Genomic DNA, 142792 nt, shown 5'->3' on the forward strand with positions numbered 1-142792 from the left:
AACTGCGGCTATCTCAACGGGGTTATGTTGAGAAAATGCTAGAAAGGTTTGCGATGAGCAGCGCGAAACCAGTTAGCACTCCATTGGCGAATCACTTTAAGCTCTCATCAGAACAGTGCCCCAAGACAGATAAGGAAGCTGAAGATATGGCAAAGGTTTCGTATTCTAATGCTGTTGGCTGCTTGATGTATGCGATGGTATGTACTCATCCTGATTTAGCTCATGCTGTTAGTCAAGTTTGTAAGTACATGTCTAAACCTGGTAAGCAACATTGGGAAGCAGTCAAGTGGATCTTTCGGTACTTAAAGGGTACTGTGGGACATGGAATTGTTTTTGGGAGTCAGCGGGATAATCCTTTGGTTGTAGGATATGTGGATTCAGACTATGCAGGTGACTTGGATAATAGAAGATCTACGACAGGGTATGTCTTTACTCTTGGTGGAGGGCCTATTTGTTGGAAGTCTACTGTTCAATCTATTGTGGCTCTATCTACAACTGAAGCTGAGTACATGGCAGCGGCTGAAGTTGCAAAAGAAGCTTTATGGCTTACTGGTTTAGTGAAGGAGTTGGGTGTTCAACAAGGTGGAGTTCAGTTGCTTTATGATAATCAAAGTGCTATTCACTTGGCTAAGAATCAGGTGTATCGTGCTAGAACTAAACATATTGATGTAAGGTTCCACAAGATCAGAGAGTTGGTTGCATCTGGAGAGGTTTTGTTTCAGAAGGTACATACTGATGAGAATGCCGCTGATATGTTCACTAAGCCAGTTACGACAGACAAGTTCAAGCATTGCTTGGACTTGTTGAATGTTTCGAGTTGTTAAAGAATCAAGGTAACCTAACCCACATTGAATTTACAAGAGGCAGGATATTCGCCAAGGTGGAGATTTGTTAAGTATGGCTCATAAATATACCAGTAAAGAGGACAGGAGATGGAGCGGAGTGAGCGAAGCGAACATCAACTGTCCTTACAAAGAAAGTCTCGTTGTGGGGTTACAAATTATGTGGGTTGGGGGGTGCGGGGGCTGCGCCCCCGCGGTACGGTACAGGGTTAATTTTGTAATTATGTACCAGGGTTTTCTATTATAAATAGAGATGTAACCTAGACCTAAAATATCATTGAATAAAAACTTCTAGCGCCGCCTAGGCACCGAGGACGTAAGCACATTGCCGAACCTCGTAAAATTCTCGTGTTCTTTTGTTTTCTTTACCCGTTTTCGTCAACAAGCTTCACATTTCTCACGATTCAAATTCTCGTTCAACTGAAATTTTATCAAATCCGGAACTTTAACCCTGACAAGCCGTAGAAAGCCTTCTCCCTTTTGACAGTCCAGTGATGATTCTCTTACACAGTTCATATACCCTTGTGATTTCGGAATGAACCCTTGGATACACTCACATGTATGGGGTTTCCTACTGCTGCATACACTGTTTGCACCACAGAATCCATAGCTGCCACATTGATCTAATGGTACAGAGTACAAAACGCCCCATCGATTACGTCCCTGCTCTAATATAAGACGCTGTAAATAACGAGACTGATTCAACCATAACCGTATATTAAGCGCATTGCTGACTGCTTCAAAAGTATAATATAACTCACTCTCATTAGAGATGACAGTTGGTTTGAAGATTAAATTGAGGACTGCTGGAACAGCTCCGAACTGAATTCCATTCCATGGTCCTGTTTGGTACGATTTCATCGATCCTCTATCAATGACTAACTCAGGTAACCCGGTTCTGTCAAGTTGGTAAGTGAAGTTCCCGGGGGACGGATCATCGGCACTTTTCCATGATGTTAGATATCTTTCCTCTCCGGTCTTTAAGTTCCATCCTATTGTCATACATGCCAAGAGTGTGTCTGAAGGGGGATCAAAACTTCGCCACAAATACCTTTCAGATATGCTTTTGTTGTCCTTGAGAACAAGGTTTCCAGTATCTAACAGCTGTGTCATGGGATGTTCTATTGTCCCAGACACATTGGATGACCAGACTACACTCTTCTTCCGGTCCAAGAGGACAAGATTTCCATTGTCGCTTACCGTTAAGACCCCTTTCGTGTCAGCGATCGGGTTGTTCCTGTTTGCAACCCAAACAACTGCTTCACTGCTGTTCTTGTACCATATTCCCAGGTACCTGTTCCTTGATTTCCCAGGTGAGAAGAAGCCTAGTTCAAAGGTTTCTAATGCAGAAACCAGTGTCTCATCATCATTAACCGACCCTTCTACTGCTAAAACATCAGCTTCCTCGGACGATTCCATGTATGAAAAAACTACTAATAAAAAGCATATCAAAGTGAAAATAGAACACCTCTCCATGTTAAAACTCGATCTTTCTGCTAAACAAGTTCCCTCGCCTGTATAGACTTCAAGGTTGACGCATAAACTTACTTAGAGTTTCATGGTAATTCTCATATTGTTAATGCATAATAGATAAATGATGCTCGACTTCCAAGTCTTTTATGAGCAGGGACTTTTAGGGTTTCCTTCTCCATCGGGCATTTGGAAAATGAAGTTTTAACATCTTTTTACCCTGAATAATCAGTACCACTACCACATTTTTCTGTTGACTGTAATCTCGTCCCACAGCAACTTATGCAGTTATTAAATAGGGATGTCAATGTAAATCAGCATGGATTTAGTTCTTACTTGGAATAGTCTGATGAGAAAAAGAAATGCGAGAATATGACTTTAATTTCTTTTAAATTTATTTTGAAGTAAGCATTTTAGTTTCAATTTCTCTCCATTTCAACTTGCACATGTTTTCCTACAAGACCACCAGCATGAATGAAGATAAGATCCATGCTAGTGATTTGCATGCAGCTGCTATCAGAGGTGAGTATTTGATCAAATTATGTCGAGTAAAAAACTTTCGAGTTAATTGAATCTTATTTCATAACTCAAATTTTATTTAAATTTTTTCGAGTATATTAAATTCAAATAAAATTGAGATTCGAATTTATGTTTAAATTTAATTGTAAATATGTATAATATTATAACATTAATTGATTCCAATGTAAATGACTTTCTATAATCATATACAAAAAAACATATATATTTCTTTATATTTTTTCATGTGATAAACATATATCATGCAAAGTTAAAAAAACTCGATTTGAACTTGAAAAATCAATCCACTAACTATTAAAAATTTTGAATTATTCAAGTTTTATTTTATAACTCAAACTTTATTTTAAAAAATCAAGTCAAATTTATAAAATTACGAGTTAAATCAAGTAGAATATATTAACTTCAAGTCGAGTCAAAAAATTCATTTCTTTAAATTAAATCGAGTCTTGCTTACATAAAAAATTCATTTCTTTATAAAATTACCCTCTTAGCAATGGAAAGAAAAATAATATTTTTTTCATCTTTGCCCAGTTGGTTCATACGGCCACTTAGACTCGAACGGCAATGTCATTTGCATATACACACGCATCAAAATAAGTAAATAAATAAAACTATTCCGGATTTATACATAAAAAAATGCCCTTGAATTCAAGGTGAAGCTCGTGAATTTTTTTCATGTTTTTTTGTTCCTGCACAACGACATCAACGCAAAACATAACAGCTCATAAAACTGAAAGCAAATGTTGAGACTGGGTTTATCCTATAGAATATCATCACGGTGCAGTAAATCTTGATCTCGAGTGCCATAAAAGGAAATCTAGAACCTCAACGGTCATATGATAACATCACCAATAAAAAAAGTTCAACAAAACAGAGACGAAAGTAGAAAGAGTGAATCCTAGGATCCATTTTAACATAATCCTTCGTACGGGCTAATCGTGAGCTACTTATAGCCTTCTCTGCTATCTACAACATAAGAAAAGCAAGATGGGGATCATAAACAGGTTATGAAAGACTGGAAAATATAAATTAATGAAGACATTTACAACACCAAGATATGAACCTGCTACCGATAGGATAATGCTGCAATTACTAGACTTGCTAAGCATCTGCCATAAAAAAAATCATCAAACACTAATGTTAATTTGCAAGATTTGCTAGTAAGTTCAAGATTTCAGCTACTCAAACAAATTTCATAAATGAAACAAATTCCATGATAAAAAAACTGAAGATTTACTATATGTTATGAATTTCATAACAGGCAATCTCAGGTTTATTAATTCAAAATGATTCTGCTTGGTAATGGTGCAGATAGATATCTTTCTTTGCATGTCTTCTTGTGCTTTCCACAATGCCTATTTAGCAAGTAATAGCCTAAATAAACAGGGAGAGGAAATGGGAATGATCAATTTGATGTATAAAACAAATTCCTCTAAAATGCAAGAGCCTTTCACGAATCTAAGCATAGATTTAAGCAGCTAATAGTTCTCTTCTCTCCCAATTAACTTATGAAACCAGATTAGTCCAAATATTCCACAGCCTACCAACTCTAGCAGATCAAACATCTTACTAGTTATGTTTTAAAGCAACACATACATAGAAGCATGCTCTAACAAACATTTATTTGGCACATTCTCTTTCTGAAAGTTTCGGAACATTATAGAGCAGACTGAAGCGATTTATCTTCCGATATTCTCCCAGTTAAAGTAACTATGATTTATAAACTACATGCATTCCTATACAAACAGCTCCCGATAGCCCTTTTAAGCTCCAACCGATCATCCCAATTCCCAAAAGTTAGAAACACTCCAACTCCTTTAGTCATCAAACTTCCCCTTGGTGAACATTATATACTGAATACTCCATAAGCAGGCCAAACATCCCAGTCTATGCAGCATCTAGACTATGTTTGCAAGGACTCAACAGTTAAACAAATAGTAGCAAACCATTAATCCACATGTCATTATCACATTTATGCAACACTCGCCACACGTACAACCAATCAAGCTGCAATGTGTTTATAAGTGTACCTTTTAACATCAAACACACCATGTTACGACAAATCATCCTCATTTTATCACCATCTCCATTGTACATAACTTGTCCACACATCAATTATCTCCCAAACTTAACAACATAACATCCATAAGAAGGCTTAAGGCAGGTAAAACTATTCCTATCAAGCATTTAGAGATTAGTATAATATGTATGATCAAAACACACGCCACAACTAGTTCTTTTGTCCATTACCCATGCACTTTTCAATTAACTCCCAATCACAAAGAAAATTCAAGAGGAGCAAAGGCAAAAGCTAATCCCATAGACTCAATAAATCCTACCTTACTATCTAATACTATGAAGTAGATGAAACAATATATGATCTACAAGAACACTAAATTAAACCTCCACCAACTCTGTGGAATGAGCCATATATATCATATTCTACTACCATACCCTATTTTCCTTCTAACTCGACAAAAACAGCATTTTGAATAACTAAAAGCCAAAACATACTAAAACATTCCCAGTAAGTAGTCATCTACACAAAGATACTATTATGATACCAAGAAAAGATCAACTTTCGCCAACATAAATAATTGAACATCCATAACAACAACTAACTATGGTATTTCTTGCCATGTTAAGTAACTGCCAAGCTATATAGATCAATATACTGCTTTGCCCTAATCATCATCTAACACAATAAAAAAAACACCAGCAAAAAGCCAAATTTTCAGTCATTCAAATCCACAAAGACACATCAAATGGGATAGGCTATATGGATCATATGACAAAACATTGCTACTATCCTAATTATCAGTTAATAATATAAAAACATATCAGCAATAAAAAATAAAACTGCTCATGCCATCTAAATTAAGCATTGAAACAAATAAAAAGATCCCAAATTTCGAATCAACCTCAAACAGCCGAAAATGAACCCTGAAAGGATTAACTTTTGCCACCTTTTCCCTCCATCTTGACCTCCTTGGTTGTTGCAGCGGGCTGACCATTCCCGCCATCTTTCTCGTCAGGATACCTAACAACAACAACAGGACAAACACAATGATGCACACAATAATCAGTAACACTTCCCAATCTACCATCATTCCCTCTTATCTCAGCTCCATACCCTCTGCTCCCCATTATAACAGCACTCAAACCCAACCTCTCCACCTCAAGACACAATCTTTCCCTCATATCATGATCTTTCACTATATGAATCTTAAAGAGAATCCCAGCTTCCTTCAATGGTTTGGCCAAATCCGCTGCCTTCGAAGCCGTGAAGGCATCGAAATCGTCCTCCAGTTGCTTCTGGGTCTCCGGCGTTTGCGGGCTTTGTTGGGTTTGGGGAACTGGTCCCCAATCAGCTCCGTAGAGCACAGACGTTGGTGACACGTGGAGGAGGATGACAGCATCGCCTGGTCGGAGGTAGTTTTGGACGGTCCAACGAACAGCGAAAGCCGATTCCTCGGAGAGATCAACGGCAACCCCGATCTTACGACGTGCGCCGGCGACGGGGGTGGGAGAGGAGGCGGCGGATGATGAGTAGTGCGGGGAGGAGGGGAGGTGGATCTTGATAGATGGCAACTTCGGGTCACTGTTGTTATCAGAAGAACTCATTTTCTTTCCTTTATTTGGGCTTTCCATTTTTTCCCTTTCCTGATTCTTTTTTATTTTTTCCTTCGGAAAGTGACAGGACTTTTTTAATGCTAAGAGTTTGTTAAGAAATTTTATTTTTAATATAATAAAATGATTAAAGATTAATTTATATAATTACATTTATTAAATTCATTAAAATTTTCAATTTATTTATAATTCATCATATTTAATGTAGGGAAAACTACATAATTCATCACTTAACTTTATTCTCTTTTCTATTTCACTCACTGCGCTTTCAGTTTTTTCAATTTACTCACTAAACTTTATATATTGAATTTTTTTGTCACTCAACGATGACATGAATTATTTTATTATTTTTTCATATGACATCTCATATTTTTATTATTTTTTTAATATTATATAATATTATAATAAAAACAAAATTTAAAAATACTAAATTATACATAAAACCCTAAATCCTCAAATTATACCCCCAAATCCTAAACCCTAAATTAAAATCTTCACCCTCATCCCCACCCACAATGACATAACTCACCTTGGATGAGGAGAACCCTTGATTGGTTTTATGGCAATTGTTGGAATCCTTAATTGCACTTCTTTTTCAAAGACAATGGAGGTTTACTAGATGATGGGAAACAGGAGGAGAAAGACAATGAAAACAATCTATGAATTAGTTATGTTGGGTAAAATATATTAAATGCGGACACTTAAGCCACCGTCAATAAGCAGTCGGTGAGGTCATTGATAAGCCGTAAATGAGGTTATCGATGAGCCACTGATGATGTCGTTAGTGAGCCACCATACGTCGGTAGGAGAGTGAACCTGTCAAGGATAAGGTGTAAGGGAAATAGGATTAGGATTTGGGATAAAATTTGAGAATTTAAGGTTTGAATCTAAAATTTAAGAGTATAATTTAGACTTTTTAAATTTATTTTTTATTTTAATCATATTTGATTTAAAATATTAAAAAAATATGACACATCATATGAAAAAATAATAAAATAATCTATGTCATCTTTGAGTGACCAAAAAAATCAATCTATAAAGTCCAATGAATAAATTGAAAAATTGAAAGTATGATGAGTAAAATAAGAAAGAGAGTAAAGTATAGTGATGAATGAAACAATGTAATTTACCCTTTATTGTAAGTGTTGAAAACATTTTGATGTTTCGATATAACAAATTAAGTTAAATGAATTTTAAGATTTTACAAAAGATTTTCTAAGTATATTCGATGTAATTATTCGAATATCAAAATATTACTCCAAGTCTTTCAAAGTTCATTTTAATCCTTACTAAAGTGTAAAATTGTGTTTTATACTTAAACTATTTTTAAAACAATTTTACAAAGTATTTCGAACCGTTTCAAAGCCAAGAAAAATTAGATTGTCCAGGGGGTACAGATTCCCCCTGCAGGTTTTTGGCTCCGAGAAAACAGAATGTCCAGGGGTACAGATTCCCCCCCAGGGGGTACCGATTCCCCCTGTCTAACGGTCGAAATCAGATTGTAATTAGGAAACCGATTCCCTATGAGGGGGTACCGATTCCCCCATGCTCCAAGCTATTTTATTAATGGATTCTCATCTCCAAACGGCTCCAAAACATCCCCAACGACTATATACGACTTCAAACACATTCCAAGCTATAAATACAAGCTAAGGACACTTGAAGAATCAAGAGAACAACTATCCAAGCAATCAAACACAAAAGAAGAGTTTTTCAATCTTATTTCATCTTTCTCTTGTAAATATTTTGTTATTGTGAGCTCAATCTTGTAAACACCTACCTTAGAGAGGTTTTCTTGTTTACATTTCTTATCCTTTTGTAAAGGAGAAAGGTTCTAGCTAATCCCGTGTAAAAGCTAGGGAAATGTTCTAGTTTAGCCCGGAAAAACTAGGGAGTTTGTAAGGTTACTCTTTATCCTCAAAAGAAAGAACAAATTAGTGAATTTGTTGGAAAATCCTTGGTGAGGAGCTAAGGTAGTGGACGTAGACTTTGGTTGAGAAAGTCGAACCACTATAAATCGTTTGCAATTCTCTATCTTTCAATCTCCTTACTCACTAAACACAAAATCATTCCGACCCCTCTTTGTAAACCGTTCCGGTTGTCGATTCAAGCTTCCTAAAATCCCAAAAATTGGTATCATAGCCTAACTCGTTAAGAAGGTTTAACCACCTTGAGAAGATCCTAGAAGAATCTCTACCAATTCCTGACACAACCGAGAAGATGGCTTCCACCTCCGGCTCGTTCCACATGGAAGACTCCCTACCAACGGACAAGCCTCCATACTTCAATGGAGTCAGCTATCGTCATTGAAAGAAATTAATGAAGGTATTCATCCAATCCAATGATCTTGATGCATGGGAGATAATCGAGAACGACTACTCTTCTCCAAAGAAGAAGAAGAAGAAGATGAGTAACAAAGAACGGAAGAAAGCCCAACTTAATGCCAAGGCCATGCACATGCTGTTTTGTGCATTTGGTCATGAAATCTATGAAGGAGTTTCTTCATGTTCAAGTGCCAAGGAGCTTTGGAATAAGCTTGAGGAAATCCATGGAAACAAGAAAGAATAACCAACAAAGGTAGTGTCTCTAATGGCTCGTGAAGAGCCCGAGGTATCTTCTAACTCAAATGAATTTAATTCATATACGTTTGATGAGTTACAAGATGCTTTTAATAGGTTATATTCGGAGTTTGAGACCATGAACTCCAAATATAAGAAAATGATTTCAAAATTTAAAATCGAAAATGATTTTCTTTTGAAAACAAAAATAGATTTTGAAAGCCAAAATGAAATTTTGAAAAAGGATTTAGAGCTTTCAAAAATAAAAATTGAAAGTTTTGAAAAAGAAAATTTTGATTTAAAAGTTAAGCTTGAATGCTTAACAAAATAAAAAGAAATCATTTTAAATAATTCATTTAGTTCAATAATGACAATATGCTCACATTGTCATTATCATGGTCATAAGGAACATACTTGTCCTTTGAAGAAAGGAAAACGTTTTAAAATTATGCAAGTATGTGTTCCGAAAGGAAGAAGGGGCATTGAAACTAACGTTCAAGGATCCAAAGCAATTTGGATACCAAAATCTACTTAAATGTCTCTTGTAGGTGTATGGAAGCAATTGTGATGAAAATGATGATATTCAAGATGCTCTAGCCACACATGAAAAGGAATGGGTAACCTCTAAGCTTAATGTTTTTAATTTTTGTTATTTGGTTGCTCATTTGATTTTAAGCATGCATGAGTTTTGTTTTTAAATAATTATACATTATTGTTTTAATCTCATGTATGTTAAAAAGGTTTTATGATGAACATTTTAAAGTTTTAATGATTTTTTTAGAATTTTTAGTTCATCATAAGGAATTTTGGTCAAAATTGGTTTTAATGCAAATGATATCTCTCTAACAATTGATATCAACTTTTCAAATGTTTTGATTTTATAAATTTTAAAATTTTTGACCTAAATTTAAATGTTTATGCATGTGGTTTAAATGAAAATGATATCTCTCTAACAATTGAAATCAAAATTTTCAAATGCATAACATTTTTGGAAAACTTTATGCATGTGCACTTAATTTCAATAATTGATATTGCATAAAGTATTTTAGACTTGGATGTATTGAATTTCATGTACTACTAAAATGTTTGTTATTCTTTGTTGAAATTCAATTTTGTTAAGTGTCAAGATCATAAAAGCATAATTTTATTTGGAATGCGTTTATTGAGGGGGAGTTTTTATTTTTTCAAATGATTTTTAAAATGTCAAATTTACTACTTACTCTCCAAAGTTATTTTGAACTTCAAAGATTAGAGTCTTTTTTATTTAACAAAAAGGGGTAGAAGTGTTAAGGTGTTAAAGGGGATAAGTGTTAAAATAAGGGGGTAATTTCAAACTTGATTTCAAAATCTTAAAATTACTCAAATGTTTTGTTGTATAAAAAAGGGGGAGATTGTTGAAAACATTTTGATGTTTCAATATAACAGATTAAGTTAAATGAATTTTAAGATTTTACAAAAGATTTTCTAAGTATATTCGATGTAATTATTCGAATATCAAAATATTACTCCAAGTCTTTCAAAGTTCATTTTAATCCTTACTAAATTGTAAAATTGTGTTTTATACTTAAACTATTTTTAAAACAATTTTATAAAGTAGTTCGAACCGTTTCAAAGCCAAGAAAAATTAGATTGTCCAGGGGGTACAGATTCCCCCCCAAGGGGTACCGATTCCCCCTGTCTAACGGTCGAAATCATATTGTAATTAGGGAACCGATTCCCTATGAGGGGGTATCGATTCCCCCCACGCTTCAAGCTGTTTTATTAATGGATTCTCATCTCCAAACGGCTCCAAAATATCCCCAATGACTATATACGACTTCAAACACATTCCAAGCTATAAATACAAGCTAAGGACACTTGAAGAAGCAAGAGAACAACTATCCAAGCAATCAAATACGAGAGAAGAGTTTTTCAATCTTATTTCATCTTTCTCTTGTAAATATTTTGTTCTTGTGAGCTCAATCTTGTAAACACCTACCTTAGAGAGGTTTTCTTGTTTACATTTCTTATTCTTTTGTAAAGGGGAAAGGTTCTAGCTAATCCCGTGTAAAAGCTAGAAAAAGGTTCTAGTTTAGCCCGGAAAAACTAGGCAGTTTGTAAGGTTACTCTTTATCCTCAAAAGAAAGAACAAATTAGTGAATTTGTTGGAAAATCCTTGGTGAGGAGCTAAGGTAGTGGACGTAGACTTTGGTTGAGAAAGTCGAACCACTATAAATCGTTGTGCAATTCTCTATCTTTCAATCTCCTTACTCACTAAACACAAAACCGTTCCGACCCCTCTTTGCAAACCGCTCCAGTTGTCGATTCAAGCTTCCTAAAATCCCAACAGTATGAAACTTTCCTAGAATAAATTACTTAGTGATTTTATTATTAGACTTATAAAATTTAAATAATAAATAAAAAAATTAATTGATATAGTTTAATTTAATTAATATTATTATTGATAAACTATATACGAAAAATAAAATTAAATATTTAATATATTTTGATTTGTAAGTGAGAGTAAATTTATATTATATGTATATATATATATATATTTTATATATTAATATAATAAATACATAATAAATATTTATCAAAATTATAATTATCTATACTTAATACAAAACTAGGAGTTAACCAGGTAACAAATAGTGATAAACTTATATGAGTAAAATAATTGATTCATAATTAAATTAATTATTTTAGAAATAAAATAAAATAACTCTCCTATATTTACTCATTAATTTAATTTGAGTTAATTTTTATTAATAGTTTGGTTTAATAATTTGTATTAAATCAAATATTGTTTTTTTAATTAAATTTATAATTTACGATATTACTTAAATTTAGGGTAAAATACATAAATAGTTTTCTGATTATAGGGTATTACTTTGTTGAATTACCAATTATTGAAAGTTACAAAATGATCTTTTAATTATAAGATACTACTTTATTAAATCTCTGATTATTAAAAATTATAAAATAGCCACTTGATTATTATATGTTCCAAACTAATTCTTTTATGTAAAAAAAATTGTTGGTCATGAGCTGGACGACATCCTGGGCCGAACGCATCGATTCCTGAGTCTGAACAAAAACTCGAGTTGGCTGAATTGGCTCATCAGAACTTGTTTATCTACAATTCCGAGAAGTTCCATGTTTGTTTCCGTACATGCGAGGGTTCTATACAGTAGACAACAAGAACGACAAAGTAGGACTGCGGATTCAATTCCTTGTGTTGCGTGATCTTGACCAGTTTGTCCAAGCACCATTTGGAAGTAGCGTAGTTTCTGGAGAAAACAATCACAGAACCCCCTCGATTCTTCAAGGGCCTTCAACAGTGCCTTCGAGATTTCATCTCCTCTTGGAAGCTTGTCATCGTCTATAAAAGTTTCAATCTTCTTCCGGCACAAATTTTTCTTAAGTCAACTTATAAAGATAGATTGTGAGGAGAAGACATGTTTCTTGACATAGCTTGTTTCTATAAAGGGGAGGACCGAGATTTTTTAACAAGGATTATGGATGCTTGTTATATCTCTTCACATTCCGGAATCGATGATCTTATCGATAAATCTCTGATATCTGTTTCAGAAAATAAGATAACAATGCATGATTTATTGCAACAAATGGGTCGAGACATCTTTCGCAGTGAATCACCTTCAGAGCCTGGAAGACGCAGTCGGATGTGGATTCCTGAGGACATCTATGATGTACTAATAGAAAACTCTGTAAGGGCGGCCTTGTTCATTTTCTTAGCTTATCGTACTGTCATTCTTCATATATATTTTCTTTGAAACATATCCGAACACATACTCGAATTAGATACATGTATTATCCGTCGATTAATAGTTCTTATCTTTCATATATATCGACTCCTGATTCTGACATGTTGCTCTTGGTTATAGGGGACTAAAACACTCAAAGGCATGCAACTCGACATGTCCAGAATTCCAGAGCTGGAAATAAAAGCAGAAGCCTTTGTGAAGATACGAAAACTTCAGTTCCTCAAATTCTACGGAACAATATCCAAAATCTTCTTTCCTCAAGGGCTTTTATCACTTCCTGATGAGCTAAGATACCTTTGTTGGAAGGGATACCCGTTAAAAACTTTACCCACCAGGTTTGATCCAAAGAACCCGGTTGAACTTGACATGGGATGTAGCCGTGTCGAACTACTCTGGGAAGGAAAACAGGTATTTTCTTCTTTTTATACCTCGTTCTCTATGGTTTCCCACCTGCTGCATTACTTTTCTTCAATGTACCAGTTCATCAAATTATGTTCTGATACATGCAGGATTTAGTAAATTTGAAAGTGATCTCTCTAGTCGATTCTACGAACCTTGTTAGAATCCCAGACCTATCAAGCGCCACAAATCTTGAATTTATAAACTTCTCAAATTGTACAAAGTTGCTTGAGCTTCCTTCATCTCTTCAGCATCTTGAGAAGCTAACTCGTTCGAATTCGAGATTGTGCAAAAATCTATGATTTCTGCCTAGCTTGTATAAAGCGACGTCACCACACTTATTCTCGATGATTGCTCAAATATCTCTAGCTTTCCAGAGGTTTCTCGAATGTAAGAGAGCTACAATTAGAAGGAACAGCGATTGAACAAGTACCTTAGTCAGTGGAGTCCCTTTGGCAACTCGTTTTATTGTCAAGGGAAGATTGTGCAAGGCTGAAGAACTCACCAACTGCAATTTCTAATCTAAGATCCCTTGAAGCCCTTTCACTCAGTGAAACCCCATATGTAAAAAAACGAGTATCTTCATCTTTATGGTTGCTCAAATCTTGTTTACCTTCGTGAAAGCTTTTAGAATATGAAATCTCTCGAGTATCTTCATCTTTATGGTTGCTCAAATCTTGTAAAAAAACTTGTTTAAACCTAAATAATACAAATAAATGATGGAAATCCAATGGACAAGCAAATGCTTGGTTAAACCTAATCATCCTTGATAGTTAGAGCAAATCTTTAATTAATTGAGCTATATCTTTTTGTTAATGATAAATGTAGCATGGATGAAGTCGAACTACCTTAGTCGACGAATCGGTTTGTTCTTAGGACTTTCTGGTTAAAATCATGTTAGTTTCATGCAAATTGGTTGGTTTGCTGCAATATCTGCAAACAATAACAATTTAATGCAATTGAACAGCACGTACTCTTCTAAGAATTAATTTAAAATAGGAATAAATTGATAAAATGTATAAGTAATAAAGATTAAATTTGTAATATTATATATTATATCAGATTAGGGACTTACGATGAAATTAACTCTTAAAATAATATAAGCAACACAGGTTACATTCATCAAAGTTTCCCATAAACAAAAAAATAAAATAAAATAAAAGCAATGGCAGTGTCACTACTCAACCTGCTCTCCCGACTTTCTACAAAGAGGTTACCAGCTTGATCCTACCAGAAAGTCAAGAATGGCTCCAAAAGAGACTTGGCATTGGGATGATCCCATTCCACTGATTCCCACCACTCCATTGGCTTTATCCTAAGGGAAAGAGAGATATTTGGAGATGGCCCGACATTATCGACTTGGGGAAGATGAAGAGGCATCCTTCTTAATTTGGGACAATTTACTACCCAAATTTCATCAAGAGAATCACAAACCATTGCTCCATCGGCACTGCAAATTCTCTTCAGTTCTGGTAGATGACACAACGAAAATACCTTCAGTTGTCGAAGGCGGAATTCCTGGGCGATCGGTCCAACTTCTGATGCTATTATTTCCTCCAGTTTATGGCACCCATCAACAGTAAGCTGTTCTAAATTCAGCGGCATGGAGTTTGGAGAGAACAACTTCTTCATATTTCTGCAATTAGATATTTGCAGAAACTTAAGAGAGGAAAAGGAGCCGAGTGAGGCTTGGATAAACCTGGAGGAAAGCGTGTATTCTTCACGATAATGGAGATTGCACTCATCGACATACAATTCCTCGATGTCACTTGGAAGCATAATCTGATCTGCGTAGATGCTAAAGCCACTTAATTCAATGCACTTTCTTGTTTTACGTTGTGGAAACCATTTTCTCCTGCCCACCCGAATGGCATATTCACGAGGCTGTTCTCGACCATTTAAGACTTGGACATACGTGTTTAAGTTGTGCAAATCGTAAAATCTCCCTTCAAAGATTTCAAGTTTCTTCAATCCACCAACCTCTTCTCCGCTTACCAATATGTCACCGACGTTCAAGTTCTGAAGGCAAGAAAATCTTGACAACATTCCATTCGGGATCTCATACACACGAGTTTGTCTCAGATTAAGGTACTGAAGACTTAACAAGTTTTGCATTCCATGAGGGAGGTCCATGATGTTCGTTCCTTCAAGATTTAGCTCCTCCAAAACTTGAAGATTCGATAACGACGGAACATTCTCTAAACTTCCACAGTCGGAAAGCAGTAATGCAATGAGATTCTTCAAATTTGACAGAGAACTTGGGAGACTCTTGATGGAACGATTTCTGGAAAGATCAAGAATCTTGAGACTCTGCATGTGTTTGAAGAAGTTTTCTGGAATACTCCTTATATCACAATCAGATAACAAAAGTGTTGCGAGGTTTGGACACTTTGGGGGTGGCATATTCAAAGGGTAAAGAACCTGTAACTCCCAGTTCTTCATCAATGAAGTCTTCTCAAGCTCCTCGTTCCATTCTTGCACATCTGGTGGCTCCGTTAGTCTCATGCCAGCTTTTACCAAGTACTGAGGAAATTCACTTATCATACGTAATGCCATGTCTCTTACAAGAGCATGCATCTTGACCGATCTTCCATCGTCCCTTTCAGTACACACTTGTAAGAAACAGTTATCTCTGAGTCTATCGATTATTGCACGACCCTTGTCAAACTCTGACTGTCTGCTGTCCATTTTTTTCACAAACCCTTCTGCAATCCAAAGTCGAATAAGATCTTCTTCCCTGGCGCTTTCGGGGCATAATGTACTGTAGAAGAAACAGGCTTGAAGAATTGGATCTGTTATACGATCATAACTAAATCGCAATTGTTGGAATACTTCATCTTCGAGTCCACCAACACTGTTTTTGCCTTCACTTAATTCCTTCAGTGCATTTCCCCATTCAGAAAGGTTATCAATTCCCTTCATGGAAGTAGCTATGTGAATTAGTGTCAAAGGCAAACCCGCACAACGCTCAGATATTTGTTTTGCGATTGATTCCACCCCTGGAATATTTAGAATATCTCGACCCACCTTCTCCAAGAACAGGTCCCATGCCTCTTCTTCCTCAAGAGGATTTACTTTAATTTCTTTAAAACCCATTTGTCGACACACATCAAATGATCGAGTTGTCAACATTAATTTCCCAGAAGACGTCTCAGGGATTCCTACCGTCTCAAGAGAAATCTTCTCCCATATGTCATCCAGGATCATCACAAACCTCTTTCGAGACAATGTTTCGGAGATCATTCCTGCCCTTATTGTTTCACTTTCATCGCCGCAAAAAGTTACTTTAATTTGACTTGCAATGTCTTTCTGTAGTTTAGCAATACTCGTCTCTTTGGATACAGTGATCCAAATCACAGTATCGAACATCGCAATCTCTTTTACAAGTTGATTGTTTATAACCTTCATGGTGCTTGTTTTCCCCACGCCAGCCTTCCCCCAAACTCCAATCTTTGGAATCTCATCATCCATCAAACACCACCAAATCTCTTCCAAACGGGCCCTCGTAGATTCACCTAATAAATTTGGTGCCAGCAACTCTTGTCCGATCCGTGGAGGATTATCAACCACCAAATCTTCATGATATTGACGGCCTTGCTGAATAAGTTGTTGAATTTCTTCTTCCTTGGAACAAACATTGTTCACAAGAAATCCACGAGAGAAGAAGCTGCTAAATTCAACTTTGGATTCAAGGTTATGTACTTCCCCATCTATCCTCTGGACGTTCTCAAGCCACCGGTTCACTTCTTTCTTGACTTTCTTTCTCGGACGCAACTCCGCTATGATTCTTGATTCCACGTCGTCTTTCTGATTGTTTAGTTGGTCTCTTTTTCTCTTCAGATTATTTACATTCTGATCAATGCCTATGGGAAATTTCCAGAGTTTTCCAATTAAACCGCATGTAATGTTTCCAACTTCAAAAACTGCTTGTACTTGTTGAGCTAATTCCCTGTATAACACCAACACATGGAATAAGATTGCTTTGTCTCAACAACTATATTACCCTAACTTTTCACTTTCTTTAAAGTGAAGGTGTTAACTTTTCATTAGCTGTTATCAAAATTCGACTTACTCGAATTTTATAAACTCAATTAAATTAAAAAAAATCAAATTAAATTTGAACCATAAAATACAATTCATCAACTCAAATAACTTAAAAAAATTAATCGATTCCACCAAATACTCACTCCTACTTTTAATGTCTACATAACATAAATAGACGGGAAATCTAAAATACAATAAGTTAATATAAGGTTAAAAAAAGTTGCAATCCGTTGTAATCAATTGTAATTCTTTAGAGTAAATTGGATAATATTTAACGTTGAACATCAAAAATATTACATTATCCATCACAAATGATGTAAATTGTATAATTATTTTGGTTTGCAACCTAAAAAGTTATTGTCAAGAAACTCATTTAATATTCTCAATTATAACAGAAATTATTATTAAATTGTGTAACTTTTTAAAGTAAAAAAATAACATTTTAAGTTAAAATCCGTCATAATGTAATATATTCGGTTATAATCTAAATTATTATTACTCTTTAAGTTAAATTGCAACACCCCAATTTAGGGGCTACATTTTAGTAATTATAAAGCATTGTATTTAAATGGTATTTTGGAAGAAATTGAGGATTAAATTGTAAAATTCCAAAATCTGCAGATCATTTTAGTAAGTGTAGGAAATTCAGGGATCCAATCCTGAATTTACGCATTTTTCTTTAGGCATAAATTATAATCCCTCCCCGTATGTTTTCTGTAGAATTTTCTCATTTTCCTCTTCACGATCAACTACTTTGAGTTTCGATCTATTCACCGTCCGGTCATCGTTCAACGATCTGAAACCACCATCGTGTTCGTTTTCAACCGAATAACAAAACCCTTCAAACTTCTCATCATGAATCGGCGTCGTTCGTCGTAAATCTCAATCGGAAGTATCGTCATTTTAACTCAATCTCTGTTGGTTTTCTGTCGATTCACGTCGATCTGGCCACCCGTTTTCGACACCTCCCACACCATCTTGTTCCTTGTTTCGTTCTGAGTCCACCGGTATCCTTCGCGTCGCCGACACATGAGAGATGTGAGGAAGTCAAAGTTTCCCACGTGTTGAAATCGAGCTCTCCACCGTTCAAAATTGTGAACCAAGCTTGGTAAGTGTCTAAAAATCGCTTAAAATAATTTTAAGAATTTTTCGGACTCGATTGGACTTTTCACGCGCCGCTTGACCCGATTGGAAATTTTGGGGCAGTTTGACCCAGTTTTGACCCGACTCGTTTAACCCGATTTGACCCGTTGACCCGACCCGATCTGACCTGTTGATTTTGACCAAAAAGTCAAATTTTTCGAGAAAAGTAATATTTTATGTTTTCGGCGTCCTGAGTCCGATTCCAAAGTCTGTTTTCCCAAATTCGAATGTGAAAGCCTCAAAATTATCAGTCAAACCCGTTGACTTTGACCAAAAAAGTCAATTTTCAAAAATTCATATTTTATGTTTTTCGACGTCCTGAATCCGAATCTGAATCCGAAGTCTGTTTCGTCAAGTTCGAACCCAATAAGCTGTTTTTGACTGATTAATCACCCAATTCGATCTGTTTTTCACAATTAAGCTCCGTTTTTAATGAAATTTCTGTTGATATGTATCCGATGAATTATTGGAAGTTGATTTCAAGATCAAGGGTGTTCGAATGGAGTTAAATGGTCTATCAGTATGGCACGAAAATCGAAGTAATATATTACTACCTCTTTATGCTTTGTGGAACATGTTGAAAATGAATAAATGCATGGATGTATATGATTTGTCTATTATGCTTGTTTGATTATGGATGGATTCGAACCGAATACGGTTTAAGTGATAAATTATGAAAATACTTCGATTAGGTAAAATTATGAAAATACCCTTATGTTGTAAAAAGACAAGAATTGACCCTAGAAGTTGGATAAGAAGTTTGTAAAGACATATTGATTTGATAAAAATACTGATGTGTATAGAAAATACTAGTTTTGCTTAGAAAATATGGATAATTGATTTCTAACCCCAAGATGGCTTGTTAAGATACTAGATGTTTGATAAGGAATCATTTCTAGTTCAAATATTATCCGAAAAAACAATTAACCCTAGTATCTCTAAAATATAAGTATCCTTATTAGGAGTTTTAATACTGAAATTACATGGTTAAGAAATTACAAAATTACCCTTAAAAGGTGAGAATAGCCCGAATTGACTCTAAATGAGAAAGTATCCTGAGAATTCGTACCTAACCCAATAAATTACAGATTTAATTATTAAGATCCTGTTTTTTGTACAAAAAATTCCTGATAATATGTTTGTAACATCTGAGAAGACACTTAATCCGAAAATCTCTGAGTTATGAGTAAATACCTTAAGAATAATTTATCGAGGGTGCTCTTTTGTCAGAATTGTTCGAAGGGACTGAAATAAATGATAAGTTTCAATTTAATAATAAGATCGGACGGAAGAAAATTATTGTAATACTCTGGATCTGTAAAATGACTAAAATATCTCTGGAATGGAAATGACCAAGAATATCACCAAACTTAGGAATGATTGGATATCCTCGAGCTCTTAAATGAATGGAATAAAATTGAGCACCAAAATGGCCAAAATACCCTTATGCCTAGACTAAGTAGATGTTTTGGATTAATTAAGGAATCCAAGTAAATATGGGTGTTGTACTACCCTTAAAAGATATGGAACACAACTTAAGTGAGCCGATCAACATTAATGATATGTCAGTACCTGAATGGCATATATATATATATATATATATATATATATATATATATATATATATATATATATATATATATATATATATATATCACTTGAATGCGTGTTTGTCTTCTCAAGTTTGGCTCGATGATAATTTTGGAAGTACTCAGTTCAGCTCAACTCTAGAGCGCATTCGGTACTAAGAAATGGATATTCGTTAGACAAATCAACCACAAATACTAAATTGAACTGAACAGAAGTATAATATGTATCCGAAATTCAGAAACGCCCTAATTACTCTGGAAAACTCTAGAGTAACCGGGATAGACTTGACTACTAAATGAACTAAGTAACCTCAATGACTGAGGATTAAGTAAGTGATTGGGATAAGTCTGGAAACTCGGATGAACTTACATGATGAATCGTCCCTATGGGTTATGAACAACAAATCAAGTACGTCGACATTTCCTAATATAGTTGAAACATGGAAATGAAATAAAGATCATTAGAATATTTTGTTCGTCTCCTTAAGATCCATTTAACGATGACTCAGAAGATGATTTATGGACAAAAATTGTTGGTATTAAAGAGTGAATACCTGGAAAGGCAACGAATGGACCGGTCAACATGTATTAGTTCTGAGAGTTGTTCAGCTTGAGTTATTTCGATAATCCGATAGATCGACGCAAACTGTAAATGTCCTGAACATTCATTTCTTTTTTATCAGCTCAAATCACATTCTGAATAACTGATGATTCCGTTAGTTAATGAACTCTTCCGATAGTGATTCTAAATTCTGTTAATCTACCGGTATACTGAAGATCCGTGTTTCTCTGTCCAATAAGATTATCCAGTATCTTTGAATAATATCTGATAAATATTTTGATCCTCTAGTGTGTTCCACATGTACTACATGACGGTTTTATATGTTTGAAATGAGTTTTAACGAAAGTATTGATTTACTGGTTTATGAACCATGACAACATGGTATCTGATCTCCGATTTCGGTTTTCATCGAAATATATGAATTGTTCATGATTTATGAAATCATGGAATTTACTGGTTTATGAATTATGGTTACCTAAAATGTGTTATCGGGTTTCCTGTTTTCACTGAAAAATATGAATTGTTCCTAATTTATGGAATCATGAAATTTACTAGGAGTGCAAGTGGGTGTATGGTTCGGGGAAACCTACACATTATGGAGTGTTCGGTTGGAGGGATTACTATGGTTTTTGATAAATGTTTTATGTGAGGATATTGTTGGAGGAAGTTACTGTTACCGTTACTGCAGACTCCTCTGCTTTGTGTTAAGGGTAAGTCCTTACTTGGTGTGTGTAGGTGGGTGTATGGTTCTGGGAAACCTACACATTATGGAGTGTTTGGTTGGAGGGATTAATATGGTTTTTGGAATAAAAATATGTTTTAAACTACTACTGTTTAAAAATAAAAGATCTATATCTTTTCATTGGTTTTGCTGGAACACACTAGATAACCTATTCCGATTTCCTGAATCTAGACATCCGAAATATTTCCATCTGAACTGAATTCTATCTATTACTACCTAAGATATCAATGGGACCTCAGCTCAGCCTAAAAATCTGTAGATATCTAAACCAATAAGGAAATATATGTTTATCTGTATCTGTACGTTCTTCAGCATCATCTGGTAGTTCTGTATTACTGAGCTTTCTGAAGCTTATTCTATTACTTACCATTATAGGTTAAAAGAATTGTACCAGTGCAGCAAATACTTCAGTAAGAAAGTTCTTTCGGCGTTGTTTGCAAAGTATGGTACATGTGATTAGGGGACATGTAATTGTATTTTTATTTTATATTTGAGTATGAAAATCTGTTTTATTTCTGCATATTGATAAATCATTTTATGAGTTACATGTTTTGATAAAAGTTTTAAATTTTTTGAGATTTTTACAGTGGGTCGCTCCGGTTGTCCTAATGTGACATTCCAAATCGGATCGAGTTACCCGCATCGGTCTGAGGGGTTACATAAACATAATAATATTTGAAGTTAAAATCAATCACTAACTAATCTTAGATTTTTCTGTCACAAAACAGAACTACCATATATAAGAGTATTACTAAAAAATCCAAAACCTATCAGGGTGCGTTTGGTTCACGGAATGTAAGATTACCAGTGGGAATGTAAGATTACCAGGGAATAGGATTACTGGGAATATTGTATTTTGTGTTTGGTTGGCTTAGCAGGAATATAAGATTACCGTGTTTGGTTAAAGGAATAAAAGATTATTGGAATGTATATTTGACAAAATTGTCCTTATTATATATTTGTATAATATTACAAGTTGGAAAATATTTATATATTTTCTTTAAAAAAAATTTAAATTCATAATATTTATATATTTTTTACAAAATTAAAAATAAAAAAAAAAGTTTAATGAAAGGGTAAAATTTTATTTTAACCCTTGAACTTCATATAAAATTTTAATTATAGATTTTTTTTTTGTAAATCTAAAATAATTTAAGGATAAATTTGTAATTTTACCTTCGTAGAATTTTTATTATTCAATGACAGAAAAAATATATTTTTGAAAAAAAATAAAAAATTTAAGGGCGTTTTAGTCAAAAACGCTGGTAATCCAACAATACCTAAGGAAAGGGAGGTAATGACATTCCCGGTAATATACCCAAAAAAATTCACTATTAATAATCTTACATTACCGGGAATAGGATTCCCGGACTAACCAAACGGAGGAATGTGGATTCCATTCCCATGGGAATCCCACATTCCCCCATCCAAACACCCCTCATTGTCAACATTCAAAACCTAAACTTCTACGTACCCGACATATTTTATTGCTGTAGTCATTTTAAGCCTCTGCGGTGATATTTGGATATCTGCAGACAAAAAAAGAAAAGAAAAGAAAATGAAATGAAATTTGAGCAAAGGCTATATATACCAACTCAGGGTGAACATTGGATTGCAGGTATATGCCCAACATGGTCAATATACTTAATTTCATTATGTTGTCTTTCTTATTTCAAAAAAAAAAAGTTAATGTATAAAATTATTTATTGGAAACTAATTAACAAATTCAATGGTTGTAAGTCAAGATTGCATAAAATGCAATACGTTAGAAATTAAGATGTTTTATATACTGAAAATATAAATGCTACAAAAATCAATACTGAATTTTTGTTATTGTACTTTGTAAGTACTGATTTCATAATATAAAATTGGTTGATATATCATTACGCAATATAATTTTATTGTTTGAGACTGCAGTGACAGAACTAGGGATGGCAACGGGCCGGGTTCGGGCCGGGTATTGGTCCACCCGTCCCCGTCCCCGTTTAAAAAACCGATACTCGTTCCCGTTTAAAAAATCGCGGGGATTTAAACGGGGATCCCCGTCGGGTAATCGGGGAAAACCGCGAGTAAACGGGTATTCCCGTTTAGCATAAACGGTTATTTAAACGGGTATTGGGCCGGGTATTGGGTCGGTATTGGGCCGGGTATATATATATATATTTAAATTAAATATATATTTTTATTTAAATTAAATTTATTAATATTATATATATATATATATATATATATATATATAATTATTTTTAATATTTATCGGGTCGGGTATCGGGGCGGGTAATCGGGTAATCGGGACGGGGATTACCAAACCCGTCCACGTTTAAAATAAATGGGTTTTCCCCGTCCTCGTTTATCATCCCGAACCCGACCCATTTAATTCGGTTTTCGATTTTTCCCGTCGGGTTCGAGTTTTTTTGCCATCCCTATACAGAACCAATAATTTATTAAGGTGAGGTTAAAATATTTCATTAACAGCTGATCTTCACACAGATTTTTTTTTTCTTGACGAAACCCCTAAAAACTCCCATCCTCCGAACACAAATCTTCTAAGCAATTCGTGTGCAAAGACAAGACTTCTTATAGACTCACATAATTTTTCAGAACGAAAGCTAAAATATGATTATCAAATCTACTTAACATGCCGATCTATAAACAGTTATCATAGAGTATTTACCTATTTTGAGCTATATATGAACTGTGTAAGAAAATATATAAAAGCGTGAAATGCAATAAATACCTGTTTTGACTTTGAACTAACTTGTTCGGAGATTATGATCGGACAGAAGTAGCAAAAGAAGTTGCTTGCTGATAACATGAGGACACACAGTACTGCTAGGAAGGAGCCACTCGAAATAGGTTTTTTTTTATAACTACAACGGAAAGGAAACCGGTTGGGAAGCAGGTTTCACTTTTTGGAAAAATAAGACGAAACCGGTTGGAGACTACTTGGAAAGCAAGTTTCTCACTCCAAGATAAGGATGCTTCGCTAAAGCCTGCAATGATTTTGATATTTATTATTTAAGCAAATGCTATATTATCCAAACTCAGGATGAACAGTGGATGCAGATATATATACAACATCAATATACTTAATTTTTCTAAATATTTTCATTTATTTGGAGGAGCATACTCATATCCATACATATAATTTAAGATTTAAAAATGGACTTTGAGATTATTAAAGTTAATGTATAAACCTATTTATTGCAAAATATTTAACAAATTCTGTGGCTGTAAGTCAAGATTGCATAAAATGCAATACGTTAGAAATTAAGATGTTTTATATACTGAAAATATAAATGCTAAAAGAATCAATACTGAATTTTTGTTATTGTATTTTATAAGTAAATGATTCATAATATAAAAGTGATTGATATATCAGCACGCCATATAATTTTATTGTTTGAGAATAATAGATCTTTACTTTGTAAAATTGTTTAATTTATTATTTTTGTTATACCTCAGAAGACAAAAATCCTCGTCTTTATACGCACTTCATCAATAATGGATCTTCATATAGACTTCTTCGCTTGGCGGAACCCCTTAAAGCTCGCATTCCCCGAGTAGATGCTCGATTTGTCCGGGTCTTTTTCGAAGTTGATTTGGGTTTATTATCGTTTAGTTATATATATATATATATATATATATATATATATATATATATGTAATCAAGTAACTAAGTAATTAAATATATATATATATATATATATATGACATGCACTAAATAAACGTTTATGTTACAGATCCGAACTACAATCCAAATTACAAAAGGACTATGATATTCAGCCCAAGACAGAGCAGCCTGATTTGGAGGTTGAAGCCCAATATTGTAGCCCGTTAGGGTTTCCTGTCATCAGCTCCCAGCGCCGCAACAATAGAACTGTTGGATCCAGCTTCATTATCCAACGGTTCACAGTTCACCCGGAATACCGAGCCAGCGTGCGCAGATCCATCCGGAACTCCAAGACAGTGCGCGAACTCATCGAGAACGACCATGCTTGTCGGCCACCCACCTAGGCCACTGCTGCCGCCCATATTCGTCCTGCTCGAGCCCATACCTAGGAGGAATTTGTTTTTGTTTCTCGAAAATGCAAGGGATGGGAACAACAGAAAAATAATAAGCAACCATCATAAACGGGGATCAGGGAGCAGTTATAAGAAAAAAGGAAAACACAAACAAGGTGGAGGCGATTACGAACCAGAAAAACAGAAACAAAATATCATCGAGAGATAATCAGAGCAAACGAGAGTCATCAGTGGGAATCGAAACAAAATACTGGAAAAAAAAAAAAGAGAACAAGAACCCATCAACAACCAGGAGCCATTCACAACCAAAAACAAAAGGTAAAAAGCATCGAATCACCAAAAAAGCCGAGAGCATCCAAGATAGAAAAAGGAAGGATTCTTACCCTCGGTAGCTCCAAAACCTTTACCATCTGAGCAAGGTCGCCTCCTTTCACGAAGGTAAACAACCTACCATAGTAAATCTGGGTTTGAGGGAGCCTAAAGCCATGGAAAGTAAGGTTTTTTTGATTATTTTACCCTTAGATTTCGGGTTTCTATCGTGAGAGATTCTAAGTTTGTGGTTCGAGGTTGTTCACGGGGTGGGTTCGCGCATGTGGGGGCTCCTCATCGGAGCTCTAGGCGACGGAGAACACGGTTGCGTTTAGGGTTGAGGGAGAGGAAACGAAGAAGGTGAAGAGAGGGAGAGGGAGAACGGCGGGCTTTGGTTTGTTAGGGTTGAGGAGAGAATGAAGTTAGGGCTAAAAATTTACCCTAATATGCCATATATTACCACGCCAAAACGACGTAGTTTCACAGAGGCTTGAAACGGCGACGTTTTGATAGCTGGGGGATCTGCGTTTTAGGAAAAATGGGTAATAGTTATGTAGGCTCTTGTATCTTTGGTTCATTTCGTGTTGGTCCTGTAACCGAACTTCACTGGATTTTGACTTAGAACCTTAACGTTTTATGTATTTCATTTTAGTCCAGTATCATGTTAGGACTATATTTTTGTGATTGTTTTATTTTGGATGTGTAATTTGATAAACTTTCATTTTGATCCTATGTAGTACTTTGGTTGTATTGTGTTTAGAGTACCTAGAAATGATTTTTTATGAAAAGAGCCTATTGTTTACTTTCTTTATAATTTAGCCCTTTGTTTAATATTTTATGCATTTTCGAAAGGCTAATTTAGATTTATTTCGAGTGTATGCATGTATATATTATTTCGAGCATGTTGTTAGTACATACTTGTTTAGGTGTAATTTTTTTAAGCATGTTAGCCTCATTTGCATGATTTAATATAATCATATAATTGAATTAAGGGTAATACATTTTTAATTTAAAACTGTCGGAATGACTTCTCTTAACTCACTATAGAGTCATTTTGACGATTTTAAATTAAAAACGTATCCCATCAGTGTCACCAAAAATCGATTCATCACCGTAAAATTTGGGAACGAAAGAAAACGAAATATTCGACTATTTAAATTTTTCGAGAAAAGGTCGTTAGAACTCACCTAAAGATTTGGTCTTGTTATTTTTAAATAATCGAATATTCTTTATCTTTCTAATGGCTTGGTAATTTTAATTAAATCTATTCTGTTGCTTTTGAATGTTATAAAATTTGCATTTTTGTTGTCTTAAGGGATCATAAATCAAGTTAAAATCGAACTTGTGAAATTCATTGCAAATACATTAATTAATCGACTAGGTACCGATTTTAGGGCGTTGTGGGGGTGCTAATCCTTCCTCGCACGTAACCGACTCCTGAACTCATTTTTTGGTAACGCAGACTTCAATTTGTCGTTTTAATTAAAATTAATTTTTATTTAAAATAGCAAAAATGTTTTTGGGTGCTCAATCACACCCTAATCAAGGATTGGTGGCGACTCTTTGAACCGCACATTTTATTTTAAAAAAGGAATCTCAAATTTTTTGAAACAAGAGGTTTCCTAAAATCATATTATTTTTAATTAAAATCAATCAATTAAGAGAAAAATTAAAAATGATGCGGTTTTCAAAATCTCATTTTTTTTGGAAAAAATCGTTTCGACAGCTTGGCGACTCTGCTGGGGATTTTTTTTAGAGAGTCAGGCCGATAGTCGATTAATTAATTGTCTTTGCAAGCGAAAGTTATAAGTTCGTTCTAATTTGGTTTTTGATCCCTTGTTTGTTTTAAATTTCTTGTTTGCATTTTAGTTTGTGATTTGGTTAAAGAATAAATAGTTGTACTAACGTGTGATTTCTGTTTCAGATTTTTTGACCTTTACTTTAGTTTGTTGATTTTCTTGGATCGAGGCAAAGGATTATGGATTTCCCCTCATTGTCGCTATAACTGTGCTCTATCTCGTTAGGTAGGGGTGAACGTTACGCTTACGTGAGAAAAATTACTTTTCTCCGCATGGGCTTTAGCAAGTAACCTCTGGGGTACATGCCTTATGTTTACAAGTAAAACATCGAGTTTTCTCGCATGGCATGGGGAAATGTATCCTCTCGAATTGAACTCAATCCGTTTTAAGCCTATAATAGGTGAGGATCGAGGGTCTGTCAAGCTCAAGGGGGCACCAGCAAAGGACAATTCGAGGACCCTGTTAGTGATACCAAAACTCTGTCCGTCTTATGTTGAATCTCTGCCTGCATGCACAAAGGGGAAACTCATTCTAACCTTTTCCTTGAATTTATTTTTGCAAGAAGAATGAGAACTAGAAAAGCATGTGGTTAGGTTTTATATTTCCGTACGAAGCATGTGAATTAGATATCATGAGGTTAGGATTTTTGTGTAATAAAGCATGTGGGTAGATATCATGTTGGGTAGGATCTACTAGAGCATGATTAGGTAGATATCATGTTGGGTAGATACCATGTGAATAAGGTTTAGGATGTATATATTTTCTATCTTTATATTGTTTATTTTTATTCTTTGATTATTCATTAAATATACTAACACTTTTTATTTCTGTTCGTGTTTCTGTGTTTTATTTATTATTATTGCATTGCATTATCATTCATCAAGAAAGGTGTTGGTTTGCGACGTGGTCATCAAAGTAGAAGGCGGTCATAAAATGGACAAGAGCTTTCATAACAAGGAAATAAAGAACGCGGAAATGCGGTCATGGTCCGAGGAAACTCAGAGAAAGAAATGCGATAGTCTGACTGAAGACTATATATCTGTACTACCAAAGGTTACTCCGGTCAGTCTAAAACAAAACGATCTACAAGAGTTACGTGAAATTTAGGAGGAGTTGAAATTAGAAAGACAACATCGAGGGAGTGTGCTCCAAGGCATAAAAGATCAAGTGTTCCTTTAGATACAAAGATGCGGTATAAAGAATGAACGAACATAGGTACTCAATCAAGAGGTGCAAGAAATAAAAACAAGGCATGAGGAAGAGTTACCTCAGGCTAAGGCAAAGAATGAAGAGTATAGTGCCTACATTTTGCAGCTCGAAAGTTCTTTATTTGTAGAAAATAGTCAACGCTGGCCAACAGATCTAAGGGTTAGCCTCAATGAGAACGTTAATTTGTAGAAAAGAATTCATGATTTAGATAGTGCCTTACGAAGCTGGCAAATACAAATCGTTGGCCTTAAGTGCACCGTCCTAGGCACCAGGTAGAAATGGCAGAAATCAAGCGATCACTTTGAAGACTGGAGAATAAATATGAATCACGTAATCAGTGAAACCATGAATCAATTGATTGATGTTGCGAGGCAGTTGGGAGAGATGGACATCCAAGCAAGAGTCATCCAAAGCTATACAAATCCGATATCAAATATGGGAAAGAGGGTCGATTGGCTTGTCAATGAGATAATGGAGCTGAGCATTAGACCTAGGCCTTTTCTGTAATGGATTTTTCTTGTAAAGATGATGTTTTTGTCCTAAATGAAAGTTGTTCTAAGACTGATCACGTCTTATGAATCAATACATTTCTGCATGCATTCACATTTTATTTGTAATTTAAGTATTGGGTTTTGCATATTTGTTTGTATTTTTATCATTTTATTTCCACATAGTTTACATTCATCCTTAAAACATTAAAATTGACAATAAGGGATACATTACACAATACTGGGAAATTCCAAGCATCAATATAACACAAGGAAGAAAGCTATGGATGATAAGATTGCTCAAATTGAAAAAACTCAACAGGAGTTGCAAGAGAACCTAAAGAAATTGCAAGAAGAGTTGATCAACGCTCAAAAGGATATGCTTTCTAAGTTGGCAAGTATGTTGGAAGAGAGAAATCCGGAACATGGAAAGAGCCCTGAGCCAAGAACTGAAGAACCATTTTATCCTCCAGGGTTTACTCCAGCACAGTCTATAAATATCCAAAGAATGTCTGTCCCAACCAAAGTACACATCAATTCTGTCGACGCTGCTGTGAATCTGCAACCGGGATCTGGCTCACATCCCGAAAGAGATCTATGTCACCAGGTCCCGGACCTTGATGAATAAGCTAAAAATACCAAAACAAGCAATTTCAGGAACAATACAAAGAGTTAGCAAGCGAAGTCCAGGCTATGAAAGAAGGCACCAGTATGTATCGACTGGACGCTAAAGAATTAATTTTAGCTTCTGATTTGGTCCTACCTCCAAAGTTTAAGACTCTTAATTTGGAGAGGTTTGACGGAACCAAATGTCCCTCCACTCACATTACGATGATATGTAGGAAAATGACTGGTTACATAGGGGATGATATGATATTGATCCACTACTTCCAAGAAAGTTTAACAGGTTCAGCACTACGATGGTATAATCAGTTTAGAAGAGCTGATATTAAGTCATGGAAAGACCTTGCTAAATCATTTCTTGACCAGTATAAACATGTGAAAGATGTCAGGCCTAGCATAATGTTGTTGCAAGGAATGAAAAAGAAGTCTAATGAGAATTTTAGACAATACGCTCAAAGGTGGAGGGAGGTAGCAGTGCAAGTACATCCACCGTTGGAAGAGGGGAAAACAAATATGCTTTTTGTTAGTACTTTAAAGACTCCTTTTTTCTCATACCTTATCGGTAATCCTTCCCGAAGTTTTGCTGATATAGTTATGATGAGAGAAATGATCGAAATGGCAATTAAAAGCGTGAAGCTCGAGGAAAAAGGAAAAAGGAAAAAGGAAACGAAGTCAACGACAAACCGCTAGAGAGGAAAAAGGAAAATGAAGTCAGCAACGTGAGCCAGTATGATTCCAATAACATCACAGCGTCCCGACCTAAGGAAACGGTACCGCCATCCTAAAATGACAATAGACAATGGGCAAGGGACCTGAGGAGAGGGAGGCCTAAATTCGATCCAATTCCTATGACTTATAAGGAGTTATTTAATGAATTATACGATCAACATCTAGTCTCTCCTTATCATGTGGTACCTATGCAACCTCCTTATCCCAAATGGTACGATACTAGTGTTAAGTGTGATTATCATGGGGGAATCCCGAACATTCTATTGAAAATTACACTGCATTCAAAAAGGTCGTCCAAGCTAGAGAAGAAAGAATGTCATCAATTTTGGTGACAATAAACAACCAAATATAGCCCAAAATCCATTGCCAAACCATACAGGAACAAGGATTAACGCAGCCATAGAAGAGAAATGAGGGAGGATTATTAGGAATGTTAGTGAAGTGGTTTCACCCATGTTTTGGGTATGGTGCCAAATGGTTAAAGAGGGATTGTTGAAGCCCAGTCTACCCTGTAAGCAATTTAACATTGAAGATGTATACCATTACCATAGTTGTGCAGGACACAGTATACAACAGTGTCCTAATTTCTTAGAGTTGGTACAATGGATAATGGACAATAAAGAAATCGAATTCTTTAAAGAAATGGCTGAAAAAGAAGAAGCAAAGATTTGCACTTCTGAACGGTCATCCAAAGGAATCTATAGTGTTGGTCGTCCCCTCATCATTACTCCCAAGAATCAAGTGAATGAAAGGGTAGCTCCAAAGGTGATTATTACACCTCCATCTACGTTCCCATACAAAAATAATAAACAAGTGCCCTGGAGGTATAATTGTCAAATGGAAGAGGTGACAAAACAACAAGAAGAAATAAATGAAGTATGACACTTGACCAGAAGTGGTATGTGTTATTTCAAAGAGCCGGAGAAGAAGATTTCTATTGAAAAAAGAAAGAGTATCGATGTGCAGATAAAAAATGATGAGCTCATTATCAATGAACCGGTAAACGGAGGATGAAGTAGTGGAATTTTTAAAATTATTGAAACATAGTGAGTTCGACATTGTTGAACAACTGCACAAGCGGCCTGCCCGTATTTATGTCCTATCACTTCTTCTGAGTTCAGAGGCTCATCGCGACACCTTGTTAAAAGTTTTGAACCAAACCTTTGTCCCGAAGGAGTTACCCACAGAAAAGTTGGACTGACTAGTTGCTAACATACAAGCCGATAACTTTTTATCTTTTTCTGAGGATGAGATCCCTTCGGGGATGATTGGCAATCATAAGGCTCTGCACATTACAGTTAGGTGCAAAGGGCATGTTTTATCCAGAGTACTTATAAACAATGGTTCAACGTTGAATGTAATGCCCTTGGTGACTCTGAAAAAGTTGTCAATGGATAGTACCCTGATGAGAAACTGTCAAAGCGTGGTTCGAGCTTTTTGATGGAATGAAAAGAGAAGTGTTATGCAAGATTGATATTCCTTTGACTATTGGTCCAGCGATATATGAAGTGGAGTTTCTTGTGATATACATCACGCCTACATACAACTGTTTGTTGGGAAGGCCCTGGATTCATCAGGTCGGGGCAGTTCCATTAACTTTACACCAGAGGCTAAAGTTCGCAATTGATGGAAGGTTGGTATGCATCCATACGGAAGAAGACATTATTGCTTCAGTTTCTACTACAACTCCATACGTTGAAGTGGAATAATGAATGTTCTTTCAGATCGTTAGAGTTTGTCAATACCACGTTTGTGGCTGAGGAAAAGAAAATCCCAAAGCTTATATTATCAAACTGCACTAAAATGGGGCTCAAACAGACCTTCAGAAGAGGAGCAAAAGCTGGCCAAGGGATAGGGTGTCAGTTGTAAGGACCAGTAGGTTCAATTTACCCTATAACTAAAAGAGATAGGTTTGGTTTAGGGTATCAGCCAACTTTGAAGGAAAAACAGAGGGGCATTAAGAGGAGTCGGGAATTGAAAAAGGCAAGGTTGACTGGTGAGAACCCAAGTTGGGAACACATGACCTTCTCGCCATTAAGCAACATCTTCATATCAATAGGGCATATGTTTCAAGGGACTTCGTGGAGCAGTGAAGTGATAGTTGAGAATACCTTGGAGGATTTTGGCATTAATGTTATAACCAATGAGGAGTTTGAAGAAATGAGGGCTACAAGCATTTACCCTGCACTACCAGGCTTTGTGTTGAATAATTAGACAATGGAGGAACTTCCTGTAGTTTACAAATCTTTCGCAGAGTAATACACTAGAACATTTCCCTATTGTTCATACCCTGGGACAATAGGTGATCTGGTGTAAATGGTTAAGCTGTGTGTTTTTACTTGCATTCAATAAAAGACGTGTTCTGTTAATTCACAAGTGACAAACATTCTCTCATGCATTTCATTTTTTATTGTATATATATATATATTATTTTTTCTATTTATATGGGAAAAGATTCTCCCATATATATATATATATATCTTCTCTTTCGTTATTCTTTCAGGAACACATATATCAATGATATGAATGCGGATGACCCTGACTTGGAGATTGATTTCGAGATACCCATATGTCAAGAAGAAATTAAAAGTTGTGATGATAATGAGGGATGTGAATTACCTTTTGAATTGTTAAAGATGGTGGAAGATGAAGATAAACAGATTTTACCTCATAAAGAGCTTACTAAGATTTTAAATTTGGGAACAGATGAGGATAAGAGAGAAGAAAAGATTTGTACCACTCTGTCTGTCGAAGGAATACATGATTTGATAGAATTACTTCAAAAATACAAGTATGTGTTTGCTTGGTCATGCGAAGATATGCAAGGTCTGGATACAGAATTGGTTGTCCACAAACTGCTGATAAAGCCTGAGTATAAGCATGTATAATAAAAACTGAGAAGAATGAGACCTGAGATGTCGGTCAAGATTAAAGAAGAAGTGACGAAATAATTTGATGACGAGTTTCTTAAGGTGGCTAAATATCCTGAGTGGGTAGCAAATATTGTCCCGGTACCAAAGAAGGATGGGAAAGTTCGAATGTGTGTCAACTATAGAGATCTTAATAGAGCTAGTCCAAATGACAACTTTCATTTGCCACATATAGACACTTTAGTGGACAATACTACCAGAAATTCCTTATTCTCATTTATGGATGGATTCTCTAGCTATAATCAAATTAAAATGCACCCTGAAGATATGGAGAAAACAACATTTTTCACTATGTGGGGAACATTCTATTATAAAGTCATGTCGTTCGGATTAAAGAATGTAGAGGCAACGAATCAGAGGGCAATGGTGATGTTATTTCATGACATGATGCATAAAGATATTGAAGTCTAAATTGATGATATGATTGTTAAGGCCAAGATGGAGGAGAAACATATCGAGAATTTGGGGAAACTCTTTTAAAGATTAAGGAAGTGGCAACTAAAACTTAACCTAAATAAATGTACTTTTGGGGTAACATCGGGAAAGCTGTTGGGATTCATAGTGAGCCCAAAAGGAATTGAAATAGATCAAGATAAAGTAAAAGCCATTCAAGATTTTCCACCCCCTAAGAACACATAAAGAGGTTCGAGGATTTTTGGGGAAGTTGAATTATATAGCTCGATTCATCCCACAGTTGACTAAGAAGTGTCACCCATATTTCGCCTTCTTTGTAAGAACAATTTAGGAGAATAGAGTGAAGATTGTCAAGAGGCATTTGAGACAGTAAAGAGATATTTGTCGAATACTCTAATTTTGGAACCACTCATCTCAGGCAAACCTTTAATTCTTTACTTGTCAGTTTATGACAATTAAATGGGGTGTGTATTGGGACAATATGATCAGAATGAGAATAAGGAGAGGGTTATCTATTACCTCAGTAAGAAGTTCACTGAATACGAGACCAGATACTCACCAATTGAAAAACTATGTTGCGCTTTAGTATGGGCTACCAGAAGGCTTAGGCAGTATATGTTTGTATCATACTACTTGGCTCATATCCAAGCTCGACCCTTTGAAGTATCTAATGGATGTACTTGCATTATCCAGAAGATTAGCCCATTGGAAAATCTTGTTGTCTGAATTTGATATCTAGTATGTAAGCCAGAAGGCGGTTAGATAGAGCGCCATAGCAGAATTCAATGCAAGTAGGGCTTCTGAAGAATATGAACCGTTAAACTTTGATTTTCCAGATGAGAATTTAATGGCTATATCAGTGGAAGAAACAATTGTATCCACTAGTAAATACTGGAAGATAAACTTTCATGGTTCTTCAAACGCCATAGGGTATGAGATTGGGGTAATCTTGGTCTCACCAGATGAAGAGCATTATCCTTTTACCATTCGACTTAATTTTGATTGTACAAACAATATGGCTGAGTATGAGGCTTTTGTTATGGGTCTTGGAGCGGCTATTGAACTCAAAGTAAAAATGTTGAAAGTATATGGGGACTCAGTTTTGGTAATTTACCAACTCAGAAGAGAATGGGAAGCAAAAGATCCCAAACTGGTGGAATACCGTAAATTAGTCTTGGAACTTATTGAAGAATTTGAAGAAGTGACTTTTCATTACCTCCCCAAAGAATAAAATCAAATGACGGATGCCTTGGCTACTCTGGTAGCAACCTTTAAGATGAACGAGCTTGCAAATATGATGCCTATTGATATAAAAGGCTTATGAGTATCCAGCCCACGTGGAAGAAGAAGAAGATGAAAGACCTTGGTAATATGATTTCTTGCAATATATAAGGTATCAAAGTTATCTTGAACAGGCAACTGAGAATGACAAGAGAACCATTAGAAGATTGGCAGCGGGGTATGTGCTCAATGGTGAGACCCTATATAAAAAAAGCATGAATCAGATCTTATTAAGGTGCGTGGACACTAAAGAAGCCAAAATAATTCTTAAAGAAGTACACGAAGGAATATGCAGTACCCATGCTAATGGGCATGTAATGGCAAGACATATTATAAGATTTGGGTAGTATTGGTCAACTATAGAAACTGACTGCATCAATTATGCCCGAAAATGTCACAAGTGTCAGATTTATGGAGATAGAATACACACCCCTCCTTATCTGTTGCATGTGATGACAGCTCCGTGGTCGTTTTCTATGTGGGGCATGGATGTTATTGGACAAATTTCACCAAAAGCGTCAAATAGCCATCGTTTCATTCTGGTAGCAATATATTACTTCACCAAATGGGTAGAAGTAGCTTCCTATGCAAATGTTACCCAATCAATGGTATGTAAGTTCTTGAAGAAGAAAATCATCTGTAGATATGACTTACCGGAGAGGATTATATTTGACAATGCATTGAACTTAAACAACAAGATGATGGACTCTATTTGTGAGCAATTATAAAGCATCATAATTCCATTGTTTATCGCCCAAAGATGAATGGGGCAGTGGAAGCGGCTAATAAGAACATTAAGAGGCTTATAGAGAAAATGACAGAGACTTATAAATATTGGCATGAGAAGTTGTCGTTTGCTTTGTTTTCCTATCGAACTTTTAGTACGGACGTCAAGTGGGGCAACTTCGTTTTCTTTAGTTTATGGCATGAAAGTTGTCCTCCCTATTGAAGTGGAAATTCTCTCACTTCGGGTTTTGTCAGAGGTGAAGCTAAATGAGGCAGAATGGGTACATACCATATTCTACCAATTGAATTTGATTGAATAAAAGAGGTTGAAAGCTATTTGTCATGGTCATATGTACCAGAAGCGGATGATACGAGCGCACGGTAAGAAAGTTCACCGTCGAGAATTCCACGAAGGAGATCTGGTGCTTAGGAGGATATTACCTATTCAAACGGATTTCGAGGGAAATAGATGCCCAATTGGGATGGACCCTATGTTATCAAGAAAGCCTTTTCTGGGGGAGCTCTAGTCTTAACTGAGATGGATGGGTCAGAATTACCCTATTCAGTGAATTTCGATGCAGTTAAGAGGAATTTTGCTTGAAGATAAAAAAATGAAAAAAGAGAAAAAAAAATGAAAAAAGAAAAAATGAAGAAAAAATGAAAAAGAAAAGAAAAAATGAAGAATAAAAGTTGAATAAAAATGAGGGTTCAAGATAAAAACTTGAAAAAGGCGTCTTGAAACCAAAGGAGGTCTTGAGTTGAAACCCCACAAAGGGCGGCTTGAGTTTTAAATTCAGAATTCGTGCATGGTGGAGGATCTAAATTGTTTTTGGAAGTAGAAAGAGCTCCTGTCATGGGTAACAGCAATGGCAGTTGGTGATTAGGATTGAGACCAAAGATTAATGAGTCTCGATGGAAATAACCAGTGGAGAAGTTGAATGCATATGAGATTCAATACTAGTTTAGGGCATCCAATAATGGGAGATTTGGGAGTTTAGAAAAAGCTTCACACTCTTAGGCATCATCAGAATTTTAGAGATCCTTTTGACAGAAGCTACACTCGAGTCATTCTAACGGCGTGCCAGTTCAAGAGCATTTGCATTATTGATATTTGAATACGCCTATCCTTTTGTTTTTTTCAATTAAAGTTTGTCATGTAGTTGCCTAAAAATTCTCTGTGTTTATATAAATAAAGAGATATTTTTCCTTTTCAATGTCCCTTTTACAAGCGTCTAATTTTGAAAAAGTTAAAACATAAAGCTTATATTATGGTACATGAGATCATTTTGTATTATTATGTAAAAGGTTTTGAAAAATGCAGGTATTCTGAAGTCGAATTTGGTTTTAACATGAAGTTGGTCATGGGTACTGACCGGTTTCAAGAAAGAAAGAAGTCAAAGTCTCGTTAAGCCAAAAGATATGGTGTTGAGATTGTTAACTGGGGTGAACTGGTCAAATGTTCTATGCCCAAGACGAAACTAAGTTTCATCGAAATCAGAGGAGATGGTGTTCCTTCGAAGAAGAAAATACATTAAGTTGCATAATTGCATACATCTTAGGCATGAATAGGATCATAGCATTGCATGATGACTTAAATGTCTACAGGTTTCCCAATGATAGTTGAAGATTGAAAATATTAAAGCATGAAGATGAAGATAACTAGTTTTGTGATCCTGAAAAGAATGATGACGACGATTGCGCCAGAGTAGATTCAAGTATCTAAGGGTTTTCAGACAAGTTTTCGTGATGAAGATGAATTTTCAGAAATTTTCTCGAACTCAGAATTTTTGAGTATAATATTTTCAAGCATACATTAATGATTGATGATATTTGATTTTCAGGTTCAACCTTCGAAGCAAATCAAAATTAAGCCTTCACGAAAGAGTAGTGAAGCAAATCATCTAGAAGCCTTCACAAGGAAGTAGTGAAGCAAAAGAAGATTGATCGAGTTCCTACTCCCTGAAGAAAGAGAGAGAGAACCCGTAGGTAGAAGATTGTTCGAGTCTACTCCCTGAAGAAAGAGAGAGCGAACCCGTAGGAAGAAGATTGTTAGAGTTTTACTCCCTGAAGAAAGAGAGAGCGAACCCGTAGGCAGAAGATTGTTCGAGTTCTACTCCCTGAAGAAAGAGAGAGCGAACCCGTAGGCAGAAGATTGTTCGAGTTCTACTCCCTGAAGAAAGAGAGAGCGAACCCGTAGGCAGAAGATTGTTTGAGTTCTACTCCCTGAAAAAAAAAAGAGCGAACCCGTAGGAAGAAGATTGTTCGAGTTCTACTCCCTGAAGAAAGAGAGAGCGAACCCGTAGGGAGAAGATTGTTCGAGTTATACTCCCTAAAGAAAGAGATAGTGAACCCGTAGAAAGAAGATTGTTCGATTTCTACTCCCTGAAGAAAGAGAGAGCGAACCCGTAGACAGAAGATTGTTCGAGTTCTACTCCCTGAAGAAAGAGAGAACGAACCCGTAGGAAGAAGATTGTTTGAGTTCTACTCCCTGAAGAAAGAGAGAGCGAACCCGTAGGCAGAAGATTGTTCGAGTTATACTCCTTGAAAAAAAAAGAGTGAACCCGTAAGAAGAAGATTGTTCGATTTCTACTCCATTAAGAAAGAGAGAGCGAACCCGTAGGCAGAAGATTGTTCGAGTTCTACTCCCTGAAGAAAGAGAGAGCGAACCCGTAGGTAGAAGATTGTTCGAGTTCTACTCCCTGAAGAACGAGAGAGCGAACCCGTAGGCAGAAGATTGTTCGAGTTCTACTCCCTAAAGAAACAGAGAGCAAACCCATAGGCAGAAGATTATTCGAGTTCTACTCCCTGAAACGATAGAGATCAAACCCGTTTTCTGAAGATTGTTTGAGTTCTACTCCCTGAAACGATAGAGAACAAACCCGTTTTCCGAAGATTTATCAAGTCTCACTCACCCTGGAGGAAGAGTAGAGCGAATTAATCGGTCAATATTCTTATGGTCGAACAAATTTGATCATCTATTGATCTTTGTTATATTCTTGTTGCATGATAATGAGCAAAGAGGGGTAGCTGTAGATGCTCGATTTGTCCGGGGTCTTTTTTGAAGTTGATTTGGGTTTATTATCGTTTGGTTATTAATATATATATATATATATATATATATATATATATAATCAAGTAACTAAGTGATTAAATATATATATATGATATGCACTAAATAAACGTTTATGTTACAGGTCCAAACTACAGTCCTAATTACAAAAGGACTATAAGATTCAGCCCAGGATAGAGCAGCCCGATTTGGAGGTTGAAGCCCAATATTGTAGCCCGTTAGGGTTTTCTGTCATCAGCTCCCAGTGCCGCAATAGTAGGACCGTTGGATCCAACTTCACGATCCAACGGTTCCAGTTCACCCAGAATACCGAGCCAGCGTGCGTAGATCCATCTGGAACTCCAAAACAGTGCGCAAACTCACTGAGAAAGACCATGCTTGTCGACCACCCACCTAGGCCATTGCTGCCGCCCATATTCGTCATGCTCGAGCCCATACCTAGGAGGAATTTGTTTTTGTTTCTCGAGAATGCAAGGGATGTGAACAACAGAAAAATAATAAGCAACCATCAGAAACTGGGATCAGGGAGCAATTATAAGCAAAAAGGAAAACACAAACAAGGTGGAGGCGATTACGAACCAGAAAAACAACAATAAAATATCATCGAGAGATAATCAGAGCAAACGAGAGTCATCAGTGGGAATTGAAACAAAATACTAAAAAAAGAGCAAGAACCCATCAACAACCAGGAGCCATTCACAACCCAAAACAAAAGGTAAAAAGCATCGAGTCACCAAAAAAGCCGAGAGCATCCAAGATAGAAAAAGAAAGGATTCTTACCCTCGGTAGCTCCAAAACCTTTTCCATATGAGCAAGGTCGCCTCCTTTCACGAAGGTAAACAACCTACCATAGTAAATTTGGATTTGAGGGAGCCTAAAGCCATGGAAAGTAAGGTTTTTTATTATTATTTTACCTTTAGATTTTGGGTTTCTATCGTGAGAGATTCTAAGTTTGGGGTTCAAGTTTATTCACAAGGTGGGTTCGCGTATGTGGGGGACTCCTCATCGGAGCTCTAGGCGATAGAGAACACGATTGTGTTTAAGGTTGAGGGAGAGGGAGAACAACGGGCTTTGGTTTGTTAGGGCTGAGGAGAGAATGAAGTTAGGGCTTAATATTTACCCTAATATGCCATATATTACCATGTCAAAACGGCGTAGTTTCACAGAAGCGTGAAACGGCGACGTTTTGATAGCTGGGGATCTGTATTTTAGGAAAAAGGGGTAATAACTATTTAGGCCCTTGTATCTTTGGTTCATTTCGTGTTGGTCCTGTAACCGAACTTCACTGGATTTTGACTTAGAACTTTAACGTTTTATGTATTTCATTTTAGTCATGTATCATGTTAGGACTATTTTTTTGTGATTGTTTTATTTTAGATGTGTAATTTGATAAACTTTCATTTTGATCCTATGTAGTACTTTGGTTGTATTGTGTTTAGAGTACCTAGAAATGATTTTTTTATGAAAGGAGCCTATTGTTTACTTTCTTTATAATTTAGCCCTTTGTTTAATATTTTTTGCATTTTTGTAAGGTTAATTTAGATTTGTTTCGAGTGTATGCATGTATATATTATTTCGAGCATGTTGTTAGTACATACTTGTTTAGGTGTAATTTTTTTAAGCATGTTAGCCTCATTTGCATGATTTAATCTAATCACATAATTGGATTAAGAGTAATACATTTTTAATTTAAAACTATCGGAATGGCTTCTCTTAACTCACTAGAGAGTCGTTTTGACGATTTTAAATTAAAAACGTATCCCATCAGTGTCACCAAAAATCGATTCATCATCGTAAAATTTGGGAACGAAAGAAAATGAAATATTCGACTATTTAAATTTTTTTTGAGAAAAGGTTGTTAGAACTCACCTAAAGATCTGGTCTCGTTATTTTTAAATAATCGAATATTATTTATCTTTCTAATGGCTTGGTAATTTTAATTAAATCTATTTTGTTGTTTTTGAATGTTATAAAATTTGCATTTTTGTTATCTTATGGGATCATAAATCAAGTTAAATTTGAACTTGTGAAATTCGTTGCAAAGATATTAATTAATCGACTAGGTACCGATTTTAGGGCGTTGTGGGGGTGCTAATCCTTCCTCGCACGTAACTGACTCCTGAACTCATTTTCTGGTAACGCAGACTTCAATTTGTCGTTTTAATTAAAATTAATTTTTATTTCAAATGGCAAAAACATTTTTTGGGTTCCCAATCACACCCTAATCAAGGATTGGTGACGATTCTTTGAACAGCAAGTTTTATTTTAAAAAGGAATCTTAAATTTTTCGAAAGGAAAGGTTTCCTAAAATCGTATTATTTTTAATTAAAATCAATCAGTTAAGAGGAAAATTAAAAATGACGCGGTTTTCAAAATCTCATTCTTTTTGGAAAAAAATCGTTTCGACACCCCGAACACAAGCCCTTTAGTAAACTATTTTACATAGACAATACCTCTTATAGGATCACATGATGCGTTAGAACTAAGGAAGGACATAGGACCTGAACCCGACGGGTTTCGTCCCGACCCGAACAAATATAATTTTACCTTATATATTTAGGAATAATTATAATAATACCCTCTATTTATTATTTTTCAATTAAATCACTATTTTTATTGAATAAATATAATATTTTTCAATAAATATATTATTTCAAGTCAGGTCAGATTCGGATTTATCTCAAAAAATGGGGTCAAGTTCGAGTCGAGTGGAGGATGTATATTTTTATGGTCGGGTCGGGTTGACTAGAAACCCTATCTATGACCATCCCTAGCCAGAACGAGACCTAAAATTCGACTATCAAATCTACCTAATTATGTTGACCTACAAATAATTATCATAGCCCTACTGTTGACATGTGCACTAAATTTCATTATAAATGTCCTAATTGAGACTGAAAAAGAGGATGGATAGTTTGTAATCGACCAGTCCTCTTTCTCCCTTCTTATGATAGTACAGACTCTTCCTCCTCCAAAAATTGATCGACGACCATGATTCTCCGTCTAAATTAAAAGATGTGAATCACCAACTTATTTTCATCAATAATGTTAAACATTTTATTTTTTTTTAACAAGGATGACAGTTTATTTCAAATATATATTTTTTATGAAATGAAAACATCTTATCATTTTCATCATAAAGTATTTACCTATTTTGAGCTTATGAACTTTGTAAGAAAATATACAAAAGCGCGAAATGCAATAAATACCTGTTTTTACTTTGAACTAACTTGTTCGGAGAGAAGTTGCTTGCTTGCTGATAAGAAACACATCTAACCTCGTCGCTTTCACCATAGAAGAAGAGGAGGAAGAAGATGAAAACACATTGGTGTTCGCTTGGATTTGATTAGAGAGGGTTGGAATTTATGTCAATTAAGCTTTACATTTGGTTGTTTCTTAGAAACTTACACATACTACTTTACACTGTACATCCAACGCAGAAGCTGAGGACAGGATCATGTGAAAATCATCTCCAATTCAAAAAAGTAGCACAGTAATTTCCTCCCTAAACAACTTTTGATAAAGAAATTTCGAATATTTTCTCCAATGCATTCTCGCAGCCTTTTCTTTCGAATATTTTTCAAGAAATTTCCTCTCCCTATTCTAGCATATATGTATTAGAATTTGTGAAAATTAGTGTGAAAAATAATGAATTCAAATATATCTATTTACAGGTAGATATAAAATAAAACTTGAATTAATTTAAAATATTAGTCTAATTAAAACATAAATATATTAGTTTAATAAACAATCATGTCATTCATTAAAATTTATGATTTGTTTGTTTTATTGAAAACAAATTTCACTTTATAAAATAAATGCTTAATAAAAAAATAAGTGTTCAAAATTATGTTTCGAAAAACGTTTTAGTGCATAAAGTTTTTTCTGTTATTATTTTAGGTATTCGGGCGTTAAACGCCGTTAAAATTTTTGGTAATTTTGAGAATTTTTATTTAAAATAAAAAATAAAAGAATATTTAAAAAAAAAACTATTTTTTTTTCAAGTCTTAAAAACACTCATAACTTTTAAAACCTTAATTTTAATCCATTTGTCATCGCCGGCCACCGCCAACGTTGTCAATTGGCCGAACACCCAACGATGTGTGACCGACCGACCAACCACGATGAAAATCCCTATATTTTCACAACCGATCGAACACCCAAAAATAGTGTAAATGAAAGATTTTGTTTTAGGGTTTTAAATCCCTTATATTTGAGAATTTATAAATTTATGAGGATTTGGTGTTCGATCGGTTGCGAAAGTATAGGGGTTTTCGTCATGGGTGGTTAACAGGTCACACGTCGTTGAGTGTTCAGTCAATTAATGGCATTGGTGGTGGACGACAGTGGCAAAGGAATTAAATTAAGGTTTTAAAATTTTTGAATTTTTTTTTAAGATCTGATAAAAATATTTAAATAACAAATTTCAAAATTACCATAATTTTTAACGTGGTTAACACTCGGCTACCTAAAATGATAACAAAGAAAATGTTATGCAATTCTTCTTAACGAATAATTCTTTAGTCGCACTAAAACATTTTTCGAAATAGAGTTTAGGCACTTATTTTTGTATTCTTTAAGGGTAAAATATATCATTTCTCACCGAACTATATTCTCTCTCCTATTTTACTCAATGTACTTTCAGTTTTTCTAATTTACTCACTAAACTTTCGAATTATTTATGTTTTGATCACTCTGAATTATTTTATTATTTATGTATAACGTGGCTTTTTATTATTATTATTTAAGATGGTTGGGACTTCTGGTCTATTTTGCCCGCAAATGCTGTGCTTTACTCTCCTGAAACAAAGCTTCCGAGGACCGCGGAGCATGCTTTAAGAAGCGCAATCCCAGCAAATACGAACATGAAGGCTATACAGGTTTTAAACTGATAACTGAATCCACACATTTGGTATGTTTAGATGCTGATCACCCTTTTTTTTTTACCATCTTTCATTTTTCGTATAGGCTTCTTTGGAAGACCTTTCCTACTGCTAAGGATTCCACAAAGAAAGCCTCATGGAGCTATAGAGGGTAATGTCAAGAAAGCCTTAAAGGTACCTAGTATTTCCTTTTGCACAAAACATAAAGAAGTTAAGGAGTCTATACCAGTGGAGTTCACTCATATTGAATGCATCTTTTTAATTTTCATTCGTTCGTTCTTTGTTATTTTCCCTGTCAAGTTCATGGTTAAGTTTTGATGTTATATTGCTTTGTTTAATTTCAGATAGCAGTAGATGGAAAGGATTCTATTTGGGCAAGTATACCTGCAGATTTAAGGGAGAAGGGTTCAGCTCTTTACAATTCTCTTTTTGTTGGGAAGGTATGGTGGAAGAAGAAATTCATAGTTTTCTATCTTCTTTTGTTTTTATCGCAGTCATCTTTCGGGTGGGTCAAAATTGAGCTTTGATATAAATAAATGAGTTAGAGCCGTCACCGATCATTTAAAAAAATATTTAGGTTGATTGGACACCATCTTACTTGATTTGCGTTTTACTAGAAATATATCGGATTCGGGAGTCGATTACAGTCAATGAAGGATTAGCACCATTGTACTGCCCTTTTGGTACTAATTTAATTTTCAGTTGTCTTAATTAAGAAAATTATAAGTTGAATTAAAAAGTAAAAATTTGATCCAAACTACTCACATTTAATTGATTTAAAGTGCCCCTAAAAAGGTCATAAAGATGTTAGATTATAAAATAAAATATGAAGTGATTCAAAAGGAATAATTAACAAAAATTAAATTATAATACTTTAAATAAAGTAAGGAAAAGAGATACATAGGTACATACATGCTGAAAAATAAATGGACATAAAATTAACATAATGAGATACAAAAAAAATAATAGAACAATTTAATGCCAAATAAAAGAAAGGATCGCATATATTAAAAACACAAAATAATGAAGAAGATAAAGAAAAAGTTAATTGAATTACAATGTCAATTGTAAGATTAATAACAAACAAAGGTGAAAAATAATTAAATTAAAACAAAGAAAATAAAATGAATAAAAATAAAAATAAAAGAAATAAATAAAAATGTTGGATCAAAAACTCATAAAATATAATAACCTAAAAAAACAATTAAGTGAAAAACGTGAATTGAATTAAAAAAAAGGATCGAATTAAAAAAAGATTAAAGTAAGTGGTGAATTTAAAATGAAAATTATAATTAAAACTAAATAAAAGCACAAAATGGGTTTCCACAAAGATCAGAAGGACCAGTGTTGCAATTGAACCTTACCTGAATAAAAATGTGTGGATCCTAGGGTGAAACGGTAGGGTTTCGGGTCAGCTATAAAGCCCAAATTTTACAAACAAAATTCATTTTCTCATTTCTTTCAAAACCGATCAAAAGAAACCCATTTATTTTCTCTAAAATGTTCTTCAGCCAACGAAGAACATTCAACCGGAATTCATGGTAACCCAGATTTCGACCGTGCACCGCCTCGCCGACCATCGTTCATCGGAGGTGAAACTCGAAAAAAACTTATACCTTTCGAAAGCCCTTGATCCACTCTCCTCGAAAATCCACTTTGTTTTCGCAAAAAAAGCCTCGGGGAGGGCTAGATATGAGAAAGACTTCTCGAAAACCCTCCCCCGATCATCGGCTTTGTCTCTTTTTTTTTGTATTTTGAGTCAAAAAAACAAACCTAATACCAACATGCAAGTAAACCGAGAAAGGTAAAGGAAGTACCTTTTTATTTCTTTTCTTTTCAAAGTTTACAAGTCTTTTTGCCTTCGATCTCACTTGTTTTTTTCTTTGATTTTTGCATGGATTTATAACATTAAGAGTCCCTTATTTTCCATTCGGTTTAGAGTCCTCTAAGATTTGGGTTGTTGGCTTGATTATTCGAAATTAGTTTCCTACTATGGGATAATCTCTTCCGATCCAGCCGAAAAACCGAGGGTTGTGGAGTTGAATCTTGCTATGCGGCCGTACGGATTAGGGTTATTAGAAACCCATATCATTGACCTCTGTTCTGAGCCATTGGATTGGCTGTAAATCCGGCTCAAGATGCAACGGTGTGGTAATGTTCTTAGGATTTCACCAACCCTAGTTGATATGCGATTTGGGTCGTTCGATCGATGCTTGATCCTACGGCTGGGAATGTGCGACTCTTTTACTTGAATTAGCAACCCTAATTCACCGAGTCAGGCGAACTTGGGTCAAGTCGATTTGCTGGACTCTTGGCTGAGTTGGTTTGCTGGGTCAGGCCTGCCACCCGGTTGGGTTCCTTATTGGACTTGAACTTGAACTCCTTGTTCAGACCAAATAACAAAAAGAAAGAAAATAAATAAATAAATAATGAAAATAATATATAATATATAAATATTTTTTAAAAACTATATAATATATATATTTTCAAAATGTTTTCAAAAATTATATGTTATATATATTTTTTCAAAATGTTTTTAAAAACTATATATTATATATATATTTTTTCAAAATGTTTTCAAAAATTATATATTATATAAATATTTTCAAAAATTATATATTATATAAATATTTTCAAAAATTATATATTGTATATGTTTTCAAAATTTTATATATTATATAATATTAAATAGCACCTCGGCGAAAATGAGTAAGGCCTCTTTACCCATTATCACCAACGTTATTTTTCGATTGGTTAATATCCTTAAAATCTTATCTGGCGATCATTAAAATAAAGCAATTCTTACTCGGTTCTTTGCTGTTATCTCCTCTAAAATTCATTAAAAAGGAACAAAATCAAACGGAACAACAAAAGAAAAGATGTCTGATTATTTGCCTGTTGAAGTGATCATCGATATCCTCAAAAGGCTCCCGGTAGAGTCCCTGGAGAAATACAGGTCAGTTTGCAAAACTTGGAACAGTCATTTGCGACCCATCGTTCGTTTCAACTCATTGCCAAGCTTCCCTTTCGATACCACCCAACAACACTCCCTTACTACTCATCAGGGGCTTCAAAAACAGCGAAGCAAACTATTCTTCACACTATGATAATGATGGGTTTGATGAGTTCAAGCAGTTTCAATTCCATGTCTTTCTGCGTGTGTCGAATTTTATGTATGCTGGTTCTTGCAATGGGTTGATTTGTCTTTGGACATGTTACCGTGGTGTTATGAATTTTGTTTTCTGGAACCCTTCGATTCAAAAGTACGTTTCTTTGCCCCTTCCTAGCTTTGTCTATGTCCGTTTAAAATTTGGGTTTGGCTTTTATTCTGGAACCAATGATTACAAACTACTTATTTTTGGGGTTGACTATGATGATAATTTGATTCAACCTTGTTTGTTTTCCCTGAATGAAAATTGTTGGAGAAGGGTTGCTGCCATTGCTCCTAATTATGAAGCTAATGTCTTATCGACTTTCGTTAACGGGGCTGTTCATTGGTTAGGATATCAGAAGAGAAACGATGGTCGTTCAGTAATATGATTTTGGGGTTTGGTGTGAGTGCTGAGGAGTTTTTTGAGATAAGTTTGCCTGAGAGCTTAATTGGTTTGTGTTACGATGATTTGTCAATCATGAACTATGGGGAATCTTCCATTGCAGTGCATAACATGATAGATGTTACGTTGATTGAATGCTGGGTGATGAAGGAGTACGGTGTGGTTGAGTCATGGGCTAAGGTGTTTGCATTCCCTACGTTTAGGGGATGGTATCCGCCGCCAAGATTGGCGTTTCGGAACAATGGGGAAGTTATATTGCAAGTGGATAGGGAGAGATCGCTTTACACGATTTGAACTGTCAGCTAATTGAGCCTCACGGAGTTAAGGTCGGGGATTCTCTTCCATCTGTCAGTAATTACGTTGAGAGCCTGGCGTTGCTCGACAAAGGGGTCGATGTCAGCAGTTTTAGCGATTATGCTATAGATTCAAGTGGTTACTTGGTTTTAAAAAACTCCTTATGGACTAGTAAGTGCATAACTAAGAGTGGTACTGATGGAAGAGAGTGAAGCGACATGGGACTGGTGATCACGTTCACCTGTTATTTTCACAGCTGTCTAATTTTTGTAGTTTATATGGACTTGTATAGGCATAACTCTCCTTATGTTAGCTTAATTGCACAAATACCTTGATGAGTGCTACTGTAAATTAACACCCCTAATCCCATGTCGGGAAATTGTAAGAATGCGCTAGGATACATTTGTGGAAACAACGACAACTCAAATCGTTGGATCTGCTTATTCTAACTTCTTATTCAGAAGTTATAGGGAATTTTTTTTTATTTTTTCATGTGAATCCTTTTGATCATATCTGTACCTCCTTAGACCGATGCGGGTAACCCGATTCGATCTGGAGTGTCACATTAGGGCCACCGGAGCGATCTACTGTAAAAATAGCGGAAAATTTAAAACTTTTCTTAAAACTTGTAAACTCATAAAATCATTTATGAGTACAAAATAAAAGTTATCAATATTCAAAATAAAACAGATTTTCAGACTCGTATATAAAACAAAATACAATTACATGCCCACAAATCACATGTACCGTACTCTGCAAACAGTACCGGAAGAACTCCCTTACTGAAGTCGATAGCTGCACTGGTACAATTCTTTTAGCCTGAAAAGATAAGTAACAGAGTGAGCTTTGGAAAGCTCAGTAATACAGAACTACCAGATGATGCTGATGAACGTGCAGATACAGATAAATATATATTTCCTTATTGGTTCAGATATTTACAGATTTCTTTGGCTGAGTTGAGGTCCCATTGATATTTCAGGTAGTAACAGATAATATTCAGTTCAGATGGAAATATTTCGGATGTCTAGGTTAAGGATATCAGAATAGGTTATCTAGTGTGTTCCCGTAAAACCAGTGAAAAGATACAGATAAAATATTTCAGTAAAATCGGTTTTTGTAAAATGTTTTACAAAAAACATGAACACTACGCCCATCCATCAAGTCTAAAATGTGTAGGTTCCCCAGAACCATACACCCACCGTCAAGTCCAGTAAGGCCCTGAGCACACAGCCGAGGAGCCTCCAGGTATACTTCCTCCAACATTACCCCCCAAATAAAACATGTTCCGTCCGTAAACGGATATATCAAAAATCAAAACATAATTCATGTCAAGTATCATATCAAAATCTAGGTCAAGTATCAAATCAGAATCCAAGTCAAGTATCATATCAGAATCCATGTCAGATATCATATCTGAATCCATGTCAAGTTCAGATCATAATTCAAATCGAAAATCAGATAAAATATTCATGTGAGTAGGGAACACACCAGAATTTACAGATATTATTCAAAGATATTGGATAATCTTAACAGGTAGAGGAACACGGATCTTCAGTATACCGATAGAATATCGGAATTCAGAATCACTATTGGGAGAGTTCAATAACTGACAGAATCATCAATTATTCAGAATGTGATTTGAGCTGATAAGGAAGAAATGAAGGTTCAGGACATTTACATTCTATGTCAATTAATCGGATTATCGGACAACTCTTAGATGAATAGTTCCCAGAACTAATGCTTGTCGATTGTTCAATTCATTGTTCTTCCAGGGTATTTACTCTTTAATACCACAAATTCTTATCCATAGATCATTTTCAGAATCATCGCTGAATAGATCTTCCAATGTATTTATTTCATTTTCACGCTTCCACAATATCATGTAATGCTGGCGTACTTGATTATTTTGTTCATAACCCATTGTAATTGTACACTATGTAAACTCATCAGAGTTTCCAGACTTATCCAAATCACTTACTAAATCCTCAGTCATCGAGGTTACCTAGTTCATTTAGCAGTCATGTCCATTCCAGTTACTTCGGGATTTTCCAGAGTAATTCAAATGTTTCTAAATTTCATATACATGTTGTACTTTCGTTCCATTCAATTTGGTCTTCGTGGTTGATTTGTCGAACAAACGTCCAATTCTTAGTAATGAATGCGATCTATAGTTTAGCTGAGCTGAATACTTCCAAAATTTATCATCGAGCCAAACTTGAGAAGATGAATATGCATTCAAGTAATATCTATGTCATTCAGGTATTGACATAACTTTAGGGTCGATCTACTCACTTAAATTGTGTTCCATTACTTTTAAAGATAGTCCAACACCTATACTTATTTGGATTCCTTAATTAATCCAAGACATTTACTTAGTTTAGGTCATAAGGTTATTTTGGTAATTTTGGTGATCAGTTTTATTTCATTCATTTCAGAGCTCGAGGATATCCAATCATTCCTGAGCTTGGTGATATTCTTGGGTTATTTCCATTACAGGAGTATTCTGGTCATTCTATAGATCCGATGTATTTCAATCATTTCCTTCCATCCTATCTTATTATTTAATTCCAATTTATCATCTATTTCAGTCCCTTTGAACAATTCTGATAAAAGAGCACCCGATAAATTGTTCTTCAGGTATTTATTCGTAACTCGGATATTTTCGAGTCAAGTGCTTTCTCAGCTTTTTACCAACGGAATATCAAGAGTTTTCTGTACTAAGTCATGATCTTAACAATCAAATTCGTACTTAATCGAGTTAAGTATAAATCCTCAAAGTACTTTCTCATTCAGTGTCAACTCTTAACCAGATAATTTCGATATTAGCTCTTAACGAAAATAATTATAATTTAAAGATTCTATGGTTAATTGCTTTCTCGAATATTCTCTGATCTTGAAATTATTCCTTAACAAACTTCTAGCATCTTTCGCAAACCCTTGTTGGTGTTAAAAATCAGTTATCCAAATTTTCTAAACAAAACTATCATTTCTTATGCACATCTGTAATTATATCGGATCAATATGTCTTTTCAGAGTTATTAACCAACTTCCATAGACAATTGTCATCCTACTACATAAGGGTATTTTCGTAATTTTACCCTACCAGAGTATTCTCATAATTTCTCATCCAAGTACCTTTAACATTTAACCTTTAATGATATAAAATATAAGTTACAAATCCATAGCTGATTTCTTTATCACTAATCACAAACTTGTAATTTAATTCTAACAATCTCTCAATCTATTATATTAGTCATTCGATTCGTATTCAGTTACCGAATTTCTACCACATTCATATCAAGTGTATAAATTAATCAACTCCACAAAAGTGACCAACATTATCTTATTCATGCATTTACCAATATCAACTTGTTCCATAAAGCATAAAGAGTTAGTAAAGTATTATCTCGATTTCCGTGCAATACTGATCGACCATTAAATTCCATTCAAACGCCCTTGATCTTGAAATCAACTTCCAATATTTCCTCAGATCCATATCAATAGAAATTACATAAAAAACGGAGCTTAATTCTGAAAAACGGATAAAATCGGATGATAAATCAGTGAAAACAGCTTACCGGGTTCGAATTTGGCGAAACAGACTTCGAATTCGGATTCAAGACGTCGAAAGCATAAAATACGACTTTTCCAAAATTTGGAATTTTCGATCAAAATCAAAGTCAATGGGTTTGACTCGTAATTTCGAGGCCTTCGGTCCGAATTTCAAAAAACAGACTACAGAATCAGATTTGGAACGTCGAAAAACGTCAGGATAGGTATACTCGGTCGAAGTCAAAGGTCGTTTAATGCCCGGTCAAAGCCGGTAAAAGTTCTGGTCAACTGTGGTCAACGCCGGTCGCCGCTCAACAGTCGACTATTTTACACAAATATCACTCTAACGGAAATTAATTACCAAATTAGCCACATTCTGCAAATATTTACAAAACTAACACCCGGATTTTACACAAATAGCACCCAAAACATAAATTAATTACAACTTTATCACCCAGACGATGCCCATCTCGGGGGGTGGCGCGTGCGGTGCGTGAACAGTAACCCAGTGTCGGAAAATTCTCGGAAAAAATTCCTAAAAATTATTTTAAGCGATTTTGAGACACTTACAAAGCTCGGTTCACAATTTTGAGCGGCAGAGAGCTCGATTCCGAAACGTCGGAAACTTTGACGGTCTCACCCGTCCACGCGCTGGCGACGACGGAGAAACGGAGAACACCGGTGGACTCGGAACGATGCAAGGAATACGATGGTGCGGGAGGTGTCATAAACGGATGACCCGATCGTCGTGAATCGACGAAAAACCAACTGAAATCGAGTTATTACCGACGATACTTCCGACTGAAATTAACGACGAACGGCGATGATTCACGACGAAAGGTTTGAGGGGTTTTGTTCCTCGGTCAATAACGAACACGATGGTGGTTTCGGTTCGTCGATCGGAGGTCGGACGACGAGTAGATCGGAATTGAAATGAATGTTGTTAGAGAAGAGAAAACTAGAAATTATTCAGAACCTGCGCACGGGAAGGGGTTTATATTTTCTCATAAATAAAAATGGGCAAACCATGAGTGTAGTCACTAAACATCCTGCACTTTTTAAAACGGTCTGTCAACTTTGAAATTTTATAATTCAATCCTCTGTTTTCTTCCAAATTACAAATTAAATCCAATACTTTAAAATTTCTAAAATTTAGCCCCTAAATTGGGGTGTTACAATATCTGCTTGATATGTACCTTCTATTACATATATTAAAGTCTGCAATCGATCTATAATGCACTCTTAAAGATCAATTTGCCTGTCTGCTTAAGTTGAAATGCTTTTCTCTCATAGACGCTCTTATGAACTCGCATGGCACATGTAAGCATAATCGTATATACAAACTCTGGCATTTCTATTCTTTGAAGACCAAAATTATAATCCCTTTGTTTCATGGCAAGGGGCCATTGTGCTTGTGATTTCGTGTTAGTTGTAAACCAACACGTTATGTTTATTTCCAAATGCTAATTCCTGCAATGCTATCTTCACTTCATTATTTCAGTGACACTTTTTTTTTTCTTTCTGAATTCTTGCAGGACCCCAAGGAACCATGCAAATATATGGGCCGTTGGAGCATTTCTGCCCTTTTGTTAATGAGAAGAACTTCCGTATACTCTTTTTTCTCCGTCTTGAACTGCATTTTTGTTTTGCACTTTTAGTTAGAATAGACTCCCGGGTGTACCGAGTCACCCTTAGGCAGTTTTCGTATAGACATCCATTTGAACTGCACATATGGTCTTGCCAATCTTGAACAGCCTCTTTAAAGCACTTTTAACATATTAATTAAAGAGGAAACCCGATATTTGGTTGTTTTTCTTCTCCTTTCTTTTGGTACAGAGAAGACTGTAGGTTGGAGGGATTGTAGAAGCTACCGCCTTGTAAAGGTGATTGCGTGAGCCACCGAACTAAGCCTCGGGTTCGGGGTAATGTTTTAACTGAATGGAAGGAGAATATGTTGTATCTGAACTCCGAAGAGTTCACATGAAATAGACTAGATGCTTGCAATGCATGCAGGGCTTGATAACCAGCAGCGATGATAAGTCGTAGAACGGTGCTGGTTCACTGTGGCCATTATGTTTCAAGCTTTGATGCTTGAATTCATATAACGTGCACCATGACTGTTTATGATGTTTTGGCTGTGTTTCCGAACTTGTTGAGGGTTGAAGTAAATTGATAACCTTTTGCCTGCATTTTTCGGTTAATCTTTACATACACCTTTGGTATTGAAGTTAGGTAGCTGATGCTGTTGATTTGAATGTGCCATCAATAAAGTATTACGCGACGTCGGAGGTGAGTATCGTCATATTACCTAGCGTCGGAACTGAATATTGTCACGGTTTTGTCCTCGGAGAAGAAAAATCATGGAATGAAGGAAAATTAATCATGTTTTATGCTGTTACAGCTCAATCCTTAGAGTGTTTGTTTCACTAAAAATAAATTATTTAAAATATATATATATATATATATATATATATATATATATTTTAAATATCAAACAAAGAAAAGTATTTTATCTGAACATCAGAAAATAACATAGTTTTCCAGAAAATCAATATCTTCTAAAAATAAATATTTTTCGAAAATTATTTTAACAAAATAAAATAATGATTAAAAGGGTTAATGTACATTTTGGCCTCAAACTTCGACTTTATTCTACAACTTGGCACTAACTCATTTTTGTTATAATTTGGCCCATCAATTTAGCTTTGAACTGAAATTTGGCTCCCGACTTTTTGAAATATAAATTTAATCTTAATTAAATATTTAAATTTGGCAAATGGGTAACTTTTATCTCTGTAGTTAGGGGTGAGCATTTGATCGAGTCGAGTAAAAAATTTCGAGTTATTCGAGTTGACGAGTCTATTTTATAACTCGGAGTTGACTTGAAATATTTTCGAGTCAAGTTGAGTCTAAGATATTCAAGTGGAGTTATTGGAGTCGAGTTGTTCGAGTTTCTATACAAATTTAATTGTAATTATTTATAGTACTATAGTATGAATCTATTCCAATTTTTTGACTTTATCTAATCATATATATATATATATATATATATATATATATATATATATATATTCATATTCTTTTCACATTACAATGTTATTTAATATATAAAATACAATCTAAAATTATAAAATATATTTGCAATATTATATTTCAAAGAAGGTATTTTGAGGATAAAAGATTAATGGGAGTATAAAGGAGTCAAAGAATTGATGTGAAGAAAGAATTTGTAAACAATTCTAGTCAAAAGACTAAATTGAGTAAAATACAAAGTTAAAGGACTACATTAAAAAAGAGAATATATTTTTAGAAAAAAATAAGAATTGAAGTTACATGGGTATTCTATATTGGTAGGGGCATGTGGTTTAAATTTGGTCAAAAATGTACTTAAAATGAACGATGAATTGAAGCAATACGGAAATCAAACAAAATTAAGGGACTAAATTGAAAAAATAAAAAATTATTATTAAATTGGAATTGAAAGTACATATGTATTATATGATGATTTAAGAGCATGTTGTTCAAATTTGGTAAAAATTTGACTTAAAATGAAGGAGGAATTAAAGGAATAGGAAATCAGAAACCAAATCGTAAATCTGTCAAAAATACTCATCCAAATTTTTGGTTTTTCGAGTTGCTCAAAATTTTGAAATTTCAACTCGACTTGAACTCGAAAACCGAATTGATAATTCGAGTGGAGTTGAACAACTCGAAATTGAAAAAAAATCAATTTTTCGAGTCGAGTTTTGCTCACCCCTCATGTAATAAACCCAATTTATCATTTTCGTATCAATTTAGCACTCAAAGTTGTTTAATTGCATCATTCTATACCCTACCCCTAACTTAAAACCCTAGATTGATAATCATAAACCCTAAACCATTACCATATAACCTCTAAATCATAAACCCTAAACCTTAATCTCTAACTTAAAACCCTTAATTTAGGGTTTTAAGTGAGGGTGATGTATAGAATGATGCAATTGAGTAGCTTTGAGAGCTAAATTGATGCGAAAATGCAATAGGAGCGAAAATAATAAATTGGGTCTACTACAGGTCCAAAAAGTTATCCTTCTGCCTTTAATTTCTTATAAAGAAAAATATTTAAATTATTATCAAGTTAAAATTTTAAATATAAAATTTAACAATTTAGATAAGTTTTAATTTAGAAATAAAAAATTAATTATGATTTTAAAACTATACAAAAAAATAGTCAAATGTCATATTGCATATCAAAGTAAATTTAAGGGTCAAATTACATCCAGAAACGTTCAGGGGCAAAATTGCATATCAAAGCCAAAATCAATGGCCTAATTGCATATGCAAGTCAAAATCAGGGGCCTAAAAGTCCATTAACCCTAATCAAAATATGATAAAGAAAAATAAAGAAAGACCATATTCAGGCCCATCTAGCTCCAACCCTTTACAAAACCCTAGCAACCCATCTCCATAAATTACCAACCAAGCCCAAGATTCAGGTTTTAACTAGGGTTTATCAAAGCCAAATTCTTCGTTTTCCTCTGTTCCAGCAGCCAAAAACCAAGAAAAAGAACTTCACTTTGAATTCCATCTTTGCCAAAAACCAATGGGGAAGAAACGGAAGCACAGCGAAACCCAGGCAGGTGAACCAAAAAAGCAAGGTGAAGGGGCACCCGAGAGACCAAAAAGGACGCTCATGGGTTGGAAAGACAAGGAAGAAGTTCAGAAACAAACCGACTCTAATCTCGAGTCTAATCCCCAAGTTTTTAGAAACAAAGAGAAAGTTATGGTGACTTGTTCACGCCGCATCAATTACAGGTTGGTTCGAAGAAGAAGAAAAAATATGTTATTTTTCCTTTGCATTAATGTTTGGTTGCTTTGTTTCTGATTTGGGTTTAAAGTTTTCGTTGTTTATGGTTTTGAGTTTTACAGGTATAGGCATTTGATGTTGAATTTGGTTTCACTTTTGCCTCATTGTAAGAAAGATAACAAGGTTGAATCAAAGAGTAGTAAAGGGTCTACCTTGAATGAGCTTATTGAGTTGAGGGGTTGTTCTTCTGCTCTGTTTTTCGAGGTAAATAATTAAGCTTTGTTGCTTATTTGTGCACTTTCAATGATTAATATGGTGCTTGATGAGCTTCCAAAGTTTGATTAACTAAAGGTGTATAGAATTATGTAAATATGGGTTGAATTTAACTCTTTGAGCATGGTAGTTACTTAAATTTTTGTTAATGCTAAAATTAAGGTGGTTTTACCTTGCTTCACTTTAGAATTTAGTGCTCAAAATGTTCTATGTTTATACACTTTTCCAGTGTAGGAAAAATCGAGATCTTTACATGTGGATGGCAAGGTGTCCCAATGGTCCATCCGTGAAATTTTTGGTTAATGCTGGTAATGTTTCTCTTTGAATCTCTTAAAATTCATTATTATGATTTCTTGATGTTGTTTAGTTCATATCGAGGTATGATGTTTTGCTTGTTTCTTGTGGCTTAATGAAGGTCGTTTTGTTTGTTTCAGTTCACACAATGGAAGAACTGAAGCTCACTGGAAATCATTTGAAAGGTTCACGCCCTTTGTTGACTTTCTCTAGCAATTTTGAAAAAGATGCTCATTGGAAGCTTCTGAAGGAGATGATCATGCAGGTATCTTGTGGCGGTTTTCCTCTTTTCAGAAAATGCTCTTTTTCTGTTTGTATTTCTCACATATAAATAAAACATGTACTTCCTGCTCTTTGAATGAGCTAATTTGAGTTTTCTCCAACATCTTTCAACATGTAGCAACGCTTATTCTCGCAGATAATTTGTGATATGAAAACTTTAGATGTGTTTATACAATTTTACACCGACTGTTCCTCTGATCTTGCATGTCCCCCATGTATGCTTCTGCTTTTTGACTCTTGAAACAATATGAATGTTGTTTGATATTACAGCTTTTTAAGATGATTCTCTTTTGTTTTCTATCAAGCCATTGAGATAAAGTTATAACATCTTTATGTGCACTGAAGTGTTGAGATTTTTCCTGATTCTGTGGATTTTTTACTTAAATACACACTGCGGGGTGTAGATGCGAGTGTTCCATGACACTTTCCTTTGTATTGTTTTCTGGCAGATATTTGGAACTCCGAAGGAGCACAGGAAATCTAAGCCTTATCATGATCACGTCTTTGTTTTCTCCATTGTTGATGACCACATATGGTTCCGCAATTATCAGGTCAGAACCATACTACATATATGGCACAAGCTTGGAACATGGATTAAATTCTTAATAGTAGTAAGAGGTATTCTTTCTGAGTTTCTCTTAAAACTACTGTTTCCTAATGCAGATATCTGTTCCTCACAATGAATCAGACAAAATGGTCCGAGGTGGACTCGATAAAATGACCCTTGTTGAGGTACGGAGTGATATTGGCTTTTTTATGTTCATATTTATATGTATTATGATTTTCTAGTAATTTAATGCTAGATACTGGCTCTTATAGGTTGGTCCCAGATTTTGTTTGAATCCGATCAAGATATTTGCTGGTAGCTTCGGAGGTCCAACACTATACGAGAATCCTTTCTATGTCTCACCAAACCAGGTAAGAGGATTATCCTATGATACCTCTGTCCTAATATGTGTTAAACGGAAGGCCGGCATGGGATTAGAGCCTAGGGCTTGTATTTCTCTACAGATTTTAATAATTTGACACTGGTTATCTTTCAGATCCGAGCATTGGAGAAAAGGAAGAAAGCTGGGAAGTATGCTAAGAAAGTCAAGGCTAAGACAAGGCGGAAGATGCATGAGCAATCTAATCCCTTGGAGCCTGATGAATTTGCAGATATGTGGAGGGAATGATATCTCAATATTCATTTTTCTACAAACCCAAAAGAATTATTTTTCACTAAGCTTGTGTCGTATCTAATGCGAACCGATGAGTTTTGGTTAGTTACTTTATCTGCAAGTTTTAATTTTGTACGATGTTACATCAACGGATTGGTTAAAATACAAAAACAGAATCATGTGTTTGCAGTTGCATCTGCATTATCCTTTTAAGTTCGTCATTTCTGAAATGCATAACCCTCGGCTCATCTCGGAATCGCTAAAGATGAAACTTCAGCTCTATTGCATGGATTAAACAGATACAGGAGTAGTTAAGTAGATCATAGTAGATGATAATCCCTTAAAGATGGTTTTCACTTCTCTTCATGAAAACGTAACAGGGAATAACAAGTTTGCAGCACAAGTATAAAAGCAAAACTGATCAAAGTAGAGAAAATAGTAGAATTGAAACTGCAGGGAGGATTATATAAACAGTACCAAACCTGGTTCAGGAACTGTGAACTATGACTATTTACAACTTGTGTCCTTAAGGAAGAGGATGACATTTGAGATTGATCACCAAAGGCAAGATGGTAGTCTGAGCTATGATATCTACTTGAGAATAAGCCAAGAGAAAGTTCAACGGATTGGTCTTTGTTAGAAGAAAAGCTATGCTAATCTTGTGCAACAAGCATGCACGAGCAGTCACAGGAGATACAAATCATAACACTTGTGGATTCGAACTAGACCGACCCTCATGTGTCGTCCATTTTCAGCTTCACCGCCAGGGGGTATGATGGATTCGAAGAATATGTCTTCGTATTCATTGCCGTTGTCTTCTCCAACGATGTCGTCTTCGTTGTGTAATCATTTTCATCAAATTTATCTTCTTCTTTTTTAATATTTTTTTAATAATTTAAATATATATTTAATAAAAATAGTACTCTAAAAAAAATTCAAATTGAAGTTCTTAATTGAAAAAAAATATATCTATGTATGAAATTGAATTTACAAAATCGAACTAAAAAGTAAGTACAGATAATATATTTAAATAACAAAAAATATCTATACAGATAATATATTGAATTTACAAAAAAATATATATGTATGAAATTGAATTTACAAAATATCTATGTATGAAATTGAATTTACAAAATCGAACTAAAGCCAAGTTAGAAATAACACTTCGAGGCGCCACTGAGTATCCATCTTTCTCTCTAGAAAGAAATCGAGATCTTCTTCTTCTTCAACGGCCTGGTTCTATCTCTACTCGACTTCAACCGGTATTCATTTTTATTTCCTTCTATCTATTTATGTTTTCTTCAGGGTTGACTATTCATTCTATTATCAGTTTTTTCCTCTTGTTTTTTTTTCCTGTCTGCATTAGTTATCTAGATTTTGAGATTAGGGGTTTTCTCATTGTGCAGTGAAAAGGATTCTGGGTTTTTTTCCTGGGTTTGATTAAATGGAAAAAATTGAGAAAGGTGATGGTTATGAGGAGGGAGAAGAAGATTCAGAGTATGTATTACTTGATCTTGATGCTGTTTCTTCGCAGATTTACATCCCTCCAAATGCACCCTACACTCTCTCTGTAAGTTCTAGAACTCTTCTTTTACGTTACAAATCTGTTAAGTTTTACTCAGTTGTGTGAAATTAAAATTTATAACTGGATGAGTATTTAGGAATTTACGAGGAAGTCAAGTCTTAAATGCATATGACTGATAATGATATTTTAAGTAAAACGAAGAATCTGAGAAGAAAGCTTTGCCTTTGGGTTTTGTTTCTTGGTATTCATTTATATTTGTTAATTCATTAAACCAGAGCTTTCATATACTGAATTTTAGTTTCACTGGCCAACTTTCAAGGTTGTACCTTCTCTTGGAGCAGAGATTTTTCATCTGTCTATAGTGATCTTCATCTAGTTATATGTTACTACTAGCAATTCATGTACTTCCTTTAAGTATAGAAGAACATTATCTACATATGGTTTGCTTTGTGCTAATTGCTGGATTTAATAAAGATTAGACTTGGCAATCCACGTATTTGGTGTTTATGGTGTTATTTGTTTATATATATGTATATATTGGTATTATATACATTTATATTTGTGTACTCGTATTGTGTTTTAGTTATTTTCTCGTGTCATGTCCAATATGATCGGTCCTAATAAGAATTACCCTGCTTATATTTTTTGTTCTTTGATTGAAGCTATGCCATAATTGAATTTGGGTTTGGTTTGGTTTCAATGTCTTGTTGTAAGCTTCTTATGTTCTGTTTAGTGATATTTCTTGTCTGGGAATATTTGCTTGCTTGATTTTCCAGTATTTGTTGTCAGTTTTGAACTAGATGTGATTTTTTTAAACTTTTTTATTTGATCAGATTGTTATGAATTTCAGGGTCTGGATACGATGAACCCAATATTAATCATAGATGGAAAGGTGAAGCTGGTGAGTTGTTAAACTTGCAAAATCTTGCTATGTTATTTAGACACAAGGTCAATGTCGGATTTGGATGTGTGTGACATGAATATACCAAATTTTCTTGATTTTATATATATATATATATATCTGGAGGATCATGCCTCACCAATGTCCGAACATCTTACATATACATTAAGCAAATGGAAAGTTCGAGTAACATAAAATCTAGTATTTACCTTGAGAAAAGTTCCAGGTTGTTCATATTTTTAAAAGTTTATTTACGTCGATGACTATTTTTACTATACAACTTGGATCTGTCATTTTTTTATTGTTGCTTACAGCTAGAAATTCTAAATGATATATCAATGCATCAGTTACTGCATGAGACTGATGTAAAGAATTCAGGAAGCCATCAATTGATTGGAAAATATTATCTATAGACATCTTCCATATCAGTGTCATTCAAGTTTGGATAACTGTATGCATATTTGTATCCAACATTCATGCCCAAGTCTGGACAACGGAGAACTTTAATTGGGAGGCAGTGGTCGATGATTGGCCTAAGCTATTATTTCTATTTTGGCTTTTTTCCAATTTACAGATTGGAGAATATGAAGAAACAATTGGGACTTGCTTTGTTTTCTCCGAAGATGGTGAGTAATGTTTCCTGATATACTTTCTCTGAGTTGCTTAATTTTCTCCTATTCGCTCTTCTTTATCATCTTCTTATCTTATGCAGAGGAGAATTGCAAGTTAACTTGAAAATTCATGCATTCTTGCCACATATTTTTCCCCCTTTTTTGTGTCAATAATTCATGTTATATAGATTTTGACATGTTTGTGCATACACGTAATGTTTATATGGTTTAGAAAATATGAAGAGTCTGAAACATAGTTCATTACTCTGATCTCTATTACTTCAACTCTTCATTTTTCTTGAAGAACCATTGTCCTACCCATCAAGGACCTAGGTATAGGAATATGATTCCCCAAGGACCTTTAAAATACATGGAAAAACTTAGAAAATCAAACATACATGTAACGAGTACATATCTGTATCTGACACTGATATCATAGTTTGAGTAAAATTAGCTTAGGATTTCATTTTTTTTTCTTGAAGTATACATGTTTGATATCTATATTCGACAAATATTCCAATGAGTATGGAGATATGATCTTTCAAGGACCTTCCATATACATGAAGAAGAAAAATTAAGCATATCTATGTCCAACACTGGAACCCGTGTTTAACATAGGCTGCCCCTTTGGTTTAAATTCTGTTTCTCAAACATTTTGCTTTGCATGAACTAAGAATTTGGGTGTTATATTATTTGCAGATGCTCCACCTGTAGTGTATGAAGAGACGGGTCCATCAGAGGCAAATCTCTTTTCAGGAAAATGCATAATAGATCCAAATCAAGCTCCAAGAAAGCAAGTAAAACCGGTTGCTCGACTTCACAAGATTCTTAAGTTCAGTTTGTTACTCGACGAGAATGTTCAAGCTGAAACGAATTCGCCGAAATAGTACATTTTTGTAAACTAGCAAACTTGAATTTTGTAGTTACCGGATAGTGTTTAGACTTATCTTGAAAGTAATTTAGTGTAATTCAAGCTTAACTTTGCTCTATATTTCTCATACTCCATTGTTATTGATGATTGGAATAAATGAGTTATGGTAGCTATAGGCAGTTCATCTTTCTGGTTTGAGCGGAGAGGCGTAGTATGTCCACAGGTGGTCGTTGGCTAGTATCAAAGTCCTTTATCTCCATAAGAAGGTAGAAGAGGAATGAGTGAAGAAAAGGGATTTAGATCCTTCTCTCATCTAGATTGAGAGGTTTTACGGTGACCCCTAATATTAGTATTAGGTGTAGGGTAATGATGGTTATTTATAGACTGATAGGATAGATTAATCCGATTCATGTGATCAGTTATCAATTGATTCTGGTAGAACATGTGAGACCTGTCAGGCTACCAAAGGTTTTGACTTCTTGAGAGGTGCAAGGTTCTAGAGATCCTAATATCTTATGTCCGAAGATGTTCTTCTTGGGCCTCATCTACGAAGGTGTTCTAAATCTGCAGAGGTCTTGATGTACGGAGATGGTATAACCGTTATCTATCCAATATACGAATGCCTTGCTAGATACAACATGAAGCTATTACTCAGTGAATTAATAATTGTAATATTAATTTTTAAAGCATGAATTAAATTTATGTTATGATCGACAGTGTAGGATTGTATTGAACTACTTTGTCATGCTACAAGACGAGACAGAAACAAAAAATAGTTGACCTTTGACTCTGCACGTGCTCCAAGGTCGTACAAACATAAAAAGAATCAACCACAAACAAGTTGAATCAACACCCACACTTTGTTTAATCTTTTTTTTTTTGTGGCCATGGATGTTTCCACGAAGTAAACTGGCACCTTCTTTCTACCTAGCTTTTCCTCCGGCTTTCCCTTCCCAGAAAATCTTTAATCCCTTTTCATGGTCCTTTTTTCTTCACAGCCAAACAGAGTTATCAGGTAACTTTAATTCCCAATTCTCTGTTCCTTTTTTTTTTATTTCATATAAATCCTGAGAAAATCCAGGCTTGTTCATCAAATATTTCTCTGTTATTGCCCTCTTATCTTTCCTTAGATGTTCATCATTTGTTGTTACAATCACTTGTTATATCCTAAAATTGATGAGTACTTCCCGTTTTGTTGCTGGATATCATCTCAAGGAACGGGCACTCATCTGTATTTCTATCCAAAATCGGTTCATTTTCTCGAGATGGGCTCAGCAATAAAAGGTTTCATGTAAGTGGAAGCTTTGAGTTTGAATGTTGAAAATTATGGATTTTCTTGATAGAGTTGTTTTGCAGAATTTGGTGTTGAATTCATAAGTAATGTTTCCAAATTACATACTTAGAAAAGTTCTTGTGAAGTTCATTTGGATTTCCTTTGTTTATTTCTTCCATTGTTGTATTTCCTTTGGATTTCCTCTTCAAACCACACCTCTGCTCTGAGTTCTTCGAATATTTCGGAATTACATATCTTCCGTTCAACTACGGCCTTTGAAATTACCACTAACCTATGTGATCTGAAGTTACTGTCCGATGACGAGATTTATTTATCTTATCAACCTACGAATCATTACCCTAGTTTAACATCAATACTAATAACACATGCACTCAAGGCTAGAGAAATGACTCTTTCTCTCCGGATCTTTCTTACTGTTCATCATCTCTTTATATCGTCTATTCTCTTTCCCTTTCATTGACCAACTGTCGCGGCTCTCTGTCCAAATCAAAAGAGTAAACCGTCAAAAACCATGCAATCTCATCTCTCATCAAGATTATGTATATATATATATATATATGAAGGACATATCTTCGTACTCATGTCTGAATGTGTCAAATACATATATAAAACACGAATATTTCAGAGAAAAAAGAAAAGAAAAGTAAAACACAGTTGTTATGGCAAAACATTCTTATGCCAGGTATTGGTGTTAATGCAGGGAATTAGCTGAGCAAGTAGGGAGTATTTTTGAGGTTGGGAACACTATATGGGGTTTAATTGGAGACCACTGGAAACCACCTAGAGGCATTGATCGGAGTGTGAATAATCTGAAGAGAAAAAGAGATCAATTGAATGGTCAGAAAGACGATACGACGTTGAGAATCAGAGCGGAGCTGCGTCCTAGAAAGGAAGTCAAGAAAGAAGTCGAGCTGTGGCTTGAAAATGTCAATAGGATAGACAGAGAAATATCGAACCTCGAATCCAAAGTCGGAGCCAGCGGCTTTTTCTCCCGTGGATTTCTTGTGAAGGATGTTTGCAAGAAGGGACAAGAAGTTGATGAATTGATTGGAAGGGGTGGATTTTCCGATGCATTGGTTGTCTATGATTGTTCACAGATTGGTTGCATGTTGCCGGCATCGAGTTTAGTCGTTGAAACGATAGGACTTAAAAGGGATGAGATTCTGAGATACCTTCGGACTAACGATGATGTTCGGAAGATTGGAGTTTATGGAATGCCAGGAGTTGGTAAAACAAGTGTGGTCAAGCTTGTCAACAATGAACTCTTAAAAGATAAAATCAAGTTCGATAGTAGTATGGTCACTGTATCGACGAAATGTGTTATCGAACTGCAGGATAAGATTGCAGGGGCGATGAATGTTGTTATTCCGGAAGACGAAGATGAAACATTACGAGCAGGGATGCTGTCTGAAATCTTGAGTGACAAGGGTAAATTTGCTTTAATCTTGGATGATGTACGGGAGATTTTTTCCCTGGAAAAAGTTGGGATTCCTGAGCCCTCTGCAGATAACGGTAGTAAAATCGTGCTAACAACTCAATCGATGGATGTATGTCGACGAATGGATTGTCGAGTAATAAAAGTGGAACCACTTCCCGAAGCAGATGCGTGGACATTGTTCTCGGACAAGGTCGGTCGAAGCCTAATGAGCTCCGCAGATTTGTTTCCGGTTGCAAGATCAATTGTGGATCGTTGTGCCGGTTTGCCATTGGTAATAGTCACAGTTGCCAGTACCATGAGAGGTGAATACAGTCCTCCTATATGGAGGAACGCATTGGAGGAACTGAACCGGAACATACCGGGGATTACCGATGTTAAGAACACGATATATCGGCAACTGAGATTCAGCTACAACCGTTTGAACGATCCAAGAATCCGGAATTGTTTGCTGAGTTGTGCATCGTATGGTGAAGATTCAGGAATCCGAAAGGAGCAGCTCATAAGGGATTGGATTGGAAAGGGATTAATAGATGATATGGATGAGGGACAGGCTATAGTAAGAACACTAGTTGATAATTGCTTGTTAGAAAATGTAGGAAATGAAAGAATTAAAATGCATGGTCTTGTAAGAGATATGGCTCAACATATCAAACATGAGCTCTATGAATCATGAATTTTGCATTTCAACTTTACATAGAGACGGTGTAAGATTTTATGTTAATGATGTGAATATTTAAAAATTTAGGAACACAGAATTATAAAATATTAAACGATACAAAATTAGATCATCAGTATACATAAAAATAAAATACCTAGACTATATGAGAATTTGAAATTTTTAAAGAATATGATTGTCTCCTCCAACACCTTTCGATTCATGCCTGATTGTAATCCATGTTCTTAAGTAATTGTTTGTTGGAAGTTTCTACTCAAACCAAATATGGAAGACTTGTAAAGATGCATGATCTTGTAAGGGAGATGCCATTACACATCACAAGTGCTAAACTTCGATTCATCGTAAAAGCTGGCATGAGATTAACAAATCCACCAGATGTACAAGAGTGGAGCAAGGATCTGGAGAAGGTTTCACTGATGGTAAATTGGGAATTAGAAATTCTGTATCCCTTTGAAATGTCGCCGCCAAAAGGTCCGATGCTAATGACATTGTCGTCGTCGGATTGTGGTATAACGAGTATTCCAGACTTTCTTGCCTTCAAGAGCTGATCGTCGGTGAAACGTTGATAAGAGGAGAAGAGGTTCATGGATTGAACAAGCTGGAATTCCTTGAAGGTCGGTACATGTCACTGATTTATTTCTGTATTCCATTGATCAGATTCTGCTATACATATGATTATATTTCGTGTTTGTGTTGATTGATCTCTTTAGCATAGGGTGCTCTTTCATTTTTGTGGTGATTCTGTGGAAGGAATTTCGGTGTGATTCGACATGGCAATTCAGTTCTGGTCCGGAGTTCTCTGATTCCGTGTTGGAATGAGAAGGGTCACAAAATCGATTCATGATTCGAATACGAAAAGTCAAAAACAGAGAAAGATAGGCTACTTGACTTTCCCATTTATGCATATCGTGTCTTGTGCTCTTTCTTTATTCATCTAGGGAACACAAATATACATACTGTTAATAAAAAAAAGTTCCAAAAGACTTGGGAGTCTCTATTTTTTTTATGAGACCTCTCAAACATTATTAGTTCATATCAGATAGAACTCAGAACAGTTCCACTCATGGCTGACTATGATCTGTACTTAATGGTTCACTAGCTATGTTCACGGCTTCTTTCATCGAATTGGCAGTTCCAACGGTAGGTCGTCCGCGGTCACGTTCCAGTTTAGTGTTCTGAAGTCCCTTACTGTCACTCAGATAGCATACGAATACAGGGTCCTCGACGTCGGTATCTTTCCATCCGGAAACACATTCCGGGAGACATCCTGGATCACACTTCAGCTCATTTGGGGTCTCTGGTGGTGTTACTGACACCATCGACATCGTTTGGGCCGATAGAATGAAACCAGGAGCACACCCCTGAGAACATTTTGGGACCGTGAGGTTTCCAGGACCACCTGCTCCTGGTCCTTCCTCCATAGAGGGCTCAGGGTTAACAATAACAGGTCCATCAGTGGCCTGAACCATGTGGAACCTAGTAGCCCAACTGAACCCCAAAGATATAAAAACTGAGAAAATTATGCATGCAGATTTTAGATTTGAGACCATTTTGCCAACTTTGTGTATTACTCCACACTTGATCAAGTGAGATCTCCATTGCCTTTTATAGAATAAAAAAAGTGGCAATGGAAGAGAGCAGCAGCTGTTTTAATCCAGGGATCATGAACCTTGAATGAGTTGCAATTTACCTGCCTTTCCAGAATCAAAGCCGTCAAGCCATGTACTCATATGGTATATATTATTTTCATGTTCTATATATTAAAATATTGGGTAAAGTACACAAATAGTCCATCGACTATAGGATGATGCTTTGTTGAGTCCCTTGACTATTAAAAGTTATAAAATGATTCTTCGACTATAAGATGTTGCTTTGTTGAGTCTCTTGACTATTAAAAGATACAAAATGATCACTTAACTATTTAGCATGTTCCAAACTCATCTTTTTCCATTAGAAAACTGACAACAGTCCGAGCTGGATGTTAACATGTTGACTGAGATATGATAATTTTTTTAGATTATGGGATTAGATTTTATCATATCTTAATCATCAGGTTAACATCAAACTCAGATTGCCGTCATTTTCTTAGCGAAAAAGGAAGGGTTCGGAACATACGAAATAGTCAGGTGACCATTTGTAACTTTTAATGGTAAGAGGATTGAACACTGCAACACCCAATAGTCGAAGAACCATTTTATAACCTTTTATAGTCGATAGACTCAACAAAACATCACCCTTTAGTCGGAACCATTTGTATACTTTACCCTAAAATATTTACAAATAGTGATAAAATTCATTTTTTTAAATAATTTAAATATTAATAAGTTCTTTTATCAATTTTTAATGAAAGCAATTAGTTTTTCGATGATAAGCAGTTTATTCGTGATATTTTTTATATTTATTTATTGTTGACCTGTTATATGTTAATGTAACGTCATTATCTAAGTACATATAGTATATGTTATGTCAATGCTTAAGCACGCATGATATATGTTACACCAATATTTAAGTATACGTGACATATGTCATGTCAATTACGAAGCACATGACTCATATTTCAAAACTGATTCTTGATACGCTTTTGCTACCTTCTGCAACAGCTTTCTTACATACGAACTAAATAACGAAGCATCAACCAGCAGATTTGTATCGGTTTAAAACATGACAGAACTACATATATTGCCTAGGACCAAGAAATTTTCATGGCCATGGCGGTCGTTCATATATACAAGAAAGGCTTTAAAAGATTTAGGCAGCAAGAAACCAGGAATGGAAATGGTAATGAGAATGAGAATGTAAGAAAACACTATATTATATCAAGGATTCATGAAATCTATGGAAAATCATACAGCAAAAGTAAGATCATTGAGTAAGTCTCTGCATCTCATTTTGGTCGCCGAGTGTTTCAATGAGAAGCGTTGGTGCGTATTGGGCGGTGCCTTGGTGCTCCTCTGAATCCTGGCAGAACGAAAGAATGATGGTGTCGATCGACATCTCCACCACAGCGAAGAAGAGAGTTGCTACAATGTAACCGAGAGCCCAACATATCTGCAACAACACAATGTAAGCAAGGGTTCTAACCACTAGTTATTATGTTACACGACTATATCCTAGTACTGTATCTATGTTCAGACATGCATTCAACACGAGTGTCGGACAAAAGTACTTTGAGAAAAATGATGAATCGAAGGAACTTTGGTTATCGTGTGAAAAGCGATTTATCATTATCAGTCGAGAATTAGAGCTTGATATGTTTGCTTGCTCATGGTGCATGGCATTTATAAATTTCAACCTCTCACTTAATATAAAGACTTGCAATAATGAGTCGATAAGACGATAACATACCAGGACCGGAAGCAATGGAGAGGATATTTTGCCATGAGCAGCTCGGTACTTGTGGGTATCCAGCATTAGGAAACCGAAAACGGCACTTGAAAGGCTGACACACAACTTTCCGAGAAATAGAATAACATCTCCTATCACGTTCACCTTCCCTATCCGAAGAATGTTATTCATGATCAATTCAGTTGCGATTTCAGATGCCTTGAAGAAGCTTTTCCCGGTTATAGCAATCTGCAAGAACAATAGATTTAAGATTAAGTTCGGGTTAGGCAAAAACGAAAAAACCCACTAATTGCATCGTGATGGTTGGACTTATTATAAAGTTCTTCATTGTGTGAAAAAAGTGAGATCGCTACTATGTTACAGAGATAAGTATCGAATACGAATACGCGCTCGACACAATATTGTCAGCATTTTCAAAGTTTTTCTATATATTCGGAGTATCATACTCCCATACGCATCCAAATATGTGTCCGGCATAAATACTACAAACAGATACCTCAAAAAAATAACAAATCCTGGTAGCATAGGTCATATATAGTTTTTGGAAAATGCACTTTTTTCAAACTAGTTCTGGAAGATTACATTATATAAGCATTACGATTCACCGATTTGATAGTCCACTCGACACATCTCAAACATCCCCATGAAGTATGATTTCCCATCCTTCCAAACCAACCATCAGATGTACAGAAACTTTGAGTTTACGACGAATTGACTCAAGAATGAAACGAATTGATTCCACAAAGGATACAACCAATGAGCCAAGGGCAACAGACCCAAGGTTGTATCGTATCAGCCGCTTCATAGAGGCAAATACGGGAAGAAATGGGATCTCTGGCTGCAAGAATGAACCATAGAAATAATCAGCCAAAGAATTAATCATTGGAATAAATTCATTCAAAAAAAATTTACGGAAAGTAATGTGGTAATTTCGTTACTATAATACTTACAAATAGATACAAAGTAATCATTATGCTACTTCAACGTATGTAAAAAGTATGAACAAGAAAATATACATAGGTAAACTAGTATTTCAGTCTCGCATAAGTTGTACAACGATAACTTTAAGAACTATGGCATATCGTTTTGCTCGATTTGAGAGACTCCATACGATTTGCATTGAAGTTGTCTACAATTATGCCCAAAGAATTTTGAATATGGTAGGAAGTTAATTGTTTGTTTCCCATGAAAACAGCATGCATACCAGTAAAACAATACAATGGCTTAGTAGCTTACCGACATTTCACCACGAGCCCAATAGTAAGAAGCACAGAACCCGCAATCACGGTTGAAGAACACGCTATAAAAAATTGTGTAGCCCAGTAACCCCCGAACAAGTGGAAGAATATGGCAATGGCAATATGAGGAGTGTAATGGATGCTATAGCCACAGCAATCATCGCAATTCACTTTTTTCGCCACAAGATCATAAGCACAACAGTTGGTATTACAGTTGTTCTTGACATCCTGACCGGAACTAAACAGATGAAGGGCAGCTGATATCCAGAACATGTAAAAAAATAGCAAGAATTGCATATGGTATGACTGGAAAAATTATCAGTGCTTGAACTTCACCTATGACTTTTGCAGCAACCTGCATACAGTCAGGAAAACAATATCATCTTTGAGCTGTTTTTGATATTATGAAACCAAACTTACCTTTACAAAAAATATATTTTTCCAAAACGTATAACGGACTAAGCAACGAATCATTTATACAGTCCTACATGCAAAACTGTAGTATTTCCCCTTTTCCTTTCTTTCAAAGCAAGTCGAAAGTATCCCACAGTATTGGTTTAAATGAAAGTTTATCCTTCTCGGTACACATTATAATAAGACCATACTTGCCTTAAGGACGGATGTTGCCATTATAGTGCGGCTAATAATTGCAATTGATGTTAGTACGGAAACAACCATAACAAATGTCATTAGAATGGCAACAGCAAGTAGATGATTTAGTTCCTGAAAGAAACAAACATTTATTTAATTTAATATGTAAACAGAAAAGACCTGCTACAATAAAAGCTTCCGAACAAAGGGAAAAAAGAATAAACAACGCACCCTTCCAAAAACATTTATATATGGATCATGCTCACCAATGATAGGGGATATAGCATCGTTCCCTATCCATCCAGCTAAAAAGCAAGAATAATAAGATAAATTTAGTAGTAAAACAATTAGACTATTTCTTGTATGAATTACAAATTTACAGTAACGAGTAAAGTAAGAGGCATACTTCTAACCTTTTAAGTAGTAAAACATCGTAACCGTTATTATGAGAATGTTGAAGAGAGCAATAGTGATCCAAGGCATTGCAGCAACAAAATGGCGAATCATTAACAGCCATATGACCGACAGAAATAGCGGTGGTGGTGCATAGAAATAAAGCGATGGTGGTGCATAGAAGCTCGCTATCCACAAAAAGTGAGCCTCTACAGAGAAGGAGAATGGCCAGTTACAGCAAAGTTTATAGAAGGAGGGAGAGAAAACAATGGCATGGGGAGATTCATAAGGAAACTAATGGTACAGAGGTTGTTCCAGTTCAAAACAAAGTTTGTGATCAGGTCTGCACGCCAATACAAAAGATTTCTACAGCAGCAGAGCTTAATTCTCCAGGCAGAGAGGAGACAAATTTAGTAGAGAAAGCTGGGATTAGAAGTCTCGATGGAGAGCCAGAGGGTTGTGTTACGGACAGTCATTTGATTAATTCCAAATCAGGATTTTGCAAAAGAAGGGCAAGAAGATCATTGGTAAGAGAAGCTCTAGAACATGTCGATATTTCTACAGCCTCTTCTACAGAATTTTCAGAGCTTTTAGATGAAGCAGTAGCCACATGGCAAGTGAGTCAGATTTTGGGGGTCTCTTTTACTAAGGGGAAGGAAGCTTTTCTGGACAAAATAATTAAATTAGAACAGGGCTTGAATTTGGCCAGTTGAGTTGCCATAGTGGGGAAGTCAGGTTCTCAAGAAATTTTAATGAAAGACAAATTAGCAATAATTTCATGGAATGTTAGGGGCTTGGGGAAAAGAGAAAAACATAAAGCAGTCCAGAGATTGGTCTCTACCTCATATCCTTCTTTTCTTTGGTTACAAGAAACTAAAGTAGAGAAGGTTCAAAGGTCTTTTCTGAGAAGGAATGGACTGAATAATCTTCAGAGTGTTATTGAATCTCCAGCTATTGGTTCTTCAGGGGGCTTATTATGTTGTTGGGATGACAATGTGTTTGAGATGGAAAATCACTGCATTAACAGAAGATTCATTGCTGTTGTAGGGAAATTCAGGCTGCATCAATTCAGAAGTGTCCTCATTAATGTTTATGGGCCTTCAGTGGAGGAAGAAAAAGAGAGTTTTTTTTTTTTTTTTTGAAGAACTCAGTGTGTTCATCTCTGGACAGAACCTGCCGGTTTGTGTTGGAGGAGATTTTAATGTTTATTTGTGTGAAGATGAGAAGGTGGGTAAAGCACAGAATAGGTTCTCTATGAGGATTTTCTCTCAGTTTATTCAGTCTTTAGGTTTGATTAATCTGCCTTTGAATGGGGGAAGGTTCACTTGGTGTAATAACCAAGATGATCCAACTTTTGTTAGATTGGACAGATTTTTGGTGGATGGTCAATTTTTTAGCTACTTTTCCTGAGATTTCTCAGTCTCTTATTCCTAAATCCCTTTCAGATCACAATGCTATTTTATTGAAAGATGAAGATACTGATTGGGGGAAAAGACCGTTTAGACTCTTTAATTATCTGATGGAGGAAGACGGCTTTGAGGATATGGTCAGACATTCTATCACAGATTGTAAGAAGACTGGGAGAAAAGGTGGGATCTTAAGTATTTTGAAGAACTCTAAAGCTGCCATCAAGAAATGGTCAGGGAAGAAGAATCAATTTCCGGGAGTAACAATATCAGATTTGGAAAAAAAAATTCAGAAGCTTGAGGAAGACGCCCAGCAGCTGAATAACAGCTCTGTTCAGGGGATTGCTAAAGAGCTTAGTGTTTGTAGAGCAGAGTTATGGAGACTTCACAGAATTGAGGAGCAGATTTGGCTTCAAAATTCTAGGAAGAAGTGGCTTAATGATGGGGACCGAAACACAAGATTCTTTCATACTTGTGCTTCAGTTAGGAGGAAACGAAATGCTCTGAATGCTTTAATTGTTGATGGGAATACTACTCACGATCCAACTGTTATCAAAGCCAAGGTCAAAGATCATTTTTTCAAAATTTATAATGATCGGTCTACTTTAGAAGTTGAAGATATTGGTTTGGTTTTCCCCAAAATTTCTTTCGAACAGAATATGCTTTTAGAGAAGGAGTTTTCCGAGGAGGAGGTTTGGGAAACTCTAAAGTCTTGTGATAGTAATAAAGCTCCGGGGCCCGATGGATTGAATTTGGGTTTTTTTAAAAGGTTTTGGTCTGTTCTTAAGGGGAATATTATGCAGTTTTTTCACAGATTTTTTGTGGGGAAAGAATGGGAACATGGTATTAACCATACTTTTATTACACTTATTCCTAAGGAATCTAACATTGGAAGTCTTGATGATTATAGACCTATAAGCCTAGTAGGAGGAGTGTATAAGATATTATCTAAGTGTCTTTCAAGGAGGCTTAGAAGTTGTATAGGAGATCTTATAAGCCCGACTCAATTCGCTTTTATTCCCGGTAGACAAATTTTGGACTGCTCACTCATTGCTAACGAGGGTATTGATTATTGGAGGAAGAAAGGGCTAAAGGGTTGTGTGTTTAAAGTTGATTTCAAAAAGGCATACGATACGGTTGACTGGCCTATCTTGTTCAAGGTGATGGAAAAAATGGGTTTCGGTTTCACATGGATAAGTTGGATTAGGAGATGTGTTTCTACAGCTTCAATCTCAGTGTTAGTTAATGGGGTTCCATCCGAGGAGTTTCCAATGGCCAAGGGTCTTAGACAGGGATGTTCACTCTCGCCTTTACTTTTTAACCTAGTGGGGGAATTATTGAATCTTTTAATTCGAAGAGCTGTTTCGGAGGGTTTATTTGCTGGTTTGACAGTTGGCAAGGAGGAGGGGTCTTTTAATCTTTCACACTTGCAGTTTGCGGATGACTTAATTATTTTCTGTGGAGCTTCGAAGACTCAAATTATGAATGTGAAGAGGGTGCTTAGAGTATTCGAGGTTATGTCAGGGCTGCAACTAAACCTGAAGAAAGCAGACTCTTCGGGATTAATATATCCCAACAGGAGGTTAAAACTTGGGCAGATTCTATCGGTTGTTTGGTGGAAACTTCCCATCTAATTATCTAGGCCTTCTAGGTGCTACTAGGAATTCCTCTGTTATCTGGGAACCAGTGGTACAGAATTTTCACTCTAAATTAGCAGGTTGGAAGGCTGCTACTCTTTCTTTAGCAGGGAGACTGGTTTTGATCAAATCCGTTCTGTCCTCACTACCTACGTATTTTTTGTCTATTTTTAAGATTCCAGCTTCTATCCTCAAGACTCTCAATTCTATTATGTCTAATTTCTTATGGGAGGGGCAATGGTATTAAGAAGATACACTGGGTTAAATGGGATGATGTCTGCAAATCAAAGACTGAGGGAGGCTTGGGAGTTCGGAATCTGATTTTTATGAACAGAGCATTGCTAGGGAAATGGTCTTGGAGGTTTGCAAATGAAAGAAATTTTGTTTGGAGGAATTTTATTTGTAGCAAATACAACATTGACTCTTCTAGACTATTGTTTGACAGCAAGATTCCTTTTCAATCCTCCTGGTTGTGGAGATCAGTGGTTAATAACCATTTCAAACAAGACTCATTTGGTTGTAAGTTCCGTAGTTTGTGCAAGTTTTATGTCGGAAATGGTAAGCATGTTCGATTTTGGCAAGATAGTTGGGCTGCTGATTTTCCATTTCAGATTCTATTTCCTAGACTGTTTTCACTGTCAACTAATAAATTCGGTAAACTTTGTGAGTTCGGAGAATTTCTTTCTTCGGGTTGGATTTGGGATGTTAAAGTTCGAAGAAATTTAAACGATTGGGAGCTTGAACAATGGTGCAATTTGGTGAGCATCATTTCTTCTTTCTCTCTATCTATTGATTCTAGCGATGGATTGATCTGGAAAGGCAGTGGGGATGGGGTTTATACAGTCGGTTCTTGTGTTAAGAGTTGTGCTTCAATTTCAAAAGAGTCTCATTTCTGGAACAAGATTGTTTGGAGAGGATTGGTTCCCCCTAGAGTTGAAACATTAGTTTGGCAAATTGTGCTTCAAAAAATTGCAGTTAAATCCGAATTGGTTAAAAGAGGAGTTCAAGGTATTGAGGATGGCTTATGCCCTCTTTGTAAAATGGTTGAAGAATCTTCTTCGCATCTATTCTTCTCCTGTTCGGTTGCGTGGTCTTTGTGGAATAAATTTCTAAATTTTTGGAGATTTAGTTCTGTGCTTTCTGTAGAAGCAAAAAATTTTCTTCTTGCTTGGGATGAGTTGAAATCTAATTCGGTAATTTGGACTTTCATTCCTGGGGCTGTTATTTGGACAATCTGGAAATTCAGGAATTACATAGTTTTTGAAGGGGGGAAGCTCGATCAGACTGAATTATTCTTCTTAACAAGAGTTAGGCTGGCCTCTTGGTATTTAGCAAAGAATAAGGATGTTTCTATTCCTAAGGACTCCTTAATCTCTGATCCTTCTGTAGGGGATTCTTACTCGTCCTACAATTTCTTGAAGTCTTCCATAACCCCTTGGTTACCTCCCCCTACGGGTTTCATCAAGTTGAATGTGGATGCAGCAATTAGTTGTGATTGGGAAAAATCAGGTCTGGGTGGTCTTATGAGGGATCATTCTGGTGCAATCCTTGGTTCTTTTCGGGAACCGGATGGTTCTGGACCTCCAACATTGAAGGAACTTAAAGCTATCCAAAGGGGTATCTCTTTCTTTACCTCTGTCCTAGGGAGGGTTAAAGATAGGTTGATCATAGAGAGTGATAGCAGAGTTGCAGTAGACTGGATCAATAAGGTTGTCCCATGTCCAGCTGTTTATGGTTTCATTGTTAGAGATATTGTTGAGTGTCTTAAAACCGTCGGGGGGGGGGGGTTGTTAGATGGATTGCAAGGACAGCTAATATGGATGCCGATGCTCTAGCAAAGGCTGGTATAGGTTGATTATTATGTTGTTGACTTCTATAGTTCGGTTTTAAGGCTCAAGAATTATTGTAAGGGTACTACTTGGATTTTTCTTTCCAAGGTTGTAATTCTTATTTTCTTCAATGAAATTATAAGGCACTCTTTTCCTCCTTCCCATGATTAAGAAGCTTCTTTACAAGCTCCATTAATCAAGAAGGAGGTTTTTAAAGAGACCTTCAAATCTTATCAAAAAAAAAATATCAGCCACGTAACGCTGTAACAAGACATTCATATTTCAGAAAGTTCGATAATGGCACTTTTTCAAAACAACATGATTAATAAGCCGTACAACATGATAAGTATTAAATAAGCAATCACATTGTCAATTATTTAGCCAACAACCAAATCAGTTGACAGAACCCAGAAGACCATGCCAAGATAAAATATATAAATGTAGTAAAAAGGTGCTCGACCTTTAAGACAGATGACCAAGAATTGATGGACCTATGAATTGATTTATCTATTACAATATCCTTGTTGATATTCACTCCACCCATCTGTTGCCAATGTCGCAAGGATGTGTTTGATGCACGAGCAATGAATTGGCAGCTCCAATGAACTTGAAAACATGCATAAAATTAATTCATGAGATGATAAAAAAAACTGCATCTATGATTGGATAAAATAAATATTAAACTATAAAACAAGCAATTCCAGTTTACCTACCATTCACACTTGGAAATATAACAGGGTAACATGGACCCTGAAGTTGAAGGGAAGTATTTCGCATTTCTGGTGTAAGAAACTCATAATAATCATAATTTCTATTGATCCAGTCACGCATTGAGAGGCGGATATCCCCCTCTGGATAATCACAGACCCAATTAAGTGAATCTTCGGATGGAATAGGGCAATCCCATAAGCATATACTCCGAGCATTAGACAACTTGAATTGACTGTCCTTAACACCACTTTGATAAACCTGATTCAGATTCAACCAATACTTGAGTTCCAACTTACGAAGGCCGGGATGAGCATGTTTGTCACCACATACATTCCCTTTGTAGTCCAGACCAAATGTAAGCCTGACATGCCGCCATCCAACAGAGAACAAATTATCAAAATCACAAAAGAGAAAATAGAAAAAGGAAAATTAATTCAAAACCTCGACAGAAAGAAAGCAGAATATGTAAAAAAACCCAAACATAAATGAATAGGCAAACTACACCATTTAGAAGCTATTGCCCCCAACAAATGACAAGAACTAATTTTTCCATAAATCATCAGCAATCTTCACAGGTTCCAAGGTGAAAAAGTGTTTCAAAAATGTAAATTAATATATCTATAATTGACTCTAACATCAATGCCAGATGAAATTTCTCCTAAAACTGAACCATACAAGTATGAAAAAGTGTCAGTCTCACAGAATGACCATCTCTAGCTTAACTAAGTGCTTACAACTCACTTTTAGCCCTGCTTTACAATTAGATCAACCAACTAGTTCCTATTAACTAATAGGAGCAATTCTATAGAAATTTTCTTAAGTATCTACTGTTTCTGTTTAGGAAACCTCAAGAGGATAAACAAAACATACCATAAAAAAGGATATTCAAAATTAGAATCCAAAATAAAACATACCCATTTTTAGATTCAACATGAAGATTTATAAAAGAAATTAAATAAAGAAAATTTACCTTAATGGGTTTCCTTGGTTAAACCCAAAGCTAGAGTTAACAATCATAGCAACCCAAAATGCTATAAAAATGAAAAGAAAAACAACATCTCTGCACTTCCTATTGTGCTTAATGATCCCTCCAAGCTCTGTAGTTCCATCACTTGATGGGTATCTTCCAATTACTGCCCCCGAATGACCCCTCATTTCTTTTTTTCCCCTTAGAAATAAGCAAGGATTTTTATTTTTATTTTTATATTTTTAAACTATTAAGCAAGGATTTTAGAATGTGAAAAAAGGAAGAGAATTTGCAGACAGAGAGAAAAAAGGGGGCTTTTGGAGAGTGAAGTGAAGAAGCTTAGGAAGTGTAAAGTAGAGAAAGAAAGGGTTTTTAGATTTGGAATATTTTTTATGTATTTTATTTTTCATTTTTAGACAAAGATTTGTTACTTTAAAATAAAAAACATTAAGAATCCATGTCTGGTCGTGGCTTAGATCTGAACAGTTCTGTTGGCTTGGTTTGAGAACATTTATTTAAATAAAAAAATCAGAGCTTTTGAAATTAACTTGGTTTAAGTAAAATCAGTCCTGAAACACCTTTTTTAAAGTTCAAAACACAATTTTAAAGTTTAATTAAGCCATGCTATGAGCCATTTAGCCAAATAGACAAAAACAACAGTCTTCCAATAAAAACAAGCCATTATGGAACTATCTATATTAATTATCTTTTTCCCTTGTTTGTCATATTCCCTCCACTTGGAAGCCGTTGATATTCTGAAAAAGTGTTTTTGGTTCGAATATCATGGTCCATCCATACTAGGGTTTCAAATTGATAGTTGCCACAAAAGTCAGATTTTTTATGAATGAAGTGGTTGCTGATTAATTCTAATGTTGGGAATATTTCACTTGACCAGAAGATTAATATTGTTCGATTTTAAGTTAACTTGATGGTTGATATTGGTGGATAAAAATATATAATCTTTTAGTTTTGTTTGATATTTGAGGAGATTAAAAGATGTTTCGATGAGTTTAAAGCAAAGGAAAGAAAGAAGATGTGAAGGAGAAGAGTAGTAATGATTCAACGATCTTTTTAATAGAAAAAACACCATACAACAACATAAAGTGAAAATAAGAGCAATGACTGACAACCTTCTTCTGAGTTTTTTAACGAGTCACGTCAATTATTATTAATAGTTTAATGATCTAGTTATTGAAATGATATATTTTTAATTTTAGTGATTAAAGTGAAAGCATCCTAAAACCTCAATAACTAATCTTGTTAATTATTGAATTAATTAATGATATTAAAAAATAGATGAATTAAATTATTTCAAATATAAAGGGACTAAATCTAAAAGTTGATCATAGTAGAGCAACCAAAGTCGAAATTTAGCCCATTATTTTCAGTCCTGGGATACAATGGTTTGTTGAATTACGGTAATTACCCTCTCGGTCAAACTCAGAAGAGAGAATGTCATTCCTATCATCGTTCCATTTCTCATGCCTGACGCGTGTCGCTATACAATCCCACCTTCATTAAACTACGTGAATCCACCTCCCAGTTTCATTGGCTCGTGATTTACACGGACATAAAAACATAGTCAAAATCCCACACCACAATCTTACCATATACACACATTTTGATCCCATACGGGCAACCAAAGATCAAACACTCTTTTCTCTGCAGTTTTCAAGCTGTTTTAAGCCTTCGTTTTCATGGAAGATTCTCAGGGTTCGAAGGAGAAACAAGAGCTGAAACTCTGTTTTCAGAGCAAAAGATATGGAAACAAAGAGAAGCCTCCTATGGAAGATCGAGTGAAGTTGGCTGCCATTGCAATTAGCCTTAACGTGCGTCTGAGATCATCTGATATGCCGGTTAACATGCAAGAACATGCCCTCCGTTGCACTCGACGGCTTCTCGATTCGGCTCCGGAGCCTCGACCTAGCCTTACTCAACTGGCCCGAGCCATCAAAAAGGTATAACCATACCCGTATCAGATACAAATTAACATGTTGATTATACGTATGTGTTCATATTTTGTATTAAATATCATTGTTTGTTTTAGAATGATAAAGAGTTTCATGTACCTTAATCAAGATTATACATTTGAGGTTTGTAAATAGAGAAAATAACATTTGGAGAGTTTATTTCGTTTAGAGAGGTTAGATTTAGTTAAGACCCTCTAAGATTATCGAATACTATAAAATCTTATATAAAAAAGAAAATATTTTGAGTTAGTTGACAATTCATTGTAGATTCGATCATGTTCAATGTTAAATTTAATTCATGTCTAATATAATTATCATGGATGGTCTGAGTAGGGACGTGGTGGTCTTAAACAATTTCTTCCTTATAAACCGATTGAGAGTCAAAGTTAATGGTCTCGAAAAATGATAGAAAATGATGAACAATATATGGGGATTTCATGCCTTCCTCTCGTCTTGTTTGTGTTGGTATATATGTCTTTGACACCATAATCAAATGAAAGAAATAACATGATTATCATCGGATAAACCCTAAAATATCTCCAAAAAACTCTAAAATCTTTGAAATATGTGGTACAAAGAAGTGTCAATGGAAGTATACGGAGGAAGCACGTCAGTTATGGAATGGTAAAAAGCCTACCACCAAAAAACGAGAATATTGAATTAAATGAATCAGTTAATAATTTTCTAGTGAAGAAAGACTGGAAGTTCTTTAGTTATTTACGTTGATCTAATGTTAACAGCATTTGTTTTGATCTTTCGATCTTTAATTCGTAGTACCGGGTGACCAATTGATGGGTTTGTTTGTTTCCAGGAGTTTGACTCGGTGTACGGACCAGCATGGCAGTGTGTGATCGGGACGAGTTTCGGATCGTACGGGACCCACTCAGTGGGTGGATTTCTGTACTTCTCGATTGACTCGCTCTCCATTCTTCTCTTCAAAACAGAGGTTCAGTTGGTCAACAAAAAAGGCTTTGAATGATGACTGTTCAGTTTTAAACTTTTTTTATTTAATTAATTGATCTGGATCAAGTATTATAAAGATAAATTATTTTATTTATAAATATTATGATATAAATCTTTAATCTTTACCTTAATTATCTAATACCTCATCTCACTAAAATAATTGATTATTAATGTTCATTTAAAACCTTCGACTCTTTACACTATGCTATCGGTTTCGAGGGATATAAATTTAAAATTTATCCATGAAATTATTTATAAGATTTTTTTATTACATTCTCTTTTTATTAAAAAAATTATAAAATAACCATTTAATTTAAAAATAATAAATTAATTCTTTTAGTTAAAATTTTGACAAATAATAATGAATACAATTATATATTCTATAAATTTAATCATCAACTTTTACGTTTTATTTCAGTTTGATTTTAATCTTTTAAAAAATTAACTCTTATATTCTATCAATTAATCATGCTACTAATTCATTTTTATTTCCTTTCATAATCATCCACCATCGATTCATTTCATTATCTCCCTAAAAAAATTCAATTTTTAATTCATTTCATTACCAACCCACCTTCGATATGCTCGTTACTTATTTTGTATGGCCTATCATCACGATGAATTTTTTCATATTATATACTGACTTATAATTAGACATTAAAATAGATTTTATAATAAATTTAGTGATTAGAGATTGCTTTATGATTTAAGTAAGAATTTTTATAAAACAAAAATTCTTGGTGACCATGATGATTTTCTTTATATATATAGGATAAATCTTAATCTGTAAAATTATGAGAGTCGAAAGATATTAATTTTGCAGAGATGTAATTTTTTTTCGTAATCTTTATAACGATTGGAATCTATGTTGCAGGAACGAATTTTATAAAGATATTATTTTTTTTCTTTTTTAAAAATACACCAAGTTACATATAGGAAAAAAAATACTTAATGTTAATATAATAGTCTTAAGTTGTAGTTACACCATCCACATCAATACTTAAATGGTATAATGTTAAAATTGTCTAATTTGCTCTTATGGGATGTGGAAAAAAAATGATTAGCTCGTATAGGGTTTTGTCGAAATTATTTATTGAGATAGTGTGATCGCTACAATATTAAGGAAGACGCTAAGAATACAACACGTCTTTCCAATTTTTCACGCTGTTGAAACCCCAAAACTACTAAGACTCTCAAAGGAACAAAGTTGGAGTCACACTGTGGTCGCCGCGTCTTCCGGAAGACGCATTGTGTTCTCGGCGTCTTCCGACGAGTACTGTAGCAATCACACTAGACTATAAAATAATTCTGACGAGATGCTAAACGAGTCAATCATTTTTTTCACAACCCCACACGAGTAATTTAGTCTGTTAAAATTAATTCTAAATGTTTATCAAAATTATTATTTTAGTTTTTGTTCTTCAATTGGAGTATTTTGTCGTTCAACTTTTCATTTTAGGATAAAATGACACAACGTTTAATCAAATAGTCATTTTGGTACTTAATTTTTTAAAGTATTTTGGCCCACAACGTTTTGTTTTAAGGTAAAAAAAAGTCTCTTATTTTGAAACATTAACCTTTTGTTAATTAACAATTTCCATCCATATAAGGATATTTTTACCCTAAAATAAAACGTTAAAGGTCAAAATATTAAAAAAAAAGGGAATAAGATCAAAGTTACTATTTAATCAAACGTTAATTTTTTTTCTTAATATTATGCCTACTCGAGTTTAATAGATGCTTTATCAGTCACTAATAAGTATTATGATAATTAGTATTATAATATAAACATTAAACTTAAATAAAAATTTAAAAATAGTATGGATGAACCTAAATGGATTTTGTTCAATCATTTATAAATATGGACACATATATACAAAATTTATGGTTAATATTTTGTCTCGTGCTGGACTTGTACAAATTAAATGACATGAAATCATACACCAACCCCACCCAAACTAGCTATAAATGTTATTTATTATGATAATGTTTTTATATAAAGATTCGTCAATATAATAATAAATTAAAAGATAAATATATTTTTGTACAAATCAAACGATTTCGATAATAAATAAATTATTATTATTTTTTAAGATTTCAGATTCAAACACTATGATTGTTAAAAATATAATTTTTAATATCAAATAATTAAAATTATTTTTAAATAATAATTATCTTATACTTATTTCATATTAAAAAATATATATATTCTTTTTCATTTTTATGTTCATTATTTTCCATGTATCGGGACCATCTCTGTCATCAAGATACTGACAACTTAACTAATTTTAAAACAATTTTAAATAATTAAATATTTAATACTTCTGTAGTTGCATTATTGCTTGAAAGATTAATTAAAAAAATAAACTATGTATTTAATATCATTTAACTATTTTTTTCTTTTAAATTATAAGTAATTTTATGTTTTGGTTACACGTGATTAAAAATAAATAAACTTACTGATATGATAGTTTTTTAAAAGATTTTTTTATGATGATGTGGTATTATTTTATGGTGATATGTCAACATTATTATTAATTTTGTAATAGAGTGTGACCAAAATGTAACTTTAGGTATAATTTTAAAAGAAATAATTGTGTGATCAAAACAGAACTAAAGTGATAATTGAGTGATTAAATGTATTGTTTAATCTTAAAAAATATCATGTACATAGGCATGATTTTATGTTAGATACACAATCTTAGGAAATTATTTAAGAAATTAAAGGGTTCAAAATTGATATAGAAGAAAATACCTAGACTATACAAGGATTTAAAATTTCCAAAAGTAAGATCACACTCCAACACCCTTAATCAATCTATGATTCCATGTGATCTCTTAGGCAAATTTGCTTGGATGGCCATTGAAAAAAATGTTTTTTTTTTTCATTTAGAGTGGTTCAGACTTTATTTTTCCAAATATGGTGAATGCAACATTGGACGTCGAAAGTCAGCCAAAGGATATGGCATTTTTCGGAAGACGGCCAGAACACCTAACATCTTAAAGTTTTTCATCATCGAAATACCATAACTGACCTCCCTTTTTGTTGTAGTTATTCCCAACCGGAGTACCATGGTTGGCCTCCTAAAGACACCAGAGATGTGGATGTCAGATGTTACTGGAGATGAAGAGTTGAAGAAGTCGAGTGCTCTGACCGTCTTCTGAAAGACATTATGTGCTCGAGCCAACTTACGAGATTCATTATAACAATCACCCTACTTCAAAAAAAAAAAAATCACTCCCCATTTCAACCATTTTTTTTTTCAAAACTCATTTTGAACATTTTTACCGATCTCTTATGAATAATATATATTTTTAATAGAATGAAATGATTACTTTATTTATTTAAAAAATTAACTAATTAATAATACATACCCTAGAAATAGTTTTTTAAATCCAGGCGTTTTACAACTAAGACCCATCAATGTTATACTTTTTAAATATACGTATAGATAGGTTCCCAAAACTTTGCAATTCCATGGCATTAGTCGGTATTTTTGAAGTCCTCTTGGCTCTGTTTTGCTTTCTGTTTTTATACCGCTCAAGAAACAACGATGGGTGTCCGAAGAATTATCCGATTATCGGGATGATGCCGGGGCTTCTCCTCAACGTTCATCGGATTCATGATTGGTGTACCGAGGTTCTCGACAGATGCCACTGCACTTTCCATTTCAAAGGCCCTTGGTTTGCTAATATGAACATCATTGTGACCTGCGACCCTGCAGACATTCACTACATTATGAGTTCCAACTTCGCCAACTTCCCCAAAGGACCCGAGTTCAAACAGATGTTTGACGTCTTGGGAGACGGTATTTTCAACTCGGACTCGGATTCGTGGAAAAATCAGAGGACGGTTGCTCAAGGATTCATGAGAAATCATCGGTTTCTTAAGTTTTTGTCGACGACTTCCCGGTATAAAGTCGAAGGTGGCCTCATTCCTGTCATGGACCATCTTGTTAAACGAGGCTTGGTGGCAGATTTAGAAGATGTGTTCCAAAGGTTCACGTTCGATGCTACATGTATCTTGGTTACTGGCCACGACCCTAGATGCCTCTCGGTCGAATTCCCCGATGCTCGTTTCTCCAAGGCCTTGGATGATGCTGAGGAAGCGATCTTTTATCGACATGTCAGGCCACCATGGTTTATTAAGTTGCAGAGGTGGCTGAACATTGGACAAGAACGGAAATATTGCAAGGCATGGCAAGTTCTGGATGACACAATAGTCGAGTATATATGCAGGAAGAGAAAAGATTTTATCCTAGGGCCGAATTGGATACCGGAAAATGTCGAAGAAGGCTTCGATCTCTTAACATCATACATAACTGAAGAGAAGTCAACAGGTTTGAAATGTGATGATAAATTCTTGAGAGACACCATTTTGAATTTGATGCTTGCAGGGAGGGACACAACGAGCTCTGCTCTTACTTGGTTCATATGGCTGGTTTCGAGGAATCCGATAGTCGAAAATAAGATCATAGACGAGCTTCGATCGATAATACCAGCAGAGGAATCGAAAAAGAGACGACTATTCGATGCCGAGGAGGTAAAGAATCTGGTTTATCTACATGGAGCATTATGCGAGGCATTAAGGCTATATCCAGCGGTTCCCTTCCAGCACAAGGAACCTCTCAAACCAGACGTGCTTCCCAGCGGGTATCCAGTTCATCCGAACATGAAAATCTTGTTCAACTTGTATTCGATGGGACGGATGAAATCAATCTGGGGCGAAGATTGCTTCGAATTCAAGCCCGAAAGATGGATTAATGAGCGAGGAAGGATTAAACATGAGCCATCATACAAGTTCTTGTCATTCAATGCAGGTCCAAGGACATGTTTAGGGAAGGAAGTTGCGTTTATTCAAATGAAAACCGTGGCGTCTGCCATTGTTTACAACTATCGTATTCATGTATCCGATGAAACTCCGATTATTCCGGCTGTATCGATTATCCTGCACACCAAGGATGGACTGATGGCAAGGATCTCCAATAGATGGGACTAAAATACTGTTTTTATTATTATCTGAAACCTGGGGATTGTTTAGTTTCAAGTACTAGTTTGTATTCTCCATCTTTTCTAATCTGGTTATGTAGAAAGATCCACCTTACTGTAAATGTAGGTGGAAAATTGAAGCAACTTTGAAATCATAATGCGAATCTCCAGACCCAGAAGTACAAGAAAACCATGGTAAAGCTTTACATACGAGGTCCTCACCTTATCACTTTCGCGTATTATAATCGTGATGCGACCTCATAGACATGATCTATCGAAACTAAATTTTATCATTAGCTGATTATATCAACCTAACTTATCAGACTACATGTAATTATAATGATCTCACGCCTGCTCTCAACCTCAAGAATCACTAGAAATCCGTCGACCAAGATTAAGAAAAATGAATGAAACCTATAGGAGATCGTTTTACTCTTATTTGTTTTTTTTTCTACTTGTTTATAGAGATAAAATACTTTAACACATGTTAAATATTGATAGTTTACTAATTTCGATTATTTATTTAAATTAAAAGAGATAAATCACTCATAATCGATATATCTTAAAATCGTTGTTATTGATAATAAAAAAAAGTATGCTGTCAAAAAAATGTACTAGAAAGATGGAAGATATATATCAATTCTGATGTGATTCCCTTGGAAAGTGGAAACTAGTGTCGTGGAGGCGTATCATTCATTTCTACCAACAAAGGATAGACAACAAGGCAAATTAAGCCACTCATTCTACTCTTTCACCTTATCGGAATCTGTGTGGATCGAGTTTATGTTTTGTCTATAACTTATTTAAAATTCGTACATACTTTTAAAAATATACACATAATTTTATATTAAGGATAATAAATTTATAAAATTTTAAATAATAAAATATTTATAAAATTAAAAAAATATATCTAAAATATATAAAAAATTAAAACTTTTAAAGGAGGCAACCGCATTAGTCGCCATCCTCTAAACCCATCCCTATACTTCCATGGAAAAAGATTTCAGTGTTCCATGGTTTGTCTCATCTTCCATTGCTAGGTAGCAAGTCTTTTCGTCATCTTCAGCAATATTTTAATTTATCTATATTATTTTTAACTTTATTTTATCCAATTATACGACATAATTGTTCATCTAACAAAGGTACAGGTAATTCTGTAGTACAACTTGATCATTTAAAGTTAAAAACAGTAAAAATAAACTCCATCGAAAATATTATTAAATGTATAATAATTTAAGTTAGATGTAATAAAATATTATTTTTTTTAATATTTTATAAAGAATGTAATATTTCGATTCAACTTAAAATATTATAAAGAATATATTTTAAATTAGATATAACCCAAAATATTATATATTTTTTATAACATTTAAGGTTGGTTTTTTTCTTCTAAAATTTCCCTTGTTAGATTAGGTGACAGCAAGAATAAATGGGATTATCTCATAAAAGACAGACTAATATACGGTTAATACACGGTGTTACCGAATATATTAAAAGATATTTGATAAATTTGATTTAGCGCTACCAGAAATATCGAGTAATAATAATGTAATAGGTGGAAATCATGAAGAAATATTAAAAAATTTGACAACTGGTAAACTTAGCTTGTCGGTTTGTGTCGATACTTTATAAAAATATATTAATCCATAACAATATAACAGGTAAAAAAATGACAAAACCGGTCTATAAATGACAAAACAGGTAAAGCGCTACTAGATATATTGAAAGTGTCGATACTTTAAAAAAATGTATCGATTCATAACAATATAACAGGTAAAAAATGACAAAACCGGTCTATAAATGACAAAACAGGTAAAGCGCTACCGTATATATTGAAAGTGTCGATATTTTATAAAAATATATCGATCTATAACAATATAACAGGTAAAAAATGACAAAACCGGTTTATAAATGACAAAATAGGTAAAGCGCTACCGGATATGTTGATAGTGTCGATACTTTATTATAAGTATCGACACTTTTAAAATTTAAAAGAGAAGAAGTTACAGCGCTAATAAAGTGTCGATACTTTATAAAAATGTATCGATTAATAACAATATAACAGGTAAAAATATGACAAAACCGGTATCGAAATGACAAAATCGGTAAAGAGCTACCAGATATGTTGAAAGTGTCGATACTTTATTATAAGTATCGACACTTTTGGAATTTAAAAGAGAAGAAGTTATAGCGTCAATAAAGTGTCGATACTTTATAAAAATGTATCGATCCATAACAATATAACATGTAAAAAATATGACAAAACCGATCTCGAGATGACAAAACCGGTAAAGAGCTACCAGATATGTTGAAAGTGTCGATACTTTATTATAAGTATCGACACTTTTGAAATTTAAAAGAAAATAATTTATAGCGCCAATAAAGTGTCGATACTTTATAAAAATGTATCGATTCATAACAATATAACAGGTAAAAATATGACAAAATCGATCTCGAAATGACAAAACCGGTAGTAAAAAAGTGTGCTTGTGTGGTATTTTTATTTCAGAATTTTCATTTTTAATATAAAAAGTTATATATTTTAAGCAAAACCCAGTAAGAAAAAAACAAAAACTTTGCAGTAACAAAAGAATAACATTGGGAAACCCACCATGTTATCAGTTTCTCAAAGAACAAAAAACCCAGAAACATACATCTCATAACGCAAACTTATGATATACTCTTATTATCTCTATAAGATAAAGTTAGGTCAGTTTTAGTTTTATTTTTTTGGTTACGATTTTGTGTCATTGAAATTGTTGATTGAAGAACTCAAACTGATGCACGCATAAGTGTAGATGCATTTATGAAAAGTATTGATCCAAAAAATATCGAAATCGATAATTATTATGAAACAAGTAAATTTACAATGTAACCGGTAAAAATATACTGGTTAATTAGCAAATAGGTTTACATTATGTATCTACACTCTTTAAATATGTGTCGATACTTTTTTCCCAAAATGAAAGCACAACGAAGTGCACGCATAAAGTGTCGATACATTTAAAATTGTATCGATCCCAAAAATATCAAAACCGATAATTATAATGTAATAGGTAAATTTGTAATGTTACGGTTTAAATATACCTATTTAGTTAGAAAATAGGTCAATATAAGCGCTACCTATTACATTATATAAGCGCTACATAATATATTATTGTACTTGATAATATTTCCGGTTAAATGATATAACATAACCGGCCTAAATTTTAACCGATCACTTATTTAACAGACCACACCATTTTTAATCATTTTTTAAGTGTCTCACAGCATAAGTTCCCAGAATAAATAGCTGAGTTGCTAAAAATCCTTTGTGGATAAGGTATTGAAGATGAGAGAGATTGATATATCATTTTTAACCACTCCCATAATTTGTTATGTATTTGTAAATTTATATGATAGAATGATAAATTTTATTTTTAATATTTACATGTTCATGATGTAAATTTTAAACCAATATATAAGCAAAAATTCACTCTTTTCTCTTATATAATTTTTCTAACTTTTCTTATAGAATATCGTTTTACACTGCCGTCTAGTACCGTCCCCTCTTTTTTGTATTCTTTTTTTTTTAATTTAATTTTAATTTAGATTTAAATAAGCATTATGTTTTTATTTTAATTTAGATTTAATTTTAATTTTATCTTGCTATTATGGCACGATTTTCTCTATTGTTATGACTGTTTGATATTTTGTGTTGTATTCATTACGATACACTTTCTGATGAGGAAAGGTTAACGATCTTTCATAATTAGATCCCTTTTTATAACAATTTATCGATATATTCAGAACCGTTCATGGAATAATTTATCAAATTGATTCTTTCAATAGCCACACCTCCAACAAGGTTGCGTCTAATTTTGAATAAACAAAATAAGATTATTATTAATTACTAAATTTTTTATAAGATAAAACATGTATTCAAAGAAATGTTTTGAATTTTATTTTTTTACGTCATTTGAGTTTTTATGTTAGATTTGGGGTTTTATGTTAGAGTATGTTGTCTTTGTTATACCTTGCACTCTTATTAATGAAAACTTATTGTTTTCATTCTTTTTATATTTACACGTTCAAATACTTACGTAAGACTAAGATGAAAAAAAATATAATTTAAAATGCAACATATATTCATCTAAAAACCTATCAATTTATCAGTTTAACTCAACTTTTTTTTCCTTTTCGCCACTAGAAAATCTTGCCAATTATTACTTATCGAATAACATATATTATTTTTTCTAAAATATATGAATTCGAACCATTACGTTTAAAGACTGCTTTGTGCTGCGTTTTTATCAACTATGATGCATCAAGGGATAAGGTTAAGGGGTGTAAAGTCATGACCCATGAATACGATTGTAATGGACCCAGTTTCCAAGGTATAATTGCTCGACAAGTCAACTGCTGTGGCTGCAGTCTATGTAAACCCTACAGCTCATAGACAAGGACCACATTTCTCTTCCTTATTGGTAATGTGGACAATAATCACACACACCCCGTTTAAGCTGCACCTAACTATTTCAATAATACATTATTGATATTAACGTCTGTTGATCGAACTCATTTATTTCAATAATTACATTAATCATATGATGATGGATGGTATGTAAAAGATAACGCTTGTGAAAATATTTAATCAAGAATCTCACAAGAGGCTTTTAGGGGTTTATTAACTAAAAGAGCAGTGAAGACCTCTTCGAAGATAAAATTCTGAGTTAAATGAACATTCATTTCTGGGGTGATAACCTCTTTAATACCATTAAGAATATGATGAATATCAGTTATAGATATCTCTCTTAAATTATAGGTTCAGTGTCTTTTAGGAGTAGAATAAAAATATCATCTATAAACTCATCTCCTAAGTTGTAAGTTCAATATCTTTTATGAACAAAATTCACTCTTTTTTCTTGTAAATATGAATTATTCCAAAGAAAAAAAATCTACAGACCTGATACTCTTTGATGTAAATAAGTTAATAAAATATTTGTTGACAATATCATATTTAAACTCCTCATCCTCAATAAGAGAACCTATATTGTTTTCCCAACTTTAATTCGATTAATTATGCATCTATCCGATGTAAAATTATGGAAAATAGTCGTATTATGGTCACCTTCCATAAGGTAATTGACATAATAATAAAAATATCTCTTAACATTTGCATAAATGATAACTTTGCCTCGGATTTTTTTTTGAATATTTTATTCCCAAAGTTTCAACTTTTTTGTTAAAACATATATTGTTAGATGAAAATCGTTAATTGACTAGCATCCAACACATGTAACTAATGTACCATTTTTACATTTGTTCAGTAGATGACGTGATTTTTGCCACGTCAAACAGTTGAACACGTAAACTTATCACGTCATCAATATAGATTGACATTTAATCAAATAACGGTTTTATTCTACAGAGCATGCTTTGATCAAAAATTAAAACGTTAAAAGGTAAAATGTTCTCCAAAAAAAAATACAAAATAACTATTTATGCAAATGTGAGAAGATAAATTTATTATTATGCCAATCCAATTTGCCCAACTCTTTTCTCCCAATAAAACTCATCTTTTACCGATTTCAAGGCTAATGGAAAATTTAACTTAATTTCTCCAACCACAATATCAATGTGGTTTAGTTCATTTAGCGTTTCTCTCAAATTTTCTAAGCAAGCTCCACCACTTCTACTAACAAAACTTTTTATATTTTAATTTGAGAGTTTCATTATGTATGACTTGCCTGTTAAATAAGACTTGCCGATATAGCAGATAAAAAGGAGAAAATAATTCAATTAGAAGAGGATGATTTTGGCTTTAATCTCCAGTTTGATTCTAATTAAGATTCTTTTAGTCACAATTCAATTTCAGTGCTTGTTTATTATTTTTAATTATTTTTTATGTTATTCATCTTCATAAAAAGTGCTATTAATCGTGTTTTTAAAACTTTCATTTAAACATTAACGGGTTGGTTCAAGTGATAAGCAGTTTGATATCGCTTAAGCAGATATTGAGTTCGAGTCATTGTGTATGAAGAAAACCCTTACTGACCTGGGAGACTCGTCCACGACAGCCTGGTGTGCCAACCTAGATTGGTTCGGATTAGTTTAAAATCGAAAGGAAAAAAAAAACATTTAAACAACAATTATCCATGTTTACAGAGAGGGGAACCGAGCAGCAGATGCCATGGCTAAATTGAGTCGAACGGGAGGTGGACAAGTAGAGGGATGCCTTCTAAGTAGAGATTAGAGTAGAAAATATTTTATATATATATATAACTTCTGAAGAAATTTCAATTAGGACAAAAGGGATATGAATATAGGCTTTGATATGCAAGTTAGCTTTCAAGGAATTGAGGAAAGTGAACTTTGGTAATGCAAAGTAGGTAATCTCACATTGGTAGAGAAAATTCTATTAAGAGTGTTTATATGTATAGCTTTTAGAAAGACAATATATCAAATAAATTTTACATTTTCTTTATTAGGATATGCAAATGTGAATGTATTTTGTTGATTTAGAAAGACAATATATATTTTATGATTATATCGATTAGGGTGAAATCTCTTTTAATGCGATTGTTTTTATCGTGACACTATAAATTTATTTATTTATTTATTATAGTTAGGTTTTGCATGTCATTATTAATGTTTCATTTTACAACATTCTTATTTCTAACTCGACTTTCATCAATACCTTTATTTAACTTTGTCGAGTAAAAAATCTAATTAAAGGTTTTTTTTTGGTAAGGAAACTCCATTTAACTTTTCAAGAAAAAAAAAACTAATTAAGGTTTTTTTAAAAGTGCAATCTAACTATGGCTTTATTATATTTTCCTTTTTTTCATAAATATGAATGAATTTGACACTTCTAAACTTGATACGATCCCCATTAAGGTAAAATCTTGTCCCTTTTTGTAATAGGAATAAATTCTCAATAAATAAGCTTCTTTCATGAAGGAAAAACATGAGCTAATTTCTCAGTAGGGATAAAACAAGATGCATTACTAGGTTATAGTATAACGATAGAAGTCTATTAAAAAACAAAAGGAAAACATGAAAATTGAGCTCGCGGATTTATATTTTAATTCTTAAATAAATAAATGTCAACTTCTATTGATGGTCCATGTACTATATATTTTTAGTAAATTTAGTCCCTTCACTATAATTTGATCATTTCTAACCTTGCACTTTTTGAAATGTATATTTCAGTCCTAGGATCAATTTTTCCGCCTTTTTTCCGCCATTTTGTTTTGTATTTGATAGATATTTGCCCTATTGTAAAAATAATATCATAGTATATATATCACATCACTGCATATTTACATAAAAGTTACGCTAAATAAACTCATCGAGTGACCTCAGTGATAAGTCATTTATGAAAAATATATGTGTGTGTATGATAGTGCTTATAATTTTTACCAACGGTTAGTGTTATTAGAGATTCGAACAAGATGCTCAATTTGAGTGTTGATGCCTTCTCCAAGATGAAAAACTTGAGATTGCTCAAAGTCCTTTGGCTCTCAAATTGTGAAGATCTCCGTTATCTTTCAAATAAGCTACGGCTTTTAGATTGGCTCTCAAAGTCCTTGCTTTCAGGCTTCCAACCAGACAACCTAGTTGCACTTCGCTTACCATACAGTCGCATTGAACAACTATGGAAGAGAACCACGGTAAGAATTAATTCTTCTGAGCCTCGTCTTTTAGCTTATTTGAAGTTGAAAGATAAACAAAAATAACAACAAAATTGTGTTGTCTTATGTATTTTGCCCCCAAGTTAATGTTGTTATCAACAGCCTCTGTATAAGTTGAAAGTGCTCAACCTCAGCGGGTCCAAAAAATTGATCAGGATACCAGACTTCAAGATGGTCCCAAATCTTGAAAATTTGGTTTTGGAAGGTTGAACAAAAATAATGGATGTCCATCCAACCGTTGGAGTTTATAAGAGGCTTAAACTTTTGCATTTAGGAGGCTGCAAAAGTCTTAGTAATCTTCCAAACAAAATCGGAATGGAATCTATTGAAGTATTAAATCTTTCAGGTTGCTCAAATCTTCAAAAGTTTCCAGGGATTGATGGGAAAATGGAATTCTTGTTGGAAATTTATTTAGATGGGACAAGCATCGAATAACTTCCCTCTTCAATTGGAAAAATGAGAAGTCTTGTTTTGCTAAATTTGAAAGATTGCCGTAACCTTGTGAGCCTCCCAAGCACGATTGGTGGGTTTGCAAGTTAAAATACTCTTAATCTTTCTGGCTGTCATATGGTTGGAAATTTGACGGAGAATTTGCAGCACAGAATTTTTGGAAGAGCTTGTCTTAAGTGGAACAGGCATAATAGAACCACCATCCTGTTAGGTGTGGCTTGTAAAATTACTAGCTTACAAGGGGTAAAGTCAACAAGTGTTGGTTAAATTTGATAAACATAAAAGTTCCAATTTATTGCCATTGAAGAAGTAAAGTTCAAATTTGCTACCACAACATTTAATTTAAGTTGACAAGTGGTATGATGGATTCTAAATATTGGAAAGTTGATTCAAGTTGGTAAGTTGGTAAGTTGACAAATGGCTATGATGGATATCAAATATTGGAAAGTTGTTTAAAGTTGGCAAGTGACCAACTTGTGCACATGGGAAAATTCATATTTAGTCCCCTAAACTATTAAGTTATTTTTAGGTTTAGTCCAACTCAACTATAAATAGACTTAAGCACTTTCATTTGAAATCATCTCAAAAATTCCCTCTCTCATTCTTCATTCTCTCACTTTGTAATATCATGAGAATTCTAAGGAAATCCATTTATTGTAATATTTTGTTGATAGTAAAGTTATCATCTGTTGTGGTGTTCGAGGAGTAGACGATAATTTCGTTGAATCTCGTAAATTTGATTTGTTCTCTCAATTATTTACTTTGTATGTTCATTATTGGGTTTTCTCCATTGTATTTCAATATTCAATAGTTTCATGGGTTTGTCTGCTGTGCAATTTAGGTAATTTTAATTTTGACATTTTATATCATGTAACCCTCTAGACCCGACCTGTGTGTTATGACCAGATCTAGCTAATCAATGTAAAGTTTTCCAAAACATTTTTCAATAATTTAAAACCATATTACGAATAAACATCTTTAAAAATATAATTAATAGCATTAAATTTTAAATTTTGTAAATTAAAGTCATAAAATTGGGTAAAATAAAATATTACAAAATCAGTATCGAAGCAAACCTAACATCAGTAACAAAAACAATAAGCGTCGTAAAACCAACACTTTCAAAATATATGCACATGTCACCCAAAATAATTGCAAACGAATGTGTCGATCCTCCAAGTGTCAGGTACGAGTCGCCTATCCAAAATATCTGAAAGAGAAAAGTTTGGGGGAATGAGCTAGGGAGCCGAGTGTGTTCCAACAGTGCATAAATAAAACATACAATTAAGTTTTTAAAATCAATTTAGATCACAGTTATTAAAACATCAATAGGTCTTACCCTAGCTGAAGCGTAGGTTCCACCTGGGGGTGCCCTCAGGCCCTCAAGGACTTACCCAATGCACATAGCAGAGGTGTCACCCTAAGAGAATACCTTAGGGTCCATAAAGTCTTACCACTAGGCCCATTGGGCCCAGAAGCCTACCAAAGTGTCACATTAGGTCCATAGGGAATTACCAGTTGATTGGTGCTGAACCTATATAAGGAATTACCAGCTTGGCCGAGCTGAACCTACAGAGACTTCATACAAGATCCTAGAGTATCCCAAAGAAAAACATTTTTCAAACATTAACAAGTGGTAGCAGTAATTCATAGTTTAAACAGATATCAATTCAATAAAACATTAACCAAAGAACAGAAATCAAACAGACATGCTTAAAAACTTCAGTAAACTAGAACTCGAGTTTAAAACAGATAAATCAAACGCAGTCAAATCAGATCAGCTAGTCATATTGCAAATCAGATAAAACAGTCATGTGCACACGATATTTCAAACAGATATTTAAAACAAATATATGACACACAAGGAACACACCTCGTAAAATGAATCAGTCTGTGAGATCTATTGAGCATCAGCTTCACTACACTCCTCAACTGTACGAGAACATATGTTATATCATAATCGGGTTATAATCAGAACAGTATTCTAAATTGAATATTTAATAGGGTTATAGAACTACACGAGTATTCATAGGTTATCGCGGACGAACAGATCAAGAGGAACCGGGACGAACGGTCAGGAGATCCTCAAATACCTTAAATATACGATAACATTAATTAGTACTTGACCCTTCAATTAAATTTGATGCACTGAAATAAATGCTTAATTCACATATGCATGCTTGAGTTTGACAGTCAATTCGAAGGCTTTCGGGTTCGAATTTGACAAAACGAACTTCGGATTTGGACTCAATATGTCGAAAAACATGAAATATGACTTTTCGGAAAATTTGATTTTTGGTCAAAGTCAATGGTCAAATTTAAAGTCAACATGTAGGTCAAAAGTCAACGGGTAGATCAACGACCAGGTAAAAGTCAGTGAGTTGACTCTGTTCGAGATGATTTAGTGAATTGACTCAACTTGACCGGTTCGGGTTGACTCAATTCGGTATGAGTTGACTCAGATCGATTAGGGTTGAGCAGACTCGGTTCAGACCAGGTCGGACTGGTTCGGTCCACTTGGACTGTTCTAGAAGAAACGTGAGCTAGGGGAAAGCACCACGCGCACGCGGCGGCACGTGGTCGCGCGTAACGACGGTGACAAGTCGGTATAAATTGAATTCGGATGTTGCACGAAAGCTTGAGACGGGCATGACAATTTGTTAGTATAAATTGAATTCGGATGGTGCACGAAAGTCTTGAGAGACTCTAATGGTGGTTGGATAACGGGCTTTACGAAGGTCATTGGATGCTGAATTATGGAATGTATTTGTTGATTTTGAGATTGCAAGAGATCTCGTTTTGCGAAATGTCGTTGTTGAAACGGAATACGATCAAGTTGCTTATGTAGGATTAGGTAATGGACCGAGTTTCGCTGATGGTGTCGTATATTATTGGTTTGCTTCGACGCAATCGGAGTCTGAGATTTGTGTATGTGATAAGGTGGCTGATGCATTGGCAAAGATGACATGGGCTCTTCCTTTAGGCCTTCAACGTTTACCATAGTACTAAATTGCGGCTGCAACGTAGCGTAACGCCGTTTTTGAATGTTACCGCGACGCAATATCGGCGCAACGCGATAAGAGAACCGCATCACGATTGTTACGGTAAAAAATCGTTACGTAACACCGCAACACGCTATAAATTGCGCTACAACGCCGTAACAAACTTTAAATTATCTGAAATATAAAATTACATAGATGAATTGTTCTAATTTAATTCTTAAATCTAGATTATAAATATATATCGTTAATAATATCGTAATAGTTATGTTTAAAATTAGTTAAATTTAAATTAATTAAATTATTTTATTTTGATGGTGAACTATAAGATATAAAATTTTTATATTTGTAGTTATGTATTTTTTTTCTAAGTTATGTAAATTGAACATTTTTATGCTACAATATAAAAAAAATTGATATGATTTTAGTAATATTGTTTATATGTTATTTATTAACATTATAATTGTTATTATTCATTATCCAGTATGATAACACTTTTATGGTTTATATTTGTTTTTAATAAATTTTTATCTATAAAATTAAATTTTTATTTTTAAAATAAAATATTAAAAGAGTATATTAATATTAGTATATTAAAAGATAACTGTAAAATGTATAAATATAATATTTTAGATGTATTGTAATTTTTGAGGAAGAGATCACGTCCGTGATAACCGCAACACTAATGTAACATCTGCAGCATTCACAACCGCGACACCACAATCACATCCACAATAAAATTTGCAACCGCAATTTGATGCGATGACGTTTACTAAGCACTGGAAGCTGTGCGACTGTTGCACATAGACGATTGGCCCCTGGTGATTTACCATTGCTGGTTATGCGTTTTTAACTTGAGTTATCCTCCAATTGAAGCAAGGTCGTCAGGGGGTTGGCCCTCAAAGTTGGTATAATTTTTCTTTAGTCCTTTCAAAAATTGAAAAGTTATAATTTAGTACAACGATAAAATTATACTGTATCCCCTAAAAAATTAAAAATTCAATTATAACCCTTCCTAAATACAATTTAGAACTTTGCCCGTGAGTCGATGTCAAATCGAACATGAACAAACATGATTAAGAATAAAGGGATTAAAAACTTTTTAAAGTATGTGAACCAAAAAAAGAAATTCTATTTCAGTGTTTGAAAGGGAGATTGATGCCTTTACAATTGGATGGCCAATAATTATGTTCTTTATTCCCAACATTTACGTGCGTGAATAGGAGGGATACCAGTGCCCTACACTTTTAGAACCATATCTAAAGTGGACAAAAAAATGTTCTATTTTCATGATCTTGATGGATTTTTTGAATATAAATATATATAAATAATTACTTATTTATTTATTTATTTGTTTGTTTTATTATAGATGAGAAAGATATAAGAGTGAACGAACTGTTAATTTGATCGTTTCTAATATTTTTTTTTCCAATTTGATCCATTATTGTATCTGATAATCAAACCAACCAATCTTTGTAGAGATAAACGACTTAAATGAGTCGACTTAATCAAATCAACCAATCCAACAATAAATTTTGAATACGAGTACGAGCATATACCAAGTATAGGTAAGATTAAAAATTATTATTATATTTATTTTTAAATATATTGTAACACCCCTAACTCATATTCGACCCGAATACAAGTCCGAGATGTCACATTGACTTTTCAAACTTTGATTCTTAAAGAAAAATCCCGGGAATTTAAAACTTTCATTAAAACAAAACACTTTAATTTACATAAAAGAGACCACTTAATACAAAATCGATCAGAGCATTCGTAATTAACTACTTATTACATACCAACACTTTATACACAACAAAATACATACTTTGTCAATTACTTCTGATCTGATTTCTTAGTAATGTTGCTGTCCGTGCCATTGCTATTTTGAATCTTCTTATTTTTTGGTACCTACGTGTAAATCACTTACACGCTAAGTCATAGACTTAGTGAGGCAATAAATGAATATGCAACAATATCTTCATGAATATGCATTCTTACCATTTCCTTCATGACATTTTAATATGCATGTATCTATTACACAATAACATATATAATCATATCATGCATGTACAAAACTTACCTTCTTGTACCACTTTCACTTTACTTTGTATTTCAATTGCCCATGTATATTATTGAGAATAGAGGTATGTGAGTACATAGAGGTTGTGCACTAATGCTGTCACCATAGCTCGTATCAATTCTCTCATGGGGCACCTAACCTTATTTCAGTATTCGTCCCGAAGGACTATCATATATGTCCCGTAGGACTACTACATCCCGAAGGACTATTATACCCTCGACTCATGGCATGCCAATTACACCTATAGCTCTCATATCGTATACTATGGGCATTATTCTTATATTTCATATGTTCATGTACTCATGTCATTTCTCTTGTGATCATGTAGTTCATGTCATTTCTCTTGTGATCATGTAGCTCGTGTCATTTCTCTTGTGATCATGTAGCTCATGTCATGTTCTCATATCACATATCATATCACATGTGTATTTGAATCTATTCATATATATACATCATTTATCCAATCACATGAACATATATATGCCATCTGCATGTATTACAATAATTATCATGTATGCATGTTCACAACTATTGTACTATGAAAATCAATATAGGAATTAGACTTATCACAAGTCTTATTCCATTATACTATACATATAGTATGCACTCACCTTAGCTTTGCTTTGATTCGATTCTAATCCTTTGATCGTTCCGGAATAAGCTTATTTTTAATATCTACATAATCACACATGGATCTATATCAGTATTATAGCTAATATACTTTAATGGTTCACTCTTTAGATTAAGATAAATGTCAATTTCCTCTTTTAATGAAGGTATGCATCGATGCACTACTTGTGCATCAGTGCATAAAATGCATTCGATGTTTTATTATTAATGGGATGCATCGATGCATGCCTTATGCATCGATGCACTAATTGCATTCGATCTTTTTATTTTAAAAGAGTGCATCGATGCACTACTTGTGCATCGATACACCTTCAAACACTTTATGGGTTTTAACCTTGATGCATCGATGCACTATGAATATGCATCGATGCACTCTGCCCAGAATCCTCTTTTTGAACCCGAAAATTCATTCATTTTGGATTAAATCTTTCATGTTTAATCCCCTTTTTCATTCTTAACTCTAGTACACATCCTTAAACCAATTTATACTCATTTATTTCATCTTAAACCTTCAAATCCTATCCTTCATATGTAATTCAAGAATTACATCAATAATTCAACATGTTTGAATTCTGCTTTTAACACTTCGTATATCTTAACTAGATTGATGACAAGTCAAATTTAACTTTCAATTCTAGTTATGAACTCTATTCCAAGATTTCATTTAAGAACTTCAAATCTTAAATCTCTCCTAACTCCATCATCCTTTGATGTTAAGATAACTTAAGCTTTCCTTAAGCTTAGTTATCATCTAATAATCAAAACCCAATATTAAATTTAACAAGAAACTCAATAATCAGAAATCTTACCTTTGCTTTGGTTCACACGCACAAGGAAGAAAGAAGAAGAAGAGAACTCTGGAAGCCTTGGGTGTTTTCTCCCCTTCCATCCACGTGTATCCTTATATCTATACTTATCCTTTCTTTAATTATTTTTCCTTGCAATTCCTCTATTGTCCTTCCATTCCTTCTTCCTTTCAATTCCATCATACACAATAATTTACATATAAATCTTTATACTATTCATTCATTTTATTTTAACCGCCAAATTCTGAGACTTTACAATTTAGTCACTAACTCGGTATTGAGGATGTTACATATATACACACAATTACGTATCAAGTTACCTCGGTGGTTAAAGGATGGTTGTTATCTCTTGAAGTCATAGATTCGAGCACCATAAATGAGAGCTGTTCATAATTCAGTTAAAATATAATTAACTGATTGAATTAAAATTTTGATCGGTTAATCGTTTAGTTAATTTTGGGTTCGGTCGGTTAACGATTAATGTTTTTTTCTTTTCAAACTTCGGTTATCAGTTAATTCGTTTCGAAATTGGTTAATTAATTGAATTTACTGAATTAATTAAAATTATTAAATATTTAATATAGTATATATATTATTTAGCTTTAAGGGTGTTTAAACTTTGTCTTTAACTGAATTAACCGACCGAATAAACCATACATATTAAATATTTAATATATAAATTTTGATTAATTTGGTTAACTGACTAAATAACCGAACTTAGTTCAGTTCGATTAACGGTTAAAGAAAAAAATTATGTTAATAAATTTCGGGTAATTCGATTCGGTCGGTTAATTGAATTAACCGATTGAACAACCCTACCAAAAACTGCCAGAATGTTAGAACTTTTATTATCAAATGATTTTGAATCTTTAACAAAAAAAAATATTGTCTTATAATCATCCTAAATTAATAAAAGAATATATACAAACACAAATACCAATTGAACGAATTTAATTAAATAAATATCTTTGTATTAAAATTAAATACTTTTAAATGTTTAATATTTTTTTTATTTAGAAGTAAAATCGAACTTGGATAGTCTTTGCATTTTATAGGAAAAATAACAAACATAAATATCAAATACAAGTATATAAAATAATTAAAAAATCATATCTACAATTTAAATATTCTTTGATTAATTATATATTTTATTTACAGTGTCTACCTTTAATTTTATAGGAAAAATAACAAACATAGATATCAAATACAAGTATATAAAATAATTAAAATATCATATCTAAAATTTAAAATGATTGCCCCTTGTTCCCATATGTAATGGGGTAAGAGGGAGGTAAGATAGTAGGCTGCCCCTAATATTAGGTTGAGAGCAACTTCCGTAAGAGACCTTCAAATTATGAAATGCCCTCCATGAGACTCGATCCCACGACCTCAAGAGTAAAAACCTTGTGCTCTACCAACTGAGCTGGATGGTCATTTCCATATCTAAAATTTAAATCTTCTTTTATTAGTTTCATATTTTATTTACAGTATCTACCTTTAAATTTTATTTATGTTCCTTTTAAATATTTTATATTTTTAATATATATGTTTATATTGTCAAAATATTTTTGAACCCATCGATGTAATGTATTATCTTCTTTCAAACTTGAAGAGAAATGAAATGGACATGAGAGGAGGCCAAGCCCTCCATTATAAAGATTCATTCATACTTTTTCCACAAGAAGCGTGTGCTTCTCCGTGCATATGTGGACCCCTTACCTTTACCTCTAACCTCGCTCTGCACTACTTCGGTCGTCTTCCTCATCTATAAATACAGCCCCATGGAACCATGGCAAATCCATTGCAAGCTACCTCAACAACTACAAGAAAAACCCTATAGTTTTCACGTTCAAAAACTCTCCCACATTCACCATGTCTGACAAGTGCGGGCAACTGCGACTGCTCTGACAGCAGCCAATGCACGTAAGTAATCCATTTGATCCATGACATATGTATCATATTTAGTTTCGTATTAATAATATTATTTGAATACGAATATGATAAGTGTATTACACATGTTGTGTCTGCAGGAAGAAGGGAAACACCATGGTCATTGAGACTGAGAAGAGGTATGATACATAATCCATAACTATGTTACTCGAACTACGGTTAATGGCTCGATATCGATATATGTATACTTATATGCTCTGATTATATGCTATGTTGTTTATTTCCAGCTACATCAACACTGTCGTGATGGATGCTACAGCTGAGAACGATGGCAACTGCAAGTGCGGTGCTAACTGCAGCTGCACCAACTGCACATGCGATCATTAAGCAAATATAGAACAATGGCCATGGTTTAGATCATGGAAAGATCTAAAAGAAAATAATGAATTTGGATTTGAATAACTTGTGTTCTGTTTGTAGTTTGTGTTTCAGGTCTGTCTGCCTGTCTGGTGTGTCCTTATTTACTGTGATGTAGTGTCCATATCCATGGCCATGGCCGTGGCCTTATCTGGCTAATGAAGTATTATTAGTACATCTCTCTCTTTTGATTCTAATAATCATTCTTTGATGAAACTCTAAAATAAAAATACTAAGGGTTAATTCGATTCAGTTCGGTTCAATTAAATTTTTTAATAAGAGATGAACCAAATCACACTTCAATTTTCTAAAATTGAAATCGAAACCGAATGACATAAACACCAAAATTTTCTATTCAATTTGGTTCAGTTTTACAATTTTTAACTGTTCACTCAAAAAAACATAAATTTGAATTCACAAAAAAATAATATTATCAATTTTAGGAGTGCAACTATTTAAGTTTATCTTGTAACAAATCTATAATGAATTTGATTTGAATTATTATTTATTTTTCCTTTTTAATTCAATTTGATTTGAAACAAACGAATTTCATATAGAAAATCCAACTGACTTATAAAATTAGATATTTAAAGCAAACCAAAACCGAACCGCAAAATGAAAAATCTGAACCAAATCGAATCGCATAATATGATTCAGATCGATTTTCTCAACTTCCTTGCTCAGCCCTACCTTCAAGCTTTAAAAGATGGCAGCTTTCTTTATCAATCAAGGGTTAAAAGAATCAGACTAGATATAAAGATTTAAAAAAGACAAGAATTACAAGAATCTGTTCATGTAGGGTTGCTTGCTTTATCAAGTTGTCATTCTTACCACCAAAAGATTTCACAAGTTCAAACAGGCTCACAAGATAGGAAAATACAATGAATTCAACACCAAAAACCAAGAAAATGTATTCCTTTCCCATTATTTCCTAGATTTTATCAAATCATATCTGTGTAAATGGTTTCATCCTATGAACTTTTTGTGTCAATCTCAAACATTGAAGCCTTCTGCACGTAGACATTTACGATGAGCCTCTATCCATTTCGCACAAGCTTCTTCACCATGCTCGACGATGCATTCGTCTCTGAGCTTCTTTGTCTCAGGGCAAGCACAGCAAATTTTCTTCTTTGGCTTTGATTCTGCAGCGGGTGTTGTTTTTGCTGATTCCTGAGTTTGCTGCAAGCCAGACAAAGCCAAGGCAGAACTATTTTGTGTAGGCAATCCACCCATTTTGTCGGTAGTAAGTGATTCTAAGATACTGCAAGAGAAATACAGAGAAGCGAAACCGGTGAACCAAGCAGTGAAAACAGAATCAAAGTTTCAGGAACGAGGAAAATGAAGAAATTTCATTATAAAGCCGAAGGAAATCAACATTGGCCTTAATAACAGGAACGAGGAATCATATCTGTGAATTTGCACCGTATGGTGTACAATTAATCAAATATTGTGAAAAGCAAATGCACATCTAACAAAGTATGCCTATAACTGCCTGGGTTATGTTACTTGAACTTGGAATTTATGTACTCATACTAATGACTATATCATAATAATAATCACCTATCCAAAACAATAGCCAAATCGAAGGTCCATTCGACAAATTACACTTATCTAACGTTTTTGATTCTAATGAAAAGAATTGGGAAGAATCTCCCTAACATATCGAATAAACTTCAGGAAACAAGTAATAACATCACTGAAGGATCAAAACATAAGTTTCGATTCGTTATATATGGTGAAAGAAAAATATAAGAATCTGAAACCAATTCTATGAACCGATGTATCTAACGGCCACTAGGTCTTATAAGAGTCGATCATACAATTCGACCGAACACCAATACTCATAACAAACAAGTCCAGCAATACAAATGAACTTCAGGAAACAAATAATATCACTCAAGGCTCAAAACATAAGTTTCGATTCTTTATATATGGTGAAAGCAAAATATAAGAACCTGAAACCAATTCTATGAACCGATGTATCTAACGACCACTGGGTCATATAAGAGTCAATCATACAACTCAACCTAATACTAATACTAAATCATAAAAGTCCAGCAATGCAAGAGTTCCAAAGCAAATCAAATTCAATTTGATAATTAAAAACTTGGTAATCGAAAGGGCCAGCTCAAATAAACTGGAGAAAATTCTTCTTGCAACCTCAAAATTATTTTTTGAGACTAAATGCAAGCTTTACTCATTGAAATCTAAGAATTTCAAACAGTGATATCTGGTAACAGCAACAGCAATGGTATATCATTTCATCTCTAATTATTCTAAAACAAAAGAGCAACTCAACAATTTAGTCCAAAAACATTGTCAAATTTCATCAAGGAAAAGAAAAGGCAGCCACTATTCAACATAATAAGAAAAACCCAGATGGATGAAAGAAAGAATCAATCACATTTTTACTTGGAAGTGATGAAAATTGAATCTTTATTGCCATAATACAGGTTTTTCCCTCGGAAAAAAAAAACACGTTTTTTCTTTTACTTCTTCGTTTGTTTCCTATGTCGACTTAACCTTTTTCTGCTAGGAATCAAGAAATATACAGAAAACAATAATATCAATACAAAGATAAACAAATAAAGATATAAATTATGGAAGAAAAACTCACGCTGACTTTCAAGCAAAGGAAGATTCAGATCCGGCAACTTGTGTTTGCTGATGGCTTTTCTATAGGTATATGGAAGGTCATCAAGGACAGAAAAGAAAGGAAAATGCTTATTTCCATGAAGGAATTGGACTCGGCCTTTTAAGGTTCGTATAGTATTTAGAAAATGAAGCCCAAGAAGCAACAACATGGGCTGAATTTAACTTTGAATGTATATATAATTTGTTAATATATTTTTATTAATAAGGGGTAAGTTATGTTCAAAGATAATTCTCAATTATTTAACATTGAACGCTTATATCCTTGGCATCTACAGTGCTCAAACTACAACCTCAAGAAATAATAACTATTCTTTTATCACCGAGATCATTTAGTTCGTACAAATTTATTGTGATTGTGATTTTAATAAAATTGATTATAACATGAGAATTTTCTTGTCCACTACAGATTTCTGTTTTCTTCTCATTTTAATTATTAAAATTGTATTATGAATTTTTTAACCGAAACAAAAAAGAATTTAAATCAACATAGATGAAATTAAAAGTTGTTTTAAATCAACAATATATTTTGATTAGTTAAAATAGAACAAAATACGAATATAATGACATTTGGATCTACACTTGTAGAATCCAGCAATAACTTATTAATAATGATGTTGGATTAATAAGATAATTTATATAATTATTAAATAGTTATTCAAAATAAAATAATAAATAATAATTCTCTCACCTAACACTCTTAACGAAAGGCTATCTTTAATGTTTGCACAAATATTTATTTTGTTTCGGATTCTTTTTCTAAAGTATTTTATTTTCGAACATTTTCATTTTTTATTTTTACAACCGACTCTATCAAATGAAAATTGTTAATTGAATCACGATCAACATATGTTATTATCTCCTAAAGTGGTATATAGGAGTGAGCAAAACTCGAGTCCAAAAAATTTCAAGTTCAAATCGAGTTGTAAAATACAATTCGAATAACTCGAAATTTTTAGTAATTAGTAGATTAATTTTCAATTTTAATGAGTCGAGTCCTTCAACTTTGTATGTTATATGTAAATTACATATAAAAAATAATATATATATTGTATATTGTTATAAAATAACTTTTAAATTAAAAGAAAATAATATCATAATATTATAAATATTTATAATTAAATTTAAATAGAAACTAAAAAATTTGACTCGACTCAACTCAAATCTTATAAACTTGACCGACTCGAAAAAATTTCAAGTCAACTCCGAATTATAAAATATGATTCGTCAACTCGAATAACTCGAAATTATTTACTCACTCAACTTGATCGAATGCTCGCCTCTAATGATATATGTTACACCACCAAAAGTGATGATATAACATATGTCACATCACTAAATTGAATATATGATATGCATTATATTAATAATTAAATTCGTGTGAAAATATCATGTGAGTAATATATTTTATCTTTAATCAACAAAAAAATTATATTAAACGAAGACTGTTTAATCAAAAATTAAAATTTAGAAATAAAATATTTCCCAAAACAAAAATAAGAAACAAAATAAATATTTATACAAACGTCGAGAAGAATTTTGTCATTGTACCTAAAAAGAACTCAAAAAAAGTTTAGAAAACCGAACGACCTTCTTCCCTCGCTCTCGTCCAACGACCTTCTCCTCACTTCCTTCTTTATTACCTTAAATATTTGGTAGTTTGAACTATTTCTCACGCTCCACTTCAGCAAGTGAACCCATAAATCATTATATTATATATATTTCTATCTATTTTATAACCTATGTTTCAAGACTTTTGTAACTGTTTCTCATGCCATTATTTTTAAAGTTTGAATTTAGATTGATAAAAAAAATCAAAAAAATTCTCAGACTTATTCTATATTCGAGTTTAGGGTTTAAGGTTATTCTTTTGAACAATTTTGTATTCACAATTTAAAATCAACATGTTTTCCTTAAAAAGTAAAACATATTTTACCGATACATCTAATATTTATTGATAGATTATTAAAAATATGATCACAACGTTAACTCAATTAAAAATATGTAATATAAAATTAAGTCCAAAATAAAGGTATAATAATAATCCAAAATTAAGTCTATAACGAAGACTTGTACATTTAATTATTATAAAAATAAATATTTAATACATTAATAATCATAAATTAAAATCATTTATAAAAACTTTTATTGTCAGAATAATAGTTTTATTATTAAAAAAGTTATTCAATAAAACAAAAACTTCCATTCATAAAGCGCGTGGAATCATCAAATAATCAAGAATGTCTTTTTACACATTGGGTTTCAAAACACTTACACAGTCAAATACAATAAAAAGGAAAATATTAAAATTCATTAATTTCAGCTTTTCCAAACTCAACCAAAAATACCTTTTCTCTTATATGTAAAAAAAGAGAGAAAGAATCTACAAAGTCCAAGAAAAAAAACAGCTTTCTTTTAGATCCATTTCTCCCTCTCTTTCCATTTTTATTTGCAAAGTTTAGATCACTAAAATCTTTCTAGGGTTCTTACTTTTTAGAGTTGTCAATCTTTTTCCTTTGACTGTAATATGTAACAAGCTTTTTGTTAAAGGTACCTGAAAAAAAGGAAGATTTTCCATTTTTGGTGCGGGTTTAAAGCTTTTGGGTAGAGTTTAGAATTTCTGGGGTTTCGAGTAGTTTGACTGGATGAGAGTGGAGGGAAATTTGAGTCTATAAAGGACTGTCATTTTCAAGGGTGTTATTGAACTTGCATTAGTTTGTTCATTTCAGAAGCTTGTTTTGGAAGTGTTACTTTTCCTTAATTTTTTGAAGGTTTTAGTTTTGTTGATTTTCCTAGGGAAAAAGCACTCTTTTCGTATGTTAATTTTACTGAAGAAATGAGGGGTTTGATTAGATTGGCAATTTGCATTCAATGTTGGGTTTATACTTTGTAGTAAACTTTGCAACTTTGTTGCTTCTATTAGAAAAAATGGGTTCTTGGTTTCGTTCAATGCTGGTGAAGGAAAGGGATTTTTTTTTTATTAAAATAGAATTTGGGCAATCGGATTTTAGTTATAACTAAGCTTTTAAGATTTTTGAGTATGATGGAATGGATGAGATGATTTTGAAGGGAAAAAACATAATTCTTGAAGGAATGAAGGGTAGTTAGTGACTGGAAGAAGCTTTTGTTGAGGTGTGATTTTGGTGTATGATGGGTTGCATTTGTTGCAAACCTTCTGCCATTGAAGATAGTAAGGCGTGTCCTAGAGAGAGGCCTTCGAGTAAAGCCTCATCAGATGTTAGGGTACCAGGAGCTACTTCTTCTAGGAGGGAGGAAGCCTATAAAGCCAAGGATAGACATGATAATGCAATGTCGATCGATAAGCAAGTGAGTGATTCGGTTCGATTACACGGCGAGAATTTGGATAGGAAAAGGGAGAAGATGGAGTATGTTGTTGTTCAACATCCAGGGATAGGTAGCGTTCCCAAAGCTACACAAGGAGAGCAGGTGGCAGCAGGGTGGCCTGCTTGGTTAGTTGCAGTAGCTGGGGAGGCAATCCGGGGGTGGCTACCGCGGCGTGCAGACTCATTCGAGAAGCTGGATAAAGTAATTATGCTTTAACTAAAAAGTGCTTCCTTTTGTATCCTCCTGTTGCAAATATCATGAATAATTTGTTTTTGACTTAACAATTGATTTTTAAATCATTCACTGCAAGTCTCTGTATCAACTGTTGAGATTCACTTTTGTGCTATTAAGTTTGGAGATCATAGTTACTTGGAATCCATTTTGACATCTATCAATGATTGTAAAATATGGTGTAATTAGGGGTGTAAACGAGCCGAGTCGAGCTCGAGTAGTGCTGAGCTCGACTCGACTCGAAAACTCTTAAATTAATCTCGACTCGACTCAAAAACTCGCGAGCTTAAAATTTTCAAGCTCGACTCGAACTCGAAATCTTGAACTGAAGCTCGTGAGTAGCTCGAAAAGGCTCGAAATGAAGAAAAAAAATTCTTAAACTTAACTCGATTAAAGCCTCAAATTCAAACTCGAACCTGAACCTTAAATACATGAAAATCTTACTGTATTTTTTAAAAAATCAATACATAAATGTTAATATTATTAATAATTTATTTTTTAAAAAAAATAAAATCTTAATATATTATGTTTTCGAGCTTCTCACGAGTTTTTCGAGTCGAATATCAAGTAGCTCGTTTCGACTTGTTAAGAACTTGAGTCGAGCTCGAGCTCGAGTCGAGTTCGAGCTCGAGTCGAGTCCATTCGATCCGAGTATTTATCGAGCCTTGATCGAGTCGATCTCGAGTATCTCACGATCTGTCTCGTCTCATTTACAGCCCTAGGTGTAATTCATAAATTCTTATACGGCTAGCAAATCGATATTTTCACATTATAAAGATATCTTTGTTCTAAGGTGTGACAATGCCTTACTTGGAGCTCTGTATTTGAATCGCTGTTCTTAAACACAAAGTTATCCCCCACTTTGTTGGGCATTTCTGCTTGGTTTGATCATAATTTCTTGTGACTTATAATCACATCTGTTACCTGAACTTGTTTTTACTATGCAGATTGGCCAGGGAACTTATAGTAATGTTTATAGGGCTCGAGATTTAGATCAGAAAAAAGTTGTTGCCCTGAAGAAAGTAAGATTTGATAACCTTGAGCCTGAGAGTGTTCGATTTATGGCAAGGGAAATTCACATTTTACGTAGACTTGATCATCAGAATGTTATAAAGCTGGAAGGTCTGGTTACCTCAAGGATGTCGTGCAGCCTGTATCTTGTTTTTGAGTACATGGAACATGACTTGGCTGGTCTTGCTTCACACCCTGGTCTGAAATTTTCGGAATCACAGGTACTTCAGATTGTTTTGCTTTATTATATTTTCTTAGCTGCAATTTGATTTCTTTCCAAAGTTTACTTGTTAGTAGTACTATGTAGTAACTATGGTCCTGAATGAAGTTTTCCATAAGAGGTCTTCCAAACATGGGGATAACATGATTTTGCATTTCTTAATAAAAAATGCAGTCGTATTGAGTAGAAATGTCCTGCTAATTGAGAAATTTATGATTTCCATTGAAGGGCTATCTGACTTTCAATTCATTGACCTATTGGGCAGGTGAAGTGTTACGTACAGCAACTTTTGTGTGGCCTTGATCATTGTCATAGTCGCGGTGTCCTTCATCGTGACATAAAGGGTTCCAACCTTCTAATTGACAATAATGGAATCTTGAAGATTGCAGACTTTGGTCTGGCTAGCTTTTATGATCCTCATCAAAGTCAGCCCTTGACAAGCCGTGTCGTAACCCTTTGGTATAGACCACCAGAGCTTTTACTTGGAGCCACTAACTATGGTACAGCTGTGGATTTATGGAGTACAGGTTGCGTACTTGCCGAGTTATATGCCGGCAAGCCTATTATGCCCGGAAGAACTGAGGTGTGTTTTTATCATTTACATGAAATATTTCCTACAAAGTATTTAGAATATAAGAGTTTTGAGCCAAAGCTTTAAACATATTTGTGCAAATAAATTTGAGTAGTGACGCGTCTATGCATATAATTCGACTGCAAGCCCTTAAAATACATGTTGCAAAAATTCAATGATTTTGAGGTCTGTGCCTTTCTGTTTTGTAGGTGGAGCAGTTGCATAAAATTTTCAAACTTTGTGGCTCGCCTTCTGAAGACTATTGGAGAAAATCAAAGTTGCCTCATGCAACCATTTTTAAGCCCCAACGGCCCTATAGACGCTGTGTTGCTGAAACATTTAAGGAATTTCCTGTACCAGCTTTAGCACTCATGGAGACCTTACTTTCTATTGACCCTGCTGATCGAGGATCTGCAGCTTCTTCTCTTGAGAGTGAGGTACATTTTTTTTTATAGAAATTATGTGTTGTTAAAGTTATGATTCTGTTCCGAGTTTAAATATAAAGAATGCCAGAACTCTTGGCTTGTCTGAACGCCTGGGTCTTAGTCTATTCCCTGGTGTCTTGAGATGCAAGAACAGCATTACCATCTCATCTAAGCCATGATTACTTTTGAAAATCTTAATCCGGAAAACTTTCTTTAGATTAGCGCTGGCAATTGTTTTATTCCGAATGGTAGGATGTACATCTTTTAGTCCAAAATCGCATTGTTGTATATTTCCGGTCATAATGATTTATATCAGTATTGTCTTGTATCCTTGACTTGTTCTTATTTGGGTTTATCAGTTCTTTACATCAGAATCTCTTCCCTGTGATCCTTCAAGCTTGCCAAAATATCCTCCAAGCAAAGAGTTAGATGCAAAAATAAGGGATGACGAAGCTAGAAGGTGCATATTATATATTTAATTACAAATACCGTACTTGCGAAGATTTACTTCCAGAGAAAATCGAGTGCTTCAAAAGGATCATCCAAAAACTTTTAACTGCATATTGGTTCAGCAATTAAATAATTTGATTTCTTTGATCTTCAGCCTGTTCTGAACTGTTGTGTTCATACTGCTGTTGTAAGTGCTAATAAGCTTTTGTTTTGTATTGTAAGACACGGAGCATCAGGAACGAAAGGCCCGAGGCCTGATCTTGAAAGAAAAGCAACAAAAGTGTCTCGAGCTGTTCCAGCACCTGATGCGAATGCTGAACTAGTCTTGTCAATGCAGGTAACTTGTGATTTGGTTAATTATTTCCCATTCCCTTCTTTTTGTTCAAAATGTTTGGTGATGGGCATTCTTAACCAGTTTATACATCATGATATTAGTTTGTTCACCTATGTCACAACTCATGAAATCTTTAAGCTCAACGACCTCGGAAAACAGCAAATTAAGCCATTTCCGCTATTTAGAGTTAGTTTTTAAGCATATTAATGGTATTATCCCTAAGCTTTTAGTTATAAGCTAATAGTTTCATTTAGCTTCTCACTCATTCTTTATTTTAATCATTTTTTCGTCTTTTAGAACAATTACTTAAATTCGGCATTTCTGACATTGTTTTGTCATTCCAGAAAAGACAAGGTCAATCCAATTCAAAGAGCCGGAGTGAGAAGTTTAATCCTCATACCGAGGAAGTCGCCTCAGGCTTTCTTATTGATCCGCCTGGGGCGTCACAAGCGATAGAATCAAATGCAGACGCAAAGGGGAATCATCACAAGAGAGCTTCTCATTCAGGGCCTCTGGCTCACCGTGCTGCTTGGGCAAAATCTGGGGAAAACCTGGATCATGCTCCCAAAATTTCTACCAGGGCCGACTTGTCAATGATGTCAGGTTTAGCGGCGCCAAGGAGTAGTCTGACATCTGATGATTCCAGAGTAAAATCTGGTTTTCCACAATCAAAAGTTCCAAAAATGATTGCGAGATTTCCAGGGTCCTTTAAAGAGTCCTCTGAATCCAGCACCGAACAGGATCCGAAACTCAATGAGCTGCAGAAAGATGGAAGAAATAACAACAAAGATTCAGTTTTGGTAAGTACTGGTAGTGAAACTCTTTCTTCCGCCATAACGATTGATTCAATTGTCAAACTATGTGCAAAAGAATACGAGCCTTGATTTGTGATAATTCTCATAGACTCTTCTATTTCGTGTTCTTGGAATTTTCAGTTCAATATCCTTGTCTGTTTTTGGTTCCTTGCTAGTCAATAACTTTGATCCATTTCAAGCGTCTGATACATGCATCTCAACGATTTTTGTTTCCAGCTTGGCTACGGTTCAAAAGGCCACATAATTCACTATTCCGGACCATTATTAGTCCCGTCAGGCAACATGGACCAGATGCTTAAGGATCACGATCGCCAAATCCAAGAAGCTGTTCGGCGAGCACGACTTGACAAGACAAAGGTGGGAAGAAATCAGTTAGAAGGGAACCAAATGTCAACCAAATCGTTATTCGTCTCCGGTCGTTGAGCTGAATTTTGCTAACAGAAAACCAAGACGAGCATTGTCAAGATGATTCTCGCCGAACAATTCGGTTGCGGGTTCTAGTGAGAAATACAATCCATGCTGTTGGGTGAGTTTCTTGTATAGGTTGATATTCTTAGGAAGATGGCTTATATGGTTGATTGAGAAAATATTCCTATGTGATTAATCATGTGTATTCCTTTCCACCCAGCAACTGTAATTTGCCAAGACATGGCCATTCTTGTAGAGTTTATGTTTAGTCGTCACGTCATCATTCATATATGAACTATTGTATCAAAATCGTGGATCGACCTGTTAACATCTTAACGTTTAACGATAATTTTATTACTCAAGTGATCACTTTAATTAGTTTTCTGAATTTAAAAATTTAATTGAATACGAAAAAATGGGGATCGAAATATTTTTTTAAAGAGACTCGTTAAGCTAAAACAAAATTATTCACCTGCCTAATTAACTTGACCAGTATCATCAGAAAAGTGACCTGGTTTATATTAAAATAATTGTTGGGATTGGGAATTAATATTGAGAAAGATCCATTAGTTAGGGTTGGCAATGAAATTTATTGAAAACCGTGAACAAATCTTTATTAAACTGTTATAGGATCAATTAAACCCTAAACAATAGCATGCTAGGGTGACTACTATTGCAACTAAAAGTTTAAACATAAGAGAAATTCTCTCGTTTCTGAATTATTTAATCTGAATTAGTTGAGTAATAAATCAACGAAAATTGATTATACTAAAAAGTAAGAGACTGCATTCACCCAAATTTAAAATATAATTTTTTGCAAACATGGATAGAACTCAAGGTGTCGGAGGCGGTTGCATGTTTACATATAATATAAGTATTTTTTATAATTTCTTTTAATGATGTAATTTTATATTTTTTAAATTTGTGGAAAAATACCGATACTTACTCGCATACATTTTATAAAAAGTTTTGAAACTTTTTAACCGGTTTTGTCTCGTTTTTTTATCGGTTACCTTAGTAAAATAATAACAGTTATTTATAAGAAAGTAGGAGAAATTGAAGTATTGATATTTTGCGTAAGTATCAATATTTGTGGAAAAATATCGATACTTTGTAACCTTCTCATTTTTCATGTCTTTTTAAATTTGAAAATATCGATATTTGTGAAAAAATATCGATACTTATTCACATACATTTTATATAAAAAGTTTCAATATTTTTTACCGGTTTCGCCTCCTTTTGTTTTTTATCGGTTACCTTAGAAAAAAATAACGATTATTTATAAGGAAGTTGAAGAAATTGAAGTATCGATATTTTGCGTAAGTATCGATACTTGTGAAAAAATATTAATACTTTGCAGCCTTCTTATTTTTCATTTTTTTAAATTTAAAAGTATTGATATTTGTGGAAAAGTATCGATACTTATTTGCATACGTTTTATATAAAAAATTTCTATACTTTTTTACTGGTTTTACCTCGTTTTATTTTTTATTAGTTACCTTAGTAAAACAATAACAATTACTTATAAGGAAGTAGGAGAAATCGAAGTATCGATATTTTTCGTAAGTATCAATATTTTTAAAAAATTATTTTTTTATGAAAATTTTCAAATAAACAAGTAACGATATTTTAATTTTCACCAACTCTCTCAAATGTTAAAGTATCAAACATAATAGAAAAAATATCAATATTTTACAATTCATCAAATGCTAAAGTATTGACCATCAGATCATAGTATTGATATTTATTTAGAAAAATTTCTCTTCAAATGATACAATTACATATTAAAACGCAACAGGATATATTGTAGATATTCATAACATTATAAGTAATTAACTTATTTTGTTATCGTGAGATTTTTAAGGCCTCGTCAATTTAAACTTTAGTAATATTTTAGGCACAATCTAATATGTTAATAATATTTATAACAAAAATAAGTAGTTAACTTATTTTGTTATCGTGAGGTTTCTAAGGTCCCATTAACCCAAACTTTGATAACATTTTAGACGCAACCTAATATGTTAACAATATTTAAAACAAAATAAGTAATTGACCTATTTTGCTATCGTAGGATTTCTAAGACCATATAAGCTTAAATTTTGTTAATATTTTAGGCGCAACATAATAAGTTAATAATATTTATAACAAAATAAGTAATTAACCTATTTTGTTATCGTAGGATTTATAAGGCTTCATCAGCTTAAACTCCCATAATATATTATGCACAACATGTTATGTTATTACGATTGATAACGTTTCGAGTAATTAACCTAAATTACTAAAATCAATATTTTTTTTACCCATCTTACATGCAACGATAACATTTCTGGTTATTATCATTATTATTATCAACACAAATAATATTTCCGGTAAAAACTTATAACATTTTCAGTAACGTTTTTAATCGATCACGCCGTTTGTTAACCGTATTTTAATCACCTTACAGTAAACCTCCCGAAATTTATTGAAAACTGTGAACAAATCTTTATTAAACTGTTATAGGATCAACTAACCCTAGGGTGACTACTATTACAATTAAAAGTTTAAACGTAAGAGAAATGCTCGTCTTAGAACTATCTGATCTGAACTAGTTGATTAATAAATAAGATATAAATTATTATACTAAAAGTAAGATAATGCATTTACCCAAATTTAAAATATAATTTATTGCAAACATGGATAGAACTAGAGATGTCGGAGGTGATCGCACGTTTAAAAAATTATAAATTTTTATATAATTTAAATATTTTATCTGATAATTTCTTTAAATAATATAATTTTATACTCTTAGTTTTCTAGTATACTTCTTAAAGATTCACACTTTCTCACAACACTATGCGTTTTTCATTAACTATAAACCACAAGATTTATATTTTAAAGCATATTTTAATAGTAAATGTATTCGTTTAAAAAAAACATATTTTCTTTTTCCTAATCAAATAAGAAAATGTATATTTCATGTAATTAGGTAAAGATATTTTCTTTTTCCTAATCATATACATTTCATGTAACCAATGAGTAAGAAATTATACATGATAAAGAAAAGCTTACTCAAATCGGAGGACTTTTAGTGCTTCAAGTTTCATATTAGTTCACAAAATGAAACCCAAAAGAGAAAAAATACACAAAAAACCCTCAAATTTTGTGGCCCAAATTCATTTGGTCATCAAATACATTTAGAAATATTTCATTTACTATCAATAAAAAATTAAATTTTATAAATAAAATTAGTCCAATGACACCAATCATGAATTGAGGCATTAAATGCTGGGACCATCTCTTCATGACAAATTAATTTAATTTAGTAGTATTTTCCTTAAAATGTTAATATTAAAAAAATTTAAAAAAATTATTTAATTTTTTTGAACAAATTGGGTTCCACTTGTCTACTATCATAAATGATTATTTAGCTATTTTGGTATAGGCTGTTTATGACCATGTATTAATATGTAAACAATATTAATAGACAACACTTCATTATTTATTATGATTATTTGTTATTGTTACTTGTTTTGAGTAAAATGGTTTTGTTAAAAAAGATTTTTGGGGACCCTAATGCTAAACTTAAAATTTGAGATGATAAAATTGATTAATCAAAGCATCTGTAAGGGTTAACAGATAATTTATGTTTACCTTTGGTGTTAAATTTTAACTCTCACTGTGCTAACACTGTTCTAAATTTGACTCAACCAAGTCAGATGATTATTCTCATTTATAAAATCAACATGATTTTTTAATAAAATGGCCAAAAGGGTATCTTGAAATTCCAACTTTAATTATATATATAGGAGTCTTAGGTTTACAGGTTTGTCTTCACTAACTTTCGACTCGTATTATTTATTTTATCTCTTATGGTTTTCATCACTGTGTTAGAATCAAAGCTTAATTCTTTAATATGGGTAAGGTTACATCACTTAATGTTTTTCTTTTAAGTTTGTAAATAAAAAAAATGAAACTTTGGGTGAATTTGTCTGGTCTCAATGATCTAAAAGTTATCTTCTTCGGGAAACCAAGATAACCAAGATTCTCTTTTTCAACACAAAAGATGGTGATTTTTTTAATAGAAAAGGGGGTAATTCAGAGTCCGGGAGCAGTTTCCTTGTAAGTTTTTTTTAATTGCAATTGGACCCACAAGATATTCAAATTTTACTTTCTTGGCCTGTTGCATGAGGGGGGTCAAAAATGGCTTTGAGGTCATGGTAATGCCACGTACTCTATTTGGAATAAAGCTAGAAGAAGATAATAAGTGCTCAAAAGAGTGGTCTATGTTTCAAAAAGGAAACAGTAACTAAAGTTAATAGAAGAAGAAAATTTGTTTTCTTTTTTATTTATTTAATGTTGATATCCGAATTCCCTGTGCTGTATTTTATTTATTTTCTTCTCATGAAAAACTTGTGGGAATTTCGTGAGGTTGAGAATATTTAGTGTGAACTAAAAGACCCTTTTTCTTTGTGGTTCATTTTACAGGTTAATCTACCAAGAACAGTAGAAGATCCTTTCATGGTGTTAACTGGTACCCCTCCTCTCTCTCTTTATGAAATATATACTAAAATATATATAGATGTTGGTTGTTTTTGCTTGTTTTTTGATGTGATATATAGTTGGTCATATGCTTAATAGTGGGTATTTAGTGTTTTTAGCTATTGGTTGAGATTTTGTTTTTCTCTTCTTTTCCTTATTGGCTGTGTTAATGGTGGTGGCGGTGGTGGGGGTTGTCATAGCTTTGTATAATGAGAATTTTGGTGTCTAAAGGTTTCTGATTTTGGTTCCTTGTGTTTGCAGTGAATTGACTGGAAAAACTGGGTTTCTTTTCCTTTTGTGACAATGAAATGAGTTTATGATTTCAATATGATAATGGTAGAAGTGAGCGATTCGATAAGAAGCCGGCTATTTTCTTCGTTTTTTGGATGTTTGAGTGGTGGTCTTCATGCAATTCTTGGAGGATAACAATGGAGGGTTCGTCTGAGTCTGTTTGGAAGGAGTCTGATAGTTCTAGGGCACTGAACACTTCTGGTGTCTCAGATAGGGATCCTAGTCTGTTTCGTGTTGAAAGAACAGGTGTTTCTGGAGACGCTTACCGTGATTTCGGGTTCACGGAAGAAGATGGTAGGGATTTGCTGACTCACAATGATCACCTTAGAAGACAGATTGGTGTTTCTGGGGTGTGCGAGACGGCAGTAAACCCTTTCATCCGTTCCATTGAATTGGGTGATGTTAGCTTGAGGCAATGGTTGGATAAACCGGAAAGATCCGTTGATGTCTATGAGTGTTTGCATATATTTAGGCAAATAGTTGAGATTGTAAATATAGCACATTCTCAAGGGATTGTTGTCCATAATGTTCGACCTTCGTGCTTCGTCATGTCCTCATTTAATCTTGTTTCCTTCATCGAATCTGCATCTTCTTCCGATTCAGGATCGGATTCTGTCGAGGATGCATTAAATAGTCCAAATATGGAGGTTCAGGGTTTACCCTCTACTTTGCCCCGTGACATGCATCAACAACGTAGGCTGATGAATGATGATGTGCAAACTCCAACAAATGCTTTATCCGAAGCTAGTTGCATGCAGTCGGGCTCAGTATGTCCAAGGAATGCACATTTAGAGGAGAGCGAAGAAAATAAAATCTTGGAATGTCGAAATTCCGAGCAAGTAGAAGAGAAAATGCAACCGTTTCCTATGAAACAGATATTGCTTATGGAGACCAGTTGGTACACTAGTCCTGAAGAGGTTGCTGGCTCTCCCAGTACCTGTGCTTCGGACATCTATAGGTTGGGAGTTCTCCTTTTTGAGGTTAGTTTCAAGAATGCTTGATACTATCGTCATTTTTTGAACATTCGAAATAGTATGGTGTTGTCGATTTATTGTTTTACATATTGGTTAATGCTAGATAAAAACTTGTCTATTTTTTTTATTAATTACTGTTCTTTCATTGGGTTGAAAACCTTTTTTTGTTGTATCACTATAAACGAGTACGTTTTTCCATGTCTGCAGTTATTTTGCCCCTTCAGCTCAAGGGAAGAGAAGAGTAGAACTATGTCTAGTTTAAGACATCGAGTTCTTCCTCCACAATTGCTACTAAAATGGCCGAAGGAAGCTTCGTTTTGTTTGTGGTTATTGCATCCCGAGCCAAGTAGTCGTCCAATAATGGGGTAATCTCTCCTTGGCTTTTGCATATTCACCATTATTTATATAACTTCTATTTTTGGTTCCCATTATCCCGTACTATTTGAATTTGTTTTTCTTTTCATTAACTTTATCTGGCATTTTCTTTATTAATACGATCGAACCACATAAATGGATTGATGTCTTAATATGCTTGAGAGTGAAAATGAGAATTGCCCTTTTCCGATTCTTATGGTATGGCTTTATGGAATTAGGTTTGTGATAAACTGTAATGCATGGTGTGCATGTTAATCTTATCATTATATTGATAATGGTTTGTATTAATGTATGGATTTATGATGTAAAGGTTATGGGGCGAATCCCGACGGCCTCAAATTCGTTCAATATGGTCCTCACGTCATATGGTTTCTTGTGGACTTATTTCCTTAATTGTGAATAGTTTATGCCTTAGACGTATTTTGCATGGGATTTTCTTGATGAATTTCATTTAACATGGGATGAAGAATGTGGTCAAATCCTTTGCATTAGGGACACAATGTTAGAAACACGTATCTAACTGGTTTAGCCGTGGAGCTGTACTTGTAAGTGGTGTTTTGATAGAATGTCACACATTTTATATTAGTTTTCTGACCGATAATGGTGCGTTTCGGTTTTCATTTCCCCTTCGTGAAGCGACAGTAAAAATAAATCTCATTCATACTACCTTCAATTACTTTTAATGTCACCATTGTTGTTTTGATGTTTTAATATTGTTTCTGTGCAACAGTGAATTGTTACAAAGTGAGTTTCTTAATGAACCGAGGGATGAACTGGAAGAACGTGAAGCGGCCATCGAGCTCCGGGAGAGAATAGAGGAGCAGGAGTTACTGCTGGAATTTCTTTTGATGATACAACGAAGGAAACAGGAAGTCGCTGATAGGTTGCAAAATACTATTTCTTTTCTGTGTTCCGACATTGCAGAAGTTACGAAGCAGACAACAATCTTGAAGAAAAAGGGCAGCTCATATGCTGAAACGGGGAAAGATGACAATTCTACATCAAATCTCCCCTCGATAAATATTGTTGATACCGACTATTCTTCTAGCCTGGGGTCTAGAAAACGATTTAGGCTGGGACTTACGGTTCAAAATGTCGAAGAATGTGGCGATAATTTGGAAACTCGTCAAAAGTCTGATACACATTCTGAAAACCAAGAAAGTTTTCTCCTGAAAAATTCTCGGTTGATGAAGAACTTTAAGAAACTTGAATCAGCTTATTTTTTAACAAGGTGCAGACCAGTGAAGCAATCTCGGAGGCCTTCGAGTAGACAAACACCATTGAATAGTGATGGCCGTGGATCTATTGTTATGACCGAAAGGAGTTTTGTTAATAATTTAACATCGAAAGAGAGCTACAGAGAGAGCTTGGAAAGCGGATGGATAAATCCATTCCTTGAGGGCTTGTGCAAGTATCTGTCCTACAGCAAGTTAAAAGTCGAGGCAAATTTGAAACAAGGAGATCTATTAAATTCTTCCAATTTGGTATGCTCTCTCGGGTTTGATCGTGATGCAGAATTTTTTGCTACAGCTGGTGTAAATAAGAAGATTAAAGTCTTTGAATATGATGCTGTCATAAATCAAAATCGTGACATCCACTATCCCGTGGTTGAAATGGCTAGTCTTTCTAAGCTAAGCAGTATATGTTGGAATAGTTATATCAAAAGTCAGATTGCATCAAGTAACTTTGAAGGAGTGGTGCAGGTACGTAAAGCATTCACTCAGCATTCTTTGTTCGGTTGTCATTTTTCATATCTGAATCCATATCTTGACCATTTTTAGGTGTGGGATGTTACGAGAGGTCAAGTACTCACTGAAATGAAAGAGCACGAGAAACGTGTATGGTCCATCGACTTTTCATCAGCAGATCCAACAGTTCTGGCCAGCGGGAGTGACGACGGCTCTGTAAAGCTATGGAGTATCAATCAGGCAATTCTACTTTTGCATTTGATGGATGTCAGCTTTGAAAATAAACTTACTACAGTAATCTATTTCTGTGTATATTTTATTCTCGATGTATGATTAATTTTTCTCTTACCCGGGATGCTACTGCAGGGAGCAAGTATTTGTACCATCAAAACAAAGGCCAATGTCTGCTGTGTCCAGTTTCCTGTTGATTCTGGTCGTTCTCTTGCATTCGGATCAGCAGACCATAAAATTTATTATTACGATCTTCGAAACTCTAGGATTCCTCTATGCACTCTTGTTGGACACAATAAAACTGTTAGTGACGTCAAGTTTGTTGATGCAAATACTCTTGTGTCTTCTTCCACGGATAACACTTTGAAGCTTTGGGATTTGTCAATATGCAATTCTCGGGTCATTGATACTCCCCTTCAGTCCTTTACTGGCCACATGAATGTAAAGGTATATTAACTTGTACTTTAATGCTTCTTACATTACAATGTAAAAATCTGACAAATTTTATTCGGTTTGCTCGAGTTTATTTTATCTTCATGAACAGTATATCGTCCCTACATGTCATGGAAAATTATTCCCCCTGGTTGATATACTTTATATTGTGGTTGCATATTGTCCTTGTTGCAGAACTTTGTGGGCTTGTCGGTATCTGATGGTTACATTGCTACTGGCTCAGAAACTAATGAGGTAATCCATAAATTCTCGTGATATATAGTTGTATAAACATGCACGAATAGATCGGTTTTACCAGCATTCTTATTGCTCCGGTACTCTATTGAAATGCTGAAACCATTTTTCGATTTTATTCTTTATCGAAAATATCTAAATGTGCAAATGCCTGATCACACTAACTCTGTATGCAAATTAGATTAGCATGGTTTTGGTGAAACGTGGTTTATAAGTATCTACATGTAATGAAGCATAACTTCCTGTTTTGAACATGTCTGTAAAATGTTTTGCTTTCTACTTTTTCTGTCCGATGAGGCATTCGTTCCATTATGCCTTTTGAACATGATAAGGTACAGATTCATGCTTTCAGCACTCACTAGAAACTCTATTGTATAGGTATTCATATACCACAAAGCTTTCCCGATGCCGGCATTGTCATATAAGTTCAACAACACAGATCAATTTTCCGGACATGAAATGGATGATGCCACGCAGTTTATCTCTTCTGTTTGTTGGCGTGGCCAGTCCTCTACCCTAGTTGCTGCAAATTCCACTGGGAATATCAAAATTCTTGAGATGGTTTAGTTTGGTCTCGTCTCTCTCGGAATCATTCTTCGTTGAAGGAAAAGGGAAAATGGAAACTATGCTCCATTCCGGCACAAAACATCGAATAAAGATGGGTATCAGACACCGGAGAGTACTAAAGAGTATAGCATTTGAGCAAAAAAACAAAAGAACAAAGCATTTTTGGCTGTAGATGACAACAGATGCAATTAACATGAAGATTTGAGAATGACTTCATAAAATATATGTAGAAAAGATTCAAAAGAACAAATAACAAATGACAAAATCAATCCTCATGTATATTTTGTAATGCTTATAGTTCATAGTCATTTTTCAGGAAGTATATTTGATTTCCTGATCCTTCACTATCTGCCATTTCTTGATGACGCTATCTATAAATATTTCGATCTTCGAGGCACTGAATTCGCACGAGGGTGTTGACCCAAACTTGATGATTTGAACTCGAACTCAGATTAGTTTACCAGAAGCTAAGATTGTCAAATGAGCAGTGCTGCTATTAAAATTTTTTCCATTAGATATAGATGTTTCAGCCGTTGTATGCCTTATCAATGGAGCTTCTTCTTTAAACTATTTACAATGGTGACCATTATTAGCTTTCATAACAAACCTAGTTACAAGTTGGTTAAGCCTCTGCGCTCACGGACCTGGCCTGATCCTGTTCTAGTCTCTTACTTCCATGCGTGTCGGTTTGTTGGAACTAGGATTGTATATAAAACGAGACAGATCACATTATCGTAAGATACTCAAGTTTGATCAACACTCGAATCTAATGGACTTGACTTGAATTTTTAACAAGACAAAGCAAACTACTTGATACCCATCTCGAAAAGCTCACGAACAACTCGAAAAAAGTATATATTGATTTTTTAAATTTATATTATTAATAATATTAACAATTATATGTTTTTTCTTTTAAAAAACAATATAATATTTTCATATACATAATATTCAAGTTTGAGCTCTAGCTAAGTCTGATAATGTTTCGAGTTTTTTTTTTTCGAACTCGAGTTGAGTTGAGCTTGACAATTTTAACCTCGTGAACTTTAAAATCGAGTTGAACTCAATTTTAAACTTTTTGAGTCGAGTCAAACTCAACAATACTTGAGCTCGACTTGACTCGTTTACATCCCAGCACGGGGAGTGAAGCACCCTTTTTCCGTGCCCAGCAAATCCGTATCAATCTTATCCGAGACAAGATGGTGTATGATTTCCTAAATATACAAAAAGTGAAGTGAATTGGTAATTATATTTATACCTAATAATACAAATGTTGCATTCCCATTATCATTGATTTAAAGAGACTTCATCAAACAACTTGCTTCCATTCCCTGGTCTTTACATCCCGGAACTTGAGGAAAGGTTGAAGGACATTCTTAGCATTCGGATTCGGATGGTCCCACTTCATTGATTCCCACCAATCTCTTGGATACACGTGGATTTCCCTGAGAGATGACTTCCCCTTGTGGAGGTCAAGTACGGGTAGATGTGAAGGAATCCGCTTTAGCTTTGGACAATCACTTATTTTGGTCAACCGGAGAGAATCACAAACCAGTATTCCATCTTCACTGCAAATTCGCTTTATTTCCAGCAATCTCCATAAAAGCAATGCCCTTAATTTGGGAAAACATAATTTGATGATATTTTTATCACCAGTGGTGTCCAGTGGTTCTATTATTTCTTCCACTTGCTCACGATACTCAACTCTGATCTCTTCCAAGTTGTGTAGAACCCCATTAGTTGACAACACATTCTTTATTTCCCCACAATTCAATAGACTGATTTCTTTGAGGGATGAAAATGTGCCTACTGATGATTCTCCAACAATGACTTTCAAATTCCTTAAATCTTTTAGTTTCAGATACTCGAATGTCCGAAGCTGATCACAGATGAGAAGACAGTCTCCAACTCGTCACAGAACTCGACTTCACATCCCTTCAAATCGATTGCAGCCCTCAATCCGATATCGTTTAAACATCTCACACCATAGCATTGTTTCAGATGTAACTGTTGAACATCGTATGGAAGTATAATCACATCTCTGGGATTAAGTTCGATCCTTTCGAACGTAACCAATTTACTAGAGGCAGGGGGAATATACTTGTTGTGGCCAGAATATAACAAGGGACACACCAAAATGAAGTGTTTATAAAGCAATTTTCTTTGACATGCATACATGTTCAAGTCACCCAAGTTAAAGAAGCAGCCTTCAAAAACCTCTAACTTATTCAATTCCCTCATCTCTTCTGCGTTTTTTAGTATGGAATGTATTGCCAAATACTGCAGCCGGCATAATTTCGACAATAATCCAACTGGGATATCTTTTAAACCCCTTGTATCTCCAAGATTGAGATATTTGAGATTTACCAACATTTCCAGACCTTGAGGGATTTCCTTGATGCCGCTGCAACTGAGATCTAATTTCTTCAAAGCTTGACGCTTCAATACAGAAGGCAACCTCTTTAACGCAAAACATGCACTAAGCAACATTACTGTAAGTTTCTCAAAACCAGAAATAGAGTTTGGCAAACTCTTAAAAGGGTTATGAGAAATATCAAGAATCTTAAGGTTAGGAAAGTGCTCAAAGAAATATTATGGAATTTCTTTCAATGAATTATGTGAGAGCAACAATGTTGTGAGTTTCAAAAATTTTGCAGACATCATATCCTGAGGAACTATTGAGATGGAATTGTCCATTAACGAAACTTTCTCCGAATCTTCATTCCATTCTTCTCCGTTTGGTAGCTCTTCCAACTGCTTACCAGCTTTACCAAAAATCTTTTTCTGGTGTTATGCAACGCCATTGTGCATTTTTACATGCATACCTTAACTCTTTCCAGCAAACCCTAAACCCAATATTCAACTATCTCCTGCTTTTCGATTTTATAATCTTCGGGATATAATGCACAATACAGAAAATAATTTTGGTCCTTTTCTGTTAGATGATCATAGCTGAATTTTAAACATCTATACACCTTATCTTCCATATCGCGGATGTTTCTTATATCGCCTTGCAATTCATCTATGGCATTTTCCCACAAACGAGGATCGGATATTCCCCTCATACAACCAGCTAGTGTAAAAACTGCAAGAGGAAGTCCATCACATTCCTTCACAATAAGTTGCATAGATGATTCCAAAGTCGGGTTAGGCAACATGTCTTATCCAAATTTGCTTAAGAATAAATCCATGGCATCCTCCATAGGAAGACAAGGCACTTGAACTTTCTTAAATCCCTAGACCGAACAACCCTTTCCGAACGTGCTGCCAACACCTATTTGCATCCATTATCTGATGTTGGCTTAAGGATTCCAACGTCCTCAAGAGAAAAGCCGTCCCATACATCATCCAGTGTCAGCACATACCTTGTTCTATCAACATATCTGATAGCTTCCCTGAACGGATGATTATATCTTCATTATCTGACAAGTTTCCTCCCAATTGACTAGCAATATTCTTCTGCAGCCTTCGAATATTAAAATATCGGGATACAATGACCCAAATTAATTTTCTAAATTCACTTCCTCTCAACAATCTGTTGTGGGCATTTTTCATTATAGTTGTTTTCCCTATTCCGCCGCCCATCCCACACACTCCAATCTTTCCAAATTCATCTCCCACCAAATACTGATAAGTTTTTCTATAACATCAGTTGAACCTACTACCTCCGGTGTAGGTAGTTTAACTAGGGTGTAAAAATTCGGGTACCTAGATTTTCGGTTACCCGAAATATCCGGGTCGATGATTTTTCGACCTGTGTCCCGACCCGGATGTTTCGGGTATCCGGTAATCGGGTACTTGGATTTTGCGGTATCCATATGTCGGGTACCCGTATACCTGAATTTTTTTAAATTATTAAATAAAAAACACACACACTAATTTAAATGTTCGAAACTTCAAATTACATAGTCCAACATCCAAACACAAAATTTAAAAGTTTAAAATACAAAATCTAATAGTCTATAATATAAATAAAACATAAAAGTTCATAACTAAAAGTTTATATTTAATTTCAGTCTGGCAGTGACAGAGATTACTACCACAGCAGTTCTGTGTCGATATTAGCTGATATGGTTGTATATACTTTAATAATCCATATCAAAGAAAAGAAGATCCATTTCTCAAATATCAACAAAACCATCATAAATTAAATCCAACATTTTATAAATTATATATATATATATATATATAAATAATTTAACCGGGTACCCAAAAAAATCTATTTTTATGACCCGGGCCCGACCCGATCGAGTAAATTTTTTAAGAAAATTACCCAATTTTTTATATCCGGGTCGGCGGATCGGGTCAACCGGGTCGACTATTTTTGCACACCCGTTAAAGTGGAAGGATCATTAAGAACCAAGCTACCAGAGAAATGACCTTTAGTTCGCACTTCTTTCATTGCCCGATTGATTCATCAACAAGCTTCCCTAAGCAAGAAAGAAAGAGATATTTTCCAATACCGACTTTGCATTCAACGTGTTGAGCATGAGCAAGCTTCTCCTCTACCTTCTTGAACCATCTTTCAACTTCCTGTCTAGGCATCTTCCTAAAGCGATGCTCGTCTTTCAATTGTTGTTGAATATCTGCCTCCTTGGCTTGCAAATCTGCTTGTGCTCATTGGAAGTCATCGACGTAATCGATGAACTTCCTTTGGTATTTTATATATTGTTAGCAATATGGTTGATGAACTACATAACATCAAGGATTGACCCCATGAGTTCAGCCATTATAGAACTCTAGTATCAAAATTTAGCATCCAAATTTAGCCTGTTGATGATCATTGATCAAGTTCAAGAATCGGAAAAAGCAAACTAGATCTGGTTTTTGACAACATAAGTTGACGCAAGCACGTTCTCACCATATGCAAAGGGAGTATTCTTAAACCTCTTCATACTTTACTTTTTTTATATAATTCTAATCATATATAAACTAATAATGCATATCATGCTAAGATTTTTAGTTATGTGATTTGATAAGTAAAGTAACTTAATACATATCCACATCTTTATGTTAATTGATGCACAATGTTATTTCAAAGCATATTATTATGTTTTATTAGTCTTGCATTCATTTAAGCATGTTTGAATTCATTAATGAAATGATAACTTGCTTAATCATTCATGAAATGATAACTTGCTTAATCATTCATGAAATGGTAACATTCTTAATCATTCATTTATTAGATCATTGCCTTTGATTTACCTTGTTTTCTTTACACATGTAGGTACATGGAAGCATGGGACATATTGGGGCAGTTTGTGGGAGTATTTGGAATTCATATGCAGCTCACAATTAGCTCACAAGCTTCATGGCAGCTCATGGAACACAATGGGAAGCTTAAGTCAGCTAGAGGAGCTCAAGGCTAGCTAAACTCAGCTAGGTGGACTATTTGATAAACTTGACCAAGTGACCAGCTGAAGGTAGCTAGAAGAGATGCTAAGGAACCATGGAGAACTCGGTTGGAACAACAATTCATAACAACTCACTTGCTTGCTAACTACATGCACGCCTATGCTAGTTTGGAGGAGAACTCACACACGCCCAAGGAGATGCACATGACCAGCCTTCATCCCATGCACAAGGCTGCACCACAAGCATCCCAAATACTTCCATGTGCACATCCATGTGATCATCAAGTGTGTGCAAAGCGTGTGACTCTCCTATGCGCGCCAAACACCAAGGGACTTCACCATTCGGCCAATGCACCTATCCATTCACTTTGACGCCAACTTGAAGGGGTTTAAGCACTATTCGACCATGAGACATGCCCCCTCCAACCAGAATCATCACCTATGCTTTCATCTTAATTCTTCAATTAATTATGTATTTTCAAAGAGATACAAGGGTTGGTCGAACCATTATGTTTCCATTCGGCCATGTCTCTTCAAAAACTATAAATAGGCTAGTCCTATTCATTTGTAAACACATATTTCATATTAATTAAAGTGAGATTATTCTCTTTTCTCAAGTCCTTGTGACTTTTATCGACTTATCAAGGAAATTCTTACTTGTGGGGTCAACCTCTATTCCATTGATACTTGTGGTTCCTTATCTCTTTATAGATAGTGAGTCCAAGTCCTTTTCTACCATCCCTTAGAGAGATTTATAAGGCTGGGTTTTTTCTCATTGTAGCATTGGTTCTTCATTGGTCTTTCTAAGATACTATCCTCACCAAACATCATTTCTTTCATAAGCCATACCATAGCAATATCAACATACTTTTGCTACCAATCTCATAACATAAATAACCCTCCATTTCACCTTTACATCAACTACCAAGTCATCTATTTGAGCCATTCACTTATGTAGGTTGTTTTGCTTCCTTACTAGATCTACAATCAATTTAAGGTAGGAGTACCTTACATCAAATTGTAACACCTCAACCCATATTCGACCCGAATACGAGTCTGATGTGTCACATTGACTTTTCAAAACCTTTACTTGTACAAAATAGCAAGACATTTGAACTTATTTTAAGAAAATACGATCATATATTGTTCAATTGTATTTGGTATAAAATTTTGAAAATAAAAGCGTATTTATGAACAATAAAATATGGTGTGAACAATACAGTATGAACAGTACCCAAATGTTAAAATTTCCAGATTACAAATATAAAACCAATACCATTTACATATATATATATATATATATATATATATATATATGTTTCAAAACTCGATTAGAGTGTATCCAATACAAATCCTTTTAATTATTACATGCCAACTAAATACTTTCTAACAAAATACATGTAATTCGATCTACATTTCTGATCTGATCTTTGGTAAGGAGAACTGACATGTCTTGTTCCTCTTTATTTCTCTTTTCGCTTTCCATACCTACGTGTGAAACAATCACACGCTAAGTCGATGACTTAGTGAGGCATATAAAACATATAATATAACCATATATCATTTCTTATAAACAAAAGGCATACACCTGCAAATACTATCATTAATCCCTTTCACTTACCATATACTCATAATGTAATTTCTATAACATATACTCACATGTACATATATCCTTGCAATTTAACATCCTTACATAAATCCTGTGATCTATTACATATAACAAATCACATATACATATCATATTCAATATACTTATTAAATCTCTTTATTAGCCCATGTACACTGTTGAGAACTTAAGGTATGTGAGTACATTGAGGTTGTGCACTATTATGCTGTCACTACAGCTCATATAAATGTCCCGAAGGACCAGTCCATAGATTCCGAAGAACCTAGGTAATCAGTCCATATGTCCCGAAGAACCAGTCCATAGATTCCAAAGAACCTAGGTAATCAGTCCATATGTCCCGAAGAACATAGGTAAACAGTCCATATGTCCCGAAGAACATAGGTAAACAGTCCATATGTCCCGAAGAACATAGGTAAACAATCCATATATCCCGAAAAACATAGGTAAACAGTCCATATGTCCCGAAGAACATAGGTAAACCCTCGACCCTTGGCATGCCAACTATACCCTAGCTCTCATATCACATAACATGGGCATTGTAATTTATAACAGTTCACTTCACTTATTCATATCATTTCCTTTCTGTCACGTACCACATATATGTGTAATCATTGATCTTACAATCACATATTTCATATAGTCACTTGGCTTATTTCATTTCACATTGGGCATGTCTCATAGCATATATCACACATGCATATAATCATGTAACATATATAATAACCTATATCCATTTCATGTATCCATGCACATATAAGAATCATAAATCAAATAACATTTTAGGAGTCACTTCTTACCATAATAACTCCAATACTGGCTCATCGCAAGCCAATGTTCTTTCAATAACATAAGTACAATTAAAATTGCACTCACCTTAGCCTTTCTTTGATTCGATTATAATCCTTTGATTATTCCAAAACTTGTTTAGGCTCAATATCTACATAAATATATCATTTCAAAACAACTATCAGAAGCCTAAACTTTAAACTTGATGTTAATAACTTAAACCGGTTTAATGAATCAAATTTTATTTTTTTATTTAGGGGGAATCGATACCCCCCAGGGGGAATCTGTTCCCCCTGCACATACTGGAATTTTCGTCCAAGAGGGGGAATCGATTCCCTTCATAGGGTATCGGTTCCCTATGCCCAGAAATTGTATTTTGAGCTCGAAAATCATCAATTATTCACTCAATTCTTCTATTTTAAACTCCTATCATGTCATTAAACCAAACCACCATTACTTAAACTAATTTATATCTATTTATTTCATCTTAAACCTCAAAATTCTATTCTCTATATAGAATTCAATAATCATACCAAATTTTCCATATTATCCAAACTTAATTCTAGCACTTCTAACATCTTATTCTCATAGATGACAAGTCAAATTAAACTTCAAATTCAACTTATCAACTCCATTTCAAGATTTCATTTAACAACCCAATTTCTTTAATCTATCATAACTCTTTTATATTTTGCTTTTAAGATAACTTAAGCTTTCCTTAAGCTTAATTATCATCTAATGATCAAAACCCAACCTTTAATTTAACAAATAATCAACAAATCAGAAAACCCTTACCTTTGCTTAGCTTCTACGGGAGAAAAAAAATGAAGAAGGAAGAAGAGTTTGTAGATAACTCTTCCCCCACCCCACGTGAATCATTCATATAATTGGGGGGGAAATATCTTTCATGCTAAATGACCATTTTGCCCTTTAATTCTTTGGATAATTACTATAAACTTTTAGGAAATATTTCTGAACAAATCATTAAACTATTCAAATATCCTACTTCAATCACCAAACTCTGAAGTTTTACAATTTAGTCACTAACCCGTATTTTGGGATGTTACAAAACGATATTCAGAGCTTTGGTGGAAGAAGCAAACGTGCAACAACAACATATACAAAAATACAAAAAGAAGTGCAAGTGAAGAAAATCAAAAATCAGTAACGAAAATTGCAAAGCACTCAAGAAAAAAATAAAAAGGAAAAAGAAAAGAAAAATTGCAAAAGTTGAAAGCACAAACAATAAGTTCATCACCAAGCAAGTCGAGTAAGAATTTCAAATTGATTGTGGTGATAGAAAGGTTATGAAGTGACTTTGTTGTAAGTAACCCTTTTAAGTAACCCTTTCTTCTTTTCTTTCCCATTTCTAAGCCACCCTTTATATTATATTTGCTTTTCCATGCCTACTAACCATTTGCAATCGACACACAACAAGTAAGCATTACTTGGTATAGTTTTGAGTAAAGTTACTTAGAACTCGAGATAAATAGATTGAGAGGAAAAAAGCTTGAGCGTAGGAGAATAGAAGAGGACTAGTAAAAGCCTTTAAGTCCTAGAGTGCAAACATGAGCGGATTGAGTGACATTCAAGTTTCCTTGGAGTGAAATCGTGAGGTTTTGTGAGAGCAATATTTGGTAAGGTCTTTTACACATTTTTTCCTCTTTATTTTCACTAATCATGTCTCGGAGTCAAGGACGATCACCTGTAAGAGAAGGCCCAAACTTGCAAACTCAAGCAATTATGCATGAGATGACAAGATTGCTAAAACTAGAATTGGAGCCCTTACATGATAGAATGGATCAAGTTGAAGCATCCTTGGGCAAAAGAAAGATAGTACGCCCTAGAATTGAAGAAGAAATTGAAGACGAAGCTGAGGTAGATCAAGTCTCCCAAGGATCTAGAAGAGAATTTAAGAGAAATCAAGGGGGAAGTTATCAAAGTGATAACTTCAGCAACATCAAGGTAACAATTCCTCAATTTCAAGGAAGAATTGATCCAAAAGCCTATCTTGACTGGGTAATCAAAATTGAGCACTTCTTTGAATGTCAAAACTACACAGAGCAAAAGAAAGTAAGGCTTGCTGCTATGGAATTTATGGACTATGCACTCGTTTGGTGGGATCAATTAGTAAGTTCACGAAGAAGAAATGGTGAACGCCCAATCAATACTTGGGAAGAAATGAAGGCCATTATGAGAAAGAGGTTCGTGCATACTCACTATCACTGTGATCTCTATCACAAACTTCAAAATCTCAAACAAGGAAGTCGGAGCGTTGAAGATTATTTCAAGGAAATAGAGATAGCCATGATTCGAGCCAATGTTGATGAAGATAGGGAAGCAACCATGGCAAGGTTTTTGTCTGGCTTAAATCCTGAAATTACTAACCTTGCTGAATTGCAGCATTATGTAGATATTGAGGAGATGATACATATGGCTATGAAAATTGAACGACAAATTAAAAGGAAGGTCTTCAATCGAAGTAGCCCAAACTCGGCCACCAAATGGAAACAAGATCCCAATACTTTTCGGAAGCCAACCTCGGTCCAAGTGAAGGATAATTTTGAGGGATCCAAAACAAAACAAGTGGTGAATCCAGCAAGGGTAAAGAAAAACAAGTAAACATTTTTGAGAGGTCCAGAGACATTAAGTGTTTCAAGTGCTTTGGAAAAGGACATGTTGCAAGCCAATGTCCCAACCGAAACACTATGATATTGTTAGACAATGGAGAGGTTGTCTCAGATTCTGAATAACATGTTCATGACGAGGAACAAGAAGCAATCTATGAAGAAGAACCAAATGAACGAGAGATTGTTGTTGGTGGAGAAATGCTTGTTTCAAAGAGGTGCCTCCAATCCCAACCAATTAAGGAGGAACTACAAAGAAACAACATTTTTCACACAAGGTGTCATGTCAAGGACAAGGTTTGTACAATGATTTTTGACGAAGGGAGTTGCACAAAAGTAACCAACACTATTATGGTGGATAAACTTGGCTTGACAACATTAAAGCATTCAACTCCATACAAACTCCAATGGCTCAATGAAGGAGGTGAGTTAAATGTTACAAAACAGGTCCTAATTCTATTTTCAATTGGTAGATACAAGGACGAGGTACTTTGTGATATTGTCCCTATGCATGCTAACCACATTCTACTTGAGAGGCCATGGCAGTATGAAAAAAGAGTCATTCATGATTGTTATCACAACCAATACTCCTTTAAGCATAAAGGATGCAAGGTCACTTTGGTGCCTTTGACGCCTAAGGAAGTCTAACAAGATCAGATTCATATGAGAATGAGTGTCTAGGCCTTGCGAAAGGACAAACCACTATTGAAGATTGAAGATGGACCAGACATGTAACCAAATTTTTTTTATGAAGAAATATGATGATTCGTTGCTGAAAATGATTCCAACAAATAATGGTGATAGTTGGAATTCAAAGTCACAACTCTTCATCAAAGGTTAAGATTCATGTCTCCAAAAGGTATGTAATTCTTCACTTGAAACATCATACCTTTTCACTTTTCAAAGGAAGCCAAATGAAAGGTCACTTCCAATAAGGATATCCTTAGAAGAAGATCATTCCAAAAAGGTACATGTTGGTAGATTATACTCCAAAGAAAGACCTATTAGGAGATCTTATGAAATATACCTATTGGAAGAACACATTCGTCCAAAAGATACATTCTTTTGCCAAAAGAACACAAAGCTAAGCATTTGGAAGAACACAATGATAAACACTTCAAGCATATCAAAGGCTTCGATTTGAGGACAAGTCGCCCTAAAGAAGGGGGACGATCCAAGCACGTTCTCATCATATACAAATGGAGTATTCTTAAACCTCTTCATACTTTACTTTCTTTATATAATTTTAATCATGTATGAACTAATAATGCATATCATGCTAAGATTGTTAGTTATATGATTTCATAAGTAAAGTAACTTAATACATATCCACATCTTTATGTTAATTGATGCACAATGTTATTTCAAAGCATATTATTATGTTTATTAGTCTTGCATTCATTTAAGTATGTTTCAATTCATCATGAAATGGCATCATGCTTAATCATTTATTTCTTGGCTCATATGCATTCAATTCAGCTCCTAATTTTTGTACATTAGCTTACATATGTTATATCATAATGTTCTTAGCTCATAACATGCATTCATAGCTCACAAGTTCATATATATGCGCGACAACAAGGTAATTGGTTCATACAAGCTCAATACCTTTGATTTACCTTGTTTTCTTTACACATGTAGGTACATGGAAGCATGATACACATTGGGGCAGCTTGTGGGAGTATTTGGAATTCATATGCATCTCACAATTAGCTCATAAGCTTCATGGTAGCTCATGGAACACAATGGGAAGCTTAAGTCAGCTAGAGGAGCTCAAGGCTAGCTAAACTCAGCTAGGTGGACTATTTGAAGCTAAGTTGATAAACTTGACCAAGTGACCAGCTGAAGGTAGCTATAAGAGATGCTAAGGAACCATGGAGAACTCGGTTGGAACAACAATTCATAACAACTCACTTGCTTGCTAACTACATGCACACCTATGCTAGTTTGGGGGAGAACTAACACACGCCCAAGGAGATGCACATAACCAGCCTTCATCCCATGCACAATGCTGCACCACAAGCATCCCTAAGACTCCCATGTGCACGCCCATGTGATAAGCAAGTGTGTAACCCTCCTATGCGCGCCAAACACTAAGGGACTTCACCATTTGGCCAAGGCACCTATCTATTCACTTTGGTGCCAACTTGAAGGGGTTTAAGCAACTAATAATGCATATCATGCTAAGATTGTTAGTTATATGATTTCATAAGTAAAGTAACTTAATACATATCCACATCTTTATGTTAATTGATGCACAATGTTATTTCAAAGCATATTATTATGTTTATTAGTCTTGCATTCATTTAAGTATGTTTCAATTCATTCATGAAATGGCATCATGCTTAATCATTTATTTCTTGGCTCATATGCATTCAATTCAGCTCCTAATTTTTGTACATTAGCTTACATATGTTATATCATAATGTTCTTAGCTCATAACATGCATTCATAGCTCACAAGTTCATATATATGCGCGACAACAAGGTAATTGGTTCATACAAGCTCAATACCTTTGATTTACCTTGTTTTCTTTACACATGTAGGTACATGGAAGCATGATACACATTGGGGCAGCTTGTGGGAGTATTTGGAATTCATATGCATCTCACAATTAGCTCATAAGCTTCATGGTAGCTCATGGAACACAATGGGAAGCTTAAGTCAGCTAGAGGAGCTCAAGGCTAGCTAAACTCAGCTAGGTGGACTATTTGAAGCTAAGTTGATAAACTTGACCAAGTGACCAGCTAGGAACCATGGAGAACTCGGTTGGAACAACAATTCATAACAACTCACTTGCTTGCTAACTACATGCACACCTATGCTAGTTTGGGGGAGAACTAACACACGCCCAAGGAGATGCACATAACCAGCCTTCATCCCATGCACAATGCTGCACCACAAGCATCCCTAAGACTCCCATGTGCACGCCCATGTGATAAGCAAGTGTGTAACCCTCCTATGCGCGCCAAACACTAAGGGACTTCACCATTTGGCCAAGGCACCTATCTATTCACTTTGGTGCCAACTTGAAGGGGTTTAAGCATTATTCGGCCATAAGACATGCCCCCTCCAATCAGCCAAATCATCACTTATGCTTTCATCTTAATCCTTCAATTAATTATGTATTTTCAAAGAGACACAAGGGCTGGCCGAACCATTATGTCTCCATTCAGCTATGTTTCTTCAAAAGCTATAAATAGGCTAGTCCAATTCATTTGTAAACATACCTTTCATATTAATTAAAGTGAGATTATTCTCTTTTCTCAAGTCCTTGTGACTTTTATTGACTTATCAAGTAAATTCTTACTTGTGGTGTTAACCTCTATTCCATTGATACTTGTGGTTCCTATCTCTTTATAGATAGCGGGTCAAAGTCTTTTTCTACCATCCCTTAGAGAGATTTGAAAGACTGGGTTTTTGCTCATTTTAGCACTAGTTCTTCCTTGGTCTTTCTAAGATATTATCCTTACCAACCATCATTTCTTTTATAAGCCATACCATAACCATATCAACATACTTCCGCTACATGTCTCATAACATAAATAGCCCTCCATTTCACCTTTACATCAACTACCAAGCCATCTATTTGAGTCATTCACTTATGCAAGTTGTTTTGCTTCCTTCCTAGATCCACAATCTATTGAATCAAAATAGATTAAAAACTCTAATTGATCGAGAAGAAGAAAAACTCTCTTTAGAATAATCTCACAAAATTGCAAAAGGGAAGAACTCTTAAGAAAGCTTTCAAATACTTATAATTAAGCTTTGATTGTTAGATGATAAAACTCAAATACAAATGGGGTATTTATAGGTTACAAGAACCAATCTAAACCACTCATTAAAATAACCACAAAATAATTTAAACCATTGAAATTAAAAATGAGAAAAATACTTAATTTTCACCTAACTAAATTGATGTAAGCAATGACATCAAAACTAAATTGATATAAGCAATGAAATCAAATTAATTTAGGTGTGGACTTATTTAGGCTAATATTGAATTCTCAACACTCACCCTCAATATTAGCCCCCATTCTTTGAATCATACCAAACTAACGATAGAAATGTTCAAACGTTCCAACACTCAAGCTTTTTGTAAACAAGTAGTAATTTGCTCATCTGTCTTGATTTACCTCATATCAATCTCTTATTGCAAAACTTTTCCCTAACAAAGTGGTAATGTACTTCCACATGTTTATTTCTTGCATGAAAAACAGGATTCTTCGCCAGCCGAATTACCGATTGGTTGTCACAGTACAACAGAACTGCATAATCTACTGGTTGATGTAGATCATTCATTAGTTGTATCAGCCATGTGCTTTCTTGAGCTGCCATTTTTGCTGCTCGATACTCTGCTTCCGTAGTTGACAAGGACATAATCGGTTGTCTCTTGCTACACCAATAAATTGTTCCGGAGCCAAACTTAAACACATACCCAGTGTTGATCTTATGGTGTCATGATCTCCTGCATAATCATCATCACAATAACCAACTAACTTGTTTCAATCCGTATAGTGCTTTTCGTAGCTTACACACATATTCAGGATGATATTGGCTATGAAAACCCATTGGTTGGGTCATGTAGATCTCTCGATCTAGCACTCCATGAAGAAAAGCATTCTTCACATCCATCTGCCACAAATTCCAGTCTTTGTTGGCTGTAAGTGCAAGTAGGACTTGTACGGTTGTAAGTTTTACCAATGGACTAAATGTCTCATCATAGTCTAGTCCAAACTGTTGAGAGAAACCACGAGCTACCAATATTGCCTTGTACCTCTTCATTGATCCATCTGGATGGCGCTTTATCCTGTAAACTCATTTGCAAGATATGAGTTTCATATCTTTTGACTTTGGCACAAGATCCCAAGTTTGATTTTGCTGAAGTGCATCGATCTCTTCTTTCATAGCTGTCATCCACTCAGAACTCTGCTAGGATTCTTCAAACGTCTCAGGCTCTATTGCTTTTTATTATGGTTGCATTGGTATATTAGGGATTTGGCATTCGTATTCTTGTTGACCTTCGGAGTGAGATTGTGGAATTGATTCTTCTGTTTCATTAGTCCCACCTTCTTCGTTTGGTTGTTGATACATACCAGTTTGCCAAGGATTCTGAGTCACTCTTTGTTCGATATCATCACCATTTGGATCTTCTGAGTCATCTGAACTTATTTGGAGTTGAACAATATGCTCCCCCATCTTTTGTTGTAGTTTTTCTCCATATTCTCTCGAGTCTGGAAATACCTCATTCTCTGAGGACCACCAAGAAGATGCTTCATTAAACACCACATTTTGTGATATGTAGCATCTTCTACTCATTGGATCATAACATTTCCACCTCTTTATCTGGCTATCGTATCCCACAAAGATATATCTAACAACTTTCTTGTCAAACTTGCTCTGTAAATGATCAGAACAAACACATAACATACACATCTAAATACTCGAAAGTAGCTAACTGTAGGTTTCATGTTCCATAGTTTTTCAAAGGGTGAAACAAATCCTAACCTTGGTTGAGGAAGTCTGTTGATCACAAAGGCTGTATTCCTCATTGCTTCAGCCCAAAACCTTCTTAGTACATTCTTTGCATGTAACAAACTTCTGCAAGATGCCGATTTTTTCTTTCCGCTACACCATTTTGTTGTGGCGTGTTGGCACAAGTGTTTTGATGATGTATTCAACATTCCCTTAGGTATTGAGAGAACTCGTTTGATCTATATTCTCCTTCGTTGTCTGTGCGCAAGCAACATATCTTCTTTCCCACTTCTCCTTCAGCTGACTCTCTGAACTCTTTAAACTTTAAGAATGTGTCATATTTTTCTTTCATAAAGAAAACCCACATACCTGGAGAAGTCATCAATGAATGTTACCATGTACCACATACCGTTAATTGACTGTTGCTTAACCGGTCTGAACACATCAGAGTGAACCAACTCCAACAGTTCTTTTGCTTTAAACTTCGACTCGTCATATGGTAATTGGTGTGTTTTACCATACTGGCATCCCGCACAGACCGTGTCTGTTCTCACGTCTAGTTGAGAAAGCCCCTTAAGCATCGACTTCTTCACTATCACACTTAGCTTGGAATAACTAACGTGGCCTAACCGCATGTGCCATAGATCTGATGTCTCATTTTTTTCTTGGTCTGTCTACATATGCAGACTCTGCTAACATCACGTAGATTGACTCCAAACGTATTCCCTCCATTGTTGGTGTTTATGAGATTTTGAGGTCACGATAAACCTTCACGTCTTGGAGACCAAATAAGATAGAATGGCCTAATGATGTCAATTGAACCACAGATAGCAAATTTTTCTTCATTCCAGGGACATGGTAAACATCCTGAAGTTGCCAGCTGGTGTTATCGATAACCTTGAGTTGTCAGCTGTCACCACCACACGACCTCCATTGTACTCAGACAAGTTTTGCAACTTCTGTTTATCACCCGTCATATGATTTGAGCAACCCTAATCTATGATCCAATCATTCTTGTAGTCAATCCGTTCTGGTGTTGTTATCGTGAGAGCTAATTTTTCGTCCTCCGTAGCAAATAACGCTTCAGCATCCCAACCATCTTCACTATTCTCCTTTGAGCTGGAAGTAGCAGTATTACTTTCAACATGTTTTTTCTTGGTCCAACAGTTTTTTGCCATGTGGCCCATCTTCCCGCAGTTGTAACACTTGATATCAAACTTTCTACTATTATCGCGATTCTTGGAAGCTCCCCCTGAGTGAGGGCCTCCCTTTTCTTGGTAATTTTCACCTTGTCACCATCCTTTTTAGATCCACTGCCAGTATACCACTGAAAAATGCCTCTGCTTTTGTTGGTGTAGAGCGCTTCCTTTCACCCTTCAGCGAGACTCCTCTCATTTGCTTGGCCATGACTTCTTGACCTGCAAGCAAATTTTCGAACTCAACAAGCAATGGTTGTATCGACCATCCCTGTACAGCGGTAACAAACCCTCGATATTTGGGTCTCAAACCATGGACAATTATTCTTTTTATCCTGGCTTCCCCAATAACAGCTGTTTGATCTAATTATGAAATTTCGCGACATATCGACTTCTCCTTGTGAAAGTATTGAGCAACCGCCATGTCGCGTTGCGCCATTGATAGAAGTTCATTCTCGAAAAGTTGTAATTTTGTATCGTTCTTCTTCGAAAAGTGTAGCGAAGGTGTCCCATGCTTCATTCGGTGATTTAACATCCTGAATATACTCCAATATTTCTTCTTCTATTGTGGTCTTTAAAGCAAACATTGCTTTGCTTGCTTAATTTTCACTTTCGCAAGACACCATTAGCATCTTCCGCTGCTGTTTGTGTAACTTCACTACCACCGACAACCTCCCACAAGTCTTGACCTTGAAGGTAAGACTCTATACACGTTGCCCACGTGTTATAGTTTTGGTTGTTGAGCTTCTTGATTCCTCCAACTACTTGAAGGTCACCCATCGTAATGGCAAGCCTTTGACTACACCGAACAAGCTTGAGTAACAAACGTACAGAGTACTAAATTACCCTAAACACAAAGAAGCTCTACAAGGTTTGTAATAACCCTGACAATAATCTCAAGAAATATTTTCTGATGTGAAAGATCAATTAAAGCTGCAACCACAGAGCATACTCAGAATTTCAAGAGACCTTAAAAACGTGGCTCGGATACCAATTATTGAATTAAAATAGAGTAATAACTCTAATTGATCGAGAAGAAGAAAAACTCTCTTTAAAATAATCTCACAAAATTGCAAAAAGGAAGAACTCTTAAGAAAGCTTTCAAATGCTTATAATTAAGCTTTGATTGTTGGATGATAAAACTCAAATACAAATAGGGTATTTATAGGTTACAAGAACAAATCTAAACCACTCATTAAAATAACCACAAAATAATTTAAACCATTGAAATTAAAAATGAGAAAAATACTTAATTTTCACTTAACTAAATTGATATAAACAATGACATCAAAACTAAATTGATATAAACAATAACATCAAATTAATTTAAGTGTGGACTTATTTAGGCTAATATTGACTTCTCCACAACCAATATAAGGTAGGAATACCTTACATCATAAATCCAAACTCCCAACCACCAAATCTAGTCATAAAGGTACTTGTCGATGGGAAAATATGGGTTTTCCATCAAACACCACAACCCCAATTTTCCGATCAACAGAAGTAAATCATGATCGCATAAGATTTGGGTGTGTGTCAATGCTAAATTACAACTTGATTTTCACATCATGGTGGGTTCAGATATTAATACAAGAGTAAAAGCGGCACAAGTAGCAGAGTATGAGTAAGATGCATCGTATGGTAGGGGTAGACATGCACAGAAGCCAGATTTCAATTCGATCTGAATTGATTTTTATTCGATTCAGTTTTTTTCATAGACAAAAATCGGTTTATAAAATAACCGGTTCGGATTCTAACCGGTTTGGAGGGCCGAATATCCTAACCGGTGTAACCGGTTTCGGTTTGAAAAAACCCGATTTTTTTAAAAAATCGGTTATAAAAAAATGATTATAATATTAAAATTACATCGTCATCAATTGCAACAAAGTTTACGATAATTAAAATACTTAAATACTTCCAAGTTCGATAAATTCAAATACTTAAAAACTTCCAAGTTCGATAAATTCAAATACTTAAAAACTTCCAAGTTCGATAATTGAAACAAAGTTTACGATAATTGAAATAAAGTTTAAAAATAAACTACATTGCCATCTCTTCTTCATCATCTTCGCCTTCTTCGTTTGGATGGGATATTCCAAGTTCGACTTCTTCAATGTGTAAGTTTACTTCCAAATCGGCATCAATTGCATTTTCTAGGGTGGTGATATGTTGCTTCCGAGCCGCTTCATCCAAATAATCCTTCAAACAAATGCATATTTCCACCGACTCGGGACTTAGTCTTGATCTCCATTGCGATATAACCCTGCCACTAACAGAAAAAGCGGATTCCGAAGCTACCGTAGAAGCTTGGACGGTTAGTAAATCACGGGCCATGGCGGCTAGAATCGGAAATTGTGCTTCCTTTTCTTTCCACCAAGCCAAAATATCCAAACTTTCAAACTCTTCAAATCTCATTTTTGATAGAAAATCGCATGACATGTAATTTCCCAACTCGCTACTTGGGGTGGTAGTACGTGATCGTTTGGATTGGGAATTTACAAAAGTGTTAAAAAGATTCAAATTATGTTACTTGGACGTCTACTAGATGATTCCGCATTCGTTCTCATTTGATCGTGTATTACACTACTTGATCCGTATTTAGTTAAATAAATTGCAAACATGTCTCGAAAACATTTGTTAAAATAATTTATTTGGTTTTGGACAAAGTTGGGTTAATCATCGGTTAGATTAAAAGAAAACGTAATTTGTTCAATTAGTGTTTTAACCCCACCAACATTTAACGTTGGGTTTAAAGCGGCGGTACAAGTAAAAATAGGGGGAATCTCCTTAAAATATTTTAAAAGTTTTTCCTTCATTGCAAAGCCAATTTCTTGAAAAACTTCGGTTTCAAATTCAAAGTCATTTAGTCGGGTAGCCAACAAAAATATTTGATTAAGAACCAACGGGCTAGTAGGGTAATAAACACCGGATAAAAAAGTTGTTGCATTTTTAAAAACCCCAAGCAAATCGGTTATTTTGGTTATAGTTTTCCAACTCGAACCGGATAAATGTTTGGGACATGACCCCTCTCGAAAAGCCGATCGTGAAATGTTTGCAATGTTTCCCTTTGCCTTAAGGCGGTATGCATCATCATCCAAGTTGAGTTCCAACGAGTTGGACAATCCAAATTAGGACCCAAAGTTTTTTTATTAACCGACTTACAAAATCGTTTATAATCATTTAGTCTTTTGTTGTTGTTACAAAGAACCGATTTTATCATTGTTTTAAATTCTAATATAATCGGCTCAATAACTTCCAAACCGGCTTGCACGGATAAATTAATTATGTGTGCAACGCAACGGGTATGAAAAATGCACCGTCTAAATTCGGTGAAAGTAATGTTTTCAATCTTAGAACCGCATTTGTATTATTCGATACATTATCAAATGATATAGAAAAACTTTATTTTCTAATTTATAAAGACAAATTACCCTTTTTAAAAGTGTAAATAAATTAGCACCGGTATGCGGCTCACCGAATAATTCAAACACGATTGTTCTTTTCATCATTTGTCAATTATCTTGATCTAACCAATGTGCCGTAACGGCTAAAAAAGAATTTTCGGTATTATGAGGGGAACTCCAAACGTCACATGTAAGCGACACACCATAACGGTGTTCTTGGAATCCTAAAATCATTTTTTCCCTCGCCGTACGCTA

At 34.5% G+C, this 142792-nt stretch overlaps 14 protein-coding genes, 2 long non-coding RNA genes and 2 pseudogenes across 23 annotated transcripts; 11 read left to right on the top strand and 7 right to left on the bottom strand.

The window, feature by feature from the left end:
- Positions 1 to 1220: 1220 nt before the first annotated feature.
- LOC120163404 (G-type lectin S-receptor-like serine/threonine-protein kinase At4g27290) lies at positions 1221 to 2261 on the bottom strand. Its single transcript, XM_039173347.1, has one exon. The coding sequence runs from the start codon at positions 2259 to 2261 to the stop codon at positions 1221 to 1223; it is 1041 nt and encodes a 346-aa protein (XP_039029278.1).
- Positions 2262 to 3439: 1178 nt separating this feature from the next.
- LOC120163480 (universal stress protein PHOS34-like) lies at positions 3440 to 6563 on the bottom strand. 3 transcript variants are annotated; one of them, XR_005519659.1, is made up of 3 exons: positions 5771 to 6561; positions 3913 to 3958; positions 3440 to 3815 (listed from the first exon to the last, which is right to left on the bottom strand). XR_005519659.1 is itself a non-coding variant. In XM_039173410.1 (3 exons), the coding sequence occupies exons 1-2, from the start codon at positions 6498 to 6500 to the stop codon at positions 3951 to 3953; spliced, it is 693 nt and encodes a 230-aa protein (XP_039029341.1). In that variant the 5' UTR covers positions 6501 to 6560; the 3' UTR covers positions 3440 to 3815; positions 3913 to 3950. The 3 variants fall into 3 exon arrangements, 2 of the variants coding, with proteins under 2 accessions (XP_039029341.1, XP_039029340.1); XM_039173410.1 differs by having other exon boundaries at positions 5816 to 6560; XM_039173409.1 differs by lacking the exons at positions 3440 to 3815; positions 3913 to 3958 and adding an exon at positions 4082 to 4223 and having other exon boundaries at positions 5816 to 6563.
- A 5916-nt stretch (positions 6564 to 12479) lies between these two features.
- Positions 12480 to 13652, top strand: LOC120163481 (disease resistance protein RPP4-like). Its single transcript, XM_039173411.1, has 3 exons — positions 12480 to 12747; positions 12925 to 13212; positions 13314 to 13652. The coding sequence occupies exons 1-3, from the start codon at positions 12538 to 12540 to the stop codon at positions 13503 to 13505; spliced, it is 690 nt and encodes a 229-aa protein (XP_039029342.1). The 5' UTR covers positions 12480 to 12537; the 3' UTR covers positions 13506 to 13652.
- A 689-nt stretch (positions 13653 to 14341) lies between these two features.
- LOC120163479 (probable disease resistance protein At1g61300) lies at positions 14342 to 24233 on the bottom strand. The gene is made up of 3 exons (XM_039173408.1): positions 24021 to 24233; positions 22758 to 22812; positions 14342 to 17152 (listed from the first exon to the last, which is right to left on the bottom strand). Exons 2-3 carry the CDS (start codon positions 22781 to 22783, stop codon positions 14431 to 14433), a joined length of 2748 nt encoding a protein of 915 aa, XP_039029339.1. The 5' UTR covers positions 22784 to 22812; positions 24021 to 24233; the 3' UTR covers positions 14342 to 14430.
- Positions 24234 to 38956: 14723 nt separating this feature from the next.
- LOC120163447 lies at positions 38957 to 39938 on the bottom strand. The gene is made up of 2 exons (XR_005519654.1): positions 39669 to 39938; positions 38957 to 39544 (listed from the first exon to the last, which is right to left on the bottom strand). It is a non-coding gene; the product is annotated as an uncharacterized LOC120163447 (long non-coding RNA).
- A 6712-nt stretch (positions 39939 to 46650) lies between these two features.
- Positions 46651 to 47619, top strand: LOC120163405. Its single transcript, XM_039173348.1, has 2 exons — positions 46651 to 46727; positions 47274 to 47619. Exons 1-2 carry the CDS (start codon positions 46651 to 46653, stop codon positions 47617 to 47619), a joined length of 423 nt encoding a protein of 140 aa, XP_039029279.1.
- Positions 47620 to 55621: 8002 nt separating this feature from the next.
- On the top strand, positions 55622 to 58170 carry LOC120163425 (ribosome biogenesis protein BRX1 homolog 1-like). The gene is made up of 9 exons (XM_039173362.1): positions 55622 to 55716; positions 55752 to 55965; positions 56080 to 56221; positions 56460 to 56538; positions 56665 to 56789; positions 57256 to 57357; positions 57470 to 57538; positions 57626 to 57724; positions 57850 to 58170. Exons 2-9 carry the CDS (start codon positions 55754 to 55756, stop codon positions 57979 to 57981), a joined length of 960 nt encoding a protein of 319 aa, XP_039029293.1. The 5' UTR covers positions 55622 to 55716; positions 55752 to 55753; the 3' UTR covers positions 57982 to 58170.
- Positions 58171 to 59165: 995 nt separating this feature from the next.
- On the top strand, positions 59166 to 61928 carry LOC120163452 (general transcription factor 3C polypeptide 6-like). Of its 2 annotated transcripts, XM_039173387.1 has the most exons (5): positions 59166 to 59228; positions 59373 to 59536; positions 60342 to 60392; positions 60967 to 61018; positions 61703 to 61928. In XM_039173387.1, exons 2-5 carry the CDS (start codon positions 59411 to 59413, stop codon positions 61888 to 61890), a joined length of 417 nt encoding a protein of 138 aa, XP_039029318.1. In that variant the 5' UTR covers positions 59166 to 59228; positions 59373 to 59410; the 3' UTR covers positions 61891 to 61928. The 2 variants fall into 2 exon arrangements, with proteins under 2 accessions (XP_039029318.1, XP_039029317.1); XM_039173386.1 differs by lacking the exon at positions 59166 to 59228 and having other exon boundaries at positions 59259 to 59536.
- An 810-nt stretch (positions 61929 to 62738) lies between these two features.
- On the top strand, positions 62739 to 65310 carry LOC120163485 (putative disease resistance protein At3g15700). Of its 3 annotated transcripts, none has more exons than XM_039173413.1 (3): positions 62739 to 62889; positions 63069 to 63165; positions 63869 to 65310. In XM_039173413.1, the coding sequence occupies exons 1-3, from the start codon at positions 62766 to 62768 to the stop codon at positions 65277 to 65279; spliced, it is 1632 nt and encodes a 543-aa protein (XP_039029344.1). In that variant the 5' UTR covers positions 62739 to 62765; the 3' UTR covers positions 65280 to 65310. The 3 variants fall into 3 exon arrangements, with proteins under 3 accessions (XP_039029344.1, XP_039029345.1, XP_039029346.1); XM_039173414.1 differs by having other exon boundaries at positions 63090 to 63165; XM_039173415.1 differs by lacking the exon at positions 63069 to 63165 and having other exon boundaries at positions 62768 to 62889; positions 63869 to 65309.
- A 2754-nt stretch (positions 65311 to 68064) lies between these two features.
- LOC120163406 lies at positions 68065 to 77803 on the bottom strand (annotated as a pseudogene).
- Positions 77804 to 79067: 1264 nt separating this feature from the next.
- On the top strand, positions 79068 to 80348 carry LOC120163407 (dynein light chain, cytoplasmic-like). The gene is made up of 2 exons (XM_039173349.1): positions 79068 to 79357; positions 80181 to 80348. Exons 1-2 carry the CDS (start codon positions 79097 to 79099, stop codon positions 80346 to 80348), a joined length of 429 nt encoding a protein of 142 aa, XP_039029280.1. The 5' UTR covers positions 79068 to 79096.
- Positions 80349 to 83773: 3425 nt separating this feature from the next.
- Positions 83774 to 85476, top strand: LOC120163426 (alkane hydroxylase MAH1-like). The gene has a single exon (XM_039173363.1). The coding sequence runs from the start codon at positions 83811 to 83813 to the stop codon at positions 85329 to 85331; it is 1521 nt and encodes a 506-aa protein (XP_039029294.1). The 5' UTR covers positions 83774 to 83810; the 3' UTR covers positions 85332 to 85476.
- Positions 85477 to 92742: 7266 nt separating this feature from the next.
- On the top strand, positions 92743 to 93266 carry LOC120163453 (protein SUPPRESSOR OF npr1-1, CONSTITUTIVE 1-like). Its single transcript, XM_039173389.1, has 2 exons — positions 92743 to 92976; positions 93100 to 93266. Exons 1-2 carry the CDS (start codon positions 92758 to 92760, stop codon positions 93205 to 93207), a joined length of 327 nt encoding a protein of 108 aa, XP_039029320.1. The 5' UTR covers positions 92743 to 92757; the 3' UTR covers positions 93208 to 93266.
- Positions 93267 to 101726: 8460 nt separating this feature from the next.
- LOC120163419 lies at positions 101727 to 102246 on the top strand. Its single transcript, XR_005519648.1, has 3 exons — positions 101727 to 101891; positions 101999 to 102037; positions 102146 to 102246. It is a non-coding gene; the product is annotated as an uncharacterized LOC120163419 (long non-coding RNA).
- A 741-nt stretch (positions 102247 to 102987) lies between these two features.
- LOC120163418 (cytochrome c oxidase copper chaperone 1-like) lies at positions 102988 to 104979 on the bottom strand. 2 transcript variants are annotated; one of them, XM_039173357.1, is made up of 2 exons: positions 104893 to 104979; positions 102988 to 103536 (listed from the first exon to the last, which is right to left on the bottom strand). In XM_039173357.1, the coding sequence occupies exon 2, from the start codon at positions 103506 to 103508 to the stop codon at positions 103269 to 103271; it is 240 nt and encodes a 79-aa protein (XP_039029288.1). In that variant the 5' UTR covers positions 103509 to 103536; positions 104893 to 104979; the 3' UTR covers positions 102988 to 103268. The 2 variants fall into 2 exon arrangements, with proteins under 2 accessions (XP_039029288.1, XP_039029289.1); XM_039173358.1 differs by lacking the exon at positions 104893 to 104979 and adding an exon at positions 104436 to 104466.
- Positions 104980 to 107931: 2952 nt separating this feature from the next.
- Positions 107932 to 112970, top strand: LOC120163468 (probable serine/threonine-protein kinase At1g54610). The gene is made up of 8 exons (XM_039173402.1): positions 107932 to 108473; positions 109451 to 109735; positions 110000 to 110317; positions 110515 to 110742; positions 111090 to 111190; positions 111403 to 111517; positions 111859 to 112314; positions 112546 to 112970. The coding sequence occupies exons 1-8, from the start codon at positions 108075 to 108077 to the stop codon at positions 112750 to 112752; spliced, it is 2109 nt and encodes a 702-aa protein (XP_039029333.1). The 5' UTR covers positions 107932 to 108074; the 3' UTR covers positions 112753 to 112970.
- A 4117-nt stretch (positions 112971 to 117087) lies between these two features.
- LOC120163459 (protein SPA1-RELATED 3-like) lies at positions 117088 to 122415 on the top strand. Of its 2 annotated transcripts, XM_039173394.1 has the most exons (8): positions 117090 to 117250; positions 117520 to 118529; positions 118731 to 118888; positions 119629 to 120601; positions 120680 to 120826; positions 120953 to 121264; positions 121445 to 121504; positions 121883 to 122415. In XM_039173394.1, the coding sequence occupies exons 2-8, from the start codon at positions 117645 to 117647 to the stop codon at positions 122069 to 122071; spliced, it is 2724 nt and encodes a 907-aa protein (XP_039029325.1). In that variant the 5' UTR covers positions 117090 to 117250; positions 117520 to 117644; the 3' UTR covers positions 122072 to 122415. The 2 variants fall into 2 exon arrangements, with proteins under 2 accessions (XP_039029326.1, XP_039029325.1); XM_039173395.1 differs by lacking the exon at positions 121445 to 121504 and having other exon boundaries at positions 117088 to 117250.
- Positions 122416 to 123377: 962 nt separating this feature from the next.
- Positions 123378 to 126733, bottom strand: LOC120163457 (annotated as a pseudogene).
- Positions 126734 to 142792: the final 16059 nt, after the last annotated feature.

This window comes from Hibiscus syriacus, unplaced genomic scaffold, assembly GCF_006381635.1.
Source record: "Hibiscus syriacus cultivar Baekdansim isolate YM2019G1 unplaced genomic scaffold, ASM638163v2 tig00111445_pilon, whole genome shotgun sequence".
NCBI classification, from domain to species: Eukaryota; Viridiplantae; Streptophyta; class Magnoliopsida; order Malvales; family Malvaceae; genus Hibiscus; species Hibiscus syriacus.

What these genes read in the sequence shown, in the direction of transcription:
- LOC120163479 (XM_039173408.1), bottom strand. Translation starts at nt 22,783, where the DNA reads ATGACTACAGCAATAAAATATGTCGG. An exon ending in ACAGCAATAAAATATGTCGG is followed by an intron (nt 17,153 to 22,757) that starts GTACGTAGAAGT and finishes GGTGTTATACAG; the next exon opens with GGAATTAGCTCAACAAGTAC.
- LOC120163452 (XM_039173387.1), top strand. Translation starts at nt 59,411, where the DNA reads ATGGAAAAAATTGAGAAAGGTGATGGTTATGAGGAGGGAGAAGAAGAT. An exon ending in ATGCACCCTACACTCTCTCT is followed by an intron (nt 59,537 to 60,341) that starts GTAAGTTCTAGA and finishes TATGAATTTCAG; the next exon opens with GGTCTGGATACGATGAACCC. An exon ending in CTTTGTTTTCTCCGAAGATG is followed by an intron (nt 61,019 to 61,702) that starts GTGAGTAATGTT and finishes TATTATTTGCAG; the next exon opens with ATGCTCCACCTGTAGTGTAT.
- LOC120163485 (XM_039173413.1), top strand. Translation starts at nt 62,766, where the DNA reads ATGTTTCCACGAAGTAAACTGGCACCTTCTTTCTACCTAGCTTTTCCT. An exon ending in CAGCCAAACAGAGTTATCAG is followed by an intron (nt 62,890 to 63,068) that starts GTAACTTTAATT and finishes ACTTCCCGTTTT; the next exon opens with GTTGCTGGATATCATCTCAA. An exon ending in TCAGCAATAAAAGGTTTCAT is followed by an intron (nt 63,166 to 63,868) that starts GTAAGTGGAAGC and finishes GTGTTAATGCAG; the next exon opens with GGAATTAGCTGAGCAAGTAG.
- LOC120163459 (XM_039173394.1), top strand. Translation starts at nt 117,645, where the DNA reads ATGTTTGAGTGGTGGTCTTCATGCAATTCTTGGAGGATAACAATGGAG. An exon ending in AGCTATGGAGTATCAATCAG is followed by an intron (nt 120,827 to 120,952) that starts GCAATTCTACTT and finishes ATGCTACTGCAG; the next exon opens with GGAGCAAGTATTTGTACCAT. An exon ending in CTGGCCACATGAATGTAAAG is followed by an intron (nt 121,265 to 121,444) that starts GTATATTAACTT and finishes TCCTTGTTGCAG; the next exon opens with AACTTTGTGGGCTTGTCGGT.
- LOC120163407 (XM_039173349.1), top strand. Translation starts at nt 79,097, where the DNA reads ATGGAAGATTCTCAGGGTTCGAAGGAGAAACAAGAGCTGAAACTCTGT. An exon ending in TGGCCCGAGCCATCAAAAAG is followed by an intron (nt 79,358 to 80,180) that starts GTATAACCATAC and finishes GTTTGTTTCCAG; the next exon opens with GAGTTTGACTCGGTGTACGG.
- LOC120163404 (XM_039173347.1), bottom strand. Translation starts at nt 2,261, where the DNA reads ATGGAATCGTCCGAGGAAGCTGATGTTTTAGCAGTAGAAGGGTCGGTT.
- LOC120163453 (XM_039173389.1), top strand. Translation starts at nt 92,758, where the DNA reads ATGCTCAATTTGAGTGTTGATGCCTTCTCCAAGATGAAAAACTTGAGA. An exon ending in AACTATGGAAGAGAACCACG is followed by an intron (nt 92,977 to 93,099) that starts GTAAGAATTAAT and finishes TGTTATCAACAG; the next exon opens with CCTCTGTATAAGTTGAAAGT.
- LOC120163481 (XM_039173411.1), top strand. Translation starts at nt 12,538, where the DNA reads ATGGATGCTTGTTATATCTCTTCACATTCCGGAATCGATGATCTTATC. An exon ending in ATGTACTAATAGAAAACTCT is followed by an intron (nt 12,748 to 12,924) that starts GTAAGGGCGGCC and finishes TCTTGGTTATAG; the next exon opens with GGGACTAAAACACTCAAAGG. An exon ending in TACTCTGGGAAGGAAAACAG is followed by an intron (nt 13,213 to 13,313) that starts GTATTTTCTTCT and finishes TGATACATGCAG; the next exon opens with GATTTAGTAAATTTGAAAGT.
- LOC120163480 (XM_039173409.1), bottom strand. Translation starts at nt 6,500, where the DNA reads ATGGAAAGCCCAAATAAAGGAAAGAAAATGAGTTCTTCTGATAACAAC. An exon ending in GGTCAAGATGGAGGGAAAAG is followed by an intron (nt 4,224 to 5,815) that starts GTGGCAAAAGTT and finishes CTGTTTATTTAG; the next exon opens with GCTATTACTTGCTAAATAGG.
- LOC120163426 (XM_039173363.1), top strand. Translation starts at nt 83,811, where the DNA reads ATGGCATTAGTCGGTATTTTTGAAGTCCTCTTGGCTCTGTTTTGCTTT.
- LOC120163425 (XM_039173362.1), top strand. Translation starts at nt 55,754, where the DNA reads ATGGGGAAGAAACGGAAGCACAGCGAAACCCAGGCAGGTGAACCAAAA. An exon ending in ATAAAATGACCCTTGTTGAG is followed by an intron (nt 57,539 to 57,625) that starts GTACGGAGTGAT and finishes TGGCTCTTATAG; the next exon opens with GTTGGTCCCAGATTTTGTTT. An exon ending in TCTATGTCTCACCAAACCAG is followed by an intron (nt 57,725 to 57,849) that starts GTAAGAGGATTA and finishes GTTATCTTTCAG; the next exon opens with ATCCGAGCATTGGAGAAAAG.
- LOC120163468 (XM_039173402.1), top strand. Translation starts at nt 108,075, where the DNA reads ATGATGGGTTGCATTTGTTGCAAACCTTCTGCCATTGAAGATAGTAAG. An exon ending in CATTCGAGAAGCTGGATAAA is followed by an intron (nt 108,474 to 109,450) that starts GTAATTATGCTT and finishes TTTACTATGCAG; the next exon opens with ATTGGCCAGGGAACTTATAG. An exon ending in AGGGATGACGAAGCTAGAAG is followed by an intron (nt 111,191 to 111,402) that starts GTGCATATTATA and finishes TTGTATTGTAAG; the next exon opens with ACACGGAGCATCAGGAACGA.
- LOC120163418 (XM_039173357.1), bottom strand. Translation starts at nt 103,508, where the DNA reads ATGGGTGGATTGCCTACACAAAATAGTTCTGCCTTGGCTTTGTCTGGC.
- LOC120163405 (XM_039173348.1), top strand. Translation starts at nt 46,651, where the DNA reads ATGTCTGATTATTTGCCTGTTGAAGTGATCATCGATATCCTCAAAAGG. An exon ending in GAGTCCCTGGAGAAATACAG is followed by an intron (nt 46,728 to 47,273) that starts GTCAGTTTGCAA and finishes TTCATTGGTTAG; the next exon opens with GATATCAGAAGAGAAACGAT.